Below are 113,715 nucleotides of genomic sequence, written 5' to 3'. Positions count from 1 at the left end.
CAGTGAACCCAGTGTGCAACCTCCCCTCCTTCCAAGGCTTCCTCCAGGTGCTCCAGTGTTTCCACATTCTCTTCTCTTCTCTTCTCTTCTCTTCTCTTCTCTTCTCTTCTCTTCTCTTCTCTTCTCTTCTCTTCTCTTCTCTTCTCTTCTCTTCTCTTCTCTTCTCTTTAACCAGCTTATCTGCACAGTGCCCTGAGTGTGCTGCTGTGCTCTGTGACTTCACCATGATTGATTGTGGTGGGGGTCCTCCACTCCCTTGGTGAGAGTGAAAATGGAGGAGCGAAAACAGGAGAAAGCAAAGAAGCCTGGAGAGAGCCAGTGATGGGTAAAGTGAAACAGAAGCACTATTTGTGTACGCATGTATGTACATATGTGGGCCTATATATATAAATATTCATTAGGTGTGTAAAATGTGTTCTTGTTGGAAAGAATGAAGGTTAACTAAGTCTGTTCAGGCCTGGAGTCAGCATGCAGGTATTTATCCAGTTATAAGGCTAAAGACTAGTGATGTTTGGTGAGCACAGTGATGTGCAAGTGCTGCCTAGGTGTTGTGGAGGCTGGGGGTGCGTGGCGCTGACCGCTCCCTGTCTCTCTCCCCCTCTGTTCCCTGGAGGGTAATAAAGACTGATGACACTGATGCTGTGCCATCCGGCTCCACAGTCTCCACTGCACAACCATTTGCGCCATCATTTATCCCGCTCCCCCCTCCCCGTTCTAATTCTGCTTTAATAACCGCCAGCTCCATTCATCAGCGTATTGACAGGCATGACAGGCAGTGCGGCACACACTAACTCCCTGCCCTTTACTCGCTCACAGCCAGGGTCAGTGTGAGGTCACACAGTCAATAATCACAACACACCTCACTGTCACCTTGGAGCGACTACATGCCCTGCATATCTATTCTCATGTATGCCCAAACTGCTCGTTGACTTTACTGCCTCGTAACCAGCACTGTGCACAGTCGCTAAGGTAGAAGTTGTGGCCAGAGGTAAAGCAGTAGTGTAAGAAACATGCAAGGTAGAGGAAGAGGTGATTCTGCTGAAGAGTGTGGACCCAAAGAACCTGCTGTTTAAATGAGTTGGGTAATAAGTGAGTTTGGACCATCCCCAAATCCAAAAGTATTCTTATTCTTACTCTGTCATACAGTCTGACATACAGAAGATCATATCCACTCTTTGCTCCCTCTACTTTTTTTTTTTTTTTTTTTTTTTTTGAAGGGGATGGGCTTTTTGGGTGTGGTGGCGGGGGGTAATTGTGGGCAGTCATTTGTTACAGGTGCAGAGCCTCCTTGTCTCTCCTTGGGCATTCACCTCTTCATATGCAAAACATGTCCTGCTGTCCTCCAACTCCAGCACAGTTTGCCGCCGTGACACATTTTTTCTTCATTTCAGCTTGACAGTGACATTTATGTTCATTTGCTCTGTGCAATTGTGAAGCATCTGGAGAGGCTGTATCCCTTTTTTCCCCTCCTCTCTCACCTCTTTCCTTTTTTTCTGTCCTGACAAAAATATTAATACACATTTGCATGCCACAGTGACTAAGCCCTTGATGAACAGTTGGATTTTTGGGAACACACAGAGGAAAAACTCCTCTGCAATTACACATGGCAAGAAGAATAAGGACTGCAATGGAGTCTACTGTTTTTAGATAGATTACATAGAGCAAGTCAGGATATAGCCAAGATCACTGGTACTGGGAACCTACGCCAGTCCATGAATCTTGTGATGCTGCTGAGTATGGTGGTGCTGGGAGTTGTGGTGCACTGGGGAGCTGAACATGCTGCACACAGAGCTGGGCCAGGTGGCACCCACCCTTCTTCCTGCTCCATGGTCACATGATTAATCCCCGCTCTCTCACAATTCCTATTATTTTCCCTGATCCTTCCTGTGTACACAGATGTGCAAATATTACAAAGGGACAAACAAAAGAATTTTAGATTTACTGTGAAACACGTACATACATGTATGCACAGATTTCCCAACCCACCCCAGCCCTTCTTCACCTTTCCTGGACAGGCAGCAGCAGCAGCCAGGGGTGCGGATGCTGAGGGCTCTAATCTGCGGTGCAGGTCCCATCGGCAAGGATCATTGAGCTAATTAATAATGTGGCACAGAGAGGGATGGCAGTCATTAAGGAGCCATGGCTGTGTGTGCTAAGATGCTGTGGGCTTCTGCACGGTTGTTTGTGTGTGTGTGTGTGTGTGTGTGTGTGTGTGTGTGTGTGTGTGTGTGTGTGTGTGTGTGTGTGTGTGTGTGTGTGTGTGTGTGTGTGTGTGTGCACTCGGGGGGTGAATGCGTGCAGATAGAAGGGCGGGTTGATGTAGAGAGGGGGCACTGCAGACACAGGGACTGACTCCTGCGTGCAACCCTTTGATTCATAATTCACAGAGGCCAAGCAAATAGGAAGACACATCATTATACCAGACCCACAAGCACATATGCAAACACGCATACAGTGTGATTATAAATGCATGTACACCAAATGTGTCCCATAATTTCCTGCAGGTATACTCTGTGGAATTTCTTTAAGGGTCATCCAGAGTATGGTGAAGCAGGATTTCCCTGCCTCTTTTTACATCAATAAAGACAACTCTGCTCTCCAGTTAGACCACGCTGTAAGTCAGACACAAGTGGAGCAGCACAGTGCTCCATGGGGGTTTTGTTTCAAACACTCTACTGCACCAGGAGAGCCTATCATTTCCAGTTTACAGCCATATGTTAGGAGGCGCTGTATACATCACCAATATTTACTATAGACATGGGGACCAGAAGGCTAAGAGCACTTGGTTGTGTGAGGCAGCCCAATAGCTCAGCCTGGGCTAATGAAAGGAAACAACAGGAGCAATTAGCAGTGTAAACAAACAGCTCGCTGAGGCCCCAGTCTCCAGCCTCCCCCCTGACAGCAAAGGGACTGGCAGCCTGGAGTAGGAGGTAATTGGGGGAGCTAGGAGCCGAGACAAAATCAATGGCAACGCATGCACAGACACGGCGTGATTACTCACCACCACCGTCACAGCGCCGGGGACTCAAACACGACAAGGTATTACAGCAGGTTTGACCCTGCCAAGTTTACACTCACTTCAGGATGTGCTGAGTGACTGTATATCATTGGGGTTTACATGTGCATTTGCTCTTAGAGCCACAGTAAAGACAAATGCACACACTGGCACACTGACAGTTGACACAACACAGCATTCAAGCATCGCACTTGGACCACTAGCCATATAGGAGCCTAATGACCTTCCTCTCAGTCTAATTGATTTCATCTTGGTGCCACTTATGTGTCTGCCTCTACACTAATGTCTCCTATTCACTCACTCATTGGGAAGTATCAGCGTCTACAGTGCGACCATGTGGCTGCGGCCTGCAGACAGCCGTGCAAAACCCATGGCCATGTTTGTCTCCTCCCTAACCCTTAGTGGAGCCACAGGGCAGAGGGGCACCACTAATGCAGAAGGCTGGCTGGGATTTCTACACTGCAGGGCACATTCTGCTGCAGGCACGGCACTTCTGCTGTCTGAGTGCTAGCCAAGAAAATAATCAGCAAGACAGACTTTCCTGCAGAGGTTTACAAAAGTGTACCATGCATCCATTATGGAATGCAGTTTTCATGTGAATTAGGACTTGTTGACCCTCATTTTGGGCAGTAAGATGTAATAATGAGTGCCAAGAGCTTAGCAGGGGTTCATTCCTTCACTCATCTATAATTACAAATTCTTCCTTGTAAAAGATGCTTCATTGCAACAAAAGATCTGTGTCACAAGATGGTGGTGAGACGGAGATGGGAAACAGGACACAAAGTGGACTTGGAGATGGCAGAGCAGACTGGGCAAAAACAGAAATGGGTTACCGAAGCAAGGCTGAGATGGTTTGAATATAATAGTGGATATAGTGGACAAAGGATAGGAGAAAGCTGGAGCTGCCAGGCAGGACCACCGAGAAGCTTCATGGATGTAATAAAAAAGGACATTCAGATGGTTGTTGTGACAGAAGAGGATGGAGAGGATAGGCTTAGATGAAGACAGATGATCCACTGTGATAATCTCTAAAGTAGAGCCTGAAAAAGAAGAAGAAGATAAGAAAAGGCCTGACTTCAGAATTTTCTACTCAACTAAATGTTTCAGCACCAACAGCAAAGCGCTCTGTTGAAGAGGCCTTCTTCCATAGGCTTTATGAAGTTGAACAAAGTTACTGTATATTTTATCACTAAACTTGAAGATTAAAATTCATGACTGACTAAATAATACCAAGCATCTGTCTACTGTTTTAAATGTCTAGTTTTACTCTGGGTATTAGTATAAATATAAATGCCTAAAAAGTATTTAATTAATCATTTTTTCTGCTTATAGTTTTGTGAATATTGAAGTGTTCCAAAAAACACGTTTACTGTACTTTACCAAATGCACAAAGACACATTGAACCTAAGGTTTTGTGTTAATAAACATCCTCTGGTATGTTCTTGTGCAAAGCACTGAATCCCTGCCACCTCTGAGATTGCTACAATCCAAGCAAAAATAAATTGTCAAATATTCAGTTTTTATAATCATTATTGTTTTTTTTTTTACTCTTAGTGATGGCAGGAGTCAGCAAAATGCAAAAGATGTGAGGCAAACTGAAAGATTCAAGACTGTATTTCAAAAAGGATTCCACGTGGACATGAATTTCAAGCTCATACTGGAGCTTAATCTGGATCTGAGAGACTTATTCCATCATCTATGCTTCAGAAAATTGGGGGGGGACACAACATTAATCACCTGCTTCAGCTACATTTCTGATTTAGTGGTCAAATGGATGGATATTGCTTCTATTAGTCCTCATTATTACTGTAAATTCGGCAATACCGCCAGGTCGGCTCAGCAGGGATTATGGACCATTATCAGCAGAGTGGAGACAGAGACAGAGATACCTTCTCTACAAGTTGCAGAGCAGGGAAAGTGGAGAGGCAGGGAAGGCAAGTGCAATCAGGCTCCACATAATGTTAATACAGGAGACAGAGCTCTAATTGGGGTGCAACACAGTCTCATTCAGCTATACTTAACAACATCCTCCATAACAGCATCCCTCAGTTTAAAGAGCCAAATGTCTGCATGGTGAAGATGCACACACTTACACATTCCCGGGCTCCAAATACCAGTGCATTACTGCCCTGCTGATCATTGACAGACCTGCCACTCACCATGGAGATGGATGCTTCTCCTGGGACATCTCCAAACCTTGTTCTTTGACTAAGCTGTTTTGCTGATCTAACTACCTTTGAAAACAACACTGAGGTGAGTGCGTGCGCTTTCAAAGAGGGGCAACGTCAGTGTTTTCATGTGCGTTTTTGTGCCAAACGGTGACTACAGCTCTCACTCCCTTGGTACCTGCAAAACACCCTCATGGGTGCTACTAAGTATTGGTACTGAATTAGAAAGCCTGGAACCAATCTGCCCCCCCCCCCCCCCAAACTGTTCTCCCTCTAACTAAAAAGCAAGTGATGTTTTCCCTCCTGAGATGCTCCACAAATAAATCCTGTTGCTCATTTATGCACATTTCCCTCCAAGTTCCTTGATTAAAAACATGTAAATGACTGGTTTAACATCCCAGCTTCCCTGAGCATTATATTAACCTCAACAAGTCTTTAAAATTTGCATTTTCATTCAATTTGAGGGGGCTCAAGGAATCTCCAGCCACCACTGCCTATTCCACTTCACACCCCTAGAAATATCTTTATCTCCTATCAGTCTCTCTTTTTGGAGTGTGTCACTACCGCGGCCTACACACACATTTCACAGTTGCGCATTCATCACACAGTCCCAGCCATGTCGATAGTCGCCTGGCTGAGCAGGCTCATAATGAATTTGAAGAGTTGCACACCTATAGCAAAGTCATTTACTTTATCAGTCCGATAAAAGGAAGTGATAAGATAGTGGCTTGGCACTGTAAGAGTATCAGCCTCACTCCGCTATTCATCTCACCAAGATCTACAAATGGCAAAGCTCATCCCTCAAGGCAGCCGCACAGAATCTTTATCTAAAGAATTTTAAAAATGGCTAATATCTCATAAGAATGTGTGCTTATGAAACCCAGCATTTCCATATCATTACCAACCAGAGCATCTGACTGCCATACTAAGAGGCTTGTCTGGCCTCTCTGTCTCTATTCTGCTTCTGGTTCGGGAACTGCTCGGAGAATACAGGTGCAAATATGATTTTGGCCTGTTCCTCTTATGAAGTTGACCTCCTGTAATTGACACAGACACACTGGCAATTTGATTAGCTCTTCCTGCTGCTTGAGGGCCTCTGACCAGAGCAACCTCATCTGTTTCTTGTATATAGCCCCACCTATTGGGGAAGTCAGCGCATAACACATAAGCGAGCAGAACAAACATAACTTCCATGACTCACATTTTGTTTGGGATCAAGCCTCTGGGCCAGATCAAACAACATTTAACAAAGCAGACCACAGTTGAACCACACACCAATTCCCATTAATGCCGTACGCTCTTCTGTGCAGGTGAAAGGTAGCACGGTATTCATGGAAATTGCTGATACAATTATCCAAATGCTTTTCATTTTTGTCATGTGTCAAACGGGAAAGATTTAAATGGACGTATCTCATAATTTTTTTTCTCATGCTATGTCTTAACATGCATTTAGATACGTGTGAGAAAATGCCAACATTCACTTACAATGATTTGCATAAAGCTAGAGGTATGCTGTTGAGCAAGTGAGTGTGTGTATGTACCCAGCCAGCTTGTATGTTAGTGAGTGTGCGCGCGCCGCTGAAAGTAATTCATCCAGTTATTACAAAGAAAACTGATAAGAGCCTCTTGAAGCACTTGAGATAAGCTTGCTGGCTTAAGTGCGCTGACATTGTCACCAAACATGCAAGGCGCAGGAATGGAAGTCAAGAAAAATGGTGAAAAAACACGCACACTCACAGGCAAATGAGATTCACTCACAGCCCCCGAACAAGAATGTGCTCAATAGCAAAACAGTGTGTCACATGATGTGAAAATTACTGTATATCGATTCATCAAGATACATCATTTAAGCTGTCAAACATCAAAGGCTCTCTGATCACAGCTCATTCTTGAAAGAGACACCGATAGCCTCATTTATCATATTTGTTTGAGCAAGGAAAGAGAGAAGCAAGACACCAGAGAGAGAGAGGAGGCTGTGAGAAAAAGTTAGGCAAAGTAAATTAATCTTTAACGGAATGAAAATATAGAAAATAAACAGAGTGAAATACAGACATTAAAGACAGACGAGTGTACAAATATAAGCGACAGGCAGATGAGAAGAAGAGAGGGTGTGGATGTGTAAAAAGTAGTCGTGCCAAACGAGGGAAAATTAATAGCAAGCAGCAACAGAGATTCTTAACACCTCTGTTTGTAGTGGGACACCACCTGGACCGAGGCCCTGTAGCCCCCGAGGCTCTCCAAGCTTAGCATGTTGGTTCACAGCTTGACACAACTGCCTATACCAAAAATGTGCAGAAAAATGCTGTTTTCTTCTTCCATCGCACTACTTTTATTATCTGCATCGCTCGCCTTTCACCTTTATTTGACCTGCTGAGACTTCGGGCGTGCCATTCACTTCGCTCCAGATTTATTACCATTTATCTTTTTATTAACATGGGAAACATTTTTGGGGAGATCCAATCGCTAATTTCTATCCAAATAATGCTTGTAAGAGGACATCTTTAAAGTTTATGCGGCTCGTGATCAAATGGTTTTTATATATCCCCAGGCTCTTGTATTCTCCAAATTGCTTCAATAAATAACTTGTAAGTCTAATTATGCAGCAATTAATTGCAGCCAACATAGAAAGCCCATCAATCTTCCAACTTGAAAAAGTCTTTTCCAGCAGCACAGCCTGGCAGTCCAAATAAGAAATTTGATTAAATTTTGCAGGCACGTATGGGATTGTGTACGCGTGCCAGTTTGTCATAATGTCTAGAAAAATATGAGAGTGTCTATGTGTGTGTGTGTGTGAACATGAGCAAGTGCCCATGGAGGTTACAGCCAGATCACAGAAGCGAGAGCTCCATCCCAGCGGCTCTCTGCAGTCTGCTCTCTCTGCCGTCTCGTCCCGTTGCTATGGCAGCAGCAGTGAAGGCTGTATCCATGGCCAAAGGAGGAAGCTGGCATCCCCCACTAACAGACCTCCTGCCCCCTCCTCTCTCCCTGTCTCCCCCCGCCTGGCTCCTGACCCGCTGGTGAACCTGCCTAGGGGTCGAAGGTCAATGGCTCAGAGCTGCAGAGTGACAGTGAGGGATGATGAGGGAGAGAATGAGAATGAGAGGAGTTACACCACACAGATGGGGATGAGAGATGAGAAAATGAAAAGATGAGACCAAATTTGATTAGTATCAAGAGGTGGGGTGGGTGGGGTGGCGATTCCACATTTTAGAAAATGACTGCTGTTTTTGCCCAGTGTCTTTGAAATGGAGTTGGAATACAAATGACGTTGACTTTTCTTGCTCTGAAATATACAGCATTTGTTTATTGTGGGTTTTTCTTATTAGTGTGCTCTGAGGTGATGGGGCTCCAGGGGCTGGGGGACACAGAGAGAGGCGAGGGAGGGGAAGGGAGGTGAAAGTCTGACATGCTTCCACTTTTTTTTGTTTATTGATTCTGTGGGTGTGTTGGGGTCACAGGAGAAAGTGTTTCTCTCCTTGACTGTGCACAACCCGCGTGGGGAGAGTAAAGATATGCGGGAAAGGAGTCCTCTGTGTAGTATGTAGTCAAAGGGGTTGATATGGTTTGGGGAGGTCAAGTGAGTTGACCCCTGGCCTTTTTGCCTTTGAGAGGTCAGACAGGTTAGCTCAGAGCACCACTTCCTCACCTTGATGAGTTGTGTCCTTTCATACCTAGGGGCAGTTGTTTTACATTGCTCAACAGTGTGAAAAAATCTGCTGACATCATTTAACCATTTTACACTGAATCGGAAAACTTGCCTTGACTTACACTTATTTATGTTGACCTAAGTTTGAATGTGGAGGAATTCTTTTTAAAGAAACTTTTCAGATTTGGCATGCTGTTACAGTACAGTGCACACTGAACAGAGGACCAGAGGAGATGACCACTCCACCCACCACCGCCCAGGCGCACATCACCATATGCTGCAATATTGCCACCTGTGGTAATACATTTTCATCAACACTGCTGCCAATATGAACCAGGAAATCACTTCTGCCTCAGATAAGTGCCATGGTTTCACTGGAGAGCTGAGTGGCTCCTTTGAATACTGTGAGGATAACATTACCCCCCAGTGGCAAATGTTTGCAACTGCACTTTGAAACTCATGAGTGAATGTCAACAGACACCAGCACAATCAATCTCCATCCATAACACTTTGTGGTCCGTACAGTAGCTATGGAGCAGAGGATCTAACACTCTGCCTATTCCATCGGATAGATGCAATATGTCAATGCTATCAGGAGCAAGCGGCCTGTTTCATTTTTTGTCCATCATTATCTTTGGGTACCATGAAGCACATGAGCCTTTTTAGTACTGTCAATGAGAGACTTACACTGTTGCCTAGAAGGCAGGGTATGTTTGCTTTTCCGCACACTCACAGCGCTATGCAGACACTTCATGCAGTCCCCCTCTCTGCTGCATTCTTTTTCTTCTGCGTTTTCTCCAGATGTCGTGTCCTCTTCGTCACCCCGTTCCTTTGCTCCGCTCTACTCGGTTCCCCCGCCCGGAGACTTGTCACAGCCCCTAACCGCATCAGGAGCACTGCTAGATTGGATATACATGATCTGTCCATCCATCAATGGGGAGAGGGAGAGAGAGGGAAAGAGAGAGAAATGGCAGTCTATCTGCGAAGAGATGAGATAGAGACGCAAGGAGAAGGAGAAAAATTGGCATGGGTCGTCACTTGCAAACATGAACCTCTTAAACCAAAGGGGAAAGAGGCATTAGACAGGCACAAAGAGAAGAATATTAAAAACCTGTCTTAGACAGCACATGCACGTAGGCGGCTCAAGCACATGTTGAGGTTCATATAGGAATAAATGGTACTCTCTATGCAGTGTTACTGATGCGTATATACATGCTCCCTACTGTTGTTATCGGTTAGTAATGTGATTAGTAGTAATGCAGTTCTGTGATGAAGTGAACTGGATCAGAAGGCTACACATTTTTTTTCCTGCAGGTCATCCAGTGTGGCAAGATTATTCCCTCTTAGAAACCTTGTTAATCAAGCAAAACAAGATTCTGCACAGGGCTGATCTGTGTGATATTTCTTCCACAGGGTGATTCCAGTAGTGCTTTAAATGTGAACTTAAATGACAGCATGTCGTGCCAGCTATAGGTTGATTGTTTAATTTAGGGTTTGATACACGTGATGTAAGACTATTACATAGTCTATTATTATTTCCACAATCTTTCAAGAACCAGAAGAACAATAACTCTACGAAAAGCTACTGCGGTTTCAAATGACCATTTTTCTTCCACTGTGAAATAAATAAATCGAGAGGCAAAACACAGCATCCGACTCCAATAAAAGCACAACAGCTCTCACATTTTTACTTGTGCGACTGGTTCTTATAGCTGCAGACAGTGTGCTGTCAAATATTTGCTTGATGTTGAATATACAGTAAAAGGAGGGTTCAATCTGAGGTTGCCCCACGACTCCATCGTTCTGTGTTGTGATATTCATCTATGTCTGCCGCTCTATCTTTTTCATACATTTCCAGATGATGCAGTATCACATCTGTGCATCTCCTCCCTTTCTCCTGTCTTCATCGTGCTCTCCTTATTCTCTCAGCCTCTTTCTCTCTTTCCCCCTTCTTATGTTTTTCCTCACACCTTTACCTCTGTCTTCCCTTATCTTTCTTTCCATTTTCATACTGACACCCCCTCCGCACCTCTACCTCTGTCCCTCTCTCCCTTTCTTTTTGTCCCCTCTCTCTTTTGCTCTCCTCTCTCTCTCTCTCTCTCTCTCTCTCTGCTGTGTTCTGATGAATTGCCTTCCCCTCCCGGTGAACTCGACCGATAATCCTGGGGAAGCAGTAAAAGACCATCGATCAGCCCTGCAGACAGGCCCACAAGCCACAGCACAGGAACAACACGCTAACAACAAGCCTCTGCACTCGGCTCTGTGCATGCATATATGTGCATGCATGCATGAGCGTGTTTTTGTACACATGCAGCCATCTGCATACATGTGCAAACTTCATGCATGTATGCAGAAACATCAGGTGGCATGCATAGTTGTCTGCCTTAAGACAGAGGGATGTGTCGCTTTAGTATATTTGTTAGCTTGTTGCTTCACACATGTGAGCCACATGCAATGATACGTTGAAGAGCGTTCTCTCATATTGCTGATTGTCTTCCATGTGCTATGTTTAGCTGTATGTGTCAGCAGCATACTTAGCATACAGTGAAGAGTTCCCTCTGTGTTCATCCTCTGTGCTTCCTCACACGATCCACCCCCTGCTGTGAGTCATCTTCTTGGAATGTGTGTATGTACGTGCTAACATGTATGTTTATGTGCACATGTGGCATGTGTGCGTGGGTGCATCCGTTTCTGTGTGTTTGCCTCTCGAGCGTGTACGTTTGTCGGTGTGTGTGTGTATAGTACTCATATATGTATGCAGCACACGCAGAGGCCATAAATTATCTGGCATTCTCCAGGCCCATCCTGAAGGAGAAGGGTAGAGAATGCACATGATCTTGGGCAAAGCTTGATGGCTATGAAATTGACCAATTGATTGATTGAAACAATTAATTTTGCACAGTGCTTTTATGGCTGAGAAGCCAAGTGATCATTAGTTTGCAACAAGCAAGTGAGGACAGCTGGAGTGTTTCATAATTTCCACAGAAACACTGCAAAGAACCAGCTACTGCTCCAGGCTTAGGATAATGATAAGCTACCGGCTATTGGTTTAAGTTATACATAATATGATAACTCAGACTGTCATGTATAAAGTCCATCTGTCTTCATCCGCCATTTTACACACAAAATAAGCCAACTTGAGCGATTCAAGCACAAAGCAGCCAATGGTCATTATTCTATGCCCTTAAATATGACAAATGTATGACTGCCTCTATTGAATACCATTCTTTACATGCCATATTACAACGCACTGCTGTTCGCCAGTATGGAGGAGCTTGACCATAAAAAGCCAGTTGCTTGGAAAATAAATCTCCACTTCTGACAAGCACTAAGCTACTATTCATTGAGGAGACTCACCATTCATACTTTATCTCCCTTTTTATTTTGGACCTGTTTGTGAGTTGTCCTTCAGTGCCTTTGTCTTTGCTGCCTTTGTTCCTAATGTACTGGCACGGCTGACTTCATTAAGCTCTGTATGCGGCAAACACATTTATGTCCTATTTTCATTTTTCCTATTTCATTTTGCCGTGATACACCACGGCACTGCCACCAAAGCGGAAAATAAACCCTCCATCAGGCTTGAAGCTACAGTGCTCTTTGTGAGCAATGTGCCACCTTGTGGTCAAACTCGGAAACTGCAACACCAGTTCAACTGAGATTTGTTTTTTAAACGAAGGTCAGCTGATATAATGTGCAGCCCGGGCAGTTCCGTCCTGCAGAAACAGATCGGAAAATTCAGACAGAGCAAAAGAATCTAATGTAGATCAGCAAAATAAGGCGTGCACGCCACTACCCAGACCTCAACCTGCAACAGGTATCTCAAACATTTCACAACCGTTCAGGAGGCGTTTCTGGCGCTGATTCTTCTAATACTTGCGGCATGACTTAATGCCAGGGCGTGTGTGAAAGTGCGTGTGTGCTTTCCTGAGAGTGAAACACCACCATGGACATTGACAGATCGCAGGGGAATGTTCAATTGCAGGTTGTTGCGTCCTGCTGTCATTGGGCTCATCTGTCACAGGGCAGGGCTAGCTGGGAGGCAGGAGTGAGGGGCGGCACTCCGCCCATAGATGATGATCACACCGGAGCTCATGCCAGGCAGGCTGCTGGCCCTGTCTTGCTCGTGTGGTCCCACGGAATTCTTGTCATTCACGAAGCAATAATAGTACAGCTGTGATAGAATACAAGGCATTATGCGGAAGAAAGGGATTTTCCCACTTCGATATGCCTACAGTGCAACTCTCCGTGTTTATCGCTTCATCTTTTGGCCACGGGGCTGTGTTGATTGCAAAATTAAAGTCTTTGTTAATATCAATCTGGCATCTCTAGAGATTATTTTTGGCTCGGTGGTGAGAAATTTCTCACTACAAATGCCACACACAGATGCTCTGTATCAGATATGACTCAATACAAAGGCCTGCAGGAACATAGCTGATCTGACTTGCTTGTACACACACACTGCTTGCAGGGAAGGCAAGGGAGAAAAAGAACTCCAATAACCTTGTGTCTTCCCCACCTAAACGCGATTTCCTCATCCTTCCTGTCTCTTTTGTTTCTTCTTCCTGTGAAAAAAAAAAATCTGCTGTTGTCACACTGACACAGGGCTGCACTTTCACATGTGCACCCTCTACAGTCAAGGCCGGGAAGTGCCTTTGTTGTTACATGAGAAAAGATACAAACAGGAAGGCCAATTACGGCTCAGCAGTCATCTATCTGTCAACCATCTGACAGGAACACAGTACAGCCAAATATATGGCTCCCCCATAAATCACTGCATCTCACTCTAACTAGCTTGTCTTGTATGAGTAATTAGTAGTATCATGCAGAAGCATTTTGGCGTCCCGAAATACCATTAGATCATTTTCCTTTTGATTTTCAGTCACTTTTCTCCAAAACCCACACACTCAAATGGCCAAATGTTCCTGAAAATTATATGCATAAAACTGATTTAGGAGGCACTCAGGAAATCGATCATGCAACAGAATCGTTTAATGTTTAAGGAAGGGCCTTATGATTTGTGGATGTTGAAACAGAGTTCATATTCCACATTTAAAGATTAAAAAGAGGACCTTGTATTTTCATAGTGAGCCCTAACCGCCTCGTACCCCCTTTGCAGTGGTCCCTCCCCGAGAGCTCCATTGCTATTGCAGATGCTTTATGATGGGCAATTTAGCTTCAGCTGCTATCTGAGCCATCTCAGGAATGGACGCGCTTAGAATCAAGTGCAATAAAGCAGGGAGGGAAGTGGGAACTAAAGGGGGGTGGGAGAAAAACAAAATGCAGAGACAACAAGCTCGTCTGGACAGCGCCTGCAAACAAATGGGGTTTTTTTTTTCGGGGGGCAAGGGGGGTGGGGTGGGGTTGGGCCTGCTGTGGATGCACACAAACACAAACATTGATTTCCCAGGCGCTCAGCTAGACAAGAAAGAGCCATGCCTGTTTGTTATCAAGGGAGCCTCCAAACAAGGCCAAGCCTGTCCGAGCAAATATCACATTTTCTGCCCGTTTGTGTATGTGCATGTCTCAGTGAGGACCAATCTGAGTTTGAAATAGTGGGAGTGAGGCCTTTGTGTGGATATTTTAGGCTGGTCCTGCCTGTGCGACACACCTTCAAAGTGTTGTCTGAGGTGATAGGATTTAGGACAGAATTACATTTAGGTTAAGGTTAGGGTAAGGGGATACAGAATGCATTTATGTCAACGAGAAAAGATGGAAGTGCGAGCGTTTGTGCGTATGTGTGTGTGTGTTTGTGTAACATTTAGTCCTCCACACTGGCTCGGCTTTGTTGAGTCTGCTGAGCCCCAGGAAATCTCCAGAGACAGGGAGACAGATTTACACCCTTCCCCCTGAGAAGGCTATAATGCCTGGGACCCAGCAGAGCTATGGAAGGGTCCAAGAGCAGTGAGTGGAGACCAGGGTGATGAAACAGAGAGGGAGAGGGAAAGAAGGGAAGGATAAAGGGAGAGAGGAAGGATGAAATACGGCAGAAACCGGGACTGCGATATCGATGGAATGCAACATTGCTGAAATTTTGCTTGCCGCCCTTCGCCTCTGCTCACACAGCCTATCTCTCTTTCTCCTACACACAAACACACACACAACACACAACACACACACACAAGGGGATGCCATAAATCTGCCAGTGAGCACTGCTGGGATAGAGACACCTAAGACAGGCCTATGCTGTGTTTGGAGAGAATGCAGATGTACCTGCCTCCAGCACATCATCCTCTGTCCCTCTTCCTCTCCTTCATTCTACTCCTCTCCACCCCTTCTTTTTATCCTCTCGATCTCTCTCCAGAGTTCCCTGTCTCATGTTCTTAACCCCTTTCAACCTTAACTCAGTTCATCTCCCCTCCACTCTACTTTCTGCACTCCCTTCCCCTTTGGTCTCACTTTAAGAAGCGAATCTCTTCCCACTTAGGATGAACAAAACCCTTCAGCCAAGCCCAAACGCCATTGTTGGGCTGAGACGAGACTGATTCAGGAGACAGACAATAGCTCAACCAGAGGGGTACACAAATCTCTCGCTTTGCATTGCCCATGCATCGCCTTTTGGGGGAATAATGGTAATGAATACACTGTCTATACAACCTGTTTGCTGCAGTTCTTCTGTCTGAGAGCCTGTATACATCATCCGGTGACAGGTCTAACTACCTGCTGAGTGATACCTGATGTCCTCAGATGGGCTACATTCACATGGTCTATCCACCTCTACATGATATGTCTGGGATAAAAGCAAACAGGGGACATCACAAAAGAAGCATGAAACGTGTTGAATAGGTTTCATATTTGCTCACAATTTAAAAATGGCAACAGCAGGTGTGTGTATTGAGGGGATCTATAAAAGGTATCTTTGTTAGTCTGACAGCCTAATAACTTGAACAATAGCAAGTGCTTCATACCATCTGTACCATAGCCCCGATGGCCTCCAGACAAAACAGACTTAAAAACACATGCGCACACTCTCACGTTCACAACGACACATTAACACCTATGCCTTGACATTATCACAACCGGGCCTCACGCAGCCTGGTCTTCTGGCTAAAAACAAGGACTCAAACACAGGCGCACACACGTAAACATACACTGTCCAAAAAGATGTGGCCTGTGTGACCTGATTTACAGTGGAGTAAACGATTTAAGCCGCACATCTCACTCCAACACCTAAACACCTGACAGGCCTCTCATAAATAAAGCTGACTAGAGACTCCCACATAATTTATACCCTGGCTATCTCCTAAGCTAACATGTAACAGGTCTCCACTCCATATTTCACCACCCAGAGCTCGACATTCACTGGGAAAGACGGACATGCAAAAGTGAGTCCAGAAGAAGGGGGCAAGAGAACTTCAAAAGCCGAGGAGAAAGGTTTGGATTTGGGGATGCGGTATGGAGACTAAAGCTCTCTTGATCTCTACTAATGTGTGTGTGTGTGTGTGTGTGTGTGTGTGTGTGTGTGTGTGTGTGTGACCCTGGCCTAGGGCGTAGCCTAAACTAGCCTAGCCACCCCAGCTCAGATCAAGGCCCACAGTCAGGAGTTCCACTTCTGCGTCTCTCATAAATCGTCCTGCCTTTGTCTGATCTCTCTTTCACTGGCTGAAACTTATCCTCTTCCATTAAGGGTGATGGATCAGTAGCTCTCAAGGCGTTCGAGACTCTGAGGTTACAGGTCCTTGTGTAGATTGTGCTCCACGCTGTAAATGTGAGAGGCATAGACACAACCTTACACCAAACATGCAACATGAGTAAATTTTCACGGCAGAGATTGACACAGAAGGGGGGGAAATGGAAGTGTCTGAAATATTTTTATAACACCTGACAGTGATTTAAAGGAGTAATAGTATGCATTTACTTTTCTTGCAGTTTCATGCTCTTATTTGTCAGGTAGCCCCCCCCCCCCCCCCCTAAATTTGACAGCATCAGTGCTCCCTCTGGTGGCCGCTACCTGCCATGGTAATAATGTTTACTCTGAAACAACGTGCAACTCTGGGTTTTTTTTTTTTTTCAAAAGTAGCTCTTAAAAAATTTGATTTACACTCGATCCGTTTGTTGTATCAAACAATAGGTGACAATAGCAACAAACCAGGTGACAAATGTAACAATTTGTAGCTATTAAAATCTATCTAGTGCTGATTTAAGACCGTTGCTAGAAGTGGAACAACAACAATGTAATTACACCAATAATAACAACAGACGAGACAGAATGCAAATCACGAGCCTCTCCCATCCAAGCGACCTGGCTGTGGCTGGTTTCCAGGGCGTGAGAGATAATTGAATAGTTTGGCAGGAGACTTCACAAAGCCTCTCTCCACATGTTTGAACAAGGACCTACGATCAGCAGCTGCTGTGCGGTGCGTCTGTGGGCGAGCGTGTTTACTTTAAAAAGCTGGGAAGCAATAACACGTGAAAAGTGTTTTGTTGTTTTTCACAATGGTGGCCGATGAAAATGTTAACAGCTTAAAAAAATCACTGCAGAGTTTTGAAACGTCAAAATTTCCTTCATATAAACTGAGCTGCTTAACTGAGGCTTTGTTTGCATTTTTTGCAGTGACGCTTAAATCTGCACCAATGGAAAGCACAGAGACGCTCTGAATCACAGAAACATTTATTCTTATTATATTTTAATGCATAGTATTGTTTGACGGAGGGGTGCTGTTACTTCACGTCGAAGCTGTTGAGTGACATTGCCCCCAGCTGGTGAGAGTAGGAAACAGCAGCAGTGAATGTGAAGCTGCAAATGATTCACATAGTGATGCACACATGTGAGGTACAAATGAACTGTGTTTTATTTATTTATTATTTTTATTGTGCGTGTGTGTGTGCGCGCGCGCGCGTGTGTGTTCCATGGCGAGGAGAATGCGCATGCGCGTATATCGGGTGAGAGGTGGCCTTTTGTCTCGGAATGTCGGTCGCCTGCGCTTGCGCGTTGCTTCTCCGGCCATCGTAGGCGCATAAAGCCTGGTAAATTGCACCAGGGCAATAAAATGGCAATAAAATGACAACAACAGTGCATTAATCCATCACCAGGGAGCGCTGACGGTACTGTAAAGAGCTCTGGCTGGAGTCGGAAATGATTTCTAGGTTTATCAGTTCAGTGGCTGCAGCGTCCATTCAGCTTGCCAGGGGGCAGTGAGGAGCTGGAAAGTGCTGAGATTCTCCTTCCCACTGGACTAGGCTTATATTAATAATCGGGCAGGTATTTAAATAAATAAATAAAAAATTACAAAATGTAGCAACTTTGTATTGAATGGTCCCCCTTCTTTTAATTAGAAGACAGCTTTAATGAAATGGAGCTTTTAACTTGCAGGAGACCGATAAAAAAAAATTCCCAGCTCCCTACTTCTCTCTGCCTGGCCTTATTTGGAGCAGTATTTTCCATGCCATGTTCTCACAGGGAGGCAGGGCTTCATTGTTTCAGTGGTACAGCCCCTCCAGCCTTCAGCCTCCTCTCTGGCTCCCCGTGGCTCCTGGAGAAAGAGAGCTTTATTTAGGAGCACCTGGATTTATGTGGAGGAACCAAAAGCAGCAGGTGATGGAAATCACTGGCCCAGTAGGCTAGCTGTGGCCAGGGGGTTCTGGCAAGGTAGTAAGTGGGCCCTGTGGGTCACACTGTCATTTCCTGTTTCTCTACCCCTTTGCTCTCTTTTTACTGTCTTTCTATCCCAGCCTGCCTTCATCTACTGCCTCTACCTTCCTGCCAGGATCACTTCCTCCAATAGGAAACAGATGAGTTGCTCAGAGTCTGAGGTGGCCGTGATTTGCCCTTCCCATAATCAAGGCAACACATCTGACATAGATTTTCACATAGTTGGGGCTAAAACATGCCGTTAAAGATGCTGTTTTTAAGTAATGCAGCCTTATTAACAAATATTATCAAAAGTTATTTTTCATGGAATGTTAAAATCCAAACAAAACCATTTTTAAAAGAAGATTACCTAAGGTGAAGCCATTCTTTTCAGAGTTCAGCTTTGACGCTTAACCACTGGTTTCGTGGCTTAGCACTGACACACCTTTGATTTTGCACCTACACCTCAGGTCGTGTCAGACATGACAACTGAACATTTCACAAAATAACCTCTGAGCAAGCATATTGTAGACTTTTAGACCTCCGCTCCCCAGATGAAACCACTAGCCGGCAGCTATTCCACAGAAACAGCAATCTAAACTGAACCAGGTGTGCACATGCTGCAGTGGAGAGGTCAAAAAGTGGGAACACATGATCCACTCTTTCTTCTTTCTTTTTTCCTGCTCTTCTTCCATTAATGATTGCTGCCTGGTTGAAAGAAAGAAAGAAAGAAAGAAAGAAAGAAAGAAAGAAAGAAAGAAAGAAAGAAAGAAAGAAAGAAAGAAAGAAAAACCATCTGCACTAAAATAGACCATTAAACCTTCCAATAACACTTATGTAATGTGTAGCTCAGTGTATGGCAAACAGATTTCAAACCAGGCAACACAAGCACAATGAATTTGTGTGTGTGTGTGTGTGGGGGGGGGGGGGGGGGGGGGGGGTAAAGTGGTGGACAGACAGTACAAAGTAGGGAGACAGAACAAACAGCCTATGCTGTGGAGAGACATCTGTTTGGTCTGCTCTGCACTCTAGAATCTCTCACATCGACTGGACCCCCGTCACGCTGCTCTGCCTGGGTTTATTTCTGGCCAGCAGTTGAGATGAAGGACTCAATGTTTAGACATGAGCTGTTAGGATAAATTGTCCCGTGCGCGTTACAGATCCCGCAAGTAAAGCCCTGTATCACTGCGCCCTCAGAAGTACGACATCCAGGACACATTATATTTCACTAAGATTCTGCAATGAATCAGTGTGCAGTCCGTCCACCTCTATTTCACTTAGTTTTATTACAAATGTGTTTACTGCTAATCAGTGTAATGGACTGGACCGTGAGCACTTGAATGTGTGTTTAACTTATATATTCTGTGAGCCTTGGGAGATGACAGGGTCCTTACAAGGATGGTGGTTGTAATATTGAATTATAAAACCTATTCAAGAACCTGTCAAGAGCCCCTTTATCCTGTGTGGAGTAACATCTATGCCTTCTTTTATATGTTAGATTTGTTATGGAACGCAGCTTTATAAAGTATTTATCGAGCCTTTATAAGCCACTAAAATTACAATCAGTTCAGGAGCCACCTCCAGCAGCAGAGCAGCCCGTGTTGTTGAAAGCTCTCAATTCTAAGGCCCGGCTGAGCCTCGCAGCATTTTAAGTTCTGCCAGAACTGTTCCTTGTGGATCAGTTAATATGAACCTCCACATCTCCTGCTGAAATAAATACTACTGTGGAAACTGTGGGGATTTCATGGCCTCTCTGAACTCTAATCCTTGATGGAAATAGAAAGGACTGAAACTTCATGATCATTTGGCTCACTGTAATATGTGTAAACTTCTACGGTAGACAAATGTGATTTTTTTCCTTACTCTAAGAAAATGAGCCTATTGCAGCTGGGCCCTTTTCACTTGGTTATAAGCCTTGCATTCTATTACCTCAGGCATATAATGCTTCACATTCATATACATGGTAACATTAGATAGTTTATGGCTCTGTATTATGTCAAGACTGGCTAAGGCTGGGAGAATGTTGTGGTCAGCGGTGGGTCAAAGACTGTCAGGGCTCTGAGCTGGCAGAAAGCCAGGCTCAGTACGTGTTTGCCCTGAATGTTAATGGATTAACGCTCACCACACATACAGCCAGACTGGGAAACTCAAGATGACTTTTTACGTGAAAGGCCGCCAATAAGTCGCCATCATAAATTCAGGGACACATGCTGTCTGTACGACCACGGCAGTCAGGCATGTTCCCTCCGGGAGGCCAGGGCTGAGGGACTCCGTGATGGAGAATGGGGGAGCAGGTGGGCTCTGTGTTGGCTGACCTTGCCTCTGGAGCCCCGCAAGATATGATCAGAGCATGCCGGCAGCTGTGGCCTTGCTTTAAAGCACCCAAGGTATCATGTAGAGCAGGTACAGCAATGCAGTATTCTACAGCCTACTGTCACATTACCCTTAACCGCTTAAGATTATGTCTTCATACAGTGTTTTAAACTCAGACCCTGCTGATTCAGCACTTTGCACCCCTAGTGAAGCCCATTGTGTTACGCAATTTTTCTCTTAATTGCTTCAAGCGAGTAACTTAGGCTTGTCTAATGTGAATTTCTGCACGGCAAAGAGAGCTGCTGTTGCACTGCTCAAACACTCTGCAGCGACAGCCACAATCTCTATGTGTAATTTAGCAGCAGGGGACAATGAGATAATCTTGCAGGAGAGCCTATACTACCAATTTAAAATCAGTAAAAATGCACAGTTTTTTCTTTTTTTTTAGGAGCTCCACTTAAGCTGTGCTGTAAATAAGAACTCAGTTCGAAGCACGTAACTGTTGCCTGCCTTCAGAGGGGGTCATTTTCAATCCACTGATGGGTTCACAGCAGATTTCACTTCAAAGTTTCACATCCATTTTGACAGTAATGCTCTCAATTTTTCCTTATTATTTTGCTATTGCACTGCGAGCAATTAGGCATAATTATGTCAGTGGATGATCTCTAGCAGTTTACTGAAGGAGTGACTTAGAAGCAATCATTAGCAGCAGCATGGTTTTAAAAAGCTGAGAAAAAAAAGTGACACATGCCTGAAACCCCCCCCCCCCCCCAAAAAAAAAAAAAAAAAAAATCTTATTCTATAGTGGATAAAACACTGTGCTGTGGTTTCCTATGATTTTCTGTCTCCAACAACCCAGGCCTCACTTAATGCCTTCAATCTTTTGTGCTCTCTCTTTCTCTCTCTCTTCTCTGCAAATTAATTTATGGTCTAATTACAGGACAAGCCTCCAGATATGAAGGAACACAAATCACTGGTCCTTACCAGATGGCAGAAAAACGGCACAGGATAATTGAAAATCTAGAAGTGGATCAATATTTAGAAGCCCAAGGTTACACGAAGTATGACACTACTATTAACATGGAAATATGATGCATTACATCCACAGGCAAATTGGCTCCTCTTTCTATTTGACGGTGAGTGAGTACTGACTGATAAGCTTCTAAATAACAAAGATGCAACACTAGCTTTAAACTATTAGAAGCTTAGCTGCTGCTGCTGCTTAGACACGTGCACGCGGCCTCTCGATGCACTGCACCACACCGCTGCGGTCTTACAGTGGTACCTGTGGCCACATGTGCAGCATACTTGCTGGTCGGAGGTATGCGGAGCAGGTCTCCTTTATAACAAGCCGTGTACCCTGAAAGCTCAAAGCCCTGCCATGTCACCGACTACCTCTGGCTTACCCCACCCTTCTCCAGCATTTACCTCTGGCCTGTTAAAAATGATATCAGCTCATGGAGGGCAAGCATTAGCATTTGCATTTTATTGGAGGAACAGAGATTTAGAGCAGAGGATATATCAGCTCTGAGCAGACAGAATTAGTTAACAATGCATTACCTGCCTTTTATGGCAGCTATAACTCTTTCCCCCTGGTGGGGAGAGGAGATGAAGGGAGGAGTGTTGGGGAGGGGAAGGGGAAACACAGCCAGCAGTAGGTTGGTGGTGAGAGCTGTGGAGCAGCACATGGGTGGGGGGGCATTTAGAAGGAAGACGCTTTGTCTGTGGTGCTTTACTGCGCATTAAGTGTGATGGGCACCCAAATTAGAGCATCACGCCACAATCACCTTCACACAGATCAGTGCGCTTCGAGACGACGCCGATGCAGTCGTCGCCGCAGACATTTTTATCTGATTGGATCAAGGAGGCGCAGCTGTGTCTACATGATCACAGCACAAGTAAAGGCCACATCAAATTACACCGGCCTGTGTGATACTTGTGACTCACGACGCTTTGTCTTTTTTCCCACAATTTTTCGTAGTTTTGCTGAGACTGACAGAGGAAGGTGAATCTTTCCTCTTTTTGTGCTCACGTTATCTCCACGAGCGCATGTTTATTTGTTTGTGGCATCCCTGAGCAAGCTGTAACTCTGATGAGGCCCCACTGCTGCAGTCCCTTTCCTCACCACAGCTGCACAGTAGCTCCCCCGACGCTCATTTTGTGCAGTGTGCAGCAAGACGGCCCACCTCTGCTGTGGACAGTACCCTGTGGAACTCATTTGCACTAGAAGTTACTAGCGGGGGGAAGTATGTTTGAAGTGCAGAGAGGCTGCTGCGAATAAATAAATACATTTACACCAGAATATGATTCCCATGGCAAAAAACAGCGTTAAGGGTTTTATAAATTTTATATATTACAAATGTCAAGTTGTACTTCTTTGCAGCGTCAAAAATCTGTGTCCTGAAAAGCCAACACTTTTTAAGCATTTCAAGCTTTGATGGAGCTTTACACTTACATCCTTCTGATCAAATACCCTCTACGCCGCCTTTACTTTGTACTGCATTTGCCACACATAGTCACCAGAGCCTCTTGTTAATGCACAGTGTCTTTCCCAACCAAACCCATACTGGCCTGGGTTTGTGAGCAGACAGCTCCAGGCTCCATAAAACAGCCTCCCTCTCTTTGCCCAGCTTAATGGTCCCAGGGGCTGGATATTTACTAGTGACCTTTGCATTCCATTTGGAGTGTAAAAGCCTTTTTGCAAGGAAAATTCCATCACTTTAGACGTAGCCAAGCAGCACAGTGTGTGTGTGTGTGGTGTGTGTGTGTGTGTGTGTGTGTGTGTGTGTGTGTGTGTGTGTGTGTGTGTGTGTGTGTGTGTGTGTGTGTGCATGTAAAAAAGAGTTGCTATAAAGGGCAGCAAGAAAGAAAAAGATGGTGGTGCGAGAAGAACAAGACTACACCTTCACTGCGGTTTATGACTAATCTTGCAGCTGGTCCGTATAGGAGCGACATTATTCTTACCTTATATTATATACCTTTTTTTTTTTTTTTAATAAAAATTAACAACTCGTATTGTAATGCACTTAGTTATTTCATAATTTGTTATGGTTGCCAGATAAAGGGAATTATAATTTGTTCTCACATGCTTAGAGTCTGGTTTTAGCATAGCTTCAACTCCCTGCTTGTGTTTTTCTTTGAGTTTCAAGTAGAAGAAAAAAAACCCACATATTGCAGCGATGCATATTTGTTTTTATGGCTGCATCATGAAATTGAAGTGGATTGCTTCAGTGGCGTAAGGGTTTAAGGCACCAACCATGAATGAGCCATAATAACTGAAGTTTCTATCTAACCTTTATTGTGTGCTATTCCTTCATCTGTCTTTCTTGAACATTAATATGAGCACCAAAACAAAAATGACTAATTGTATTGGATTTTTGTTTTATGTGTTGTGAGCCACTTTAGATATAGATAAAGTATCTTAATTTAATTTAACAGATGTTTTAATCAGCTCTATGAGTTGGGGAGATATGGATGGCTTCAGCAGAAATGGTAAACACACTGTGAATCCCTGGACCTCAAAAAGCTGCATAAAAATCCATAAACACCCATTTATGACTTGTTCATGTGAGCAACTTTAAGAGTTTGAACTGTGAATGACTTGCATAAAAATACCTTTACTTTTGGATTGCTATTGATTAACAGCACCATCTGCTGGGGAAGAGCAGCCATTGCGCTTTAAACCTTTAACGGATAAAAAGTCGTTTCACTTTGAAAAGAAACAAGCCCATGTAATGATACCCATCATATGTTATCCGGCCAAGATGGTGATTTTCCCTCAGGTAGGAAACTTCCAGATATTAAGTTACAGTTTGCCTCCATAACAGTTCTTACGAATTATATTCAAGAAATTTCTAGTATTATTTTCTGACTTAAATGCTTTGTGAATGGAATATTCAGTCTAAAATGAAACCGACAGCAACTTTAACACTGAAAATGTTTATTAAAGGGTGCTACTGTACACATACTCACAACATTTCATTCACACAAGAAATAGTCTACATTTTAAAAATTCTGCACTGGCAAAAAAATAAAAGAAAATAAAAAATAATAATTCAGGAACCGAATACTTGTTATTAAAGGAATCGACACCAGAAGGATCATCTAAGTTAATATCAAGGGACATAATTTGTGTATGGTACATATGAAAAGGGGAGAGGTGCACAGCCTTCATTCACAATGCCAATTAAAGCTAAAAACATTGATAAAAAAATTTTTTAAATCAAAAATAAAACAGATTTTATTCGGTAGACACGAAACATTTGGTCCCAAGAGTCCACGCTGGAGCACAACAGATCAAACTGCAAAGCTGACATCCATCTAGTGTATAAAAGCTTGGAGGTGCTTTTCAGGTCCCAGAAAAGAAAGAGAAAAAAAATGTAAGTAAAATAAAAGAAATCTTAAGCTAAGAACAAATAGAGTCAACACAAGAGAACCCAGGATGTGACCAATTCAGTTCAAAGCTTGCTTTAATGTTTGAAATTATGGCAATGTCAATAACCATTTAACATAAAAATCAAAAGATGACTAACAACAACTATTAAAACCACAGGGTTGTCATAGGGATTGGTCACACATTCAAGGTTTACATCTTTTGGCCACAAGGTGGCAGACCCTAATGACAGGCACAACCCTGGCTTCATTTCACTTGGATACATAGAAGATTGTCAGACTTGAACAAACAAAAACCCCAAAACAAACAAACAAAACAAAAACGCTTATTTAAAAGGGAAAAAAAAATGTGCATAATTGGTTTTACTGTCCTTTGGGTTAGCTGTTGATGTGGTAATGTATATTTGTATAGACCGGTATATTTGAACGTGAAAATAAAACTTTGTTATTTAAAAAAACAAACAAACCACAAGACAAAAAACAACCCACCACTACATTATGAATTACATTATGAAAAAACTGAGTAAATCCATCCTGGCAGGCTTTACAGCAAGACAAATGAGAAACCTATGATATCGAAGTTTTTCCTTTTAAAAGGAAGCGATTATGCAGTCAGGAAAGTGCGGCGGCGGCTTCCTGACTTTAAAAAATAAAAAATGTTGTTTCCATCTTTGTGGTGTCAGCTGGGTTCTTAAAAAGGAAGAGGTACACCGTTTATAGCAAATTAAAAGTTGTGAACCCACAATGGAACACACTCTGGGTTAACACAGCCTTTACCAACTCTGATTTTCAACACTAACATAATCGTATCCTGTAAGCACTAAAACAATGTGTTAAATTTTTTTTTTTTTTTTTTTTTGAAGAAAGTAAAGAATACAAAGACAGAATAGTATAAACTCTCCCCAGTAGCATATCACCCATGTCAACTACAGCTTCTCCTCCTGAATGATGGATCCTTTTTAGTAGTCTGGGCCCGTGTGCTCCAATGAGGCTTGGATGGAGATAACACAGTGTCCAAAATTTGTGTGTGTCATTGCTGGACATGGTAAAAATTGAAGGTTGGGAGTTTAGGATGTGAAAAATGTCCGACTCAAGGTTGTCCCTGCAGTGAAGAGGTCCCGTTTCCTCCTGAGGCGATACACTCACGCACTGACTGCATCCTTCTCCTTCTTGTCACTGTCTTCATGCCAGGTGAGACGTTCCTCATAGAAGGCTATGACAATCTGTGGGCACTTATGATTGGCCTCCTTTGCGAGCACGAGATCAGCCTCATCAGAGTCTTTCCTGGAAAGAGAAAGTTTAAAATTACCGCTTGGGTTTGTGTCTTTGCACAACCAAGATATAATATCTCCGTTTTCAAAACACTTGCAACATGCAAATTTTGTCCAACTAGTTAAAATGTAGCATAAGATTTCACACATTACATTAATTACATGGAGTGCATTTAAATTCCATCTGCTGCAAGTGATTTTTAAAATAACTTACAAGAAATTAAAAGAAAAAGAAATTTGAACTGTACAGCTTTCTGTGATAAACTACTATTAAACTACTACAACTATTATCTGACATTAACCCTTAAACGGGGCTTGACCAAGGATGAACAACAGTGTACTACCCTTATCCCTCAAGATAATATGCAATTACATACCATAGGCCAGCTAAGCTATAAATGCTGCTAAAGGCAGTTTACAAATAGAAATATCAGAGTGTAAGAAGAATTATGTCAGTACAGCCTGCATACAGCAGAAGAACTGCCTGCATCTGAATGGTTGTGCATATAAGAAGATTTCTAACACTAGGTGCATTTATTGATCGATTTCACACAAAAACTAAAGGCAAAATTAAATCAAGACTTTCAGAACCTACCACTTCATAAGAAACATGAGGTCTCCACACGAGTCTGTTGCTCCAATGATCTTCTCCGGCTCAAGTCCTCTCTCAAAGCCGCGTGCGACTAGAATGTCATCCTGAAAGACCCCGAACAAAATTACTTTAGAAATCTGGATTTTGTATTAAACTCTTGAATTTACACCAGCTGTCTTTAAATGTAAACAGTCTCAGTTTCCACACACCTTAGATAAATGTGTTGTGCTAACTTAATGTCAAGTGAAAAAGGAAGCCAAATGCAGCACATTTCAAGTTCTAGACATCCTGCTTCTGCAGCCAAAAATAGTTCTTACCTCTTTTTTCTTCTTGGGCTTACTTCCACCTTCCTCGTCATCATCCGAGCTCCTCTTCTTTGAGCTGCTAGAATCTTTGGAGCGTCCAGAGGCGGCCGTGTTTGATTTGCTGGCCCCACTGCTGGGTGTGGAGGTCCCGCCACTGCTTTTCTTGTAGGTCTTCATGAATTCTGAAATAAGCTCAGGGCAATCCAAATTTTTCTCTGGTTCCCATGTGTTGTGCTTGCTGAGAAAGAGCACAGAACAGAAAAATCAGTGCAGCCTTAATGCACCAGTTTGGATTGGAAACTGCAAGATATGCTAAAAAATTTGATATCTTGCAATGTTTAAAACACTATAATCTAATGTTCCTTTCATGGTCATTACTGTGCTTTAGATGACAGCATCTGTGTCTAAGAGAGCTGTTCTGTTGTGCACTGGGTGCATCTTGGACCCGAGTGTTAGAATAGCAATCTCCAATAACCTACCTACTCCAAAATGTGACCAACTGTTTACAACATTTAATTTTAATAGAGATTCAAAAGATTTTTGACTATGGGAGCTATGACCGTTGTTAGTACATTTATTTAATTACTTACTCCGAGTATCCCTTCCACTTTAGGAAGAACTCAACCCTTCCTTTCACCACCCTCCTGTCCAGCACTTTTTCCACAACATATTCTTCCTCATCAGAGGATGAAGACTCTTCTCCGCGAGACTTTTTGCCCATGGTAAAGTTTGGTGCTTAACACAACGCGGTTGCAGGTGACACTTCCCTGTTTAGAAAGAACGGAAAAGCTCGCGTTAAAGATATTTGAGTTTTGATCGCTCTCCCACTAGCTCTAGTTAATAAAAAAAAACCGCACCAATTTTTAAAAAGAATAATGGCTACACAGCCACATCACTCCAATCGCAAAGCAGCTACAAATTACAGATCGGTAACACTTTAACATTAGCTAATTAGCCACAGCTAGCAAGATTGTTATCATATTTCAACGAGAGGCTTAATATCGTTATAGTTTGTTTAATTGCAACATGCAACGTTAAAAAGACCAACTAAACAGTGCAGCTAAATATCCAGATCGCAATCTACTCGCTAAATCGGTGAAAAGTCGGTCACTGTTACTACAAAAACGTACAAATAGCAAGGACGACGGCTACTAGCTGAATGGCGCTAGCAGCAAAGCAAATGAAAACTTGCTACAGCAGGTAGCCTGCAAGCAACCGCTAAATCGAGCTAAACTACTATGCTATCAAACCATGCGCCCATATCTACAGCGGCATGAAACTGCAAAAAATAGTGTCTTACTCTTCTGGAGGTCCCAACCGTCGATCTGTACCCGTCAAACCCTGTCTTTGTGGAGGAGCGGCGAGGCCAACCTTTCAGCTACTTTAGCAGCTAGCACAACACACACACACATACACACAAAGGTGCTGTGCGCAAAAAAGCGCGCGTTAAAGCGCACAATAACTGACCCGCCCCTCAGTCAGCTGATGATCTTCATATAAAGTGGTTGAATGTGCTTCTATCGTGTTTTTAAGTTTATTCTGTAACAATTTGGATTTTTTTTTATCTTAATACGTGTGCACTCTGTATAGAAAATATTTTTCTTTGATAAGAAGGTGTGTATGTTAATGTGGGAGGTAGGGCTATTGCTGTACAAGGCTGCTGTGCTTCCGCCCACAAATCAAAAAAGGAATCATTTACGGTTCGTATGATGTTTAATCTAAAAAACTGACCATCTTCCTTGTGTTTTCCAGGAACATAACTTAGCGAGCTGTGCCCACTGTATGCTTACTGACTTAAAGCCGTTATACACGACAGACTCGATACCTTCTTCAAATTTTCCTTTTCACATACAACAACCGTAATCCATTTTTTCATTGTCGTCATTGTACACCAGGTGATTGGATGTTGGTAATGATTGATTCTATATGGCCCAATCAAAATTGAATCACTGCGGACGACAAACTGCAGCGGGAATAGCTGCCCAATTGCCGTGCGACAGGGGCGGTACCGTTGCTATTTATTGTACTGTTGAATAGCAGGCTACGCTCGTCTGACGCAGATCTCGGCTCTTCGCAAGTTACACAACACGTCTTCAAGGCTAAATCTGCAACATGTCGAGAGAGAGTGTGAGTACTGGGCTCGGGACTACTGCTCTGTTATTGCATGCGTTGTTTTATGTTAGAGAAGGTAGGAAATATGAAGTTGCGGCATGCTTTTGATTCGTAGTACAGTCTCCGGTTTGGGTCGTAGCTGTATTGAAACGCCGCCATTTTATAGCAGCCAGGCCTCGTGGCCTTTTGTTCCTGCGGGTGAGCTGCAGTGGAAATTTAGGACTTTGAATCAACATTTACGATGGGAAATCACGCTTAAATGCAACACTCATTTAAATCACGGCTTACTCTGACAAATAAGTACTTAAAATATTTGCCCTATTCGCTGGTCTTTCAGCGGCTTTGCTAACGTTAATGGCGGCGGTGTGTCCCTCCTCCACACGCCCTGAATATAAATAAGGGGAGCAGGGAAGGATGTATGTAGACGGTGAACAGCATTAATTAATACTACTATCACATTAAAGTTATGGTTGTATTACATTAAAGCTGACATTGGAGAAGCTAATCAGATGTTATTGCATTGCTTTGTCTATTGTATAGGTCCCACGTGAGCCAGAGCAGCTCCGCAAGCTGTTCATCGGAGGCTTGAGCTTCGAGACGACAGACGAAAGCCTGCGTGCTCATTTTGAGCAATGGGGGACTCTTACAGACTGCGTGGTAAGTCGGGTTTCATTAAAGATGTAGTCATGATGTTTCAGTGGTCATGGTTTTGCAATAATGTAGAGCACGTTGGTTACTGGCTAATCCAAAAGCATTTGTCTTTCAGGTCATGAGGGACCCCAACAGCAAGAGATCCAGGGGTTTTGGCTTTGTAACATATTCATCAGTGCAGGAAGTTGATGCTGCCATGTCAGCCCGTCCCCATAAGGTCGATGGAAGAGTGGTAGAACCGAAACGAGCTGTTTCCAGGGAGGTGTGTAACAACTGGATGAGGTGCAATTGTTCTTGCATTCAAAAGGCGCATAACAATAACAAATGTCTTTGATTCCAGGACTCAAACCGACCAGGAGCCCACATAACTGTGAAAAAGATCTTTGTTGGAGGCATCAAAGAAGACACAGAGGAGTCACACCTGAGGGATTATTTCCAGCAGTTTGGCAAAATAGAGGTCATTGATATCATGACTGACCGCAACACTGGGAAGAAGAGGGGCTTTGCCTTTGTTACGTTTGACGACCACGATTCAGTTGATCGGATTGTCAGTAAGTGCAGAAGTTGACTTTTTTCCCCCAGACTGTTTTGTCAGACTTTTGATTGTTGGCTAGCTTGTTTACAAAAAATTCTCTCCACAGTCCAGAAATACCACACTATCAACTCTCACAACTGTGAGGTGAGGAAGGCCCTCACAAAGCAGGAAATGCAGAGTGCAGGAATGGGTATGGGAATGAGAGGAGGTCGCAACACTGGTGGCAGGCCCTATGATTACGACCGGGGCTTCAATCAAGGTACGGCTTATTTTGTTGATAGTGGAGTGATTGTTATACTGTGCGATGGCAAACCATATGATTATCTTATTTAGGTGGCAGGGGGCGATATGGAGATGGTCCTTACAATTGCAACGGGGGTGATGGTGGTGAGCATGGTTTTGTCGTGTCTTCCTATTTTCTTTGTATTTCTTAAATTCCACAGTGTATTTTAAGGCTGTCTTATATTTTTAGGCTATGGAGGTGGACCTGGTGGTCCTGGTGGCTATAATGGAGGTAACCGTGGTTACAATCAGGGCTACAACCAGGGTGGTGGATATGGAGGAAACGGTTATGACAGCAATGGTTATGGTAAGATAATGCCATTACACTGCCTTTTACTAGAATTGTAACTTGCTTGAGGTTGACCAATCCTACAAACTCTGTAATCACAGGCAATTGTGGTGGTGGTGGAGGCGGCGGTGGCGGCAATAACTACAACAACATGGGCCACTACGACCCCCAGGCCTCTAACTTTGGCCCCATGAAGGGCAACTTTGGTGGTGGTGGCGGCGGCGGCAGGAACTTTGGTATGAGTTCCCAGACTTCACAAGTAGATGCTTTTATGTATGCTGACCTCTTGTTTTGACTTTGTTTTTGTTTTGTTTTTTGCTTCCAGGTGGATACGGAGGCTCAAACAACAGCGGCTATGGTGGACGTCCAGGACGATTTTAAAATGACAAAGTGGTAAGAGCTTGAGAGCATGCCTTAAGAGTCTCTCTTTTTTTTTTTTAATGTAAAACAACAGCTTGTGGTGAGCAGGGAATCATTGAGTGCAGATAACCTTTAAACAAATTCACTCTGGATGTCAGGTCACAAAGTCAGTGCACAGTTAACAATGTTGTTCCGTATTGTTCAACAGGACTGAGTACTTAGGAGAGGAGAGCAAGGAGAGGAGAGCAAGCGAAGTGACAGGGCAACTGCAGGTTTACCTCCTAAATCTGCTCAGCCTATGAGTTGTGGCAGGTTACAGCTGCTGCAAGAAGAGATGTACAGTAGATAAATCATGGAGGGCCTTCATTTAAACATTTTGTCTTATGTTTTTCTTTTTTCGTCAATTGTGTTAATGGAAAGCAAGCATTCCAATGAGGTTTTGTGTAGATCTTCAAGTCTGGTTTTTATTTGTAACTGCATCAAATCAAGCTGAAATAAACACCTTTCAGTTTTTTTAACAGTCTCGTTAGCCTTTTCAGTGGTTTTGGGAAAGGGAGGGTTTACTATTAGGTGAAAATGGGTTCAGCCATATACATCACAAGGTGGCCGGGGAAAGTCAATATCAGTGTCTCCTACATGCTGGCTCAGGTCAGTGCATATGCAATACTGGTTAAAGGGCGGGCAAAGAAATGGTGCGCAAATGCCATCATCAGAAAAAGCCCATCACTTTGGTACAAGCTCTGCCCTGATTTCTGCAAAGATCACCTGGAGAATGCTAGCTTACATGCAAAGTCTATGAGGCTAGCCATGGAAGCAAGCTGAGGGAGAGAAGTAGCAAAACCATCGCCAGGATCATTGAAGCAGGGGAGAGTGAGAACAGAGGCCTGAGTCTAGCAGGCAGCAGCTACCAAAAGGCTTAAGTGCTGTTTGTAGGTAAGACCAGACTTCTCAACTACTGATGGTATATCTTGCATTTTGTCATGTAGCTGGTAGTGAGATATGTAGCCCAGTAATAATTTAATCAAGTTTTATGACCATTCTACTATTTGACTTAATTTGGCCTCCAATTGTGCATTGAGGCCCAAACATATTGCATGCTATGAAATGAGCAAATATTTTGTATTTTTGGGGTATTGTTTTACTTACAGTATTTCTATTTTGTAGGTAGGTAAGGTAACGAGACATGGACCCCAAAACCTGGCCTCATTTCTGTGACAATGGTTTTTGCCAGGTACTAACATTACTACTTCTAGACACATCTATTTTTTTTTTTTTTTTTTTTTTTTTTTTTTAAATAATACATTTGAATTAATGTAGTTTTCTCTTCTCCCCACAGGTTGGCTGAAAATTCATGCTGGTGCTCAAAATATTTTAAGAAGGCTGCTGTGCAGATTTTATTTTTTTTAACCTTTTTTTTTTTTTTTTTTAATAAAGTGTTTGTATAAAAACAAATCTCTGGTTTCATTCATTAAAAGAACATGAACAGTGTCCATTAATACATTTATGTGAAGCTTAACGTCATTCTTATGACAACTTCCTGTGTGACTCGGTCAAAGTCGGTACAATCGGGTCGAATGTTCTCCAGAGTAAGGAAACTACCCAATTCTTCAGCATGGCTCTCTCTTCTGCATTGTGTGAGGTACCAGATAAATTTTACCATCTGGTGTCTGCTGTAAAGAATATTCATCTATCGAGTATGGTTGTCCATCTTCATCTCGCAAATGAGAAAATACTTGGGTGTAAAGATCTGTAAGACGACATTTAACGAATGCCAAGCTGCGCTGGAACTCGAGCCTTTCTTGTGCCAGGTGTTCCCTTTGGGCCTGGAGCTGATTCAGTTCTCTTTCAAGGTGAATTATGCTTTCGAGCTTCCTCTTCCTGCAGTTCTGAGCTGCGACCTTGTTCTTCCCCCTTCGTCTAATGTCCCTGACCAGTGCTAGTTGAGCATCTGTCAGAGTATACTGTGTCAGGAGCTCATTGAAGTCATCGACAGGTAGATTGATAATCTTATCCATGGGGAAGGGGATCTTCAAAGCTAAGGCCCGCCGCTCATCTCTGCTCAGGGGAGGGGTAGAGATGCTTCCTTGGGGTTTTATGTACATGTTAAGGTGTGAGCTTCCTCTGCTGGACATTGCAGAATCATTGTATAGGTCACTCAAGGCTGCAGCTGAACCCTGGTGTTTCATTGATCGAGGAGTTGGAGTACTCGGCTGTGGCTGAGATAAAATGGGTTGGGCTGAAAAATAAGATGGATGTGCACCTGAGTGTAAATATGAGTGAGTATGATTCTGGTAATCCGCTGAGTAATGGAGGTGGGATCTTCTTGTGTGCTCAGTCATGCTGTCTGGTTCGCCATCACTATATGCCATTCCTATGTCTACGCTTTGGTAACCTGGTGCGCCACCAACAGGATTATCTGGAGAGGCCAAAGGTGGACTGGAACCCAGTGACAGACCAGAGTCGGACTCCAGGTCATCACCGGAGCGAGTGTGTGCATTTTGTCCATGTACAGTCCACTGCATGTGCCCACGTAGTCCCTGAGTGAGACACGCATTGGTTCTCCTGTGCCCTTGATTGACACCTGACATATTTGTTTGCTCCCTAAGGGGCACAAAAGATTGCTGTGGGTGAGAGGAGATCGGGAGTATTCTCTGATTGAGCTGAGGTTCAGAGTTTCCATACATTGTTTCTGTGGAGGTGCCTAGACGATGACAGGTAGGCACCTCTTCGGAATAAAATCCATTGTAAGCCTCAGCGGTTCTCAGCTCACAAGCAGCAGGGGGCTCCGAGTGGGGCTGAGCCATCCCATACTCTCCCACAGAAGCCATGGGCTCCATGGTTTGGTACTGTGTTGTCTCATAGGGGTTTTCAGTAGGGACTTCGAACTCCTGTAAGACAAACACCCACTCATGACTGACAGGTTCAAAGATATGTCACACTCACAACAGTGAAATGACTAAAACCAATTAAATTTAAATAAGACCCCATGAGACAATCATTGTCTGTTTTTTTAAAGTTTATCTGGTTTGCTATACAAGAAAGTTTGCCCCCACTTCAACCTACCACCCATAGAATATGAAGGGCTCTTAAAGATGTGATCAGGTTCCACCTGGAAACAGAACGGCTATTGTGCAGTACAGGCGGCCACTAGCAATACACAGCATGCCCCCTTTCACAATCCTCCTATCCTGCCATCACTCAAATAGACCATTGTTGCCCATCTCACCTGGATGTATATTAGTTTTTCAACAAGTGTCACATGAAATTTGTTCAAACAAAGATATTCTGTCATCTATGAATCACATTAGTCCTACTTTCAACTAGACACAGAGAATAACGTCCGTGTGTTACAATGAGAAAAGACGCACACTTGTTCCTGTAGTGAGAGGGTTATTATTTATTTTCTTAACCCACGGAGTTGCAGTGGGATCCTTATATTGCTTGCTATGCCACTGACTACAACACAGCCTCAACAAAATATATTTTCCTTCCTCAGAGCTAAACAGCTGGCAGAGGATTTTTTTCATTGAAGCAGCACTTTCTCCAAATATACCTTTGGCGACTGTGGCCAACGAGCTCAATTTGAATTCATCTTTCCACAGCACTTGTTTTAAGAACAACTCTGGCTTTTCCAGATGTTGCTCTGTACATTATAGACACTGAGTTGAGACATTGTGATGAGGTTGCAGGTAATGCTTCCTTCCTGATGACTCTGCCAAGGCCCTTTTTTAAACACTGTAAGTGTAATGCTGCACCACCACTCCTGCAACAGCTAAGCTTGCACCCTCTTCAGAGTCATACGGGAATTTTGTACTCAATAGAAGAGGCGTTCTAGCGGAAAGTTTTCACTTTCTTTTTTATTGCTCTACCTTTCACAGCTACTGTAAATCCCTAAACACAGCTGTGGGCTTGACTTCCTCTGACATCTTTGTAGCTATCTGCTTGTAGACACTTAATAGCCCATACTGTTAAAGGTTACAGCTTGAGCTTGTATCAGCTACAGCTTAACAAATAAGTGAATCTGACTGTTCAGCTATTTTGGTCTTTTCTTGAGTTCAGATATCTCATCAGGTTCTTTTCACTTTAAACAACCAATTAATAAGAGAAGATAATCAAAGCAAAATAATGTGAGAGTTTCTGTTATATCATGTTCTCATTTATTTATTTATTCAGTGACTGATTTATTAAAATTAAACCCGAAACTCTATGATAATGTAACATAAAGAGTTGTGATGATGAAATCTACATCCGCAATGGGTAAAGTAAAATTTAGCATTGTTTTTTGCAGTGCTCCCAGTGTATTTGGTGCTATAGTTACCTGCAGCTCTGTGATGGCCATCAGCTCCTGCCAAGCCACATCCATCTCTGTGTCTTGAGGAGCTCCATGAGATCTCACTCCAGGGAAATTAGTTGGCATGGGCACTCCCCCACACAACTTGCCTGATGTGGCTGCTACCTTTTAGAAAAATAAGAATTTCTGATTTGTTTTGTGGATTTAAAAAAAATTATATTTATATGGACCTATCTATTTTACATGTTGAGGTTTGTGTTTTCATGCCTTGTAGACAGACCTACCTCACAGGGTCTCCTCAGAGGGAGAACATAGTTGGCTGTGGAACACATTCAGGAGACGCTTTTGTTGCAAAAATTCAACCTGGCAGAGAAAGACAAGAGCATGTCATGAAAGAAATATTACACTGAAAAAGAAGGAAATTCAGAAAAAATTACAAACAACGCATTTACTCCATTGACTCGTGTGTACAGGCGAACCGTTTAGTCACACCACTCCTTCAAACACAAATTCCTGATGAGTCTTTAGCACATTACACATATGTGCTAAACAGACGACTGTTGGGGTGTTGTAAAGGTTCTGTTGGGCTACATAAAAGGTTCAGTTCAGTTGAGATGACTCCTCCCATCAGCTGTCTCAGGGTGCAGCTATGCCTACTGCTGATAAGACAATCTGCGGGAAAACAGCGTGCTCTATAAGAGTAACGGGGGCCTGGTGGCAGCTTTGGAAATGTTGGTGCAGGGCTAACATGCTTCCAGTAATGGTTCTCTCAACTCTTTTAATTAGGATAGACAGCATTGTGGTCATTTTTTATGTTTCATAGCTGTTTGCTCAGTCATTCAAAACCCAGTTAGGGTTCTGAATGGGACATCACTTCTGTTAGACCACTATAGTCTCTATCTGTTGACTGAGACTTTTTATATAACAATCTGTATCTGTGCTGACCCTGTTTAAAACACAAATACTGAAATTATAGTGGGAATATTCCTTGACATTGTGGTTGATGACTTAAGGCTTTTTTTGTGGGCGAAAATTATGATAATCATCTTATTTCATCCATGCGGTTGAAAGGTCATTTTTATGAATAAAAATAAGTATTTTTGAGCAAGCAGCAGTTTTTTCATCAATTAAAGAATGACATGAGATCCATTTGTCATCCTCACATCCTTATAGAAAGTGGTCAGGAAATTATACTACTAATTAAAATTAAATAATTTAAAATGAAAAAAGTTAGGCTGTGTCTGAGGTTCCGCAGATCACAGTTTATTTCTTTTAGATATAGCCTTCAAAGGATCTGCAATTCCCTGCATTAAATAATTTTACTTAGATAGTCCAAATGTGATATAATCTCATAGTTTTCTTCATCTGCTGGACTTTTCTTCATTTTCCTTTTTTTATTTGAATGAAACATCTAATATAATGTTTCTGACCTTCAAAATCAAACCACATGCATTTAACATGCAAAAAAAAAAATGTTTGGAGAGTCTGAGTAAGTCTGTTTGCAATTGCGTAAATGTCCTGCAACATGGAATTATAAGTATCGTATTCTGCTTTATCCAGTCCTCTGTTGGTGGTGAGTTGCTTAAGGCTCCTTCATGTACAGAAGGAGTTTAAATTCAAGATTAAGAACTAAATGAAAAGCAAAAATATTATCTAAAATGTCAAAAACATAAAATCTAATAAAGAAAAACCTTTATTTTACTGTAAATGTATTCTTTATTGCTTCAATGAATGTTAGTTTTACCATTAATGCAATACACTCATAGCACTTTTTTATGTTAGGCTTTTTATAAATCGCAAAAAATATAAGTAGGAAAATTACAGCCTCCAAACGTCGCTTTGAAAAAGCTTTAAAAAAGCAAAGTCTAAAAAATCAACAAAAGGAAGATATGAATGAACTTACCTGAGCAACATTCTCTGCGACTTCAGCTGGTGATGAGTTTAAAAAAATCAGATGTGAAGAAGAATCCTGGAATTACAGGCAAGAAAAGTACTGAGTGCTGCTGTCGCGGTGTTACTCACTTTTAACAGATCACAAGAAGTAAAACACATGAGGCCTCCCGCTCTATCTCTTATTCAACTGTGAGTCTCTCTTTCTGTTCAGCTACACATACAGCCACCGGCATAAATGGGATGGCTCAGTGCAGACAAACGCAATCTTCCTGTAAAGCACCCACACCACAATTTTTTGCACTCTTGTATCCTTAATAGCACACTTGCACCCCAACCTCCAAATTTCCCTTTTGCCCACATGACAAACCACAAACCAACAGTCTGGCACATAACACGGCAATCATTCTGTCAGTCCACAGTGGAGTAGGTAGATGTTTACAAATATATATCTAAACAATGTAAGCAATTCTGATTCTAATTGTGTAATGACAATACACATAAAAGGATCCGATTAAACAACTAAATGTGAGAGAAAAACTAGCCGTATGATTATCTCTGTCCCGGCCAAACCGTACAAGAACAATGTCCTTTCAAATCCTCCCAAAGGAAAGGTATGAGGAGTGTGATGTGGAGCACCTGGAGTCAGAGCCGGCATTGCAGTGAGGGCCCTGTTAAAGCAGGGGTGGGCTTGAAGGCAGGATTGAGACTTAGTTTAGCAGAGATGGAATGCACACCCTCCAACAGGTAAGAAAGACTACATTGTTCCTCTATCTGGCAGAGCAACCGCCAAGGGAGAGAGAGGAGCCGGGGGAGAATGGAGGGGAGCGTGTCTTACATAGCAAGTGACCATTACAATCCTTAACAAAAAATCCCCTCATTGCCCTGATCTGCAGCACTGTGAACAGTGAATTCACAAAGGCTGTGTGTTATAGAGAAACTGCCCCATTGTGCAAAACTTTTCACACAATTCCCGATGATAGAGATGCATATTTATCGTGTTGTAGAGTAATTCATATTTATTGTGTTGTAGTGTGTGTACAGCACTGGCAGCCTCACAGTGACAATGATGATTTTGGAACCAATCTGGGCCATATTAAATATTTGGCATCTTTCTTCCTCTGTTGCAGACCCCTTGCCGCGTACATTGTGTACAACACAATGGTTAGATTCACTCGTTCATCGATGGCACCAAATCACTTGAAGCTGTTATTTCAGCTTCTGTGTCAGACGCATATGTTAATACTTTGTATAGGATTCAAGTATTTGTTAAAGCAAGCAGAAGTAAACACATGCTTGGAGAACTGCTCGCAGAATTTCTCAGAAATGTGAATCTGAAAACCGATGTCACAGTCATTTCTTTCCTCGAACTGTAGTCGCTGAATTAACTTGTTAAACAGAAAGCGGGAAAACACACACAGACACGCATGCACACACACACACACACGCATGCACGCATGCACACGCACGTCTATCTATCATCGTACAAAACATTTTAAATGAAAATGAAAATTTTACACATCTGCACAAACATCCAGAGAAAAGTTGTAAATGTGATGATAACTACATTTGAGTTAATTAATGTAACATTAAATATACACTGATGGGCTACAGTTACAAATTTTATTCAGCTGTACATTCACAAGCTTTGGGAACATGGATGGTTTTGTATGGCCCAATATAATATCACATCCCACTGAGACATAAATCACAGTGTTTTCTCATTGTTCTAAGATGGAAAAACTAGGTGGCTGACTAAGTCAAGAAAGGTGAATGTCTACCAGGAATCAAAGAAGGGACTTCCCAACCCAAGTTCCTAGCACCCAGCCCCTGACTCAACCACTGCCACAGCATGCCAAAGAGCACCCTGTTATTACTGCAACCACAGTGGTTTTGAATCTGGACACAGTTCCCAGGTCAACGCCCACATTCCCTGTTTGTGTTTGTTTGCTTCAATTAGTCTTTGACATCTCTGCTTTCCAGCTTGCCTGAACCTTTCATGGCTGTCAGAGTTTACTTATTGTATAGCTCAGTTCTCCAAACAACTGTGCTTAAAAAACAGGCCAGAGGTGCTGGCTGGGAACTGCCCACAGTTGAGTCGCTCAGGCTTAGATTTGCTTCATGTGTGTTACGTTTTGTATTGACGCTAATCTGAAATGATTTGTCTGCTGTTCTTTACGTGGTCGTTAAAATGTTCATTAAAAATTAAGGATTTGTGGTATCTCTGGTTTTTTTGTAGTATTCAGAAAGCTTTAGCAAACATGAGTGGGAAAAACCGCCTCATGACCAAAAAAAAAAAAAAAAAAAATGGATGTGTGCAATGGGTTGTGGTATCAAAAGGGGAATATTTTTGGAGGCAGTTTCTGGGAAGGGAAAAAAATAGAGAGGGCAGTTTAAGTTTTTTCTTTTTTTATATTGATTGAGAAAAAACTAAAAAGCTAAAAATTACAAAAGGGGTGACATGTATCAGGTAATGTGTGCAGCCGTTAGTGGGAATATGCAGATCGGTATCTGACTGAAAATGCAACCCATGTTATAGGATGTTGTTACACAGGTATCGCTGATACCGATGTGGCAGACAGAATGAAAAAATGTGCATGAAAGTTGAAAGATTAATAATTGTTTTGGAAATTAACTGGAAGCGCAATGGTCTGTCGTTCACACAGCATCAGTAGCTCTGTTTGTCACGATGGTCACACATTACCAGACATAAGAACGAGAAAATGAGGAACCTGAACATGCAGCATCATTCTTCTGAATGTCTCAATAGTGCCTGTGCTTATCTCAAGATGTTCAGATAAAGATAATGTTTTGCAACAGCAGTATTGCGTTGCCTGATTATTTATTGAGAGCCTCTTTTATTTTTGTGCAAGCGTGTTTCTCAAAAAAAAAGTTGACATGCCCTGTACAGTGTGAACTAACAGCGAATGCAATGAGTTGCAGTTTTTGTACACATCTATATTTGACTGAAAACGTTACAAAAACGACATAGTTTCAAGTACTAAACCCGAGAAATGTTACTGCTGAAGAATACAAAGCAACGCTTTTCCAAAAATATCTCGACGGGGTGTTGCATCACCGGGTCTCTTCAAGAGATTCTTCAAGCTCTTGGGAACGGAGGGGATGAATTGCTTTTCTATTCTTACTTCATATATGATTCCATTTGCTCAATTGCTTGGAGCCTCCTTTGTGTTATTCTTTGTTTAATAATACAGTAAGTATTTTATGTGCCATGTACGGACAAGCAGGCCAGTTTAGCAACTGTACTCTTTTACTATGGAGCCATGCTTTTGTAATAGTTGCTGAATGTGATTTGGCATTGTCTTGCTGAAATAAACAAGATGTACCTGAAAAACGGAGCTGCACTGGCCGTATATGTTTCTCCAAAACCTGCATATATCTATTTGAACTGTGTGCTGATAACAAGCAGAAAGAAAATGGTGCACATTGCTGTTTCTGGATTTTTTTTAAAATTTATTTATTTTTTTGAATGGTAGTATGTTAACTTCCATTTTTTGGATGCACAACAAGCTGACTTTACTGGAAATGTTTTTTCAAAAGTCTCTCCAAGCACATCCAGTGATATCCACTGCAGAATGTCATTTTTAATATTGGCCTTTCTCTGAGTTTTCTGATTCTTTTATATGATCTCTACCATGGTAGAAGATGAGATATACAAATTCTTAAACAAAAGAAATTCTCAAACTGTTGAAGCAAATGCCTACTGAGCCTCCACAGAGTGTTGAATCCATCTCCAGTTTTCATCTTAAACACTCAGACTCTCTGGGAGCATCTTCTATGTTGCTTACTTATTACCAATCTGTGTGAGTTGTGAGATATTCCATCTGTTTTTAAAAAATAAGCATAAGAGCATTTTTCATTTTTAACTTCTAATATTCGACTCATTATAATGTTTAAATTGGTTGCAATTTTCTTTTTATTTAGGCAGTGCATCACATTCCTCTGGAAACAGGTTGTGTATTCTTTCGGTCAATGTGCTCTTCAGAATGAAAGTCAAGTCTGGTTGATAATGAACACATATTGGGGGGGGGGGGGGGGGGGGGGGGGGGGCAGGGAAAGGAGGATGTTGGTTGGCGGAAGCTCTGTTTTACACCGATAAAAGGAGCACTTGATTCATAGGAAGGGAACTGCTAACTGCTGTGGTTGCTGGCATGTTGTGGCGAGAGGGAAACAGCCCTGAAAATACTTCACTTTTATATAATGCAATGTTATTATTTTCTAGTTTTAATCTTTTACGTAAAAAAACACTGCTGATAATTTTAAAAATAAGGTAAATACTTGATGAAACTCGAAAAAAGCTCCTGAAGAGAGATTATTAGCGATCAGTTTCCTCACATCATGCTTTTCCGGTGCAGACTTTATTATTTAGGATGTTTTCATGACAGAGTAGTGGTGTATATGTTTAATACCACTTACTTTTTGTAATAATCAATCCAGTTCTTTTTTAGGTAAACTGAATCAGTACCATATGCCATCCAGAAAACTTACAGTCATTATATACAGTAGGTATTTTGTTTCTGTTTATTCATTGTATGTGTTGATTCATCATTCAACTTTCAGACATCAGTCAGCTTTGCCAGTCATCGTCACCACTGTGATGCTTTTCAAACACAAAAGAATAAAAATAAGTTTAACTTTGCGGATGAGATGGCATGACAATATCAGGCGATATTTAACCTTTTAGTATGAGCTAGTTCAAGGCAGTATACAGTTTCCTCTCTGGTCAAGGCAATTTTGAAATCGTAGTGGCTAAATTTGTGCAAGCATACTGCAGTGTTGCAACATTTCATAGTTTCCCACAGTCCTCTTGTGAGCACGCATAAGAATAGTTGGTATCTCCTCACAATACACGTTCTGCAGTTAAATAATGGCTGGACATTATTTGCTTTTCAGTGATATTTGAAGCCCAAAAATATCCTACAGTAAGGCCAAACAATGATGTAATTTATGGAGTTAGATAGAGGGAAATCCCCATCAGCCTGTGTTTCCAAATGCTTCCCAGAAGTGGGAACTAAGATAATTGGAGTTGGTTAAATGTAGGAGGATACTGAAAAAAGATGTTGATGAGTACGAGCAAGCTAAAATGGCTTGTAAAACGAGAGATTTACCACTAAGTCCTACAAAAACAGCAACCACCTTTAGTCATTAGGTTTAATTACAGTAAGCTCTGCAGGGATGTGAACTCTAAAATAAACATCCTGACTTACACGTGTTTTTTAAGAAGCTCATACGAGCTACTAAAGGCATTTACATGTTTGGATTTACGGTTTCAACCACAAATGAATTTTTAAGTTCTATTGTAGTTAGTAATCTTCATAGTTTGAAGTTTTACACAGTAACAGGAGACAGTCCGAAATTACAGTAATAAAGTTAGTTAGTATATTGTTTAGCTTTACGTTTGGGCCATTAAACGGTTCAGACTTTTCCGACTTAAAGGGCAAATGTGTTATAACTACAGGCGAGTCTGAAAGTACTTCTTTATTAACCACATCGCTTTTGAGGCTGTTTGCTCTGCAGTGAACTGATCTTTGCCCTGCACGCACAACATACGGCACCGCGTCAGCCAATAGGAAAGAGACTCATTTACTGTACGTATTACGTAGCCTAATGCTGCTAGCCCGGTAGCTGGTTTGCTAACAGGAAAGAAGATGGATTCTCCCATACTGGTAATGTTAGCCCATTTATTCATTTCTGACGATGTAAAAGCCACCAGCGTTATCTCATTAGTACTTCACATAAGTATTTACTAGCAAAATGTTTCTCGCGGTTTTGTTTTGTAGAGTCAGGCGAATAATCCCAGTGCTAACTACAGTAAACGGGTTGGCCGTTTTAGCTAAGGAGCTAGCATCTTTAAAGTTAGCTCGTATATGCGTTTGTTGATGATGTGGAACTGTCATGTCTCCTTCACGATTTGGTGATTTAGAAGTCTTTTAAATAACATTTAGACTGATTTTGTGACGCCAGTCGACACCCAATTTATTCAATTTACTTGCATAGTTTTGATAGTTCATGTTTATTATTTAACATACGAGTTGCCACATTTTTAAAGAATTAAGGCGAATTCGTTCCTGGGTAGGATAAACAATGCCTAACGTGTGCTGTCTTCACAGGAACCGTCCTTATACACGGTCAAAGCTGTTCTCATTCTGGACAACGATGGAGACCGGCTTTATGCCAAGGTATGAATTTCAGACATCTGTGCCATCATGATACTTCATTATTATTAACGCCGGTGAAATGCCAAATAGTGATCTTCTGCGAAACAGTGAATACTGGACAAAAATCACTGCTGATATTTAAACGCATGTAAATTAATTATTGGCCTATAATCTGTCAAACTCTTGTGAATGGTGTCAAGTTATTTTGAGACTGCACTAATTTTAATTCTGATTAAATATTCTGAGTTTGTGCGGAGGGGCCCACAGGAACTCAAAGAAAAATCATGGAAACACTCTTGCTCTGAAGTTAATTTTTAATTGCCACCTAAAAAAAACCCCACCAAAAAAACAAAAACACTGCCTGATTCTGTAAATTCTCACATAGCTACATTAAACACAAAATTCAGTCCATAACAAATGCTGTATTTTTTTCCTGATTAAAAATTATGTGCTAAACAGCTCCCAGTTACTTTAGAAAAGTGTAAACCTTTAAAACATGTATGACTCACTATTGTCTCGTTTTCTCATTTTGGGTTGATTGTTTGCAAGAAAATGTCATCATCTAATAATAAAAATGAAAACTAGTGAAAAGGATGTAATTTTTAGACTAATATCTAAATGTGACTTAATTTCTAATTTCTGCAGTATTATGATGACACGTACCCGACAGTGAAGGAGCAGAAGGCATTTGAGAAGAACATATTCAACAAAACGCACAGAACAGACAGTAAGTCGTCTTTACACTGTTAAAAACAGTTACTTTGCCTCAATGCATACCTAATATCGAGCATGGTTGGTTTTTTTTATGCCTCTTTAGGTGAGATAGCACTACTTGAAGGCCTCACTGTCGTCTACAAGAGCAATATAGACCTTTTCTTTTACGTGATTGGAAGTTCACATGAAAATGAGGTAAATTTAATGACCATAAAGTTTTGTAATGAATCCTTTTTAAGTAGGAGTTGAAACTTGCTTATGTTGTGCTGAGGAAAGTGACAGCACATGCCGAGTATGGATCCTGCCTCATCATCCAGTCTGTGATAGCCTGAGTAATGGTGTGAATCATGGTACATGAGCAAGTTTTGACTATTATTGTTTTGCACTTGGAACCTTATAATTGCACTAAACCACATAAGAAGTTTTGACAAGTAAAGTCCATAAAATTCCAGGTGAGTCCAGTAGAAACGCTGCCCTTTCTCACACGTGGCAGACAACTGGAAATAAACAGAGTCATTTGGTTCCTCATTATTGAAACATTTCTAAAACTACGCATGGAGAAAATGTTTTAGTTAACTTAAAAAAAAAAGGGAGGGGGGCTTTTGAAAAACACAGAAACTAACTGAAAAAATTGTGTTTGCTTACAAAGCTAACTAAATTAAACTTAAAAAAGTCAGCTTTACTCTTAAGGGTAGTCACATTTTATTTGTTAACTTATTAATATTGTAATATTAATAAGTTAACAACTTGATAATATTACAATACAATAGTACTCTTTAAATCTTACCCAAAATAATAAATCTTACCCCTGAATTATTATTATTATTATTATTTAATCTTTTAATTGTATTTATTTTTTGTTATTAAACTGATAAACAAACCTGAAGATTTACAAACCAAAAGAACTACATTAAATAGATTTGAATCTATTTAAATTGAATTGAAAATAAAAATGAAATAAAAAATTAAAACTAATGAAAAATATAAAAGTTTAATAACTCTGACACAGACTTCAGTGGGTAACCTGGTGGGTAAAGATCGTCTGATGACGTGATATTTGCGTTCACTTGTGTGCGTCGCAGGGTAGAAAAGTTGAAGGCTACAGCACACGTGTGAGGCTGAGCCTTAATTTCCATCTTCATTCTGTAGTTCAGCTTTTGTTATATAGTAAATTATTGAATTTTAAGTTTTTCACTCCCTCCAACTTGGTGTCAGGATAACCCCCCACCCCTCCTCATATGTAACTTTGTATTTGTCTTACCGAATAGAATTTTAAAGCAAATTGTAGAAGCGTATAATTTGCTATCATGATTTGGCTATAAGCTGCTTTTCAAATGTATTAGTAGTATTTTGTGTCCCTGTTTTTTCTCACACGATATATGCGACTCTAGCAAATATGTCCTAAGTAAACCAATATAAATAAAAGAAACTGTTGAACCTTTAGTAACGAATCAAGTGTTTTAGCCTCAATAAAAAGTGGCTTTTATTTGTACACTGTTGTAATTTAAGAACTGCTTATATAGTGCACCGATTCTGATGTGTTCTTTTGTTTTCAACAGCTCATGCTTATGGCTGTTCTAAATTGCCTTTTTGATTCGCTCAGTCAGATGTTGAGGTATGTTTTTGCAGCAGTTATTTACAAACATACAAACTTTTTTAAGACACATTTTTTTTTCACTAAAATTAACATGTATATTTTTAACTGCAGAAAAAATGTTGAGAGGAGAGCTTTGTTGGAGAATATGGAGGGACTCTTCTTGGCTGTGGATGAAATTGTAGATGGCGGGTGAGTAAAACTAACCTGATAATTCTGATTCTTGTCAGTCATCTTTTAGAGTTTTACATCACTTTGTCTCCTGTGCATTTCCTGCAGGGTGATCTTAGAGAGCGACCCACAGCAGGTTGTGTATCGTGTGGCTCTTAGAGTAAGTTGCTCTCCTCTGAAACATTCAGCCAATTTTGACATCGGTTGTTTCTGCTGCTAAAGTAATGTAATTGTTCTTTTAGGGTGATGATGTGCCTTTGACAGAGCAGACAGTCACCCAGGTGAGAAAAACATTCGAACTCTGATCTTCTCTCTCCCATAAAGTTTTAAGGCTCCATTAGTTTATTGACTGTTAAAACTAATTTCTTCAAAACCTGCAAATGCAAGGTCATTGCACTCATTCTCATCCATGCTCGCATTTTGCATTGTGTCATATGCACGTCAGGGTACATGACTACTCATTTGTTCAGTGGTGAGGTGGTAGGTAGCCAGCGGTGGTTCCTGTCTTTTAGCTCTTACATGTGTGTGTGTGTGTGTGAGCTCTTCTTGATTAATGCTGTCATTTAAGAGGCCTGAGACTGGCTACTACCACCCCTCCTTTGGCCATGATTAATAGCTGTGCCCAGTCCCCATGCTTTATGGTTATGATTCGGCTTTCCTTCAGTGGATTAAGATGATTAATGAGCTCTTGCATATTTTCCTTCATTCATATCACTTGCTCATCATTTTTTTCTCTCAGGATTTCAACTTTATTTTAATTGTGCTTACTTTATCTTCCTTGGTCGTGCCACTTGTGTTTTTCTTTTACTTTTATTTGGTACGGTTTCTCCTAAGGGTAGCCGTTCTTTTCTGGGCCAGTAAAGTCGGACGTTAGTCAATGTGATCTCTTTGGTCAAGCTTGTGTTTTTTTCCACAGGTACTTCAGTCTGCCAAAGAACAGATCAAGTGGTCCCTTCTGCGATAAGAGTCATGGCTGCACCAGAATACCATCGAGCCACTATACAGCCAAGATTTCACAGCACTGATCTACATATTCCTTTTCCTCTGATTTCCACTCCTTCAGTTAACGCTGTGACAGTACTGACCGCTGGTTCAGTCACACTCCCAGGACTACTTGACAAAGTTTCATTTTCTGTTTTTTTTCTTGCACAGGCGTGCATTGTTTAACATGCTCAATGTGGGGATAAGATGTGCTGTACATTCCAGTAATGGTTGTCCTGTTTTTATTTCTGTTATGGTTTTTCTTTTCTTTTGTCTTCATCAAAGAAGCTGGTTGTTTATAAAAACAGTATACAGATGTAAGATGTTAATAAACACCATCATAGCTTGTGACAACATTCCACGTGTCTCCTTACAATAACAGTTGTGTCATTCAGGACTGCATCCTTCCACCTCCTCCACATTACTGTAAAACAATCCAGTCAGTTTCTGTCCCTTTCATTTACGTGGGTGTTGTGATTAAAGTATTATTGTAGTCATTAAGTTCTGTATGGGATCTTCCATCAGCAGATACAGTTAATAAATATCTGACACTGGCATGGGAAAAGCCATGATGTGTCCAAACACTACCTGTTTGTATGGTGTGGCTTTAATATTAGTTAGTACTCTGTTGCACATAGACTAAGAGTCGCGAACTGTTTGTTAACATTCATAATTCTGTTATTTAAAAATATTCACACCTTCAAGTTTAGCTTGCTTTTAACAGCTTCTGCATTTCAGAGTTGAACATTTTAAGTGTTCTTTGTTCTTCAACGCCTAAATACATAACAGAAGCTCAAGGGCTCCATCTCCTGGCGTTGGCAACAAAGTGCAAAAATACTGTGAACGGGAGGAGACTCATCCATGCAGGTCTGTTGTGGAACTTGCATAGTACTCGGTACTGTGACATGAGAAGTTTTATGGAGAAACCCCTGATTCATTTCTTTACTACTGAGAGCTGCTATGTGCACCGTGAATTGTGTGCTCCCATGTATGTACCCCCCCACCACCTTCATATGCTGAGCTTGTGCTCATTTGAATGCAAATGAAGGAAACCCCCCAGAGAGGAATGGGTACGAGTATAGGCACTAGATCATATTGGTACCTGATGCATATTACAAGAAAATGATATATCTGCATTCTTCCAGCGAGGTATTCCCATATGTTCCAATTCTGATCTTTTCAAAGTACTCTTTGTGAGCAGAGATTTGTGTTGGCTGTGCTGAAAACCATGTGCTTATATCCATGTCTAATCCAAACCACGTTTGGTAGCAGGCCTTATTAGAGTCTCTTCTCTCCTCGTACTTTAGATTACATAAATTATCCTGAAGCCCTTTGCATGCTGTGACAGGTCTCAGGTCATCGAGCTACTGTTTGTAGGCTTTTTCACAAGCTGTCATATGTCAGAAGTTTGCCAATGTTTCTGTTCTGGATATCTAAGTAATTTTGCTCAGACATCAAAGTAAGAAACTGACAGAGCAAATGCTCTTGATGTAGAGGTGTCTGTGGCCTGGAGGAGTTTGCTGAAAGGATCACACACATTTGTGGTAATGTTGGAATCCAGAAGGTAAATTAGCGTTCCACCTTTGATTTGCCCCATGGAAAATTTTATACCTCCTCCTGTGGAAAAAAAAATCTCGTGAGAAAATAACCCGAGAGTGTGAGAAGCAATTGTGATATTTGGATTAATTCAATGTTAGAAATAAAATATTTATGTTTCCTTAGCTCAAAAAAACGAAAGGAAAAAACACCTGAAACATATCAAAAATACTGTGTATTAGGCTTCGTGACAGCGGTTGTTAAAAAAACAACAGTGTGCGTGTGTTTTTGCCTGGATGCATGCATGTGTGTTGTCTTTACTAAACAGAGTAGTGCAGTCAATGAAAACGGTTATTGGGTGTGAGCTGTGGTCCCAGTGTCTTGACTTTGCCCCAGTTTGTTTCAGTCCTTGAATCTGTGGCTCTTTATAGCTGCACAGATCGACTGAATGGAGACCATGATGATGCTACTTGTGATTATTAAGCGTTTTACTGGATAAAAAGCAGTAAGAAAAGGAAAGGTAATCATTATAAATGGACTCCATTATTGCACCAGTTTACTGTTATCGCAGCGGTTTGGTGGTATAATGAGGACAGCTGATGTCTCTGTGTGTGGTTTCACTGAAGGAGGAGGGGGTGGGGAGATGAAGGTTAAAGAGGATGAGGTTAGCTGAAGTAGACAGCAGTAAATGTAATTAGATGAAATCCCAGTGAGGGCACAATGCGGAAAAGAGAGGGTTAAACCAGATCCCCACCCAAGGTGCCCGTCCAGACCCTCACTCTTCATCTAGATAGCCCTGCAGCACCATCGGGAGCTCAGTGACGCGATTTCATCCACTAATTACAGTTGCACCATCATAAAAACCAGCAAGGTAATTTATATTAATTATATAGGAATGAGTATAACAGTTTGAAACGCCATGGCTTGACATGCTGTACATAACATGCAGTAAAATTGTCAGAGACGTGTGGGCTCAGAGCCTTGTAATTGATCAATGCATACAGTGAAAGAGTCGCTCAGCGTGTGTGTGTGTGTGTGTGTGTGAGTGACTTTCTGAATTAGAGTCTATAAATTATCATCATCTGTAAGCTTACAGACTCTTTATGTCATAGTCAATAGGCCCAAGCACCCATCCAATGGCTTGTCCTGCTAACCAGAAACAACACAGGGGAAAACAATGACAGCATGTTGGATGCAGTACAGTAAATGTATTAAAGGAAGTGCCATTATACTGTCTGAGCGGAGCAAAGGGCAAGACCAAATGATGTTGGATGACCCACTGTATTAAAATTAACAAGGCCATTTTACCTCTACTGCTTTCACATTTCCACCCAGTATATAAAATTACTAACATAATGATGCTGCTTTAGTGTTTTGAAATAAAATAATATGAAAGGAAATCACTCCCTCGCTGGCTCATTTTTCACATGCCTTCATTTCCAGTGTTTAAAATAATAACAAGAGACCATCAAAAATCTATAGCATCGCTGCAAAGGCAGCATTTAGAAATAGGTCATCGAAGGCTGCTCGAAGCACGTGCGGCTGCATGTGTGAATGCGTGCATGCAGAGAGGAGGAGGTATGGGCCCGGGCCTGCTCCCTTTGCCTCAGCAGCATTGTGGCAGCCTGGTGTGGTTTATGACCGCAGTTGCCCTCTCCGGGTCTGTTTATGGATTCCCATAGAACAGAGAATCATAGCCACTTCAAGGAAAGCCAGCCAAAAACAACACCTCCACCATTGCACTCTTGCCTGCTTTAGCCATAAGTCAGCCCACTATTTATGTTTCCCAAGGAAAAAAAAAAAGAGTTTTCATAGTAATGACATAAGATGACGGTAAATTCTGATGCTAATGTTTAATTTTTTTTTTGTTGATGTAAAATAAAACTGTCACCACAAATGTGTCTGCTTTATTGGATGCTGTTACAACTGGGTGAAAAAATTGTGAGGTTTGTTAAGGGAAAGCTTTTTTTTCTTGGGGATGGAATGGCATTGCCTTTGCAGGACCGGTTACTTTATGATACCTGTAAGATTTATTACATGAAAATGTTCAACTTTGATAGGATAATGAAAGTGCACCACCAAGGGCATTGTTAATCGAGGAAATATTCCACCTGATGTGTTTTCCCTCTGTTGTTTTTCCCACAGTTCTCTTGTGCCAGAGCAGTGCATTACTCTTCTACTGAAAGCATGCTTCAGAAGAGTGATGGTGAAAATCCTCCGAAAATGCTGCCAGTGGCTGGATGCAGCAGGATTGCTGCGTCCAGCCAGCAATCGCATTGTGTTTCTTTGTTGCTGCACAACAAAAACTCAAAATCCTCAAGCATGGCTGTTCAAGTTTGTTGAGCGGCTGGGTCAACTCCGCCATCCTGTAAAGGTGCACAGCTGGCTCACATCTGGTAAGAGGATGTGCTCAACTGCCTCCTCCAGACCCTTGCAGGCAGGGTGCACTCTGGAGGACATGCTTCTGGTGATGCTGTGTCACACCAGTCAGAGGTTACTGGGTTACTGCGGCTATCAAACAGTCAGCACTACATTTTGGTCCAAAAATGATGCAAAATTGTGCTAAAGAAGGAACATCAGTCATTTTCACTTGTCAACATCGGACTCCGGCATGCTGGCCGTAACGGTTTATGAGCGTTTCTGCTGGTGTTATTCAGCTCCCACCGCATCCGTCAAAGACTAAACATGGCTTACAGTTCATGTTTAGTCTTGTTTTGCATGGAAAAAAGAGGATCCTCTGGATAATCCACTCTCTTGTACTACAGTGTAAGTGTGTGAGTGTGCAGGAGCTCAAGAATGTAAAGAAAAAGCATTTTCTGTGGCATACCTCTAAACCCCCAGCTTGTTCCCTCCTCCCTCTGTCATCTACCCTTTCTCCCCTCCCTTCCCCGTGGATTCCCCAACCACACCACAACACCGTTAACAGAGCGGCCCTGACAGATTTACTGCCACCGTCTTTCCATTGGCCGCCAGCGTGACAGCTGAGATTTAATGCTGCCTTCTTATTGGCCAAGACCTGACAGGTTAATTTATAGGTGCACTGTGATTTGATGCCTCCTGCCTTTGAAGTGAGTTACAGCTCTGTCGCTTATAGGACACAGAAACGGTGTCAGGTTGCAATCGTAAAATCTTATCCCTGAAGGGAGGTGGCACTGGAGTATAATAGTCCTTACATCATAAGAGCAGAGGAGACTTTCTTGTGAGCACAGAAGGAAGAACAGAGAAATGTGTGGTATGGTTAAAAAAAAGACCACTAAATTTCTATTGAAAATGATTTACATAGATCACAAAGCAATATACTTAAAGGGATAGTTCACTCCAAAATGAAACTACATATTTTACCTTTGCCGTGTACTGTTTTGTTGTGAGTCGGCCTGGTTCTGGGTGTAGATTTCTCTGCTTTCTCTGGAATATGAATGTGTGAACTAAATACCTCTGTGTTCAAATTCCAATAAAATACATTTGAAAGAAAAAACCCAGCAGCGGTGATCCAAGAGTCCTGGCAGGGAATAGAAAGAGACAGCATATTTCTCCCATAATGGCGTCTCTTCATTGTTAAATCAGAATCAAATTTACAATCCTTCTCCTCATAAACAAGGTCTTGAATAATCAGGCCCCATCTTATCTTAAGACCTCATAATACCACATCAACCCCAGTAGAGCATTTCACCCTCAGACTCCTGGCTTACTTGTGGTTCCTGGATATTTAAAAGCAGAATGGGAGGGTTGTCTGTTTGTTTGGGTTTTCTCTGTATTATTGTAGCATCTTTACCCTACAACATAATGCACATTGAGGCCCCTTTTATTATGATTTATATTTTATTAGTATAATTAAATTGAATTGAATGTAATGGAACTGAATTCCACTGCGTCTCTTTCTGTGCTTAGGCTGCTGCCCTCATGAACTGGCCAAAGATAAGCGCAACAAAAGAGATGGATGAACTGTGTCTCTTTCTAGAAATATAGATCTAGTTAGTCAAAAAAAACAAAACATCTTGCTGTGAGCATTTACTTTTCTACCAAAATACACCCATCAACCGCATGACTCTGCTGACAGAAGGGTGCGTCGACTCGTGGTTAGAGGCTGTGACACCATGACAGGATGTAAACATTGATGGGTGTCCCCCTCAGCTTAGCTGTAATGTTAGAAAGCTGCATGCTACTTTGCGAGTTGCTACTATTTGGGTTTCTTTTGAGTAACTGGATCAGGATTTCTATTTAGACATAGTGCTTTGAGCAAGGCGAGTGCCCTCTGGTTGTGTTATATTAAAAACAAAGGCAGCCATCTCTATAACTGGTATGTCCCAAACTGGGCTGCTAACAGGTAAAGTGTTCGTTTAATCTTCCTGCCTCTGATTTGATGTTTTCCTACCTGAATATGCATAAAAAAAACAAATATGGAATAAATAAACTTATTTCTCACCTCATTTGTTTAAGCTGTTTTCTTTCTACTCTCATTAGACATCTCTCACATCCAATAATGAGCAGATTTTCAGGTGACTCAGGGGTCAGAAGATCATAACTGATGGAATAAATCACTATATCGCTAAGCTGATCACCAGCAGCAAACTGCCAAAGTCACTTTGGAGTCTGACTACTATATCTGCTCGCTGCAGCCCCAGTGTTCGTGCAACACCGTCATCTATCTGCAGCCTATCTCTTCATCAGCCTGACAGTCAATCCTGACAAGATCAAGAAGACTGAGAATGTGGCCCTGTAACAGCCTTGACCCACGGAAATCTCTTAAGGGTAAATAGCATGACTGCCCCTGCTCCGTCTATCAACCTCTAGTGAATTCATGCACCGTTTCCCTTGGAAATCAAATCCCTCTCTTTACTCTCTCACTTCACACTTGAGGATGTCTGCTCAAGTGGAAAATTGTTGGAAAATAAAGAGACTGAGGAAAGCCCTGGTTTTGCGTTGTCAAGTGGGATTGCATAATTTCATAAAAGACCTTCTGTTGAACTCGATAACTTGGGGTTACACAGCATGCCCTCTGACATTGTGCCATGTCAGTGAAAGAAAACAGGCTTTACATCTTTAAAGAGACATGATCCCTCTGAACTCAGAGGAGTGATGGATTGTTTGAGTGTGTGTTGGAAGGGGTTGAGACAAATATACCTGTATAGAGTTAACAACAAGGTCTTTTCTGTAGGATCATGTTATTTGTGTCTGTTCTGTAATATATACATATGTAAAAGGCTTCTTTTATCAAGTCTACAGTTTGGAGTTCATGGAAACGGTTCGGTTGAAGCTTAGCATCTTGATAACCTCACACTACAGAATCTCCCATGTGTTTCTGGTCTTTGGAACATAAAGTTAATGGCTTATCAATATCTTTTCTCAGGGCAGTGATCGCCAAGGATCTCTGAAACTGAAATATGTTTTTACAGCAAAGAAAACAGTGATCTTGAGTGAAAGAGACAACATAGTCTGAGGCTATACCAAAGCACAGCAGTGGATTGAGTTGCCAGTGTTCACGATGTCAAAAGATCACCAGAATTGTCATTAGTCATTGTGAGGGAGACATGGACATTTGTACCAATTTTCATGGCAATCTATCAAAGCAGTTGTTTAGACCTTTCAATCAAATCTGTAAACGTCTCGAGCAAGTTTTAGAAAAGAATTCCAGGTGATAACTGTAGTGGTGTTAGAAAGAGCATATTTTCAGATACTTTCAGATTCATTTTTATTTATCTTTCTGATTGTTGTTAATGCAATTGGCCATTTTACATTGTTTCATTTCATGTCATGACCTATAATGCTGCCACGTCTGCTCCTCGGCAGAGCTAAACCATTTTAACTGCTTAGAGAGGAATAAGAGAAGGATGCTGTTATTACTCTGGGAGGATGACATGATAGACAAAGCTAGTAGTGTTTTTCTCTACGGTCAACAATGACTAGCAACCAAAAGCTTTCACATAATGTAATAGTTACATACCACAGACTCACTGGTGTGAGAAGATTGAAGGCCTCTCGTGTTAGGCAGGCCACCTGCTGGACCTGCTGCAAGGAGTGAAGGAGAGATGGTAAATCATGAAATCTGAGGTTTTTTGCCTTTGGAGAAACGAGGCAGGCATTTGGCAAAAAAAAGGGGAAAAAGGGGGAAAACCCAACTGTAAAAAGACTGAAAGGCATTTCTTCATTTCTTGGCATTGAGCAGCATACAGGGCGCCCTATATGCTGCTCAATGTATGAGATCATGTATAAGTTGCTATGAGTCACGTTTCGCCCCAGTTCAATACATCTTCATTGTTGTTGAAATATCAAGTTATTAGTCATGCTATTAGCCAATGCTAGCAAGCTTCTTTAGCAAGATGCATCCATAAAATCTATATAATGCAACGACACTCATATTTGCTAATAAAACACTACAGTTTCCCTCAGCAAACCGTAAACACAAACTTTTTAAGCAGTCTACGCTCCACACCAGCCGCACTCATTTTCAGATAAACGATATTAAAGGAAAAGGGTTGTTTTCCTTTAGACTTCCACACGACTGGAAGTCTTTTTGCAAACAAAGATATCCTGACAGAACAACATTTGACTTTTTCTTTGAAAGCACTGTAGCAGATGACCAACATCAGCAGCACATACTGTAGGATATTTGAATTGATATAATTCATTTATTCCTGTTATATTCTTGTTGAAACCAGCGGACGCTTTGCTCTCTTCATCTTTCATTTGATGTGTCCTGGCAGTACTGGACGAGCCTGCCAATTAGGAACTCAGACAAAGTTGTGACTTAACCCTTTTTTGTCAGAGTGGACATTTTTGACTTGACAGGCACAAGTTTTGATTAGAAGCCTTAAAAACACGTTTCATGTGTCCCAGTAAGACACCAGGACCACTAAGACGAGGCTGGTAAATGAAACTCATATAACTGCCAGGCAGTCGAACTGTTTTCATTAACCCCACATCCAGTTTCTCTTATTTAATTAATTGCATATTGCAATGAGGGAATTTAGAAAATTCAGCTCTCAACTTCTGACCGTTCCCGGGGTTCATTTTCACGTATGAATATTCATGATTCGGATCTATCATCGCACACATGGGCTGAATACAAACTTTCCCTCGTTACCCGTCAGACGGGTGAAAGCTTTCGCTCCTCTTCTCCTCTGTGTTGTATTTTGAGTACTGGGAATGATGTGCCGAGGCTAATTAATCTTGTTGAGTTGCACTAATTAAAAAAGAGTTGGCAGCCATCTAAATATGGGACAATATGAAGCATGACATGACTGAACGTTCCCATTAGAGAGATCGTTTTGAGGTGGGCAGACAACCCCTTTTTAACTTTCACAAGTTACTAGACTTTGTTAACGGTGAGAGTCGTGCACTGGCACCCTATGGACGCCGCTACACCAACTTTGCGTACGTTTTGGAAGCCATTTTGTCCATGGATTGGCATAAGATGGCTGCCTTTGACTAAAAATGTTCGTTTAATTCAGCAATTCTTTATTTCTGCCCCCGCTGAAGTTCTCATTTTGGTGCAGGATGCCTTTTGGTTATAACATAAACCAAGAATCGGCTGCATAAATAATTTATTCTTGAATAATAGCTCCTGGTATTAGAGAATATTACAATATTTGGTAATCATTAATAAGTAATGCATTCACACTTTCTTTGCTCGTTGTTTGACAAGAACTTTAGATTAATGTCAGACTCTTTCATGTAATATCAAATAATAACTGAGCGAGTGTGATAAGTCAAATTGATGTTTTTACTCTCAAATGCATGAGAAAGGCAGGGTGCACCAACAGAGTCATGAATTATTGTAATTTAAAGGTCTTTTTTAGCCGTTCTTTACATTTCTGCCGTGGCCCCGTGCTTCTGCGTGAACGTTTTAGGACGTGTTCACTGAGGTGTCACAGAAAATGGGAGTAACCTGGGCAAAGGGATTGAAATTTTAATGATGAGCAGCAGCACCGCACGCTGACAGTCATGGTACGCCTCAGACAGCTTAAATATCAGTGCTAATTAACGCAGAGAGGTGGGCTGTCACACGCATGATGGATGTTCGTAGGGGGCAGATCGTTGCTTTCAACCAACCAGCGATTCCTTTATTAATCAAAGCCTGAGATGAAAAGGCTCTCCCACACCTCGGGGAGAAGGAGATAGCAGGAGCTATTGTTAGGAGGGTTTGAGTCATTTGCAGCAAGCCTGTGATGTGTTTGATCAGAGGGCAACCAAACATTTGTAGGAGACAGTGGCTTTCTGCTGCTGAGCACTTGTTTTCCTAAACCTCTGAACCACCTACGTGATGACACGAGCCCCGGCGTACACAGTTAGCTGAGATTTACCGGTTGTTTGGGAGATTTCAGTTTGTCAAGCCTATGTTTTTTTCTGCATCCCTCTGAGGGGAGAGGTGAGCATGTAGAGAACTGGCCATCAGTCTTAAGGAGAGCTCTCCTCCCTGATAGAGTGAGCCAGACTGAGGACGAGGCAGCACTCCCACACTTTACCTCTGGACTGACTCCATGATCAGTCTGTCGTGCAGAGATGATTTCAAACCTAGATGATTTCAGCACTTTGTGCATGAAGATGGAGTGTTATCTCCCCCTCTCTGATCTCCTCCCCATCTACCTCACTTAAGGAGGTCCATTGTTAAGTGCCGGGGGCCTGTGGGTGCTGTAAATCAGTCTGCAGAGGGAGGGGATGTCTCCCATGGGGGAAAGCGCACACTCCCAGCAGCCTTCAGGCTGATCTCATCCTGCCTATCCTAATGCTGTGTAATTAAAGAACTGGTCAATAGCAAAGAAGGTGCTAAAGGGTATGATCTGCACTTCCTATGGTACAACTGATGTAGCAATACCCATGCAGCTCGAATTACAGGGCAGCAGGATGGAAGAAATTCTTCCCCATTCTCTTAAATCTGGCTAAAGCCACAGAGGCGTTTACGTCCATTTGATTGGGTCCTTTGGAAGAAATCTGTTAAACAAATCATCTGTATGAACGACTGTTGTATATTTCACATTTCTTCACTGCAAACTGTAGGTTTTGAAATTTGATTTGCCAACTCTGCTCTGACCAAAAGTGTATTTATGGGAAATTTTACCTTATTTTTACAAGAAGCAGAATTTCCAAGCAGATGATTTACAGAGTTTAACCCCAGATAAGGTTTATGCCACAGCTGCCCTAAACTGAATCAACAATATCGGTAATTACCGAAATCATTAAAAGAAAAACATTTCTGTGATGGTTAATCCACCGGTATGAACGAGCTCTTAAATGATGCTGAAACTTAATTATTGTTATCCATGAATTTTCTATTTGTTTGTTTTACAAAAAATGTAATCTTTGATTTATTTATGACTTCTGAGAGAAGTCCAGTGTGCCGGCTAAAATTTGGGTATAAAAACATGAATTCAGTTTGTTATTCGCCTACCAAATAAAAATAACATTTTTAGCTTAGAAATGGTCCTTTGACATTTTCTATAAAATTTGGTAAAATAATTTAACCGAGGTTTTCTGTTTTTTTCTGACAGATGGCCTGATAAATGTGTTAAACACAGATATGTTTGTATGACATATTCACCAGATAAGGTTCACTGAACACGTCCTCCATTGAGCGTTTACTAAAATACATCCCATAAACTAAAAAAACCCCAAAAACCAAACACTTTTACACAGTGCAGGTACCATCAGTGTCTTTGCATTAGGGAGTTCTGTAAAGACGCACTAAATTATGGCCCAGGTTTTACATGCTTATGTGTAAGAAAACGTTTGCTTGTTGAGTAATTGGTATGTTTGAGATTCGGTGTGTTTGACAGCTGGGTTTCTTGTTGTTCGCCAGCTTCACACTGAAGTCAGAAGAAGCGACGCTTTTGGTGTAAAGGAGGCAGCATTCTTTGAAACAACACACAGAGCACTGTGCTGAGGTTTGTTTCCATTTCCATGAACAGGCTGGGAGGAAACGCTCACATGGTCATGGCTGCCACCTGCTGACATAACTGCTGCATTACTTACACAGATGAACGTAGCAGACTTTACAGACTATCCTTCAAAACTGTTATTAGAAAATCGCCCACGAGCCCTAATTTCCCTCGGGATGAATAAAGTATTCTGATTCTGAACCTTTGCTGTAAATATATGACCAATACCACCCGTTTAAAAAGAAACAACTTTATTTTTACTTTGGGCCCAAAACTCCATTCACTACAGTGTGAAACTGACTCGATGTCACTCCTGGCATAACAAAATATAGGGGCTGATAAAATAAAAACAGATAAACAAAAAAATATTATTTTCCAAACAAATGAACAAAAGATCCTCCAACAAATACATGCAAATGAAAACAAAATATCCTAACTAATCACAGCTGCTGCACTAAAAGGGCAAGTGTGACATTTTCAAACTTTTGTCCTAAAAGCAAGCTTCGTGCTGAGTCACCATGGCCTATTGAGCTATAATAAAGAATAACAATGATCAGACTAAAGGTTAAAACATCATCAAAACTTTGATTTGCCTTTGGAGTTTAGGTCCCATACATGCTATTTTCTAGCCCTAAAACAATTTATAGATATATATATATTAACTTCATAAACAGTAGACAGTCAGCAATGGGCCCAAACTCTTCTCACATATCTAAAAGTCTGACAGAAACAGATCTACCTGTCTATTATTAAAAAAACCTTTCGTCTAAATAATAGTCATCTACAACTGAACTAACATCTGCAGTCCAGTGACTTCACAATATACAGGCCTGAAGTTTCATATTGCCAGTAATCAACATACAAACGACCCTCAAAGTTCCACAACAAAGTACGACTTGTCATCTTCACTGAAGATGCTCAGTGTTAAATGACATGGAACTGCATTTAGATCACACTCAGTCAGGCAAACACACAATTCAGCAGTGAGAATCTGTATAGAGCCAATTTATATTATGACCTAGTTGACCTGGGCCATTCACACAAGTGCTGAAGAAAAGGTCCCCAGTGCACTCGTGTGAAAAGCCTCGAGCGTTGATCCAGCTGCATTTAAAAAATATTACGAGCATGATTCTGACAATATTTCATAGATATTTAAGTAAGAGTAAACCTAAGGATTTACCAAAATACAATGAAGGGAATAAAAGTCTTAAAGTGAGAACAATCTCTGATCACTGAACAGGAAAAGGCAAGACAGCGGTTTCTAGGAAGGGAGCGTAACCACAATGCATTCATACGGCAGGTCATTTTACAGAAGCACGTCAAGAAAAACCTCATTCTTTGCCACACACGGGTCATCCCTACATCCAGTAAACATCAGCTTCAAAAAAACTGGAGCTCCTCGAAAATCTGTCAGCTGTTAGCCAGTGTAGGTCTTACAATTAGGGCCATATGCCTTTAAAACAAGGTAGAACTCTAAATGTGTTTGCCATGGTACAGATACCATCTATCCAATTCAGCTTTAGTGTTTGTTTTGGTTACCAGTAGGGACGTGTAGTTATTTTTCCAGATGTACAACAGCATGAACAGCAGATTAAAATATTTTGATTAATTTAAGACTTGTGCACAGAAAGAATACGGCACATAAAGTAAAAATGTTTGACTAATTTGATGGTTTTTTTCCTCTCCAACAATCTTTAACATTTAGATCAGCGGCATCAAAAAGGTCATTAAATTTAGCTTCACGTGTGTTAGCGACCTACAGTATTTCACTGACTAATCACTTCCTCGAGGCAGCACACAGAAAGCCTGCTGTGACCTTTTGCTTATAAGCTGCAGCCGGTACATAATTAGTAACAAAAGAAACACAAAACAAATAGGACGTTTTAATGCTTCATGGTTTTCTGTCTGTCTACATTAGCGAACCGTTCGTTTGAATTAACAGGCAGAGTTGGGGTTGACTGCAGGCTGAAAGCACGGAAGGTGCTGACTGTCCATGCAGTCACAAATTTTGTGTAATCTTCATTTATTGCCGCAATACGATGTCCGTGACTGCAAATGAGTCCGTTCCCCAATCGCCTTCTTCCTGGATTCTAAAGTGACAGTAGGTTAAAAAACCATAAAAATCCACTATGAGCTGGTGAGAGCAAACTAAAGGTTGGCTGTGGAAAAGTTGGGCTATTTTCAGGTCACCACTCCAAGGTGTGATGTTACTGAGCTGCAGACTGATGTTGGGTCTCTATGTGGAAGTTGAGGGTCAGACAGTCAGACGGTTGCTCGAAGGATGTAGGGGGCTCCATGAGGCCGGATGGGTAGATGAGTCCTGGGAGTACTGGCTTTCCTCTTTGCTCATCCCAACTGTACACAGCCGTCGGTGTCTCAGAAGCCTGTCTGTCCGTGAGAAGTTCTGAAGCAATGCAAACAAACATGTGGGCTTCAGCCAAAGTAGCATTTGAATTAGGGTGGGGTAGTACATTTCCAGCAGTTTTATTTGGGTGATGTCTGTCATTTTTCTGTTGCTCATTTATTGGTGTACCTCCATAAGAATTCCACTTGGTAAATACTTCACTTGTAAAACAGTTGCTAAAGTGGTTCAAGTAGAGATCTGCACACAGAAACTGGCTGAGATTCTGATCAGAATTTAGAATCGAATGCCTTGAAAAGCTTACACTGTCTGGTCGATGCCAAGTGCTGTAGAAAATCTCAATTTCCATTAGGGCTGGGCCATATCATACCGTTCACGGTAATACCGGTATGTCGGGCATTGATAAGAAAATGAAATATCGCGATAGAATATGGGTAAAACGCGCATGCGCAGTGCCTTTGTTTTCATACGCATATGGCGGAAAAAGCATGGCGGCGACAGAGAATGAGAAGGGCGAAAGTGGATCGTTGAATGAAACGGACGAACCAGAACTGGTTTGTAAAAATGCTGCAGCTTCAGTGGTGTGGAACTGGTTTAGCTTTCCCCCGTCAGATACACAACAAAGCACTATTTTTGGTAGCGCATGCTAGCGGGCCGTCGTTGTTACCGTGTTGTTTGGAAAATGCGGCACACTTAAAATCAATCCTTTGATTTTTCTGAAAGTCGACAGAGCCCCTTATAATCCCGAGTGCCTTATGTATGAACTCTGGTTGTGTTTACTGACCTCGAAACGATTTTATGTGCACAGCGCTGGAAAATCTGTCAAATGTTTTAGTACGACTTTGCTAAGCTACGAACCCGCACAGCTTGATGGGCATTACGGCAATAATAGGCAGGAGCCTCGCGGAGTGATACGTACTGTGCTTCAACATAATGTTACCGTATTGTGTGTGTATAACCTCTTTTTAAGTTTTGTGGATGTTATACATGGTTATGCTGAGGATACGTCGGCCAGTTTCCACTGGAAATGCCTTTTGGTTAAACTGTCAGCGAGGAGTTTGCACTGTTACAATTTTATATAACTTTAATGCACATAAAAAACAGCTGCTTGTTTAAGTGAAAATACATAGATTTTTTTTTTTTTGCACGAATAAAGTTGTGGAGTTGTAAAGTATTTTGTCTCGTGTCAATTATATCGTCAGTTACATCGTTATCGGAAATTTTCAAATGTATATCGTGATAAATATTTTTGGTCATATCGCCCTGCTCTAATTTCCATGCACAACCGATTTTAAATATAAAGAGGAGCAAAGATAGATAAATTAGCAGCATATGGCTAGTTTTTCACTTGCACTGCCCACATTACAGATTATGCACCCTAAACATTGTTTGATTGCTTCCTTTAGGCCCCCTCCCTTGGTAATTTTTGTTTTTCCAGCTTAAAACTAAAATATTTCTATTTTGTTTTTCTGTGTTCGTTTTTGTTTCAACACAGCGGGCACATGCAGTGCCATGTCCACCAATACATCTGCAATCCACTGTTGTTGGAGTGATTGAGACAAGCTGAAAATCTCTTAATGCAGGATCTGTTCAAGTACACCAAGTATATTAGTGAAAAAAAAAAAGTATGAATAACCTGATGGCAGCGATCGCACTGATAAGGCTTTTCTCCGCTGTGCACCCTCTTGTGCCTGTCCAGGTGGTAACGCTGAATGAACCGCATATCACAAGCATCACACGCAAATGGCTTTTCCCCTGGAAAACAAAACAAAACCCACACACGGGGAAAATGAATTTAATCATCGCTGATTTCACAAAAGACATCTAAATCTAAATTACTGCGTTAAAGTCTGGAGACACCTCTTTGATGAGAAAAGGGGTGCAAACAAAAACATAAAAGGCAAAAACACACTTTTGGCAATTCTAATGAGCTTAATAATTGATATTAGATATGACCAGCTTTTTTCAACTGAACTCTCTTAGACAAGCACTCTTGTCATTTCTTTATGCAGTCTTCTTCTTCAAGGACACACAAAGCTCTGCTTTGGATGTTGGCTGCTTTTTGTTCCGTTCGCTGTCAACATGATCCACACTGCGTCAGTAATGTTGAGGCCAATCCGAGACTGACAGTGTTGCATTGTGCGTTTTTTGTGCTTTTACTGCATTGGCTGTCAGTTTGGGATTATTGAAGCCACTACCAATGAGATCATTTTAAGATGGTACTGTATGGTGGATCAAAATCTGATGTTACTTCTCTGCTTTCAAAATTCCATCAATTTTAAGGAGATCTGCAACAGCAGTGACTGAAACGCAGCCCCAAACCATGACAGAGCCTCCACTGTGTGTTAAAGATAGCTTCAGACACTCTGTTGACCTCTCTGTGACCTACTCTGTACATTCTGATGACAATTTGAAACAACAATTTCAAATATGGATTAACTACTCCATAAGTCCTGTTGCCTCTGATTTTCAGTGTAGTTCTTGTTTGATTTGACATATCACAGCATTTTCTCTCCATTCGCCCTCCTAAAGAATCTAATCTCGACACCCAGCCTTCCACCAATTTCACTTCTTGTTCAGCAAACAGTTCAGAGAAGGTTCAGATGCATCTGCCGGGTCCTGTGTCAGGTCTTCGCTGGATTTGTCTTCCATTTTCTTCATGAAATGACTTTCAAACACTGTTCGTATGCTACAGATAGATTTTTAGGACTACCATCTTTTGTTTCCCACTTTTTCAGTTTCCTCATTTTTTTCAGTAAATAGACTTTTTTGGGAAAGACCTGTTTGGTCTAAATACTGTTTTATGCTTGTCAAGCTGTGTCATTACTGGCCTTTTTTAATAGATTCAACTGAAGAAATGGGAACAAATGACATGATTTTAAAGACACTATTTAAATTGGTTCTTTCCTAAGCTGTCTGTTATGTGTAGACATGACAGGGGTTTATTCTTGAGCTAGATGCCCTTTTCATGCTTTAATGATTCATACTCAGTGTTATGTGGCTTAACAAAGGAAAGAAACCCCACCCCTCTGAAAATCAACTATGAGGACTAGGGCTGCCACGATTTGTCGACTAGTCACGATTACGTCGACTATCAAAATCGTCGACGACTGATTTAATAGTCGACGCGTCGTTTGAAGCTTTGTAAGATCGCAAAAGACGCAGGAATAAGTGGCAGGATTTAAGAGTGTAATAACGGACTGAAACAGAAGATGGCAGCACTGCATGTACAAGGATGCCAGCTGCCGTTAAACCCCGAAGAAGAAGAAGAAGAAGAAGCAGCTGTGTCCCAGAATTCATAGCGCGGCCCAGCTCAGTTTCCAACAATGGCGGCAGCTAGTTAGTTTTAATATTACTCTTATTATTCTTTCTGGGTCACAAAATAAACGTTTAACATATTTTCAGCCGAGAATGTAGCTGTGTAAACCTCAAATATCGGCTCAGTTTATCAGGACACCGCATATTTTCAAAAGCGCTCCGACGTTTTCGGAGACGTCTGTTACCCACTAGCTCGATAGCTAGCCGGGGGCTAGGTCACTAGCGCGGTGAGAACACCGGACTCCCGGCAAATTTTTTCAAACCCACCGCCGTCTTTCGCTACTCAGGTTAAATATATATGAGTCACTTAGATAAATTAAAAATGTTGTTGTTTGGCTTTTTTTTTTTTTTTAGTATTTTATTTGTTCCTGAGTAAATCGGTTTGTCTGAGATTAAAGTTACAGTTTTTACACAGCTGAATAAACGTCAAGCAGACAGCTGATTATCAGAAGTGTGAGATGCTGGAGAATATACTCCGGTGTCCTGTTATATTTTAGATAGCAAGGAGTTTATTAAACTTCACCGAAACAATCTGCAAATTTCATTAAAATTGAATAAACTATCACCTTGTCTTTATTTTTAGTTAGCACCTTAAAAGCTTAAAGCTGTAAGCTAATGATAGTTATATAAGAGCATATGCTGCTGGTGCAATAAGCTGTAGTTTTACGTCCAGTGGATGATGATCTGATTAGTCGACTAATCGCATAAATAATCGGTGACTAGTCGACTATCAAAATAATCGTTTGTGGCAGCCCTAATGAGGACTATACTGAAAATGAGTGAAAAAGCATCGATGTCCAAAGAAAAACTTGGAAAGACTGGAGAACTACTGCTCCGCCTTCTATAGCCCATTGTAAAAGATTATAACAAAACGTGGCTCCTCAGAAGCAAATTATAAAGAAAATGATGGCAAGATTTTTTGCACATTACTTTAGTATGAGTCTTATAATTGAGTTACAAATTAGGACCAATGCAGAACTCAGATCAACATACAAACTTAGAAGAAGAAACGTGGAAAAGACACATTTTACAAACTTGTCAACCAACCTCTGAAAATGCATCAAAACTGGTTAAAGGAGCAAATACTAAAAATAAAGGAAGTTGGTGGGTGTTTTTAAGCTTATTCTGAGCAACATCCTCACAAAGACTTACCTAGTTGACATACAAAAAAACATAAAATAAATGAAAAAATAGTCCAATTGAAGTAAAGAGGTGAGGGTAAGTTCTCACCTGTGTGTGTAAGAATATGCCTCTTAAGGTGGTAGCTGCTCCGGAAAGCTCCATAGCAATGATCACAGATGAAGTTCTTCTGGACTTTCAATGAGCTGTCGTCATCCATATCAACTGATGGAACTAAATGCTATAAACGTGAAGACAATTAGATGAAATTAACTTAAGAGCAACAGTCTGTTCACTTTCTAATTTCAGTATAATTTTAACCTTTCTTTACCTCCACTTTTACTTTGTTGGCTAAACCGGATTTTTTGTGTTTCTTCTTGGGCTGCATATTCTGGTTTGCCTGCATGCCCTTTCCCTCAATTATCCTTGATGTATGATAATCTCCATCTTTCCGGATGAGCTTTTGAAAGATGAAAAAACGTGACAACAGGCTTCTGTTAAATGCTGCTTTGCAACCTGTGTACATTTGTCAACCAACGACTTAAATTGGCTTATAAAAGCAAAACTGTGAAATAACATAAGCAGACTTAAAGTGAGTTATTTCTCCATGCAAAATAAAGACGCATCTCTCACCAGGGGTGGGCAGCTCCCAGTTGATGGATGGCCCATGTGGCTGTGATGTGGCTGTCCATGGTGCACCTGGTGGCTGTGGTGGTTCTGGCTATGCTGCGAGTGGGTTTGGTGGCTTTCAGGACTGGTCCTTTGCCCCTGACCCAAGGGTGACATCATCTTCTTTTGGCCTGGGATGTTGTTGGCTTGCATTAGGGCCATGCTGGACAGCACTGCCTCGCAGCCCAGCAACCCAGCCTGACAATACAAGCAAAATGTCGTTTTGAAAAAGAGGAGATTGCAGGACTCCTCACGCAGCGAGGCATCAGAAGGAAGGAGAGGGGGACTGAACAATGGGAGTAACGGATACATGCATACGATAAAACCATGATCGTGATCTTGAGATGAAGAGACTTCCACTGACCCATTTCATATGGTCTCGAACAGAATTGCTGGAATGGTGTGTCATCGCCGTGCTTTGAATGCGTGTGTGTTTGTGGGGACAGAGGGGCTTCACTCGGGATGAGGGGTGACAGATGAGACTACACCCTCCAAAATCATCAGGGGCAAAAGTCTGAAAATAAAGGCATATGCATATATGACTAAAAATGTATGTGCAGCTTTAATACGTGCTGTCTATCAGACAGGAAAGCACCAGTTGCTCGGTACATGGCTGACAGAAAACACAACAATAAAAGGTAAAACGAGAAAAATGATGGAGATGAGGAAAAAGCTCGTTATGCACAATGCAACTGTGTAAATAATTCATTAACCAAACAAATCCTTCAATGACAATAGCCGGTAGTTGAATATAGAAATGATGCTTCTTTTTAAATGGTTTGCAATGCACTTTAGTCCAAGTGTAATGAAACACACACCTGTATCTACCTCATACAGCTGCAGTAATAAAAAAAACATCCTAAATGAAGCAGGAATTTGTTTGAAAGTCTTTTTCATGCACATGACAGAGAAAATTAGAAATCACATTACAAACACGTTAAATCAGTGTGGATTTTTAAATAATTACATTTATCAAAATATGTTTAAATCTGATTATGTTTTGTGTGTTTGTGAGAATTAATATCAGCGGATGTTTTAAAATGAATTTTAAAATAACAAGATATAAGTATTAGTCTTGAAAACCCTACACACAAATGTGGCTATTAAATCAAATCAAATCACTTTTATTGTCACATCACATGTGCAGGTACACTGGTACAGTACATGTGAGTGAAATTCTTGTGTGCGAGCTTCACAAGCAACAGAGTTGTGCAAAAATACAGTAACGTAAAACAAGCAAAATATAAGAATGGCTAAATCTGAGACTAATAAATATATGTACAATATATAATAGTATATGCATTACTGATTACAAAGGCTATGAATGACGCTGCTTCTGTCATACATGTAAAGGCCATAAATACTGTAAAAACCAAGCTACTAGGAGGTCGGTATAGCTCATTGGGTTTGGGGGGGTATATGTATATGTAGTGGCTTAGGTTCCAGTCTGCCTTGAACCCTGTGTGCTGTCCTGCTCTCTTACCCTCCTTTCTTGTCTGTTCTACCTGCATTTAATACTCGTGTATTAGATAATAAAATACATACAGCAGCTTCCCAGTCAGGTCAAAAGCTGGTGCTAGAAGTACTTAAATGATGAATGCATACAAACATGCACAATAAATGGCACGATTACTGCATGATCTATTATGGTAATGTAAAGGGGGCTGTTTCGACGACCCAAACCCACCCATACAGAAAACTCCATAATACGGGCAGAGATTTTTATTTTAATTGATTCGACCACATCTATTATTGGAAAACGCTTTGTTTTGCGATTCATTTGTAAGCTGGTGGGTTTATTCTCTGATCTATCTTACAAAGATCAAACAGTTAGCAGCAGTTAGCTAGCAACGTATCCCAGCTTTTTTTTTGGGGGGGGGGGAGAGAAAGTAAGAGGTTTATTTTTCCGCTGGGGTCACGGGACACGGGACAGACAGCTTTGTGTATTTCCGCGGGGATCTGTATGAAAGTGTGCCGCACGCTGAGAGTCCCCGCTGAATGAACCGAAAGCAGAAAGCAGCTAGCCAGCCCGGAGTTGGATTTTGGGACAACTCTTGTGTGAGTGAGCGCCCACCCCACCCCCCGCCCCGGACAGCACAACAACAGGCAGGGCGTGCAGGCTCCGCGCCGACCTCAAAATAACGCCGCCCTCGCGAGCTACAACTGCTCCAAACACACGGGCACCAGAAATAAAACGTGTACAGAGCCGTGAGCGACGTGCTGCACACTCGACCGCTTACCTTTCGCTTTTCACAGTGCTGAAGATTAATATTTCTTGTCGCACTTCCAATTTTTTCTCAGTTTACAAACACTGACAGGAAACACCACCGGAAGTGCTCCCCGGGGAGAGTCCTGATTGGTCGTACGCCAAGACACGTGACCGAAGCGGAGTGACCCAGATTTGCGGCCATAACTGTAAGGTGTGCTGCAGAAGTTTTGTTTAAAGGCTTTGTGTCTGGCAGACTTTATAAATATTACATTTTGACTGAGAATACTATTTCTACACAAAGAAAGTAATTTTTTTGCTTAAACCTAACCAAATAATTGAATAATTAATCCATTACAAGACCAAACGCAGGTTCTCAGAGGTGACGATTTGTTTTATTGTTTGTTTTACATTACACTTACAGAAAGACATTGTGACCCTGAACTGTTTTTCTGAGTAAAAACAAAAAACAAAACAAAAGCTCCCAATCACTTTTCTTGGAATCAATTAAAAAAAAAAATCAGTAATTAGTTAGGTATAAAATGTAAAGGGTAGGCATTCTCCAAAAATGTTTTAAACTCCTTTACAATAAAGAACATGGTGATATAAAGTTTGTAATACCAAGTAACCTTTATTTATTTATTTATTTATTTATTTATTTAACAGCTGTTGGAATCTAGGAAATCAGATATTGAAATGAACACAATTTGACTTGTTTGTTGTTATTTGTAAAATTACAATGACCAGCATTAAACGCACAATCACATTTTCTGAAGGGCAAGGTGTTCACTTATGGGCTTTGTCACAGGTCCTTTCCAAGTCTTTCAATTTCATCAAGGAAGAAGTCCATGTCTTTCTGGGACAGTAGGGGAGAGAATACAGTCACACGGAAAAAGTTGACCTTGTTTCCCAAAGGCTGGTAGCCGACCATCATAGTGCCTTGCTTCATCATACGTTCCTTGATGACAGGAGCTACCTTTTAGCAAGAAAACAATACACAGAATTAACTGTACATTTCAGATAATGGGCACACTACAAAAAATGAAGATGCCACATCTAAGTACATGTCAATATGTGTGCAACGGAAGGAATAAAATATCTCAAATGTGGCGGCTAATTCTTATTCAGCAACAGACAAACTTACTTTTGCCAATTTCTCCTGGTAATCTTCAGTTCCTTCCTTCCCTCTCAAACTCGGTGGTATGAACCAGAAGCAGACATTCACAAACTCTGGCTGTCCGCAGAGACAAATGCAAGCATGGTAATGACATTTTGCAGGTAAAAAACTCAGGTATGCTTTATGAAAAATGTATGAAATTACCATGCTCAAAAGCTGGAACCCCTCTCTTTTCTTCATCTGCTCCACCAGATATCTGCAAGAGAAAAATTTAGCAAAAGACCCAAAAAGTAACCATATTTAAAAAAAAAAAAAAAAAAAAATCATATTTCTAACATATTAGACATAATTTATTAGTTAGTGAAAACCAAGAGAAAGACAACTGGTTTCAAGGGGTCTTAACTGGATGTGTAAGGCTGATCTTCTGTTAGAATGAGACAAATCTGACTTTACGACTTTACTTGAAGCTCGCCCTGTGACACATCCTTTATTTACCTTGCATGAATAAAAGCCTTGTCTACACGCTCTTCTAAGCCCATGGAGCCAACAGCTTTCCACATCAACCACAGCTTCAGACAGTCCACCTTGCGGCTGCATTGCACAGACTTATCCCCAATGTCCAGGTTCACATCGTAGAACTTATCTTGCTGGAAGAAGTATGTGGCATTGGCACTGTGGCACTGCTTCAACAAATTCTGGAACAAAGTCAATGATTGTCAAAAAACGTACAAACCCAAACTTTATGATTATTAATTCTGCAGCCTTTAAATTGTGAAGCCAAACCGTGGTGTCCTTCAGGAGTAAAGCAGAACACTGCAGGCCAGCCACCAGCATCTTGTGGGGATTCCATGCTACTGAATTTGCTCTTGTTATACACAGAAACAAACTCTAATCAACATCACAGCCTTACACTGTATCTCCACTCATGTACAAGCTCATGTACATTTTAATACCTGTCAACTCCTTTCATCAGATGTCTGTGTTTCTTAGAAAAAAGCACGCTCCCTCCCCAGCAAGCCTGACAAAAAAAAGATAAAAGATTCTCACAAGGTTCACAAAACCAAGTCTCGTCAACACACATCAGTCTTCCACAAGTGCACTCACATCTACATGCATCCACAGCTTGTGTTTATCACAAATATCAGCTATGTGATCCAGCGGGTCAAACACACCCTGCACTGTGGTCCCTGACATGCAGCTTACAAGAAATGGGACTGCACCCTAATGGAAAACACACAAAAATACAATTAGAGTCAGGAGATGATGATTAAAAGCTACATGTTACATTTGATGAAAACTAGCTAAACATCAGCAAATCTACCTGAGATTTGGACAGCTCTATTTTTTCATCCAGATCCTCTGGAATCAGACGACCTCTGCAGCACAAGAGACAGCATTTAATTAGATGAAAGGTATTATTTTTACTTGGCACAACTCCAGGTTACAATAGATCAAGGTGTAACAATTATTTCAATACAGAACATGAATCTATTATTTACAGCCCCAATCAAAAGTTTAAGATCACTTGAAAAATGGCAACTCTGTTGTGCCTGAAAACGGCCTGTTTCATTTTAAGCGTTGTTTTCAATATTTTGAAATTGCTTTGTCTCACTCCCATTTCTTCTTGTTGCATTTTGAAGCTCTACTTGGAACCTTGTTAAAATCCGACCATGCAAAATATGATTTTTTTGGCCATTTTTCTAGTGTTCTTAAACTTTTTATCGGGACTGTATTTTGAATAATTATTGAGTCTATAGAAAAGGTCATATAACATCTGCAAGTTGAGTTTTATGAGCATTCGTTTTGCAATTGTATAAATTAAGGACAGAAGAAAATTCAATTTCTTTAATGCTCAATATTCTTTCAGCGGGCAACTGATAACTAACAAGTCATCCAAAGCATCCAAGATGGCAGCGCACACGGACGCAGCAGCTTCAGCCTCTCCAATTAGGCGTTTTTCTTTCTGCAACGCAAAACTTACCTACAGTCATCTGGAATTATGCAACATCGGCTATAACAGCCAGATCCCCGTTACCAGTGATTATCAGAGGATCAACAACATCCCCCCGGAGATAGCGAGAACACCGGGCGCTCCGTGGATTGTTATCGGCTCTGCCAAGCAACCCAGGCGGCGGACAGGACGCAAAAAAAAGCGGGGCTGCCGGTCAGGCGTGCGAGCCAGGCTAAAGAAGCAGCCTTTTAAACCACCGCTTCCAAGCATCTTCCTGACCAACGCACGCTCGATCGTCAACAAAACAGACGAAGTGAACCCACTTCTCCCCGCACAGCCACTCGTCCGCGACTGTTGTGCCTTGGTCGTCACAGAGACGTGGCCACAAGAGGAAATTCCCGACGCCTCGATGCAACTAGCGGGCCGCACAATGCACCGCAGCGACGGAAAGGCTACAGCAGGTGAAAGCAGAGGTGGAGGTTTGTGCATTTACACACATAACAACTGGTGCACAAACACCAAGATAATCACCACAGTCTGCTCCCCGGACATAGAGACGATGTCTGTCGTGTGCAGACCCTTTTACTTGCCTAGAGAACTGCCTGTAGTGCTAATCACAGCAGTCTACATACCTCCAAACGCTAATGTTAGCTCAGCCCTGGCCCACCTGCACGACTCGATCTCTGAACAGCAACGGAGATATCCAGAGGGAGTACACATCATCGCAGGGGATTTCAACAAAGTGTGCTTAACAACCGTGCTGCCTGCATTTGTTCAACATGTGACATGCCCTATGAGAGGGAATAACACACATGTTTACTCAAATATCAACCAGGCCTACAGATCTGTTCCCCTCCCACACCTGAGCATGTCCGACCACCTCTCTCTGCTTGTTGTCCCCTTATACACACCACTCAGTAAAAGGACAAAGCCCACAATCAGAACTATTAGCACCATTTCTGAGGAAGCTCTGGCTCAGCTGCAGGACTGTTTTGCCCTCACAGAGTGGAGTGTCTTTGAACATGACGACCTAGAGACTCACACAGCTGCAGTGCTGTGTTACATCATGTATTGCATTGACACTGTCACCACGGAAAAGCGGTTCCGCGTCTACCCCAACCAAAAACCCTGGATGTCGAGTAAGGTTCAGGCATTGTTAAAGGCACGTAACTCTGCATACAAATCTGGGGACCAGAATATGTACAGAAGAGCAAAAGCAGACCTTAAAAAAGGCATCAGAGCAGCAAAACTGGACTATTCGAGTAGACTGTCAGATCAGCTCTCAGATAACGACCCCAGAAAGGTATGGGAGGGCCTGAAACACTTCACCAATTACAAAGGCAGTGGGACAAATGCAGATAACATGGACATCTCATTAGCAGAAGAACTAAATAACTTATTTGCCCACTTCCAGAGAACTGTAGACACCCCTACCATGCACACTGCCCTGCCCATAGCCTCTGATCACAGCCCACACACATTTACCCTCCAAGAACTCCAGGTTCACAGTTTGTTCAGAGCAGTAAATCAGAGGAGAGCTGCTGGCCCTGACGGAATACCTGGGAGAGTGCTCAAAGTCTGCGCTGACCAGCTGGCTCCTGTGTTCACCAGACTATTCAACCTCTCCCTGTTACACTGTCCCTCACTGGCTGAAATCTGAAACAAAAGTCCCAGTCTCCAAGTCCACCATGCTCAGTGGCCTCAATGATTACAGACCCATTGCACTGACACCTGAGTTTGCAAAGTGTTTAGAGAAGCTGGTCCTATAGCTCATTAAGGACTGCCTCCCACCCAGCTTTGGTCCACCGAGGATATAATTTCCACTGCCCTCCATTCTGTTCTGCATCACCTGGAGAATCCTGGGACTTCAGCGACGATGCTCTTCATTGATTTCGCTCGGCTTTCAATACCATCACCCCAGACACTCTTGGACTACAAACACATCCGCCTTAGTGAAGAAAGCCCAGCAGCGCCTCCATTTCTTGAGGGTCCTGAGATGGAACAGGCTGCAGACTAGTGTCTTTCTACCGAGCCACAATTGAGAGTGTGCTGGTGCACACTGAAGAGACTCCAGAGGGTCATCAGAACTGCAGAGAAGGTGATCGGCTGTCCACTCCCCTCCCTGGACTCCATTGCCACCTCTAGATGTCTCTCTAGAGGCATGGCAATTATAAAGACCAACTTCATCCTAACCACCACCAATTCAACATCCTGTCCTCTGGAAAGTGGTTCAGATCCATCAGGTGCAAAACATACAGACTAAAGAACAGCTTTACAGGGTTCTTATTATGATGCCCATGTATACACCCCCAACAGTGAATAATGTAACTAATACATTGTGTATATAGTGTTTTTATATTCTTCTTTATATATTTCTTTACTTTTGCACCTTTGTGGTCTTGCTACCTACTTTCTCTGTGCAAGCAACTGTACAATGACAATAAAAAAGTTCAATTACCTGTCGTCCACTTTCACAAAGATGACGTTGTCCAAACCAATCCCCAGAAATGCAGCGCCTTTCTTTACAGAGTAATGGCTCTGAAAAAACAGAAGTATGTCTGTTTCAACAGTGTCATGAAGTTAGAAATAAACCTGATGAAGCTTCCATTGCATCAACAATACACCTTGACAAACAGGTGAACAGTCGCCCTCACCTCTGGAGATGTAAAGATGCTTAGCCGTGGGAGAGCCCACACCCCCTGGCTTTTGACCTCTGGGAAGCGTTGATAGCGTGCGAGGTTCATGGCATACATGTTGGAGGTTGAGCCCCCCGGACAGAAAATCCCATCACCCTCTGGCCAACCAACCAGCTGACGTAGGCCCCTGAGGACCTCGTTCTCCATCAGCACAAAGACTGGGGCTGCCTCATAGGTGAAGCTGCAGTTGTCACAGAAAACGTCTGATCATGTTATTTGCTGGATTAGCCTCGTCTTCATTTTATCTTTCAGTTTGTAAATCTCTGCAGCGCTGCTCTATGAGTCAGGAAACCTTCCTTGCTTACGAACCAATATATAAAAAACCCACAACATTGTGAAATATGTCATCAGCATTGGTGCCAAGAAGCACCACTCAAACAGTGCACCCAAACATCCTTTTGAAACACTTTGACTTTATATTTTTGCACATGCTTTCTAATAAATTCGGTTTATTAAACACTGATACACTAAAAATATGCAAAATACCTAAAATAACCTCACTGTTGGAGGTTATTCTTTCTGCTTATTCCTATTTCTAGAGTATTTCTACAGTTTGCTACCAAAGCAGAAACTCTGATCTCCTTTGATCAGTGCCTAACACATTTTATTGTTCAATATTCTTACAGGCTTAACCTTCCATCCCCTCAATATTTATCTTATCTGCTCCTTCTTACAGATTAGTGTTGAGAGCCTCAGTGAGGAATCTTCCAGCCAAGGAATGATAGTCCACCCCACCGTACTGTTGATTAAAAAAATGTGGGTGACCTGAAATTAACAAAAGAAATAGTCCCTTCAAGATCGGACAAGTGCCTGTTTGTTTAGCTCATTTTTCTACTTACTTGTTTTAACGCTGTACTTGGCAACATCTCTTACTCTCTGGAGGAGCTTGTCCCGTGGCTCTCCTGTCTCTCTCACCCCCAAATCCAGGAGCAGAGCCAGCTCCTCGGGCTCTTTCCACTCACAAACCTGCACGAGGAAAGTGTGGATTATGAAGTTTGTTAGCTACCGCAGACAGGGAAACTATTTTGTGCTTCACAAGATACCTTCTGTTTGACATCTGTGCCATTGGAGAGCACTTCCTCCATAATAATTTTGAAGGCTTCATTTAAGAAGAACTGGCCTTCAGCATGGTCAATGAGAGGCTCATTCAGGTCACGGAGACTAGCTTGTTCCATTATCTCTTATGTGCTGTTTAAAAAAAACATGAATACTTTTAAATTCAAAAGGTGTGATAAGAAACAGACACATGGTGCAAACTTCATACTACTAACCTGAGAATGGAGACGGGTTTGTGCTGCTCTGAAACCAGACTGCAGAAAATGGCTACAAAGCAAAGGTAAGGTGGCAAAAGAGGGAGGGAGGCAACCTTTGTCCCACACTTCTAGTTAATGTTATCTGAGCTGAGAAAAGACAATGGGGCACACACATACACTCAACTGTGATTTATGGGCTCACAAAAGTTCATTTTTAGAAGGTCAATATGCTTTAGTAAGTCATAAGTCATGTATAGCACTTTAATGGATAAAACTTTTGTGGATTCATGAAATGATTCTCATCAGTTCACAACAAAGAGCATCAGATTAGCTTGTGGGTGAACATTGTTAAAGGCAGTCGTTTTACTGTGATGAGTTATGGAGTGTTATGCAATAGAGGCTGTATATCTGCTCTGATATGCATGAGAAGGTAAATGAATCTTAAAAGATACAAGTCAGCCTCTACAGAAACTCTATGAAACATCAATGCAGGAGCAAAGCGATTCCCAGATTGCTCAGACAGAAAACCTTCATAGTTTTACAGAAAAGAACTCCTAGGATTGCTTTGTTCCCAGTTATGGCTTCTTTTCTTCTTCCAGCTGTGATTTTTATTTATTTACCTTTTTAATGAGCAGCAACAGCTAACGTTTAGGAGAAGTTTGCAGCTAGTCAAGGACGAATGTACGGTCATCAGCCACCTCAATAGGTACACCCGTTCAACTGTTCGTCAATGCAAATGTCAGCCAATCAAAAGGCAGCAACTCAATGCATTTATGCACAAATGGTAAATGGCCTGTATTTGTATAGCGCTTTTACTCAGTCCCTAAGGACCCCAAAATTCAGTCATTCACCCATCCACACACACATTCACACACAGGCGATAGCAAGCTACATTGTAGCCACAGCTGCCCTGGGGCGCACTGACAAAGACATGTTCGAGGTGAACTGTTAAAGTTCAAATTGAACAACAGGAGGACAAAAGATGATTTAAGTGACTTTGAGCATGACGTGGATGTTGGTGCTAGACGGGCCGGTCAGAGTATTTCAGAAGCTGCTGCTGTACTGGGAGTTTCCACCACGACCAGGGTTTACAGAGATTGGTGCAAAATGAGAAAATATCTGGTTCTATGGGTAAAACAGCACTGAGAAAAATGTAACTGATGTAATCAACACGTACCAGTGGGGTGACAGCATTACCCCATCATTCTTTTACGGCTGAGGGGTAAAAAAGCAAAAAAAAAAAAAAAAAGGATTTCTATAGTCTCTTATGTTTCTGGGACATTCAGTGATGCTTTCGTCTGTGGCTGAACTTGCTGATCTGGTTACTCTGGTGATTAAATTCAAATACCAAAAAAAACCCCAAACATTTACACACCAGTTTATCAGCCTTCAACTCGATTTCACACCATTTTCTGTCCAGTCACCTGTGCCCCATTTGCAGTGGCTCAATTCTTAAACACTGGTTAAAAAATAAAAAATAGTTTATTTTATGGCAGTTGAACGAATAATACAATTACAAAGAGTTATTTCAAGTGGTACTAAGGTTCTCCTGCTTCTGTCCTTTGCAGATGTTTTCCATGAAAGAGTTTTGAAAATGTTCTTTTCTCTGCTGCTTCATGTGGACCGCTGAGCTTCATCCCTAAGATGAATAATCCCAACATAAAAAGAAAATACCGTTCAAATGAAGTAAGTACAGCTTGCTTTTCATTATCTTCTCAAATGAAAGGTGAATAAAAATCATACTACATATACCACAACAGAAAACAGACATAAAAGCAACTCTTGTAAGAGATTTCATGAAACTTCTGGCAAAACTTCTATGACTTTCCTACGATAACTGTTAATGCATCATTTAAAAATGTACAGTATAAAGTACAGTAGTGCTAAATGCAGAGTAGTAAACAATAAAATCTTGTTCTTGTTTAAGCCCTGATATTTATGATCTGACTTGTCAGTAAAAACATTTCCTTTATACTCCAAGCAAGTAATCAGTCAGTCTTCAACAGGAAGTCGATGCTTTCAGGTGGCAACATCCACTCTCCCTGACTGAGAAGTGAATGCAGTTGAGTGGGTGTGGCTTTTTCCCTCTGTGAGTTACGCCAGTGACGCAGCATGGCAAAGACTCGCTCCACATGGAGATTATGGTCCTCTTCGATTTGCTCCAGTTTTACAGATGAGATTTCCAGAGCTTCTCTGCCAATCGCCCTCCAAGATTTGCCGATGGTACGGGCCACAGACATCAGCTGTTTCTCACTCACCATGCCAGAGCCTGTGGGATGAGGCCGTTAAAGTATGTGACTGTTTTACAGAGTTTGACAGTGGAATATATTTCAGTGCATTGCCACTCACCATTGTTGCAGATCCTTTTGTTTGGAATGACATCTGGTATCTCAGGCGCTTGTTTTCTTTTTTCTGAGGTTTCTTTCCCCCCTTGGAAGTGAAAAAAAAATCTTTATATTTATAGATCAGAAATAGAAATCTAACTGGAATAAAAGATTGCTGAAAACGAGCAAATTTTAACCTACCCGAGGACCGTGTGTTGACTTTCAGTTTGTTAATAAAGTCAAGCCTTGGGAAGGTTTCTTGCAAGGCGTTATCCTTGAAAAGCTCCAGTAGTTCTTTTGCTGCTTCGGGACCTCTCTGTATGACGTGATCCAAAAGCTCTGTCACTTTTTCACTAGGAGTGCGGCAAGATTTCACGTGCTGGTAGGCGTGAAGAGGCAGCAGACGGCGAGCATCTGCATGCTGGAGTACAAAGTCAGGATCGGCACTTAGGATTTCTATAAGCTTTGGCTTCTGACTTCTGAGTAGCTGGATTTCCTCTCCTGATTCCTCAGCCATGACTGATTTAAATCAACTCCTGGCAAAACAAGTTGATGAAGACCTCTTTTAATAAAAGTATATGTGACATGTCCAACAAACTCAACCAAAAACCTTTTGACTAAATTAAACTTTCAAAAAAGTAAACAGCTCCAACATCCATCCATTCTCCAACATTTCTAGTGGTAATAATTGTAGCTGTGACGCTATTCTGCTAAATGTGCTGCAGACAGCAGGGAGTGTATTGGAACCAGAGTCAGGGTCCCTCTGCTGGTCAAATAGGCAATGACAGCATGTCTACATTCCCACAAGCATTCATTGCCTTCTCATTATTTTAAAAACAAAGACAAAGAGTTTTCAAGTTGCTGCATGACCGATAGCATGTGCATCAATGCTTATATATCTGTTCTAAGCCAATACTAGCCAATGACATTGCTCACTTGATATATATCTATCAGGCTCTAATGCAACACTTAATTGTCCTGCACATGCCTGCATAATCACTGCTAAACATATTCCTGGCTGCCTTTTAATTTACGTGGCTATGGAAAAATGTGATATTCTCACATTTATTTTAATGACTCATTCAAGTCTCTCCAATAATCCAGTGGATGAAGAATGTACAATGGGAAATATTCAAGACTGTTTAAGATATCTAATAAATAAATGTTTCAATTTTGCAGCTACTTTTTTAGTATATAAAACTGTAACATTTAACATAAATTAACATGTAATATGTAACATAATATGTTATAACGTGTTGAAAACCACAATCTCTGATGACAACCTCTGACAAAATAAACTCACCGGCCACTTCACTGGGTATACTTGTGTGACTGATCCTTAACTCAAATATTTAATTAGCCAATGATATGGTAGAAACTCAGTGTATTTAGGTATGTAGATACAGTCAAATTCAACCTCAGAACAGGGAAGAAAGTTTGGGATTTTCCCACAAATCCATGTTACATTCCTCTAAAAGTCGAGGGGATGCAGGGAAGTAACAAAAAGTATCTAGGTTGGGGCAAAAAAGAGACAAGGAGGCAAAAATATAGATGAAATAGTTTTTTTTAAAATTAATAACTATACTAAAGAAGACAGACAAGTCACTATATGCATCAAAAGATTTAATGCATAAGAGCACATCAAAAAGGTTAAATGGTTAAAAATGTCCTCTGCTCGACAGAGCAGGCATAAGCAGTTAAGCCATACGCAACTCAGCTCACTACAAAGGCTCTCCAGGACTGGAGCTCACCTGATCCCTGATCTTAAGTACTCAACGCCTAATTGTTGAATAGAAAGGACAGCAGAGAAAGGGCAGCATCTACGGCTGGAAAGAGAGCAAGTCATGCCCAGCCATGGCCCTAACAAGCCATCTTTAGAATTTACAGAGAAAGATCAGAAACAGAGAAAGTATCACGTGAGTGGCAGTTCTCAGAGATTAAAATAGCTGTGAGGAAGGCAATAGTAGCTCAAATAACCACTCATTACAACCACCATTTGCATCGGGTCATTGAAATGATTTAATAGAAGACTATAAAACATTGCCTGATCTGATGAGTCTCAATTTCTGCTGCGACATTTGGATGGTAGGTTGAGAATTTGGCAAAAAGACAATAAATGATGAATTTAGGCACCTTGTAGTGGTGGAGAGCCTACCTATACAACATCTCAAACTGGTTAGTTGAACATGTCAATGAGTTCACAGTACCCAAACGGCCACCAAAGTCACCAGATCTCAATCAAACAGATCACCTTTGGGACGTGGCAGAATAGGAGAGATGCATCATGGATACGCGGCAACTGTGTGACGCCATCACGTCATTATGGACCAAAATCTCTGAGGAATGTTTCAGCACCTTGTTGAATCAATGATACGAGGGGATCCCACCCACTGCTAATGAAGTGAGTGGTGAGTATTTCACACTGTGATACACGGGAGTTGAATAGTGCTTATCTTATCTTATCTGTAGCTTCGGACATGAAGAAAATTAAGTGGCATTAATATTTTTTTCAGTTCAAGCATAGACCAGTAACTGTAGCATTGTTCAAATAAGCGTTAATACTGATGTACACAGATCAGAAATCACAGCACGTGCACAATCACTGATCAACTTTTTTTCTTTGCCTACGTGACACGACCACGTGCTTACAGAGTTTATTACTTTCAGTGCGTGAAGGACGCAAAGCCTTTGTTCTACATCCAGCACTTCAATTCGAAACCCCTTTAATCTCTGCACTTCCTGGGTTTGTGTGGCATCTGTGGTCGATCACTTCCAGATGCGCTTTACAGACTCGCTTTCATGCCCCAAGCAGGCTACAGGCGGAACGTATTTGTGCTTTTCTCTTACCATTTAATGCAACAGCCCCAATAACACAGATGGTAAACAAACGCAGCGTCACAAGTTCACCATCGCTTCTTTTCTCCCGCTGCTTTTCCTTCCTTATTTTATCCGGTCAAATCATTTCCGGTTATTTCTTTCACTAGCATTTTATTTCTGTTTGCTTCCATCCAGTGGGTGGATGATTTAACTGCAGGAAACCGCCCCAGCTCTGAGCATTTAGCGTCACCTGGTGGAGATGCTTACACATTGCACTGCAGTGACAGAAGTGTGCTATAATCTTAAATTATACTTAATTAAAAAAAAGTATATAAGACTTTATTATGAAACAGAGACATTTCAATAAATACAAAAAGAAGTGACTAAAAGAATTATATGGGAGGCATAAAAAAACCCTCAGGTTATTAAGGAGAATAAGGCAAAATTTGCACAAAAAACTCTGCAGCTTTAAAAGCTCTAGATTTTCTATGTTATAAAGAATAATGGCTATAAAAACAATATACACAGCCACTGCATATGCACAATGCAACACAAAGCAACAGAACTTAAAGTGGATATAAATAATGCAGCATGTCTAATGATAATTTCTTTAGTACAAAAATGAAAAGCAGCAGGGGAGGACAAAATATGTATGTTTAGTTTATTTTGTTTCTTTAAAATTAGCTCAAATTCTGTGGCCAGAAAAACAAAATACACTCACTGCAGCTAAACTGTAAACTAAATAGCTTCTCCACCTGGGCGCCTCCTCAGAGCAAGAATCTCTAACTCTCACGTCGACACGGAGAAATGTGTTGCTGGTAATATTGTGAAAATGGAACGCTGTAAACATGGGAATAAATATTTGATTGTTTTTGGTTGAGCAGAGTCGGCTCGTTGCGTGCATACCAAATAGAACGTGTGCCTGTGTGTGTTTATTGGATGTGCGCACTTGCCAGGTATCATGAATGATGATCTACATTACAGTACATCCAAGTTTAATGTATCAAAAGGCACCTGACTGTTATTGGACAACAATTATCGGGAATCACCAGTCACACATCTGCTCAGCCTATTTACAAAGCTCCAGCTCTGGGAAATGACAAATCAATATCTTATTCCTGAACAGATATTTGCTTTGTGTGAGTGGAAAAGCCTCTCGAGCCCATTTCATCCATACACAGTATACACTCTGAGTCACTGTGTGTATTGGTTGTCTGAATAAAACCAGCTTTTGCTTCGCCTACAGTGGGTGGAAAGACTAGAGCAAATCACTTATTCCTTATTTATTCTTACCACTCAGGTGAGGCTTCTGTGTTAGAGAGAAATTCATCTTCCTTTATGTACTACTAATGACTTTATTATGTTATAAATTTGAATTATATCCAATCTTGAGCTTCAGCGTAGCAAAGCTAAAAGGCAGCGATCTGCTGATCTCAGAGAATACATACACCGACACTCAGGGAGCTTTCAACTTGAAATGCTGTACAATGTGCCTGCAAAGTGTGCAGTTATTCATTTTGCATCACATTACTGCAGCACAAGTGGAGCATACTCTGTTTGAAAATGACAATGAACTTAGTTTGCCGCTGATCAAGCACGATCCCACTCACACCCTGGTTCTTTTCAGGCCCCATCGCGCTCTCTGTCAAGTGGCAAACTCCACTTGTATGTGCATGCTAGTGGTGGATGGTATAATAGCTCCAACTCTCCACACTGCTGATGGAGAATAATGCAGTTTCTGTATGAGTGGCTCTGGCTCTATTCTACAGACCTCTGCACCTGGAAAATTGGGATTTTTGTAGATGAGTGTGTGTATGTGCGTGTGTGTGTTTATTTATGCATGTATACAATTGAAGAGGGAGCCAGCGCAGCAGCTTATCCTCTCCATGCCTTAACAGAGAAATTTAAATTTACATGTAAAGTAAGTGACGAGGGAAATCAATCTTACTGACAGACTTTAGCGCTCCGAGCCACAAGGGACAAGACGGAGTTGGGTCTGCATTTGTGTGGATCAAACACTGCTTTGTACACTTGCTGACAGTACACAAGCTGGGACTTTTATGTTTAGACACTAACATGCACACAAAGCTCCTTCACAGATAAAGTTGTTGATAAAAGAAATGGCACTCTTTTGTTATAACTCAGATATGAGCCTGCAATTTTAAGGGTTCTGCACCAAACTGCTATTCACTAGTATGACTGGATGTGATGAAGTAGGTTCACTGTTTTTTTCTTCCCCTTGTATAATCCACTGTTTATATTTTTTGCAGCCGACTGTAGTACAGATGGACCTCTGCACAGGGAGGCCTTTGATATGTGGTTCCCCCATCCCTTCCCACTGACACACACATACACACCCCGCTCCCAGGATGGGGGTGGAGGGGGTAGAGAGGGTGGAGGGATGGACATATATTTGAGTGGCTCTGACATGTCTGTTTGTTTAACGTGCATTATATATGAAAGACCAGAGTGAGGGAGGAAAGACCATGGCAGCAGGGCAGCCAAACAGAGCAAACACGCAATGCAAGAGATAGAAAGTGAAAGAGGGCAAAGCAATGCTGCTGTTTACAGCTGGGTAGACAAACTGTAGGTGGAAAGCTTCAGTTTTCAGCACAAACACACTAGATTTAGTATCACAGGCTCAACTCAGACTGTTAGGTAACTCTATCTGAGATGTTATCATGCCTTCTTTTAGAGGGAAGAAGGGTTTAATGCTGGATAACAGCAGGATGACCATCCATTACCATTCATCATGTCATATATATTCTCTCAGATCAAATATATATGAAGCTGTTGTTCATTATGGGAGGAAGACCGTTTGCAGAGGACTTATAGATTGAGCCTGTAATGTAATTGACAGATCCATTAAGGCTGATAGAAGTGTAAATAATTTACCTGTGTGTTCGTGTGTGTTCGTGTGTGTGTTCTCCTCAGCACCCCTACTTAGAGTTACTGAAAAACAGCAAACACAAAGGCATTTTCCCTCCTTTAAGTATAACGAAGGGAGAAGACAGTGAGTCTGACAGACAGAGCAGACACATTTTCAGACAGCATTAAAGCCACGAAGGAGCTCCTGGAGGAAATGGATGTGTATGTGTTTCTGAATGTGTGTGTGTGTGTGTTTGTGAGTGTGATGTAGCAGGAGGCTGAGAAAGAGTTTTTGAAGGAGGTCAAAGGGGAGCTTAAATAAAGGAGGAGGACAGAGTTGAAGAGTTCAAAGGAGCAAAAAATAGTCACTGCTCCGAAAAAGAAAAAAAGAAAGAAAGAAAAAGCTCTTATCGCATGAGATCATCCAGCTAAAGTCACCCAGAGAGGCAGGTGTCGGCTGATGTCAGCGTTTAATATTTGCTGTAATTCAGTGAAGTCAGCGACTTGTCGAGACCTTGTTTGCAGGATTCATTAAGCGAAGTCTGCGGATAAGGTAATCTGCCTCATTACATTAAAGACAAAGGCACAAAGTGAAAGAGGAGAGGGAACATTTTGCTTTGTTGTGGCTCTACTGCAGTGTGAGCTGACCTCTAGAGGGAGCTCTTATCATTCTAAAGTATCAAAACGCTTTTAGCTGGGTGATGCACTCAGCTCATAATTTAACCATAGCTTTTGTGTGATTTGAGCCATAAAGCTCAGGCTTCCCTCAATCCCTAAGACTCTTTGTTTTGGGCCATGAGACGACACAAAGTCCCTCTGGCAAAAGAGGGCGAGCCAGGTTTCTGGAGCTCCCAAAAGATCAGTGGCAAGAAAGAAACCCACATCCTGCTGGCTTTGGAGTTTGGTCTGTCCTAAACTCAGTGACCAGTGTAAGAATTGGAGAGACTGTGAGAAGACTTGATGCCCGACTTTTTTAACCTCTGGAACACTGAGTAAACATTAAATGCTGGGACTTAACACTGAAGTATTTTAGGCTTGCTGTGTAACCTGGCAAGTATACACTCTTTTTAATGAGATATTTGAGGCAAAAGAAAAACATATGGCTCATCCCTTTGATTCCTTAGTAAGTTCACTGCTAATTACGCCACATAAATCTGTATTACATGTTGTTAATGTGTGAGAATGAGGTTCCAGGATTTTACATAATCACCATATTTGGAAAATAATTGCTACCTGTCTGTGCCCTTATGTTTAAAGTCTGATGATATTAGAATTATGATACAATTCTGAACTTTGATGCTATTTCTGCTGATTGCTTTGAAAGTGTGAACATAAATTTGTGTGTGTGTTTTTCTTGAGCCAAACTTGCCTGCATGCTGTTTAGTTTCTTTATGATTAATGATATAATACAGAAAACTAAAACTAATAAGATTCTGTTTTTGCAGTTACACACTAGTTATTGCAGGCATACACCATTATGTGTACAGCGGGCACACACACACCCCTCCATTTCTCCATTTTCATATACATATTTATTGAACTATTGATGTTTTTCAGGCTCCAGTGAAAACACTGAAAGAAGTATTCATTTTATTTGTGAATGAAGCACAGATAAAAAGCATTTGGAGGCAAAAGAAAAAGGAAATCCGAACAGTACAAAGGGCTTATTATTGAACTGTTTTCCCCTTGTTCCATCAAGTGAAGACCAATAGTTTTGAAGGCTTAAATGATCCTCTGTGCTCATCATCAACTGAAAGAATCTTTGGAACTTCACTGATCTGATCAATACTGGCGCTGATTGAGACAGAATTAAATTCAACGCGTGTGCTTTCATTAGGAAAATGATATGACTTAGCCAGATGGCTTTCATTCTTTTCAGTCAGCCTCCAACCATCAATGCTGCTTCCATATGCCACTTTCAAATAACAGTGTAAGTGTTGGGAAAACAGCAAAATCAATGACCGGGTAAAAACCCTACACTGGATATAATGTTTCCCTCTTATGTTTTTTTCCCCACATCACCCTGAGCTACGTAGGCTAATTAAACTCCAGGAAACAACACAAACTAATGACTTGAGTGATTTGCCCGTGTGTTTGTGTGTTTGTGCAGCCAGAGCTGTGAGGTGGCGTCTATGTCTCTGTGATTTTAAGTGCTTGTGACAGCCGTCACTCTCTCCTGCTGTGTTTCCACTCCACATTGGTGTGAATATGTGTATTTGCGCCTGCGTGTGTGTATAATCATTTTTTGGTAGACCAGATATGCCAGTGATTCATACTTGTGTGTTGCATCACACCCAGCATCCCCAGAGGGAGGAAGTATCTTAACTGATTCAACTGAAAAAACATCTCTACTTCAGAACCTTTAACAGGATGAAGAGTTAAAACATAAAAGAGGTGTGACATATAACTACTCAAATATGCTTCTAGGCTGCTGCCCCCGCGACCCGGCCCCGGATAAAGCAGAAGAAGATGGATGGGTGGAATATGCTTCTATGTTTACTTCCCTGCTTGAGGAGTAACGTAAAAAAAACAACAACAACTGACAACTTACTGACCAAATAATTATTTGCTAGAATTTTGTGATGAGTTCAAATACTTTATGAGAAATTATAGGAGAAGCATAAACTCTTGAGGTAAATAATAAAATTGATCTTGGATTTGGAGGTCTTGCATTAGGCATAATTGCATAGGACAGTTAAATGTCACCGGGGAAGAAACACAACATGGGAACAACATGCCAAACATGTCTCTTCTGCTAGGATCTGTAAGCGAATGTTGCTGTTATGTTATATGCACCACAACTCCCAATGGCGCCCATTACAACCTAGTGTTAAGAAAGCTAATCAATATATGAATGACTTAATTCAAAATGAGAAAATTAAGTGATGATTCTCCCCTAGTATAAAAGATGGACATACCAACATGACGTCACCTACTTGTTAGTGAAATTAAGATATGAAATCACAGACATTTTTCACCAAGTCATCTTGATCCGCTAACTCTTTTCCCCTTGAATGCCTAATAGGCGTAACCCTAGTTTTCCTTTCATAAACTGAGTGATTTCTGTTATATTTCAGTCCTGCTTCGAGAACAAAATGAGAAGAGAGATGATGAGAGAGCCTTTATTTGTCAGTTGCAGGTCTTTTGCCCACAACCGAGATGACAGACCTTGCCGACCGTACATACAATACAAACATCACATTGGGGAGACAGGTCAGGCTAGGTAGCGAGGAAAAAAACATCGAAATGTGCAACACAAAAGGATAATACAGCAATGCACAGGTATCAACACACCATAACACAATAAACACAGACAGCAACATGGGAAAGTGTTCCAGTGTGTACATCTGATCTGGGACCGCTGCAATCTTCGACTGCGCCTCCAGCTGACCCGATGTCCACATCATGGGGGAGGTAAGCGTTGGAGGTAGCGTTGGATAGGGAGGGTGATGCGTCAGTGAGTGCTTATCAGTATATGTATGTGTGTGTGTGTCCATAGTTCTCAGCTGAGAACTATGGACAGTCAAAATGATTGACTGTGCATCAGGTAACAATGAGAGTAATCCCTGCATATACAGCTTACCCAGCTTACCCCTGGAAAAAACCCAGAACCTCTTCTAACCAGTCCCGTCTTCTGATATATACTGACGTGTCAAAGCTCAACATTAAGGGTACAGAGGAGGTTGTCAAATGTCGTCTTTATGGGGTTAAAACTGGATATGAGGCGGAGCTGACTGTGAAACCGGACTCTCACTAATTAATTACTTATCAATTACCACTCATTAGCCAATGAGCATTTCAAGGATAATCCTTCTGTCTGAGTAGAACACTCATAATTTATAAAATTGACTTAATGTTCGATTCAATATGACCTGAAGCTAGTGATCGAGCCCATAAAGTCATCAGCGAAGTGTTTACTGAGGTCACAGAGCAAGCCCCCCCCCCCCCCCCCCCCCCCCCCCCAGTGGCCATTAAACAGAATGTAGGATTAAGGCGTGCACATCCTGAAGCTGCATCCATCTTTTACACTGTTTTTGTTCTCTGTATGTTCACTCAAGTTTCATTCCACATTGCCAATTCATGCAAGTCAGACAGACTGTCTATTTTCTTGCCTCACTGCTGAATCTCTGCCCACCTTGTTTTCCTGCTTCCACCCTTTTTCTGCTTAAAAATTCTAGAAACTGAAACTCTCCATACAAGCTGTGGTCATAAAAACGTAGATGCACAGACTCGCTGCAATTATTCAATGTAAACAGATTTTAAGATGTTTCATCGAGCACATTTACTCTGTGCTGCACGCCTTTGTGCATTTTAAGCAGTCCATGAGAGGATTACAGGGCTCTACATGTGGTTCCTATTAGGGGTGCAACGATACACAAAATTCACGGTTCGGTTCGGTTCGATACTTTGGTGTCACGGTTCGATATTTTTTCGATACAAAAAAAATGTTCATGCCTTTTTAATTTGTCATTTATTAAAATTATAAATATATATTTTAACTCAAAAGTACAGTTTTTAAATTTAACCCTAACCCTTGTGCGTGTTTTTTATTTTGACAGCGAATGCGCACCTGCGGACCACTTATGTGCAGCCCTGGTTATTTAGCTCGTCATATTGCAGCCACAGAAATTCTTTTGTCCATGAAACCATAAAGCTGCACTTTCTTTTTGCCTTATAGTCTGATTTGTCGTAACTTCTCCGTTTTGTGGTAAGCTTTTCTTTGGCTGTCACTTCTTCACCCTGACCTGTCTTATTTGGCTCAGCAGAACTAAAATATATATCTGTCTGTGAAGGTCATCGTAGTCAAATATAAATCCTGCTGCTTTTACACACGCACTCACATAAGCTCAGCGATTCTCTGCGCGATCAACCTCTCACATGTTTAAGCTTGCTGCGGGAGATTTCACTTGTCATGTTTGCATAGTAAGCTAACAATTAATAAGACTATGTCAGAGGAATTGGTGCACAAATTATCATCACTCACAGATCAGTGCTGTCATTGCAAAGTGAAAGCAAAAAAACAAGCGCAAATTCAAACGCGATTTCAATATGTCACATATTGACAGTGGCTCACCGATGCCAATGACATAATTACCCAGCTACATTTCTGAAAGAATGCAAAAGCATTGACATATATTTTTCCTTCCTACAATAGCCCGACGGGCAGGGAAGAGATAGATTTTGGTAGCCCGACTGAAAAGATCGCTAGCCCCGGGACGTCGGGCTAGCGATATTGCGAGCCCTGTATCTGATTGAGGAATCACTCATCTTTGGAAAAGAGAGTTTATTACAGAGAAATGTCTCTTTCCAAAATAAAAGCTATACTATCCGCTTCTTCTGGGCTATATTCTCAGCAGCATATTAAACATATAAGGAGAATCATGTGCTAACAGCTGTCTAAATGACTCGGCTAAAGTTAGTAGCATGCTTGCTTGTTTTTTTTCTGCTTCCACTTGTCTTTGCACTAGGATGATGTCGGTGTAAATGTGCAGTCATATTCGTTGTGTTCCCACTAGTGCTTTCAGGTTAATCTCGTTGAAATGACCTTAACGCCACAACACGGCAAATCTCCGTTAACGAGCTACCGCCGATCGCCCCGTGCGTGGGGCTAGACGGCCAACACGTTAACGAGCTAACTGCGCTAACACACTAGCTCCCACCCATGTAATTGAGCATTGCATGGCACATCCAACATACTGTTTTACTTTAGTGCATGACTCGCTTACCTTCAGGGTCATACGTCACATGAAAACCAAAATAATTCCAAACGCCAGATCTGAATGAGGGTGGGGGAGGTCCATGTTGTAAGGAGAGCTTAACTTCTGTCTCGCTAGCTTGCCCTGCGCTCTTCCTTCTGACTATGCTGTCTGTGTTGAGCGCTCAGTGAATCTGCGTTCGACTACTCCGCCTAGGCTGCACTGTCGAGCCTAGGCGGAGTAGTCGAACGCAGATTCACTGAGCGCTCAACACAGACAGCATCGTCAGAAGGAAAGTTGATAAAATAAATTAAAAATTTTGTATTGTTCGATACATATGCGTACCGAACCGAAAGCACTGTATCGAACGGTTCAATATCGATACGAATATCGTTGCACCCCTAGTTCCTATGTGTGCTACTGGCTGCACCCACATCCTCACATACCTCTGTCTTACTGAAAAACTGAAACTGTCCCCATAGATTTCTATCCTATAACCAGACAATCACTTAGTGTCTGGCTGTGGCCTGCAACCCACACACTGCACTATTCCTCACTCGGCCACATAAATGGTATATTATGCAATGGGTGGCCTACCTCAGGTCATTAAGATGCCCTCAGTCAACAAAACTGGCACATCTGAGTGTGCTGATCAGCCTGGCCCTGTGGTTGGTGGAGGAATGATAACTGCACGCTAATTAAAAAGCCATTCATTGGAGTGAAAGGCCAATTAAAGGCCTAATATTTGATAAGACTCTCAGCTCACTCAGCAGCAAGCCCACCTGGGAAGTATTTATTAAATGTTAATGGAGACTGTAATTAATATCCAGGGTGGATTAACGCGCAACTGAATATCATTCACATTCACACAGAGGACGGGAGAGGGGGTGACGAGTTCGAGAGAAAGAGAACAAGTACAAATGAGAGAACGATATGTAACCTAATATTCTGCATTTGTAAAAAAAAAAAAAAACATCTCTCATGCAGATGTGCCATTCATCGGGAGCATTCCCACCATGAAGCATAAAGTTTTTTTTTAAAAACAGATACAGAAAAAAAGTCACAGAAATATTAAATTCCTTGTTGCAGCTCTCGTTTTCCATTTTCTAAATATAGAAGCCAGTTAGAGCCTGATAACTGGGTACTTGTGCCTCTGTATATTTCTATCCATGCTAATGGGCCATCTGACTACAAAGGGTGTGTGTGTGTGTGTGTGTGTGTGTGTGTGTGTGTGTGTGTGTGTGTGTGTGTGTGTGTGTGTGTGTGTGTGTGTGTGTGTGAGTGAGTGATCGTGTTTACATGAGCTTTATTTTTTTGGCTGCTCCTTCTGAATTCAGTTAATTGTGATTACTTGTTTAATTTCCTGTTTTATTTTGAAATTCTGATTTCATTGTTGCTACACTGGTCAAAAAAAGGAACACTCCAGATGAGATCACGAATCTGGTCCATCCAGGGCATCACTGAACTCCTGGAGAGTCTGCTTACATTGTTGTTCACCAGTATCATCCCACACCCACTACACCAGGGTAGGTAGTCTGATAATGGGTTCAAAGATTTCATCCTGATATATATATATGTGTGTGTGTGTGTGTGTGTGTGTGTGTGTGTGTGTGTGTGTGTGTATATATATATATATATATATATATATATATATATACTTTACAGACATTTTTGCATGTGGCTCATATAGAAATTAGAATTCAAATTCCAAAATTTGGTGTAATATACATGACACATAATATTGCCAAAACTATTTGTTTGTTTGCCTTCACACACATATGAACTCGAGTGCCATTCTTAGTACACAGAGTTTAATATGGGAAGGCTCCACAAGTGAGTGTGTTTATGGCAATTTCTAATCAGAAGTGCGTTTGTGAGGTCACACACTGATGTTGCATGAGAAAGCCTGGCTAACAGTCTCCACTTTAATTCATCCCAAATATGTTCTGTCTCTGACTCTGTGGGCACCAGTCAAGTTCCTCCACACTTAACGTCCTCATCCATGCCTTTATGGACCTTGCTTTGTCCACTGGTTCAGTCTTTTTAGAACAGGAAGGGGGCAACCCCAAACTATTCCCACAAAACTGGGAGCATGAAACTGTCAAAATGTCTTAATGGTAAGCATTAAGAATTCCTTTCACTGGAACTCAGGGTCCGAGCCCAACTCTTGAAAAAATCCCACACCATAATCTCCCCTCTAGTAAACTTTACAGTTCGCACAATGCAGTCAAACAAGTGCTGTCCTTCCAGCAACTGCCAAACCTAGACTAGTGCATTTTGTTGTAATACCACTAAAGGCTGATTGTGGAATATTTAGTACCAAGGTGCACAGGTGGCATCCTATCACGGTACTTCACTAGAATTCAATTCAATTTATTTCAATTTGTATGAAATTATCTTTTTAACGATTTGAGTTTTGTGCTTTACGTAAGCAACTGTAAGCACTGAGAGCACAATTTTAAAAAATGTAATTAGTGCCATATATAGGCTACTTGAAACCTTTTGCTTTATTTGTATTGTATGTTGCATGAAAAGAAAATCAGTTCCCTGCTTGGCTGTGTCAACTGCCCTTGTTTCCCCCGTCAGAAGATGGCCTCCATTTATAAGTTGTTCTTTTTAGAAAACAGTCCTCATGGTCTTCCTAAGTAGCACAAAGCTTGGGAGAGATTCACAGACAGCAGAGGACAGGTCAGGTTGAACTGTAAATAACCGTGCACGGCAGAATGATTTCCCCCAAGAAAATACCTTTTGCTCCTTCGTTTTTCTGCCTACAAATACCTTCGTTTATTGCTGTTACTCTGAGCTGAGTTACTGTTTTACACGGTCTTGGTTGTCTTTCATTAACTTCTCATTGTGATTAGCTGTTTTGATTTTACTTTGACCTTGTTTACATCTCTCCAACAAGTCATTAGGAACTATATAGAGTGTCTTCATTACTGATGGCTGCTCTATTAACCAAGACTAATAGACATGGTCACAGAGGACAGACATGCCAATAGCACTAAAAACGCTAAAGCTAATTATCTAGTGGATTGGGGGCTGGAGTTAAGGTTATGGCTAAAGACTGAGGGTAGAGTTAGAATTTGGTGAGGTTTACTTGACTTTTTCCCAATAAGCTGTCAGCCAGCCAACGATGCAGTGACCCTATGTTTCAAAAAGGCTGGATGTTCATTGGTTTGAGTGGTTGTGTCTCAGGGGGTAAAGTGGGTTGTCTGTTAACTGGAAGGTTGGTGGTTCAATCTATGAGAATGTAAGGCGATGAGTGCTTAGGCTTAGGAAAAAAGCACTTGTATGGTTGAATGAGGCATGTAAGAAAATACATTGAGTGAAAAAGTGCCATATAAGCGGTAGTCCTTTTAATCTATGCTCAGTGTGTGTTATTTTGACATGTTTCAGGTTTGTGTCTTTGTGTGTATCTGCATATATTATAAGAAACAAACACCATGAAAAATATAAAACTGAGTTAATAACATTTATCTTAATACCATCAATAATATTCATAATAAAGCAACACACCACTGATTTTCATATTGCACACATATGTTGCGCTAGTGTGGCTTTGGATCAGTGTTGCCAACTCCTCAGTAAGGAAAATCACTATTGGCTGTCCTAAAAGTCGCTAGAAGTCGCTAAATGACGTCATCGCCTAATTTGCATAATTGGTCATGCTAATCTAATTGTAACCTATGTTGTTGGAGAGAGAAATAACATCGTGGAAGAGACATAAAGTCAGTAAAAAACGTCCTAAATGCATTTAGAGTTTATTTGGAGCTACAAATTAAATTTCTTTTAGCAATTATTGTTTTTTAATGTCACAATTCCAACCCTGCTCCTTTGGCTTGGACCAGCAAAAGTGACCCGAAATAGGCACTCTGGGGTAGTTACTTTGTGTGTGTGTGTGTGTGTGTGTGTTTGTTTATTAGTAGTTTTAAACCTTGTGATCGGCAAAACAGCATAACAGTAAAAGAACTGACTGAGTAAGAGAAAAGTCGCTAAGGGGGTCTGAAAACTCGCTAAATATAGCGACAAAGTCGCTAAGTTGGCAACACTGCTTTGGATGCCTCTTACATGTGCAGGTCCTGCAAATGAAACCAGGCAGTATTACACGCACCATTGAGAAGAATCAAGGACTCAGTGGTAACCAGTAATAGTTTAATTAATCGATGTATGTGTGTTCCTGAGCATGTGTGTGTGTGTGTGTGTGACAGAGCTTGTGAGCGTGCATCACTGCATGTTCAACAAACTACATAAATGAAGTGTGGTCAATAACATACACAGCTGTGCACTTACAGTTAGTGTAAATTTATTGTTTCCATGGTCAGTTAGCTGTGTATGTGTGTGCGTGTGAACCAGCGTTAAGACCACAGTAACCAGTAAATCAAACAGATACAGCAGACAAAATGTTAAAAAGTCACTATAGAGGTAGTGAGCCAAGATGGATGAGACTATTAACTGATATAAAGTAAGAATAGGAGGGAAGGCAAACTCCAAGAAAATCAGCAGGAAACGGTTGCTGAACGGCTCTCAGATCAATACTAATAACCACACACAGTGTATGACTCCTCTCATCTCTAATAACTCATATGGCGGAGAGAAGCACACACGGCGAAGAGAGAGGCTAGAACACGGAGGCTGTTAAAGGGGAGGCGGAGAAAGGAAATATGGGTGTAAAGTTCAAATTTGTCTGCTTTTGCTCTCTCCGTTGGTCTCTTGCTTTCTCAGCCTCTCCCCCAACTGTTTAATAAACAGGCAGGGCGGGCAGACAGCCATGTTTGAGATGCCACTTCATCACTGTGGAAAAGCGGTGCCACCCATTTCCACCTCCTACAGCACTCGCTGAGCTCACAAAGCTACAGTCATATTGGGAAGATTAGAGAAGTGTGCGCGTGTGTTGTTGGAGAGCCATACAATTTGTGGTGAATTAGATTGTTCTAAAAGCATCTCTCAATAAGAGGCTGGTGAATGCGTTTGCCCTAATGGCCTGCCTTTTTATATTTCTTTAATGAAGTTACAGAAGAGGAGAAAATGGTCAACCCTGCCAAGCTCCTCTACACATGCACAGCACTCTCCATTTTCTTCCTAAACGGCAGTACAGGCATTAACCTCAGCTAATTCTGTTACCAGAGAGAAACTGAAGCTGCATAATGCTTATCTTCTCACACTTCAGCACACAGGAAAATTTGCTTCTGTGTGCGTGTGTTTTCTCTCTGTGCATGACTATGTCAGCTGAACTTACCAATGCTGTATCAAAGCATAATAATGTGATCCCAGCTTTTTTTTAAATGACAATCCCATTTCACCCAGGCTTCACAGCTTTGGGGAGGTTTCAGTACCTTGCTAAAATTCAAACATATTCACGCTACGTTGAGTTGAAACCTCCCCGTGAAGGAGAGAAAGTGTAAGAGAGAGGCACAGGGGCAGGAAAAAAAAGAAAAAGGGGGGCTTATGTAATGTCAGATGAGAGAAACTAAGCACATATGCAGATATCGTCTTGAGTGGAACGATAAATCCTGGGTGCTATTTTTGTTAGGTAATAGATTGTTATCAACACAGCACAGTGGTGTAGTGGTTAGCAATGTGGCATCACAGTGAGAGGATCTGGGTTTGAATCTACCAGCTGGGGCCTTTCTGTGCGGAGTTTGCATGTCATCCTTTTGCCCGTGCGGGTTCCCTCTGGCTTCCCCCGACAGTTCAAGGACATGCATGCTAGGGTAATTGGTGATTCTAAATTAGCCATCTTAGTGACAGGCTGTCGATCTCTCCAGTATGTACCCCATCTCTTGCTCCGTGACAGCTGGTGTGAGCTCCAACCGCTCCCTGTGACCCTAAATTGGATAAGCATTTAAGGAATTAGATGGACTGATAGATTTCACCAGTATGCTGTTTGAAGAACCTCTTCAGAACATTTCCAATAACTGTGCATGTTGGAAATGATCTGATCTTTCTGGACTTGTTCTGATTCAAATGGCAAGCGACCCATTGTCTGCTGCATATACATGGAGCCAAATTTGGGGATGTAGCTTTCATAAGCCAGCCATTATGTTGAGACACAAGAGCAGATGGCCTCCAAAGCCCTGCCTAGAATTTGCTTCCTACAAACACCACGAGGACATATTGTCTGTAATATTTCTCAGGCATTACTTTGCTATGGCATGACCCTTGGGTATTAACAGAAATAAAAGAGCTGATTTGAATTGTCACATAAAAAGCAATATGTTGCAATTAATTCAAATAGTGTTTGTTGACGGCGATTGGATCATAGTGTGTTATCCTAGCAATCTGCTGAAAAGGACCTCTGTACTTGTCAACAAAAACCTGAAAGAAAAGTTTCGATGCTTTGAGGATTTGAATATTGACATAATTAGAAACACAGGCTTGAATGACGCACTACTTTTATGCAATAGAGGACAAATTTGAAACACTGACTTGGAACAAAAAGAGACGGGGTATAGTCAGAGCATACTACGTGTGACAGGTACTGCAGCTCAACTATTTTTGTATTGCTCCCTAAAAGGAAACAGAAAGTATTAGGAGTAGAAATAAAACAGGATCAGCTCCCGAATATGTGTACGACTCAGAAAAGCTCAAAGAGGGCTCACACCTTACAGGTAGGTGATTATGAGTTAAATCAAATTGAATGGGGTATATGAGGATTAGCTCTTGATCTATTTTGATGATGTACATTCTTCTGAACATTTCACTGGTGCACATTTTATTGATCCCTGCAGCCTTATTTGCTGATCAATAGTTTACCCTTACCCATAGATTTTCTCTAGGGCTATATTAAAATAGTACAACACCTCATAAAACAACAATGATGCATATATCTATTGACTTATCCTAATCAGTGACTCAGTTCTAAGTCATAAGCCATATATTCATATTTTACAGGGCCTAATGGGTTTATCTGTCTACTCCTGCTTTTCTCGTTCCCTCTCCAATATTGGTATGTTCATACTGAGAAGAATGATGTCTGACTAAAATCCCATTGATTTGGACACACGTGTCTGCTTGAGCGTGCGCATGGTGTCAATTTTCCATAGGTAAGAATGCATGGTTACAAGATACATGCAGGTTAGTCTTTGTGTAATGAAACCTGTATCGTTATGCCTGCGGTTCTAGTTCATGAAATGTATTTTGTGGGGTTGAAATCAATGGAAAAGCAATACTGATAGCAGCAAAGCTAATTTTGCATATTAAAACATACATAAAATTAGCAATGAGAGGAAGAGTGTAACCTGAGTTCCTTCTTTGCTAGTGTACATAAAGACCAAAAATATATTTTTAGGTGAATGTTAGTGAAAAAGAACCATCACGCTAAAATCATGGTGGTAATGCTGAAAAGAACAAGCTTAACATTTTAAATTGTCTTAGGAAAAGAAAATAACTGGAGAATCTGAGAGGAAACACAAGTGTGGGCCAGACAAAGAACAACTGTTTGAATAGTTATGACATGTGTCTCATATCTGTGCTATAAACATATCAAGAAAGCTAGCAGAGAGCTGAGAACAGCTTAGTTCTGTTACCAATAATGTTGTCAAGCTGTAAGAAGATATTCAAACGCTGGATGAAGCCAAAACAGGTTTTGGACATCCTCGCCATAATCTTGATAACTATTGATTCAAAGTCAGACCAGTGCAGCTGAAACCAAGATGGGAGACTTCAACGAAGCCATAAATATGTGTGGATGGATCCAGCCTAGTAGCTGTGAGTGAAAGTCTGTTATGTGAAATATTATGAGGTATTGTGTTGACACAAGAAGAGAAGGAAAAAGTGTTATACTCTATTTGGCTATAGGCTGTGTGTGGCTGCAGACATTATATCTTTATCAATGGATCACCTCATTCACCTTTATGCACTGAGCTGTTAGTAATATCAAAGTAACCTGTTGGTCGTTTTGACAGCAAACTGAGTTGTTTATCATGTTTTGTGGGTTTTGTGTGTAGCGAATTTAGATAGTTGCCTTATTTGTCCTTGGACGTTTGGTCAGATTAATATTTGCTGCTTTTCTTATTTCTCATAACTCTGTTCTTACTGTGTGTTGTTGAGTGCTTTCCTCTTTGAGCTCTATTTTAGCTAGTGATGAGTTTTTGTGGTTCGATATTAGCACCACAGCTCCACGGTGTTCTTGTTGAGAGAGTGGTTCATACAAAAAGACTTGTGTTGACTCACCAGCACACCTTGGTGCTTGTGATTTTCTGTTTCATAACATTTTGTCCTAATTTTTTTCATTTGGTTTCAGTATTTGCATTTGGTTCAAACTCCAAGCATTTTTGTGCAGTTTTAGAACTACAGACCTTTATTTGTTGCTATAATGACGTCTGTGTATTCTAGAAAGTTACTTAATCGTCTGTAAAAATGATGTTTGCATGTGTGTTTGACATATTATGTGAATTAGTTTCCTTAATTATTTTTAAAGATTAATTTGCAAAAACATGACAAACAAGAAACAAATGAAGAAGTAACAAAGCTCATAGGTTAATTATGAATATGCAATTTTCTTTCCAATGAAAAAAGTCGGACATTATTCCAGTTTTCTGGAAACTGTGTAAAAGTTTTGTGCCTTAAAAATATTTTTTGGGCTCACCTATTCTTAATGTGGCCGTTCACACTGACAAATTTGCAGCATTTGTTTTTTTACATCATGTTCAATTTTTCTGATTTTCAAATGCGAATAAACAGATCTGACCAATCAGATCACTGCATTTGGCAGCGGTCTGCCTCCTCAGATGTGGTCCCAACTCTGTTTGCAGGAGCTGCTTCTGCCTTCTGTTGAGAACTGAATGAGTTTCACGGTGCATTATTTGGGGATGAATCGTTCACAAAACGTGTGTGTGTGTGTAAATGCACTACATGACAAATTCACATTCGAAAAAATGTTGAATTTCATGTTGTTTTTTTCCTCGGTGTGTAATAACCTTAAGAACTTTAATTGGCTCCATCATTTACTTGATGTTTTCTATAAAAAACAGACAGTTAAAAACCATTTACATTTTTTCCAGACATACACTAGGTTGCTCTCACAGATCTAGTAAAAAGGTTACTGGACAGAGCTATTTTTTTGTACATATAAAACCCGCCCATTGATGCATTGCAGTGTGTTTCACTTTGTCTAAAATGTTTTACATGTGTGCGTGGCTCTGTAATTGCATGTCTAAAATACTAAATGGTGATGTTACTGTGCTCATGTGTTGAGTTTCTTTAAGCACCTTAAATAATGAAGACTGAGCTGAGCAGGTGTTTCAACTGAATATTTTATATTTGTGTTTGAGAGAATGAATGTTGAAGAAAGGAAATGGGGAATGCCAAACTGGAGATTAGTGGCTGTAACATTAGCATTGTATATTATAACCTCAATTCCAAAGAATTTGGGATGCTGTGTAAAATGTAAATTAAACCAGAAAAAATGATATTCAAATCACATAAACCCATATTAAAAAGTACAGTTCAGTACCCTCACTCTTCTGCTACAAAGCTAACACTGTTAGATGCAGTTTGTGGTCGAGCATTATCTTGCTGATATATGCAAGGTCGTCCCTGAAAAATGCATTGTACGGATGGGAGCACATACTGCCCTAAAACCTGCAGATTCCTTTCAGCACTGATTGTGGAAATTTATTTGAGGCTGTATTATATTATTATATACACAGTCACATGCCAATGCATGTTACATTTGGTTTCAGGGAAGGACTATCTTGCGCAAATCAATATTCTGTATTTATATTGACCTCTGCGTTTCTAGGGTATATTGCTAAATTGCTAAACTACCACTCTGATTGATCCTGCATCCTGGGATAGTTACATTTGTGGCCAGATGAATGTAGGCTGTGACAGATCAGCACAGAAACAGATTAATCTGAGGCTCATCGACTGGTTACCAGTCGTTGCCAATCAGCTGAAAACCAACTGATTCCAGCCACTTGCTGATCAATTGGTGCATCGCTAGCATACTGATAACCTCTGCATATGTACCTAAGCACATATGCAAATTTGATTGTCATATAAGGAAAACCATATGTGTTATTAATGTCATGCAGCTTCTGTGCATGCAGGTTGTATAAGAAATCATATATATATAAATATATTAGTATAGTAAAAAAAAAAGGACAAACGTTATCAGCAGCACCTGTGTTTTCCCTGGTTTGGCAAAAATGTGTTCTGTGGAAAAGGTCTGTGCAGATATAAAATATTACTACAGAATGATGTCATTTATTTAAATGCTGTTGCTAAAATTAGGCTTAGTTAGTATTCAAAAGATCTTTGTGCAGATAGGATGATGAAAACACAGCATGGAATCGTTTATTTTTCTTTTTTAGACTCACTCTATTGCTTCTCCACACAATATGAAAGTGGCATGTTGTGTGTGTGCGTGCACTCTTACTTACATGTGTGAAGTGGGTGAGGACAGGGGAACTAATGGTGACTTATTAACATCATAATTCAGCCAGGCAGGACAACTAATCACTGAGACCTCAGATAGACCAGCCACGGGGGGTGATGGATGACGCCCCTGTGTGTGTATGTTTGTGTTGGTGTGTGCTTGTCTCCATGCATGTGTGTGTGAGTGAGTGGCTGTGTGCGTCGGTGATAGATGGCTTGTGCGGGGGTCCTTTCACAGTGAGATGTCTTCTAATCAGTCTTAATGATTGGACTTCATTGATGAGGGGCATCGATGAGAATGGGATTGTAGGTCCCGGGCATGGCGGCAAAACTCTCTGAAACAAGAAACACCCAGCTGATATCCTCTCTACTTCAGGATTTGAAGAAATTATAACAGTAAACAATAAATCCCTATACGTGTGTGTGTGTTTGCATGGGTGCTACTGATTACTGCCGGTGTTCTCCTATGTGTCAGCTTTCTTTAGCTAGCAGATGGCAGGGCTGAAGAAGTTTTCACGAGCAACTCTATAGAGAGGTGTGTGTGGACTTCCCTTCTCCTGTCTTCTCCTCCTCTGTCTGTGTCTCTATCCATCTCTCCCCCTCCTCCCTTTGCGATGCCACTCATCCGTCTCGGGCCCAGTCAGGCTGTTTACACTCATTTAGCTCCAACTGAGGTGCAGCAGACCAGCCTGTTTGGTATTTATATCTAAAGAAAGAAAAGGAGTGTAAACAGGATGCAGAAGACTAAAACTGGAAAGAACATGTCCAAGATCTGCAGATAGGCGAGAATGAGATTGCCATCATGGTTTGTGCTCATTTTTAGCCTGCAGTTATTGTAACTAATGCAAGCAATGAAATTACTTTGCCGCGATAATTTAGCACATGTCAGATAGGAGTTATTCATAATATGGACATTTCCCCACCCTTCCCCTCTCTTTCTCTCCATCCCTCAGCAAGTAACCAGGGCCAATGGAAGAAAGGAAGAGACAAACTGAATTAGTGTTCTTTTCATCATCGTGACCAGCGAGTCGTCTGATAACCCTGATCTCATTATGAACGCTAATTGTTAAGTTCCCCCTGCTCTCTTCCTCGCTTCCTCAGCATACGCATGTTCAGGACTAAATGCCCATCTCAGTGAGAGGAAGCTTGTGTCTGAGTATTTACTTCCTGCCTGCTAATGGCACCAACTTCAGTTCCAATATCCACTTTTAGCATAATCATTCTGAGCATGGGTAGCATTACAAGAGATTGATGATGCGTTGAATGCAGTCTGGCAAGTCTTCCAGCTTTCACATGCAACCATCTGCATTTCAACTCCCGTTCTTGCATGTTTGTTTAAAAATGTAATTGCACGTGTATCATTTATTTAGTTATTTTCATGCCGATTTTTGTATCTGTGTGTGTGTAATGTTGTCATAAGTCGTGATCGAAATAAACCATGTACACAAGTAAGTAATATTATTTCACATGCATATTAGCTGCTGCAGAATACACACAAATACAAATTCACATTCTGGTCCAACTATATGCAGAGTTACACACTGTGCTACAAACTGAACCTTGTTTTGTAGCCTGTTAATATAAAACCACTTGCAATAATCCTGATCATGAGATTTGTTTTCATAATCACATCTTACAGCAGACTAATGGGGCAGACGCGGCAAAGCCTGCCAAAGAATCCACAGGTTTTAAAAGGATTGCACTGTCAGTACATCCAGTGATACATAGCAAAAAAGGGCTGTTAAGAGGTCCTACATCCTACCAGTTTAAGTCATGTTAACGGTAATGGTAGTCTCATATGTTTCCAGAAAATATATTTCAAGTTTCAGCCTATAAAACCGCACCAATTGTTTTTTGCACTCTGCCTGCATACCCTTGGTTTGGATGTCCGATAAAGGTTTAGGTTTAAGATTAAGCACAGGAAGTATAACAAATGGACGTATCTAAAGGCTTTTTTTGCACCTTGCGTATTTCCACCATCGCCATCTTAGCTGCAAAAACACATGACAGGTGTTGGGGTGGGTTCTTTTATTTCCTTCCTCTTTTCTCATCTTCATTATCTTCCTGATTAGCCTTCTCTTTGTATGTATAGTGTCTTCTGTCTGTGCTTTTTTCACATCATGTTCTGCCTGGTAAGCATACTGCGTTTTACTTTTGTCAGCCATAAACAGCTCACTTTTTGTTAACTCAATCTGATTCATGCCTACTGAATTTGGGTTCTCATTTTTTATCTTTATGACAGTCTTCCTGGGTTAGCTGGTAGTTCAGCTGGGACTAGCAGAAGAACCGCTAGTGCTTTCAGCCTTTGGGATCTGTTGCCATCTGTCCATCTTTGGTTGGACAAAGGTTGATCGCTCTAGGCTAATTAGCACTCAGTTGAGAACTGCTTCTCTTCTTCTACAGTGCTTTGTGCTCTTCTCTGCTCCTCCTCTTCTGTTTTACAAACAGTGACAAACAGTCAGAATTCCGACTGAAGAGAAAAACTAACATGGTTTTAATAAATATCTGTATCCACTTTAATTTTTTTTTTATATTTAATTCCACAAACCTTAGATTTGCAGAAGGTTTGTATAGGTAGTCATAATACAGATCAATGTAAATACAGAATATTTATTTGCATTTATTCCCTGATATACTGTGTATATATTAATAACAGTATAATACAACCCCTATTTCAGAAACTTTCCAAAATGTAAATAAATCTGTACGAAGCTGATATAGTGCGGTAGACTGGAACATGGTTAATTAAAGCTCTTTATTAGTGAGGTCATGCTCATGTAATTGGATTAAATGTTAGTAATCACAGGAGGATCGGTTTCACAAAACTGGCAAAAGACTGATTTGTGCACAGAGAATTTAACTTATGTGTGCTCAAAACTCTCACGTGTGTAGTAGCTGCTTTGGTGGATTTTTTTCTTTTACATAAAATTCTGTTACAAAATATTCGTGTTCTTGGTTCCGCTAGAAGAAATCCTGAATGTGGGACAAGGAACATCAGGCATCTTTTGATTATTGGTTTCCTCTATGTTCCTGCTGTGAGTAATGACCATGTGTTTTAATGGGGGTCTTACCAGTGTCCTGCTATTAATTAAAGCTTGATTGGAAGAATAAATTAATCTCACCGTGGTCCGCCCGATCAATAACCCATATGAGGGCTCCATTAAGCACCAAAGGCTGAGCACTCTGCATGTGATGTGTGTGTGTGTTGAAGGCGTTAGGAGAGTCAAATGGTTCTCTTAGATTGCAAGTGATTTTCGCCCCTATTAATCACAACAACCTCATCAAGTCACGGGAGGTTTGTGTAAGCGTGTGAGGCTTCTCCATCCACCTATGCAAGTGTGTTCATGCATCTGTATCTGCTGATTTTAATTTTTCCAACACGTTTAATTTAATTTGGAGTTTTTCATGTAGACTGCAAGGATGGTATTTCACACATGCAAGTCAGAGGAATTTGACATTTTTCACTTGAATCAGTCAAACCTCTGCTATGAACCAAAGGCAAATGGCATTTGCACATTTTAAAGTTCACTCATATGAAATGCTAATCCGGGATCCGGAGTCATTTTTATATGCAGGCCCAACTTGGGCAAAATTATTCAGAGAAACTTTATAAAGATGGCAAATATTGACTCATGATGAAAAAAGTGAGACACGTTATATTCAAAGTGATATCATTTGCAAACCTTATCTATCTCTGGAAAACTTAACAAGACATGACAATGGTAACCAGTTGAAATGGCACCTGTATGGACTCGTGTTAGGGTTTCTCAAAATTATTGAGATTTCTAAATGTAAAGTGAGTGACTGGTATATTAAAGCACATTTTGTATATGCTTACATTGTCGGTTTTTGATTTCTTATCAGAAAAAGGGCAATAAAAACATTTACACCGTGACAGGTTTGGGTTTAGGAAAAAAACTTTGTAGTTTATCTATAAATGGAATCACTCTTACAAACTTTGTTGAAATAACTTGGTTATTACTTGTATATTTATATATACATTGTATATTACTTGTATCTGCTATGTCTGTGCATATTTTCTGCAGGTTAGTTATGAAACATGAACAAATTTGAAGTGAAGACTTCATTTATAAAGACTAATTTACACCATTGAGCTTCACTCTAATTTATTATATTATATTTTTAGCAGCCACAGAACTGAAGCTGTTAAGCTCAGTTTACATTGTTTATGAATTCATGTGTTCTCAGTAAAGTGTACTTCCAAAAAAATTAAAACAAATTCAGGAAGTTAAACTAAAAACCAAAGAAATTTCATACCGAACTAAATGTGAACCACCACATAATTTGAGACAAATACATGAATGCATGCGCTGTTACATTCGCTCTGAGTACAGTGTTGCTGTTAAAATCTGTTTTCTCACAGATTCACAGAAATACACAAACTTTACACTTTTATTTCTGTGCATCAAAAAGTTAATGGAATTAATGTTATTAGTGGATTAAAATGGGATGCAGCTACTTAGATGCTTTGTACACTGAGTGCTTCTAGCAAGAATGTCAGAACCCAGGAGTCACTCGCACTGGTGCACCCAAATAATTTGTCATATTCACAAACTATAAATATCAGTTGCTTCTGTGAAGAATGTGTCTAGAAGACTGCAGAGGTTGCATTTTTTGTTCACCAATTCTGCTCTTTCCATCCATCTTCACCTGTTTGCTTCTCAGAAGCATTACTGTACTAATACTAATAAGAAAAATCTGAACAAACTTTAACATTGATTTATTTCCCATATGTAATGTATCCAAATTAACATTCGTGATTTGCAAACTTCAGTAGGAGGAAGACGGAACAACTGAATAATGTGGCAAATTGTAACCTTATAGTATAAATGACACAGCTGAGGTAACTGGAGATGAAATATGAAAACTGAAAACTGTTCATTTCTCAGACTGTGACTGATGAACCTTTGCTTGATGTTTTGAGAGATTGCTTGTCTCTCTGCCTCTATTTGAACATTTAATCCTCCTTTCTTTGCCACATATGCTCTAAGTGAGATATTCATTGTGAAATGTACAGTCCTGGTGAGACGTTTACATACATTCATGAATGACATGGCAATTTTGGGCTTTTAATTATTTATTTTAACTGTTTTTTTTCCAGGGTGGAAGGATTGTACAGCTACACTATATTGCCAAAAGTATTCACTCACCCACCCAAAGCATTGAATTAAGATGTTCCAGTCGCTTCAATGGCAACAGGTGCATAAAATCGAGGACCTAGGCATGCAGATTGTTTCTACAAACATTTGTGAAATGTTGGAATTCACATGGGACCGTGATAAGGTGCCACTGGTGCAAAAAGTCCAGTTGTGAAATTTCCCCACTACTATTGGGATTGTATCAAAGAATTGTTCAAAGATATGCACATGTTGGGAAGGTCTCTTGGAGCCATTTATAAACAACTGCAGATTTTAGGTCCATCAGTTCAAACAAGTGTACATAAACAGAAGTTATTTGGATGTGTCACCCAAAAGTTTGGGTCTCCTCCCCAAACTTTCACCCTCAGATGAATGGAAATTAATTATAATGTTCAAGAACAACGCAGGAACCACACAGACTCAACGCTGCCATCAACTGGAAGTTGCTGGAGCACCAACTGTATTGATCAAAGTGAAGCGACATCTCCATGCATTAAGAGGGCGTCGAACCAAGAAAGAAGTCCCTGCTACAAAATTGACACCTTCAAGCTTGACTGAATTTGTAGCTGTCCACATGGACAAGCCAAATGTCTTTTGATGAAAACTTTACGCTCAGACGAAACAAAGATTGAGCTAGTTGGTGACAATGACAAGCGTTATGTTTGGAGGAGTAACGATAAGACTTTTAAAGGGAACACTAACAGCTTTCGAGCATGGTTGAGTTAGCATTTTGCTCTGGGGCCTTGACTACCTCCAAAGTCTTCAAGATCACCTCAAATCAACAACTAAACCACTAAAACTTAGAAACAATTGGATGTTCAAACAGGACAATGATCCCAAAGACAAATCAAAACGGGTCTTAGAATCGATAAAGCGGGCTAACATTAATCCTCTGAAATATCCGACCTCAACCCTATTCAAAATTCATGGACGATGATGAGTCTCTGCCACGAAATCAATAATGGGCATCAGTACCCATTACTCTTAAAGCAATAACTGAACAACAAAAATGACCATAACTACTCAACGTAGAAAAGAACTTTGAAAAGGTCTAAAACGGGATAACTCCATACTTTATGAACTCTTTATATAATAGAATAAGGAAACACAATAGATAAGCTGTATAAACATTTGATAATAAAATATACAGTCAATGTGATATTAGTATTTCATTTATTTTGTGTAGCTCTTACAGGTTTACAGGTATTTCTGAGTAAACATGGATTTTCATTGAGTTCTTATACAATATTTGATCATTTTAAATAGCAGATATTTACTGTTACACAGATTTATGCAGTATCTGTCTTATGCTCTGTGTCTTGTCTTTGTAGACACACACACACATGCGCACGCGCACACACACACACCACGTAAGTCTAATTTTAATATGCACTGGACTGTTTCACCATGAAAGCTTTCACAGATTGGGGCTAGTTAGACAGCAACACAAACCCCGAGCAAACAGGAGTGAGTGCTTGTGAATGCACTCTTTGTCATGGACTGTTGCAACGCTTGTTAGTCTAGTAAATTGTTTGTCTTGCTAATGATTCATTTGTTGTAATAGATGTTTTCCTTGCAGCCCAAAACGATGAATAATCAAAACCTCTCTTTAGTTTCTTTACCGCATCATAAATATGCACTCTCGTCATTCTGCTCTGCATCACATTGCATTTCAGCCATATTTACACCAATTTCTTACATAAAGGTGTCAAAAATGATATTTTCATGTTTTGTTTCCCATTTTGTTTTGTGTCTGTGTGAACATTGATGGTATTGTGTGGCTTTCACGCTTTAATGGAAAACCTTGCTTGGTTCCCACTACCTCATTATTTGATACACCAGATGAGAAATAGCTTTATGATTCTGATTAATAGTGTTAGCCAGAGTTCAGTGTTTCCGCCAGTCAGCCGAACAACTTCATATCAGTCCTACTAATGCGTTTGAAACACCAGTGCTGTGTGTTTAATAATATTGCTGTTAGAAAAGCCATTTGTTCTCATTTGAACAGCAAGTCTCATTTGGTTGGATGGAGTAGCACTCCACCTCACCAATCCTCCTGACACTACGGGGAATAGCAGGCAAATGGAGGGTAGAAATAACAATATTTCTACCGTCTCATTTTGCAGATCTCAGAGTTCATTTTGTAATATAGGTATTAGAATGTATTGAGAGAATATATTGAAGACTTTATGGGAAACAAATGAGGACAAATTTGGCTTTCAGTGTGCACTATTTATCCATGTCTGCAAGCTTCTAAGAAATGTGTGCACATGCAGCTGTGAGTTTATATTACAGTTTCGATTAGCTTCAGTTATTCTGTAGTTTTTAGAAGAAACCAATGGCGATCTGAATTTGGTGAATTTTAACAGCTGCAAAAGAGCAGGATGTCACTCTGATTGTGTTTAATGTCATTGTTAGGCGAGTTATTACTAACTTGAAAATCCTTCTCCTCACATACAAATGTCATGTAGTGTGGAGTGAGGAACCTAAATGGAAACCCGGGAGTCAAACCGAATAAACTGAAAAGGGTGGGAAGACATGGGTAACAGTAGGTAATGCAACATTGAACAGAAAGTATAAAGACACACAGCTATTCAGGGAAGGTGACTACAGCCTTACAGGTGCAACAACAGGGAAACTGATGCAAGTGACAAAAACTAACAAAACAAAATCTGAAGTAGCACAATGGAAATACCACACAGAGACAAGACACAAGAAACATGAGGGCTGGGAGCAGGAAACTAAAGCGAGAAAACCTAAAGACCAAACTTAAGAGAGTATTAATTGAGGAAATACTACTACATGAAAATAACGCATAACTCAAAACACCAAACTCGAAGAAAGATAAAGAAAACCAATAATCATGGCCTCAAAATACTCAGGAGATACAAGGTAATAAACAACAAACTGCAGCACATCCTTGACACGACATAAATACAAAGGAAACGCACAAAGGTTCAAAACTACACTACAAGAAGACTATGAATGAATCTAAATGAAATGAATGATAACATAACTTATCTAAAATGTAAAAACTCCAAAACATGGGCTGAGCAGTCCAGGTCTGTAATTGCAAAATCTTGAATAATCACGCCATGTCTTCTCTTAAAACCTCTGTAGTCTCATATCATCCTATCAGAGCTCTTCACTCTCAGACTGGAGTCTAACTTGTGGTTTCTGGAGCAGAATAGGAGGCAGTCTTCAGCTATCAGGCCCTCTCCTGTCATCTCCCAGTTTGAATTTGAGAGACTAACCCCATGTATCCTTTAACCTCCTAGGACCTGCGTCCACATATGGACATCACATTTTGGGTTATTTAGACCAAAATATTCAATTTTGCTCTACAAGGGCCTGATATCCACTCACGAGGACATTATACTGCTACTGTTCTATTGAAATTTTAAATGAATATCCTCATATGTGGCTCTGATTTTTCTTAGAAACTAAAATTAGGTAAAAAAAATAAATAAATCTGGTAGTCAAAGGAGCTTGCAAAGAAAATAAAATAAATAAGAAAATAAGAAAATAAATCTGGTAATTCTTTGTTTTTACATTCATCAGGCCCCAATCAGCCCAAATATCAAAAAGAAATTAAAAATGTGGAAGAGTTCGGACCTTAGGAGGTTAAAATTAGACTTAAAACTTTCTCTTTTGTTTAAGATCAAACTTAGGGCTGGATCAGGTGATCCTAAAGCATCCGTTAGTTGCATCCCTTTAGGCTCAGGCTGCTGGAGGATTGAAGCACTGAGTACATCTTTTCCACTCACTGCTTTTCAGGCTTCAGCTCTTTAAACACCTTACTGCTGCATGACATAAAATTTGGCCTTCTCTCGTATAGTTTGTATCCGTCCTGTCTACCTACGCTTTCGTTTTCTCTTCTCTTTCCCTTAAACTAGTTCTGCTGGTGGTTTCTTTCCTGTCAAAAGCGAGTTTCTCCTTTCCACCATCACCTAGTGCTTACTCACAGGAAATGTTCTGATTGTTGGAGTTTGCTTTCTAATATTATAAAGTGCACTGAGGCAACTGTTGCTGTGTTTTGGGATTATGTAAATTAAACTTAATAGAAACTGAAATGAATATCATTCGCTGAACAGTAATTCCTCAGAGGGAGTCTCGAGCTCGAAAGGGGATTTGGGTCGAGGACAGCTGCATTGATTTAGCAGTGAAATTTGACATCAGTAAAATCATTGACTTATAGATGACAGGTCAAACTCGATTGTGTAGATTGTTTGTCAGATTGAAAGGAAGAAAAGCTGAAAGTAAGAGCTGGGCGGAGCGAGAGCTAAAAAAAACGAGAGCAAAGAAGGCAAACGAAAGATTTTTGATCGAACTTTCTTTAGGTTTAAATTTACTACTTTTATAGTTTGTATTTAAGTCCAACTACAGTTGGTTCAAAGTTTTTCTTTCTCACGTGGTCCAGAGTACTGTGGGCCCGAGGTGCAGCTGTGAACAGAGGTGCACTCTAACGGTAAATGAATGTGGCAGGGAAGGAGCTAATCGGCCAAACAGTACTGGTCACAACGGGATACCAGCAACCCTTAATCATCAAGCAGCAGCAAATTAATTACCACAATCATCTACCTACGGAAAATTAATTATCACAATCAATCACCACAAATTAAACTGGGCCTTAAAATAGCCCCACGGTCAACTAGTAATCAGCGCCTCTGGCCTGCACCCAGGGCAGGTCCAGTGACTGGAAACAAATATGCACACTTATTTATTCATAGTACACATGCATTTAGCTATACATAAACATAAAAAATTAAGCATACATATTAATTATTTATACAGAGAGAAAATATTAATTTTAGTAGCATATGTCATCTAGATAGCACACTTTAATTAGGGGAGAAAGAGGAAGGTATGGAAAGTAGATTAAGAAAATAAGTCTGGGAAAAACCGTGGAAACATTTGGGAAGCTGAGAAATGTTGTTTTTTGAAGAGGGAATAAAACCTGAGGGCTGGGTCTGCCCTCCATTGCATCTTGTGTAAAAGTAACAGAGAACAGTAACAGAACATCATACCAACAGACAAATTTGGTGGTGGTAGTGTTACAGTCTGGGGCTGTTCTGCTGCCTCAGAACCTGGAAGACTTGCTGTGGTAAGTTGAACCATGAATTCTGCCATCTACCAAAACATCCTGCAGGAGAATGTCCGGCCATCTGTTTGTGACCTCAAGCTGAAGCGCACTTGGATTCTGCAGCAGGACAGTGATCCAAAACACACCAGCAAGTCCACCTCTGAATGGCTTAAAAAACAAAATGAGGACCTTGGAGTGGCCGAGTCAAAGTCCTGACCTGAATGTGGTGAGATGCTTTGGCATGACCTTGAAAAATTCAGTTACTGCTCAAACTTTCCAATGTGTCTGAATTAGAACAATCTTGGAAAGATTGGGCCAAAGATGCATTGCCATTCAGTGCAAATGTTAGATTGCAGTTGTTGCTGCTGAAGATAGCCTAACCAGGGTTTTTCACACAGAGCCATGCAGGTTTGGATTTTCCCCCCTCTAATAATTAACATCTTCATTTAGACACTGTATTTTATGTTTACTTGTGTTATCTTTGTGTAATATTTAAATTTGTTTAATGATCTGAAACATTTAAGTGTAACAAACATACATAAAAAAGGGGAAACTGGGAAGGGGGAAACACTTTTTCACACCAGTGTGCAGTTGCATTTACTCTTAGATCTACTCAACAGCTTGTTTTAAGGTGTAAGAAATGTGCGGCTCCAGATCCGTCCATGTTTGAGAAAAGTCAAAACCCGGCTTGACCTAATGAATTATCTGGCTAACTCTGCTTAGCTAAATAACAAAAAAGGTATCCTATTTCAGAGGGATGAATTGTAGATTTAAAATATCACTGCATTGCTATGGTGTGCAGTTTGGAGATGGACGCCCTGATTAAAATACAGGAGGCCGAGCTGGAGGTGGCAGAGTTGAAGGTGTTAAGATTTTTAAGAGGAGTGACCAGGATGGACATGATTAGAAATGAAGATATCAGAGGGACAGCTCAGGTAGAACACATTTTGATAGAATCAGAGTGGCAAGGCATGCATGGAGAAGGGATAATGGCTATAATGGACAAAGGATGTTGAAGATGGAGCTGCCGGGCAGCAGGAAAAGAAGAAGACCACAGTGAAGGAGGACATGCAGAGGGTTGGAGTGACAGAAGAGGATGCTAGAGATGAGATGAAGCCAGATGATCCTCTGTGGTGGCCACTCAAGTGAGCAGCTGAAAGAAGAAAGAAAAAGAATACTCACAATTTAAATATCATGCAGCTATCATGTGAAGTTATACTACAGTTACTACACTATTGGCATACTACAATATAGAAAGTCAGAACCATTTCTGTACTTTACAGTAACCAGTTTGTTTTCAGGTTTGCTGTAAAAACGCTCCATTGCACAGTGTTGCATCACTGGAGCTATTTTCTAATGCACTGCATTCAGAGGCAGTGAACTGTGAAGCAGCATAAACAAGTAAATAGCAGCAAGCGTCCTCAATTAATGATATCTAAACTGACAGCATCACTTGCTGGCAACTGATGTGAGGAGAGACTGATTTGTTGAAAAACAATTTCAGTAAAACAGGTTTACTGCACTTCTTAAAACTTCAGTCCATCTGATTTTCTTTTCTTTCCTCCTTTTTCCAGTGGTTTATAATGTAATTTGTAAAGATTTGTTCTGAAGAAGCAGTTTCAGTCTGGGTCTGGTTGAGTAGTGACTGGTTTCTATGCGTCAACACCATTACTAAAAACGTACAACTGTAAACTGAATCACTAATAGTGAATCAGTAATAAATGGACACAAAAGTCGAAGCAGTTTCTTTGTGATTTGCTAGATAACAGGTTCACTGTCTTTGCTATGATTCTCTTGAATTTTCTGCTGCTGATGTTGGGCCACATTAAAATAACATTTTCTGTGGCAAAGATGAAGAAATCTGCTTGACTCGCTTATCTAAAATGCTCTTCCTTCTTGCAGGATATCCTCCTCCATTAAGTGCTGCATTGTCTCCTGTCCAGCTTTGTATCCTAACCTCCCTGCTGTTTCTCTGTTTCCATCAAGGGCTTTCACATTTTTGTGTCTGTCCCTCCTTCTTTTTCTGTGCCACTCTTTTGTCCCCATCAGTCTTTGCATGTCTGTCACTTCTCCTCTGTCTCTCACTGCTGGCTCTGCTCTTAGAAACTGAGCAGTTCCTCTGGGATGTGGGCTAAGCCATATTGTGTGACACCCTGATGGCGCCTAAAGGCAACTTTGCACTCACACACTCACACATAAGAAGTCTTCTCTGTCACTATGCTTTTCTAGTAATGTTAAAATTTTTCATCTGGGCATTGTCACTCTGACAATCATCAATAAAGTCACAGAGCTGCGCATTTTGCAAGAGGGCAGACAAAAAACTGGGATTACAAAATAAAACAAGAAATGACAGGAAACATGACAGAATGGAGGTGCTCTTCATAAATACAGACAAAAAACTGAGCAAAGTAAAACTGATGTTATCCAAGTTATAGAATATATGTCACTGTAAATGTATACAACACGTGATTTTACCTCAGATGTGTCTGTAACAGTGGTGTGCGTCTTGTAAGTTTGTCCTTAAATGTGTGTGGGTGTGTGTGTCTAAAGCCTGTACTCTATTGTGCTGGGGTGTCCCTTGATGGCCTTTAGCCCTCATCTGGCCACGCTCCCATACTACAGTCTGATTGGTCTCAAACTGTCATGACAGGAAATCCATTTGTGTGTGTGTGTCTGTCTGTGCAGAGACGGATGCATCTGGATGACAGCTAAATTGAATGCCAGGGCCAGCAAGGCCACCGGATCACAATGAGAGAGATGAGGACAACACTGCACAGAGAGAGACTCGGGGAGAAATGCTGGCATTAAGCCCAGAGATGACATAGAGACAGTTGTTGGGAGGTGTGTGTGTGTAATTGATTGAGTTTTAATGTGGTCCCTGATGAAGAGTCACTGACATCAGGGGGAGGAGAAAAGAGGAAGGAAGGAGAGGGTGAGATGGAAAAACTTTCTACTTCAATGCAAAGTAAACTGGGGATCAAGCACATTGAAGGTGGATGAAGAATTGAAGAAGAATTTAGTCCTATTTCTGATCCATAGTTCATGTAAACTTTCAGAATATGAAGTTGTTCCTTTAAGTGCTTCAGTTATAGCTAAATGTTCACTTTGCAAACATCAAGTTTTAAAAGCTTGCAGCAAAAATATTAATTTAAGTCAGTAAGTAGTATAGATGAAAGCTGAACTCTGAGAGGAGTTAACCCTCCATACCCACCATATGGCACTGGGGTGACTCAGGGTCTATACACCCACTGAATCTGGTTTTGTGTTTCCTTTTGAGATCTAGTGCTGTGAAAAATCATTTGGCTCCTTTCTGATTTATTATTTTGTTACACTTATTTGTCAGATCATCAAGCAAATTTTAATATTGGACCGAGCTAGCCTGAGTAAATACAAAATGTAGTTTGAAGGGAACAGCTAACCAAATCTACCAGCAGTTTTTAATTGCAGTTCTTGCTGCCGAGGGTGGCACAGCCAGTTATTGGGTTCAGGGTAAACTTTTCACACTAGGACAAGTAGGTTTGGGTAGCTTTTCTTCCCTTAATAAATGAATCATCATTTAAAAACTGCATTTTATATTAACTTGGGTTATCTTTGTCTAATAGTAAACATTTGTTTGGTGATCTGAAACCAGTAAGTAATGGGAAAAAATAAGAAAACAGGAAGGGGGCAAATACTTTCTCACAGCACTGCACTACTTATCTGAAGCCATCAACGCTGAGTTCACAGTATGTAGATTCTACTTCATTCAATTTCTCCCTGCCAAACAGCTAATGCTTGCTAGCCAGCTGCCTGCAGATATTAGGCTGATGTTCTGTCAACACAAACTGTACGGACAAATTAGTGAGCAGACTTTCAGTCCCCCCCGTCTCCCTTGTTCTCAAAGTGATCATTAAATTATAATGTTGTATAATGTCTTCCAATGCGATTTGGGTGAGTGGATAGCAGAGAGATAAAAGAAGAACATTAAGA

General features: G+C 41.0%; 7 protein-coding genes across 12 annotated transcripts; 2 read left to right on the top strand and 5 right to left on the bottom strand.

Annotated features, from left to right (window-relative positions):
• Positions 1 to 25,162: 25,162 nt before the first annotated feature.
• Positions 25,163 to 28,730, bottom strand: cbx5 (chromobox homolog 5 (HP1 alpha homolog, Drosophila)). Its single transcript, XM_080899952.1, has 5 exons — positions 28,572 to 28,730; positions 27,862 to 28,038; positions 27,284 to 27,509; positions 26,970 to 27,070; positions 25,163 to 26,387 (listed from the first exon to the last, which is right to left on the bottom strand). The coding sequence occupies exons 2-5, from the start codon at positions 27,990 to 27,992 to the stop codon at positions 26,246 to 26,248; spliced, it is 600 nt and encodes a 199-aa protein (XP_080756078.1). The 5' UTR covers positions 27,993 to 28,038; positions 28,572 to 28,730; the 3' UTR covers positions 25,163 to 26,245.
• Positions 28,731 to 29,240: 510 nt separating this feature from the next.
• Positions 29,241 to 32,018, top strand: hnrnpa1b (heterogeneous nuclear ribonucleoprotein A1b). The gene is made up of 10 exons (XM_080899951.1): positions 29,241 to 29,398; positions 29,924 to 30,040; positions 30,150 to 30,296; positions 30,375 to 30,585; positions 30,676 to 30,828; positions 30,903 to 30,956; positions 31,042 to 31,158; positions 31,242 to 31,376; positions 31,466 to 31,533; positions 31,709 to 32,018. Exons 1-9 carry the CDS (start codon positions 29,384 to 29,386, stop codon positions 31,519 to 31,521), a joined length of 1,005 nt encoding a protein of 334 aa, XP_080756077.1. The 5' UTR covers positions 29,241 to 29,383; the 3' UTR covers positions 31,522 to 31,533; positions 31,709 to 32,018.
• A 744-nt stretch (positions 32,019 to 32,762) lies between these two features.
• nfe2 (nuclear factor, erythroid 2) lies at positions 32,763 to 38,335 on the bottom strand. 4 transcript variants are annotated; one of them, XM_080899949.1, is made up of 5 exons: positions 38,260 to 38,335; positions 37,695 to 37,760; positions 36,076 to 36,154; positions 35,819 to 35,956; positions 32,763 to 34,388 (listed from the first exon to the last, which is right to left on the bottom strand). In XM_080899949.1, the coding sequence occupies exons 3-5, from the start codon at positions 36,121 to 36,123 to the stop codon at positions 33,108 to 33,110; spliced, it is 1,467 nt and encodes a 488-aa protein (XP_080756075.1). In that variant the 5' UTR covers positions 36,124 to 36,154; positions 37,695 to 37,760; positions 38,260 to 38,335; the 3' UTR covers positions 32,763 to 33,107. The 4 variants fall into 4 exon arrangements, with proteins under 4 accessions (XP_080756075.1, XP_080756074.1, XP_080756073.1 ...); XM_080899948.1 differs by having other exon boundaries at positions 37,695 to 38,276; XM_080899947.1 differs by lacking the exons at positions 37,695 to 37,760; positions 38,260 to 38,335 and adding an exon at positions 36,244 to 36,407.
• Positions 38,336 to 43,279: 4,944 nt separating this feature from the next.
• On the top strand, positions 43,280 to 47,907 carry copz1 (COPI coat complex subunit zeta 1). Its single transcript, XM_080899035.1, has 9 exons — positions 43,280 to 43,368; positions 43,813 to 43,881; positions 44,506 to 44,587; positions 44,678 to 44,769; positions 46,134 to 46,189; positions 46,283 to 46,360; positions 46,448 to 46,499; positions 46,582 to 46,620; positions 47,256 to 47,907. The coding sequence occupies exons 1-9, from the start codon at positions 43,351 to 43,353 to the stop codon at positions 47,301 to 47,303; spliced, it is 534 nt and encodes a 177-aa protein (XP_080755161.1). The 5' UTR covers positions 43,280 to 43,350; the 3' UTR covers positions 47,304 to 47,907.
• An 11,055-nt stretch (positions 47,908 to 58,962) lies between these two features.
• znf740b (zinc finger protein 740b) lies at positions 58,963 to 68,545 on the bottom strand. Its single transcript, XM_080897959.1, has 7 exons — positions 68,437 to 68,545; positions 66,561 to 66,710; positions 66,161 to 66,394; positions 65,859 to 65,987; positions 65,639 to 65,768; positions 62,727 to 62,845; positions 58,963 to 61,132 (listed from the first exon to the last, which is right to left on the bottom strand). Exons 2-7 carry the CDS (start codon positions 66,603 to 66,605, stop codon positions 60,983 to 60,985), a joined length of 807 nt encoding a protein of 268 aa, XP_080754085.1. The 5' UTR covers positions 66,606 to 66,710; positions 68,437 to 68,545; the 3' UTR covers positions 58,963 to 60,982.
• A 501-nt stretch (positions 68,546 to 69,046) lies between these two features.
• Positions 69,047 to 75,777, bottom strand: csad (cysteine sulfinic acid decarboxylase). 3 transcript variants are annotated; one of them, XM_080898925.1, is made up of 14 exons: positions 75,438 to 75,487; positions 75,210 to 75,354; positions 75,006 to 75,132; positions 74,841 to 74,931; positions 74,125 to 74,347; positions 73,929 to 74,008; positions 70,841 to 70,895; positions 70,624 to 70,740; positions 70,473 to 70,537; positions 70,303 to 70,384; positions 70,015 to 70,214; positions 69,724 to 69,775; positions 69,547 to 69,636; positions 69,047 to 69,378 (listed from the first exon to the last, which is right to left on the bottom strand). In XM_080898925.1, exons 2-14 carry the CDS (start codon positions 75,339 to 75,341, stop codon positions 69,205 to 69,207), a joined length of 1,488 nt encoding a protein of 495 aa, XP_080755051.1. In that variant the 5' UTR covers positions 75,342 to 75,354; positions 75,438 to 75,487; the 3' UTR covers positions 69,047 to 69,204. The 3 variants fall into 3 exon arrangements, with proteins under 3 accessions (XP_080755051.1, XP_080755050.1, XP_080755052.1); XM_080898924.1 differs by having other exon boundaries at positions 75,210 to 75,777; XM_080898926.1 differs by lacking the exon at positions 75,438 to 75,487 and having other exon boundaries at positions 74,841 to 74,905; positions 75,210 to 75,344.
• A 1,108-nt stretch (positions 75,778 to 76,885) lies between these two features.
• Positions 76,886 to 80,743, bottom strand: LOC308407357 (uncharacterized protein). The gene is made up of 4 exons (XM_080898927.1): positions 80,591 to 80,743; positions 77,945 to 78,279; positions 77,769 to 77,849; positions 76,886 to 77,688 (listed from the first exon to the last, which is right to left on the bottom strand). The coding sequence occupies exons 2-4, from the start codon at positions 78,258 to 78,260 to the stop codon at positions 77,408 to 77,410; spliced, it is 678 nt and encodes a 225-aa protein (XP_080755053.1). The 5' UTR covers positions 78,261 to 78,279; positions 80,591 to 80,743; the 3' UTR covers positions 76,886 to 77,407.
• Positions 80,744 to 113,715: the final 32,972 nt, after the last annotated feature.

Source organism: Rhamphochromis sp. 'chilingali' (assembly GCF_963969265.1).
Source record: "Rhamphochromis sp. 'chilingali' genome assembly, chromosome: 12".
NCBI lineage: Eukaryota > Metazoa > Chordata > Actinopteri > Cichliformes > Cichlidae > Rhamphochromis > Rhamphochromis sp. 'chilingali'.
The sequence above is the reverse complement of the archived record's forward strand: the minus strand, read 5'-3'. Positions and strand labels throughout refer to the sequence as shown.

Coding starts and splice junctions, on each gene's coding strand:
- copz1 (XM_080899035.1), top strand. Junction 43,882..44,505: donor GAGACCGGCTTTATGCCAAG/GTATGAATTTCA, acceptor TAATTTCTGCAG/TATTATGATGACACGTACCC. Junction 44,588..44,677: donor CAAAACGCACAGAACAGACA/GTAAGTCGTCTT, acceptor ATGCCTCTTTAG/GTGAGATAGCACTACTTGAA.
- LOC308407357 (XM_080898927.1), bottom strand. CDS start 78,260: ATGGCTGAGGAATCAGGAGAGGAAATCCAGCTACTCAGAAGTCAGAAG. Junction 77,850..77,944: donor AGTCAACACACGGTCCTCGG/GTAGGTTAAAAT, acceptor TTCACTTCCAAG/GGGGGAAAGAAACCTCAGAA. Junction 77,689..77,768: donor CAAAAGGATCTGCAACAATG/GTGAGTGGCAAT, acceptor CTCATCCCACAG/GCTCTGGCATGGTGAGTGAG.
- znf740b (XM_080897959.1), bottom strand. CDS start 66,605: ATGACACACCATTCCAGCAATTCTGTTCGAGACCATATGAAATGG. Junction 65,988..66,160: donor CTGGGAGCTGCCCACCCCTG/GTGAGAGATGCG, acceptor ATCTTTCAAAAG/CTCATCCGGAAAGATGGAGA. Junction 62,846..65,638: donor GCATATTCTTACACACACAG/GTGAGAACTTAC, acceptor TTTGTTTTCCAG/GGGAAAAGCCATTTGCGTGT.
- hnrnpa1b (XM_080899951.1), top strand. Junction 30,829..30,902: donor CGACCGGGGCTTCAATCAAG/GTACGGCTTATT, acceptor TATCTTATTTAG/GTGGCAGGGGGCGATATGGA. Junction 31,159..31,241: donor TTATGACAGCAATGGTTATG/GTAAGATAATGC, acceptor CTGTAATCACAG/GCAATTGTGGTGGTGGTGGA.
- csad (XM_080898924.1), bottom strand. CDS start 75,341: ATGGAACAAGCTAGTCTCCGTGACCTGAATGAGCCTCTCATTGACCAT. Junction 74,348..74,840: donor GAGGCTCTCAACACTAATCT/GTAAGAAGGAGC, acceptor TGACAACTGCAG/CTTCACCTATGAGGCAGCCC. Junction 74,009..74,124: donor GCATCTTTACATCTCCAGAG/GTGAGGGCGACT, acceptor CTGTTTTTTCAG/AGCCATTACTCTGTAAAGAA.
- nfe2 (XM_080899949.1), bottom strand. CDS start 36,123: ATGTGTTCCACAGCCAACTATGTTCTCCCTCTGAGGAGACCCTGTGAG. Junction 35,957..36,075: donor CTCTGAGGAGACCCTGTGAG/GTAGGTCTGTCT, acceptor TTTTTCTAAAAG/GTAGCAGCCACATCAGGCAA. Junction 34,389..35,818: donor TGGCCATCACAGAGCTGCAG/GTAACTATAGCA, acceptor TTTGTCTTACAG/GAGTTCGAAGTCCCTACTGA.
- cbx5 (XM_080899952.1), bottom strand. CDS start 27,992: ATGGGCAAAAAGTCTCGCGGAGAAGAGTCTTCATCCTCTGATGAGGAA. Junction 27,071..27,283: donor AGCCCAAGAAGAAAAAAGAG/GTAAGAACTATT, acceptor GGGGTCTTTCAG/GATGACATTCTAGTCGCACG. Junction 26,388..26,969: donor CTCATGTTTCTTATGAAGTG/GTAGGTTCTGAA, acceptor TTCTCTTTCCAG/GAAAGACTCTGATGAGGCTG.